This window comes from Lissotriton vulgaris, chromosome 3_1 (genome assembly GCF_964263255.1).
Source record: "Lissotriton vulgaris chromosome 3_1, aLisVul1.2, whole genome shotgun sequence".
NCBI lineage: Eukaryota > Metazoa > Chordata > Amphibia > Caudata > Salamandridae > Lissotriton > Lissotriton vulgaris.
Window position 1 is genome coordinate 855218945 of NC_141689.1, and position 144179 is coordinate 855363123.

Consider the following 144179-nt stretch of genomic DNA (forward strand, 5'->3'; position numbering starts at 1 on the left):
TAATGATTAAATATGTTAACTGCTTAATACATTTTAGGTGTGTGTTGTGGTGTTTATATGTGTGCATGGTGTGAAGGGTGGTAGGGAATACATTTTTCCTTGATTAATTATTAAATATTTATAAATTAATTTCCATTGATTAATTAGTAATTATAATTGTGTAGTTAATTTTAGTTGTATGTTGTGGTGTTTATATGTGTAAATGGTGTGAAGGGTGGTAATTAATTAATGCTTTTTATTGAATAATTATTAGATATTTATGAATTAATTTCCATTAATTAATTAGTAATTAGTAATTGTAATTGTGTGATTTATTTTAGGTGTGTGTTGTGAATATTATAGTGTTACTTAATGAATGTTTATTATCTTTGTATATGTAATTTTATATATAAATTATGCTAATATTGGATATTAAACTTGTTGAAGTTTTTGATTTTTATTGTTGTGAGATCCAGCACTTTCCCTACTGTTGCACTCACTGGAGTGGGAATAGTATTTTTTACCCCCAGGCTATCCAGCACTTTCCCTGCTGTTGCATTCACTGGCGTGTGAATAGTAATTTTTACCCTACGCTATCCAGCGCTTTCCCTACTGTTGCACTTACTGGAGTGGGAATAGTAACTTTTACCCCTACGCTATCCAGCGCTTTCCCTACTGTTGCACTCACTGGAGTGGGAATAGTAATTTTTTACCCCTCCGCTATCCAGCGCTTTCCCTACTGTTGCACTCACTGGAGTGGGAATAGTAATTTTTATCCCTTCTCTATCCAGCGCTTTCCCTACTGTCGCACTCACTAGAGTGGGAATAGTAACTTTTACCCTTACGCTATCGAGCGCTTTCCCAACTGTTGTATTCACTGGAGTGGGAATAGTAATATTTACCCCTACCCTATCGAACGCTTTCCCTACTGTTGAACTCACTGGAGTGGTAATAGTAATTTTTACCCCCTCGCTAGTCAACTTTTCAACTACTATTGTGTTTATTTTGTTATTAAATGTATGTTTTTTTTAATAGTTTCATGTGTTAATTAAATATAGAATATTTTATCTAATTTTAAAATATTGATATATGTGTATATTTAATTTTTATATATTTTAAAATGTTTATAAATTAAATGAAGATAATAGTTAATAACATGTATTTAAGTAAATATATGTATATGTACACATTTTTTTGTGTTTATATTGATTAAATTAAGTTTATTAGTTACAATTAGTTAAAATATATATTAAATGTAATTTATTTTGTTGATAATATTAATATTATTTAATTAATTTCATTTAAGTTATGTAAGTTTTTTAAGTCGATATTTTTTACTTCTATATTTTTTTCATCTATATTTTTGTGTCGATATTATTGTACTGGCCTGTTTATGTATAGCACAGCCAACACTATATATGTATTGAAAGAAGAGGAGTGTTTTTAGGTCACTTTTAAAGTGTTTTGTGATTTGTTGTACAGTCATTGTCTATTGTTTGGTTTGAATGTTTTATTATGTGAAACCATACGGCAACACATTTTTAGGTCTCGCCTGTCGATGCGCATGCGCATCGAGCAAGCGAGACTATGGGGGCTTATCAACTCTTTATCCACACTGCAAGGAATCGTGGCGATTCCTTGCAGTGCCCGTGACTTTTAAGCTCAATGCGCATGCGCATTGAGCTTAAAAGCGCGTGCACGTCCGTCTTTGTTTACCCGCTCCGCCCCCTCCCCTTCCCGCCGTGTCGCATTTCTCCTCCCCCCTCCCCTCTCTTCCCTCCGTCTCGTTTGTTTAATTTAACCCGCTCCGCCCCCTCCCCTTCCCGCCGCCTCTCCCTACCCGTCTTTTTGTTGTTTGGCATAGTTTTCAAGATTCGCTATATTTAACATTTGTTGCTGCGTTATGCATTATCCTACGCAGTGTATTACTTAAGTTGGTAGATACATGATGCACCACAGAGTAGCAGTCTGTTTTCTGTGTTTTTTTCTGTCTACTTTCCCACAGACGCTACTCACACAGCGAAGTCACGTTCCTCAGCAACAAGCTACAGCTGCGGTTCGGATCGGCTACTTAAACCCACTCGAGAACACTGCACTTCAACCACCCTTCCCGCCGCCTCTCCCTACCCGTCTTTTTGTTGTTTGGCATAGTTTTCAAGATTCGCTATATTTAACATTTGTTGCTGCGTTATGCATTATCCCTCCCCTTCCCGCCGTGTCGCATTTCTCCTCCCCCCTCCCCTCGCGCCGTGTCGCATTTCTCCTCCCCCCTCCCCTCTCTTCCCTCCGTCTTGTATTTTTTGGTAAATTGCAGGCACGCGTTTATTATTCTGTTGTGCTTGGTGTCCGCAAATCCCTTTTCATGCACCATTTTTGTTACGCAGTCAGAGTGAGCAAATGTTTTGCAGTGGTCTCCCTCATGTACTGCTCTTCCCCCTCCGTCATGCTCTGTGTTGCTCTCCCGCATGTACTTCTCGTCCCCCTCCACCATGCTCGGTGTTGCTCTCCCGCATGTACTTCTCTTCCCCCTCTGCCATGCGACATGTTGCTCACCCATGTGCTTCTCCCTCACCGGCCTCAGTGATGCGCTGCTTGACCTCGGCTTTGCCTGCTCCCGTTCCTCACCTGCCTCAGTAATGCGCTGCCTGACATGTGCTTCACCCTTATCTGCCTCAGTAATGCGCTGCTGGAACTCCTGTGCCTCACCTCCTCCAGGTTGCTTTCTTGCCAGTAGTATTCCTTGCCTGCTTCATGTTTCGCTCGTCAGTTTGCTTTATTCCACCCCTCACTGCTCGGTCACCCGTTTGCTTTACAACACCCCCCCCCCCTACCTCCCCCCCTACCTCCCCCCTAACCTCCCCCCCCTACCTCCCCCCTACCTACTATGTTCCTTCCGTACCTGCAATTGTGTTGCTTCCACCAGCCCTGCTATGTTGCTTCTGTCCCAGTGGTCTCTCCTGCCAAACCAGTGTTACATTCCCTCACCCACTTAAAAAAATTCACACTTCAACCAATTCAATTCCAATCAGCTCCGCCCCCTCCCCTTCCCGCCGTGTCGCATTTCTCCTCCCCCCTCCCCTCTCTTCCCTCCGTCTTCAGTAGAAATCGTGGCTGTAGAATCAAATAAGCTTTATTGCAAAAAGACTTCCCGTGTCCAAACAATGTTACAATCACTTGAGGTATTGAGGCGGGGATTTGCAAATTGATGCTAACAGCCGAAGAGTCAGTCTTGAAGGATCTGACTGGTACAGGTATTCAGTCTGCACGGCACCCCACCCCCGCATTGTCCAAAGTTGCCAAGTTTTCAGTCTTAAGTGTGACATTTGCACGTTTTCAGTGTGCTCCTGTGTGATATTTCATTGCCTTATAGTCTGTGTCACTTTCTAATGGCGAGTAAAGCGGTTATGTCCGTGTAGAGAAACGTTGCACAGTAATGGTATAGAAATAGTCTTGAAACAATTGCAAACTCTTTAAACGCTTATGCTGTAACACAAATTACTTTCCTTTACGGACATGATCGCCATGAAACAATAGTGGTGTTATTTATAATAATATAGATGTATTTTATTGGTATATCTCCAGTTTGTTTAAACTGTGTGTTATTTTCATAAGCTACATCAGTTCTATTCAGTGATGAAAAATTATCATTCTCAGTATTCATCTGGACATGAAATGCAGCTGTGCAAACTTAAAATAACTCTGTGGGGGTGTGTTCTTGGAGGGGAAGGGGCTCATGCTAAGTATTGCCTGAGAGGCACTTATGCACACATCAAGCCTCTTTACATTCACCCCCAAAATCTTGCTAAACCCTACGATCGTCAGGTTTTTAGGTCTCGCCTCAACCCCTCACCCTCAACCCCTCACTCACCCTCACTCTCACTCATCCTCACTCACCCTCAACCCCTCACCCTCACTCACCCTCACCCTCAACTCCTCACCCTCACTCACTCACCCTCAACCCCTCACTCACCCTCACTCTCACTCACCCTCACTCAGCCTCAACTACTCCCCCTCACCCTCACTCACCCTCACTCACCCTCACCCTCACTCACCCTCAACACCTCACTCACACTCACCCACCCTCACCCTCACTCACCTTCAACACCTCACCCTCAACCCCTCACTCACCCTCACTCACCCTCACTCACCCTCACTCACCCTCACTCACCCTCACTCACCCTCACCCTCACTCACCCTCACTCTCACTCACCCTCACTCAGCCTCAACTACTCCCCCTCACCCTCACTCACCCTCAACACCTCACCCTAACTCACCCTCACCCTCACTCACCCTCAACACCTCACTCGCCCTCACCCTCACTCACCCTCAACACCTCACCCTCAACGCCTCACCCTCACCCTCACTCACCCTCACCCTCACTCACCCTCACTCACCCTCACTCTCACTCACCCTCACTCAGCCTCAACTACTCCCCCTCACCCTCACTCACCCTCAACACCTCACCCTAACTCACCCTCACCCTCACTCACCCTCAACACCTCACTCGCCCTCACCCTCACTCACCCTCAACACCTCACCCTCAACGCCTCACCCTCACTTATCCTCACCCTCACTCACCCTCACCCTCACTCACCCTCACTCTCACTCACCCTCACTCTCACTCACCCTCACTCACCCTCACTCTCACTCACCCTCACTCTCACTCACCCTCACTCTCACTCACCCTCACTCTCACTCACCCTCACTCTCACTCACCCTCACTCTCACTCACCCTCACTCACCCTCACTCACCCTCAACACCTCACCCTCACTCACCCTCACGCTCACCCTCACTCACCCTCAACACCTCACCCTCACATAGTGCAATAGGTCTCAGACCATTTCAGTTAGAGCTTTTACAAATGTTTATGGCTTTTTTTATTTGTAATTCTTTAGCATTGGCTACAGGAAACAAAAATGCTAAACATTTACCAAAAAAACCCATAAACAATTCTAAAAGCACTAACTCTAATGGTGCGAGACCTATTGCATTTCCAATGCTTGTTGTACTAAAGAGTTGATCAATACAACCTGATATGTTAAAATGAAAATGTATGAAATTAGTATTTCAATTAATGATTAATTGAGGTAATCATTTTGATGGAATTGCAGTGCATATATCCATTCCCGCATCTCAGTTTGTGTTGTGTTTTGCCTTGGCAAGCCCCTGAGATGTGGGGTGATTAGGGCTAACCCCCTATCTATTTTTGTAGCAGTGTTGCTGACAAGTCACCCAACCCCAGAGTCAGGAAGATGTGAACCACTGAACACTCAGATTCATGAGTCGACCTTTTGTTTGTCATTTTATACTTTGTTGCTTAGTTGAAACAATGTTACATCCACAATAGATACAGTTGGTTCTTGAGTGAAACTATGTTGTCACTACCTGAATAAAAGATAGTCTCTCAGTTATACACCATGCATTACCATCATATGTGATGTTTATTTATTAGAGGTTTTAATTACTCTTACCTCAGAAATAGTTGTTGGTGATCTCTCTGCATAATACTCATCCCTCTGCTGCACGTGTACCCTCCTGGTGCACCTGTAGTGGTGGTAATTCATCATCAGAATCGGTTTCAGGCTCTATGGGGTGTTGTGCAGTATGGCACATGTTGCGATGATCTTGAGGCACTTCTCGCGTCTGTACAGTAGTGCTCCAATAGTCTTGTGGAGGCAGTGAAACCAGGAATTCAGGATCCCAAAGCGCCTCTCTAGGATTGAACAGTTTGTCCTGTGTGTCATGTTGTAGTGCCTTTCACTTCTTGTCCTTGGAGTCCAGTATGGTGTGAGTATCCAGGGACACAAGGCATATGCACTCTCACCTGAAGAGCATGAGAAGGAAAATCATTAGGTCCCCATTACATACACCGTCCTAGCAAATGTATTAATTGAGTCTACAATTCTCTTATCTAGTAAAACACTATTGCCAAATTCACCCTGTGACAGTCAATTCTGTATTCCACTGTGGCAGAACATGAATGAGACCAGAAGTCTGTTATGAAACAGAGGGCATCACACACTACCTACACATTGAGTTTGTGTGAGCCTTTCCTCTTTCTGTATTTGAATTCAGTTACTGAGAGGGGACATATAGCAATATGTGTGCCATCAACACAGCCAATGACATTGGTGAACTGTTCTACCCAGTAAAACTTCAATTTGGTTTGCTGCAATAATTAGGGTGTATTGGGGAAAGATATATATTGGTTAACTTTACAACCCATGATAGCCATGGACCTGTGAAAGAACCTAGAAAAGGCACTTCGTGATACCCCCAAACCCCCACCACCACCACTGCTATTATCCCCTGGTAATTGCCAGAAGCTAAAAGGTATAGGCAACACAATACCTGTAAATGTGGTGAGATTGTGTGGTATGTTATTGTTTGGAATGACGCGCGTGAATGCATGCGCGTCATCTACAAACAATATGCATGCTTTGTTGTGATTCAAATGTGTGAGTGTCGCGTGTTGTGGTTCGCGTGCTGTATGAATGTAGATCCTGTGTCTCGTGTGTGTGTTGTGGTTTGAATGGGAACGGTGTGTATCAAGTATGAGGACTGACAGTTTAGCGGGATTCTGAAATGTACGGTTCTGGAATAACTTGTGGAATAAAGCTCCGCTTTACCTTTCCGACTGATTCTGTCTTTTCTTCTTCCTGGGGATCGATTAACCATTTTTGCAACACTGGCGACGATCGGGAACACGTTCCTACGTGTGTTTACAAAAGTTTTTTGAAGAATTTTCTGAATTTCATTCATACCGTGTTTTCATTATTCACTTACACGGAAGATTTCTCTTCTGGCTTTATCTGTTGGATGTTGTTTTTCCCTTCTATTGGATGATAGCAGCAATGGATTTCAAACAAATCTTTTCATTGGATGTTGATCTGTAATGCTGCATTTGTGAGGAATCGGCTTTTCTATTTTCAGTTGACCATCGTTTCAACAAAGAATTGTAAACAATTCAAGTATATCTACTGTGGGAATACTTACAACGAGAAAATGCAAATAATCATCACTGCCACAATATGATGAACAGTAAGTGACTTCTGTGATTCGCACACAAAAATTGCGAGTCACATTTCTTTTATATTAAAGGAAGGAAAAACAGTACAAATAATTTAATTTACATTTATTTATTTAGATTAATTTGTTTAATATATATATCTATATAACTATGACGGGAATTCAGCCTCCTCCATCCTTTTAAACTATTAAAGGTGATCCTCCAATTGAATGGGACATTTGGGAACCTATGTTTTTAGCTTATGTTGAAGTTCTAAAGGAAGAAGATTGTGGAGCAGAAAGGAAATTAGCTTTATTCAAGCATTGCCTTGGAGGGATTGCACTTAAAGAATATAAAAGTTTACCTCCATTAAGTGATACTTCCAGTTTGAATGTATATCAAATTGCAGCTAAACAACTTTCCATTAGATATGGGAAGAAAATTAATATGGTCATGAGAAATTTGTGGATGAAGTTCGATCACAAAACAGCAATAAACCAGATGTGTTAATTCTTAATAAAGAAAATGACAAATTTAAGGATTCGGATAAGTATAAAAAGACTATTAATCCAAGGAATGATAACCAATACAAGGGTGAAAATAGAAGTAGATGGCAAAAACCTGATCAGAGAATGAATAATTGGCAAAGATCGGATCAAAGGATGAATAACTGGCAAAGACCAGACTCAAGAGTGTACAATATGTATTGTTTTAGATGTGGAAGTGGTTACCACCAAGGGATTTCAAGGTCATGCCCATCTTTAGACAAAGTATGTTCAAGATGTGAAAAAAAGGGGCATTTTTCAAAAGTTTGTAGATCAGCACCAAGAAAAGTCAGTTTAGTTCAAGATAAAGAGCAAGAGAGTTCAAGTGATTGTGAATTTGATGTTAACACTATAATGTGCATAACTAAGGAACCTAAAGTCAAAAAATGTCCTTCTTGTGATATCATTATTGATGGAATATCTACTAAAGTTTTTGTAGACTCTTGCTCATGGTACACTATTCTACCTGATACCTTATTTAGATCCAATTGGCCTAATGTTAATCTAATGCAACCAGATATTACACCAAGTGGCTACACGGGCCATAGATTGCAACTTATTGGTTATTTTATAGCTGAACTTAAATTCAAAAGTCGTTCTACATATGGGAAAGTATATATTACAAAATCTGGTGATTCACTTTTAGGTTGGCCACACCAGGAACAACTTGGAATGAAACTTGATCCAAATGCTGATCCTCCTGTTTACTCTATTGATTCTGAGCCAAGTAATTCTGTGCTAAGTAAAGGGAAAGAAGATATGTTAATTTCAGAAATTAAAGAAAAATTTCCTAAGTTATTCTGCAATGATTTAGGAAGATATAAAGGATTTGAACATCGGATAAAAGTACATGCAAATGCCTTGCCCATCCGTCATAAAGTCAGGAATGTTCCTCTTTCATATAGACTAAAATTAAAGGAAATTCTCAATGATATGTGTGGGAAGAAAATGATAGAACCTATTGAGTCATCCCCTTAGGTTTCACCTATTGTGATTATAATTAAATCGGGGGGAGATCTTCGTGTATGCATAGACTTACGCAGTTTGAATAATTCTATTTGTGTGGATTCACATCCCTTACCTAATTTACATGAAATGGTTTCCACTTTGGACAATGCTAAAGTATTCTCCTGTTTGGATTTAGCAAGTGCATATCATCAGGTGGTTCTACATGAAGACTCAAGGGACTTAACCGCCTTTATTACACCTGAGGGTTTATATAGATTTTGCAGGATGCCTTTTGGGCTAGAAAGTGCAGCTGCGGTATTTCAAAGGTTGATGAAAGAGACTTTGGCTGGTTTAACTGGAGCAATTGCATTTCAAGATGACATCCTAGTTTTTGGGAAAGATGGGGATGAACATGACACAAATGTATTTAAAGTGTTAAATGCTCTGTCAGATAAAGGTCTAACACTTTGTGTTTCCAAGTGTAAGTTCAGGAGAGAGGAAGTGGAATATCTTGGACATTGCATTAGTGGAAATGGAATTAAACCTAAAGCTTCACATTTGGAAAACATTAGCAAAGCACCTATTCCTCAAAACAAAGAACAGTTGGTAGCTTTTTTGGGGCTTGTAGAATTTTATGCTAAGTTTATTCAAAACTATGCAACTGTAATTGAACCGTTTAGGATGCTCTTGAAGAAAAATGCTAAATTTGAGTGGACAGATTCTATGACAGTAACTTTCAATGCTGTAAAGTCAATGATTATTAGAGCACCTTGTCTTAAACCATTTGTGATTGGGAAGAAATGTATTGTGATGGTTGATGCAAGTAACTGTGGATTGGGTGCTGTGTTGATTCAAGAGAAATGGGGCAAAGAATGGATTGTAGCATATGCTTCAAGGACATTAAGGGAGTCGGAACGACATTATTCTGTAATTGAAAGAGAACTTTTAGCGTGTGTTTGGGGAGCGGAACATTTTCGACCTTTTTGGTGGGGAACAAAATTTATCATTAAATCAGATCATAAACCTTTGGTGCACATATTGTCACCTGGTGGAGGGCGTACACTTTCTTCTAGATTAGCAAGAATTTCTTCCAGGTTACAACATTTTCAGTATTCTTTAGAATACATTCCTGGGAAGTCCAATGTTCATGCTGATTGCATGTCAAGACTTCCATTGGCGTGCAAGGAATCTGATGTGGTTGATAAGGATGAGTGTGAAGTTGCACATGTTTTCAGTGATGTCAATCTAGTATTTGGAGAGAGTTCAGTAGTACAAGAGGAAACATGGAATGAAGAAATGAACAAGGATTTAGAACTTAAAGAGGTGAAAGAATATATATTGAAGGGTTGGCCTGAAGGAGGAAATTTTACCGGAGGTTTAATGAGCTATCATAAAATTAAAGATGAACTGGCCATAGAAAATGGCATTTTATTAAGAGGTGACAAATTTATTCCAACTTTTGGTCTCAGGAAGAAATTTCTTGATTTAGCTCATGAAGGGCATTTTGGTATATCAATCACAAGGAGGCAATTGAAAAACAATTTTTGGTGGCCTGGTATTGATTATTTTGTAGAACAACAAGTGAAATTATGTGGATTATGTGCTAATAGTGATAAAACAGCAAAGGCTTTGCCCAGTGTGCCACAACCTGTAGTTACCTACATCACCTTGGAATAAACTTGGTATTGACATTATTGGACCATTTAGTGTGCTGCCACAACAGCATTCTTTTGGCATAGTGTTGATAGATTACTTTTCAAAATGGCCGGAAATAAAGATGGTCAGAGAGGTTACCAGTGATGCCATTATACAATTCATGGATGATATTTTTTGTAGAGAGGGTATTCCTCAATAGGTAGTAACGGACAACGGCCCACAGTTTGTTAGTAAGCAAATGGAAAGTTATTTTAGTAGGTGTGGTATTTCTCATAAGAGAATAGCGGTATTCCACCCAGAGGCCAACGGCCAGATAGAAAGATTCAATAGAGTAGTCAAGGAAGCTATTCAATTAGCTGTCAAAGGTGGCTTATGCTGGAATAAGGCGATACAGTCCATGTTATTGTCTTACAGAACTGCTCCTAATGCAGTTACCTCGTTATCTCCTTTTGAGTTGTTGAGAGGGCGGAAACCCAGTACCAATCTTGTTCCTTGGTGGTTAAAGAACAAGGATAGTGGTCGCATTGATTTTGCAGAGGTTGATTTTGGAGAAATTCGCAAGAAAGTTGATGCTTATAAGGAGAAAATGAAGAATGATTTGTCAAAAAAAGGAGACAAGAAGTTGTGTTCCTATTCAAGTAGGAGAGTTTGTGAGATTAAAAAAGGGAAGTTATGTACATAAGGGGTTGGCAAAATGGTCTGATCCAATTGAAGTAATTGAAGTATTTAAGAACGCTGTAAGAGTACTAGATGGAAGTGTTTGGCATTTTAGTAGAGTTTCAAAGTTTAATAATAGCAAGCACTTTTCTGAAGATGATTCATCTAATGTGTTTTTGGATGTCACTACTGATAGTTTAGGGTTATCTGATTCAGCTGCTGTTTCGGGTATTTGTGATTCTAATACACAAGAATTATTGAGAAGTTCAAGAAGTCGCAGGGCTCCAGATTGGTTCAGAGACTTCATTCTTACTTAAAAAAAAAAAAGAAAAGGAGGGAGGTGTGTGGTATGTTATTGTTTGGAATGACGCGCGTGAATGCATGCGCGTCATCTACAAACAATATGCATGCTTTGTTGTGATTCAAATGTGTGAGTGTCACGTGTTGTGGTTCGCATGCTGTATGAATGTAGATCCTGTGTCTCGTGTGTGTGTTGTGGTTTGAATGGGAACGGTGTGTATCAAGTATGAGGACTGACAGTTTAGCGGGATTCTGAAATGTACGGTTCTGGAGATCACTTGTGGAATAAAGCTCCGCTTTACCTTTCCGACGGATTCTGTCTTTTCTTCTTCCTGGGGATCGATTAACCATTTTTGCAACAGATAGCATTGCTTCTGAGTGTTGGGGTCTGTAGCTGAGGCTGTAACTCAGCAATTAAATCAAGAATTACCTGAATACTGAGCCTGTACCTCTCCTAAATCTCCTCCTCATTTTATTCAAAAAGGGTGACCCTCAACATAAATATCCTCTCCTGTGTCCTCTTCCTTCTCTGCCTGCCAGCCAAAATCCTCATCCTCCTCGCCAGAACAGACAAAGTCGCCATTTTAAAGAGCCTTATGCATTTTGTGTGCCTTTTATAGTTTGCACCTGGTTGATCCGAATCAATGGTGATTGCATTTTCTAAATGGCCATTTTGCAACAGGTAGCAATTAGGAAACACTTTGTACATGTAGTTAGCGATTCCCACTTTGAAAATCCCTACTTTTGATTTCCTATTTTAATATTTCCAAAATGTGATTTCTACTAGGTAGAAATTGCATTTTGCAACTCTGCAAGTGCCTTTAGTACATACCAAAATGGAATTTTGCTTTTCCAAACACCCCGAAATTTCAATTTGTACCGTTAGGAAATGCAGAAAGCCTTCGTACATATGGCCCAAACTGAGGATAATAGAAAGGATCGCCACAAAACTGTATCATTTTAATGCCAAGTACAAACCCCAACAATTAAAAGGTGATCTTGTGGGAAATCTAAATGATGGGGTTGGTAAGTTAATGATGTGTTGGTTTCAGATGATTGTTATAAATGTTGAGTGTTACAAAATAAGATGGATACACTAGCACCACTAGAATGAAACACAAATTGACTTGTAATGTTTCTAGAAAAGGAACATATTAATTGTTTTTACAAGAAACTAAAGTGAGAATAGGTGTTTGTATTTAAAAAATTGATTGACACGCATGGAATGAATTAATTCTAATTAATGTGGAATGACCTATGCAACATTATAATGTGAATTTGACCATGTTAAACAAAAGCGCAGAGAAATAACAGCAGTATGGTAAACATGTGTAATTTGATTTCCAGTATGGTACCAAAGAGATAATAATAAACATGTGACAGGCAATGTACAGAACAAATTGAGTCTATTTGCTTCCTTGTAAAATTGGGAAAGTGGCAAGCAAGATCAGTTAGAAAAGTCAGAGCTTGTCTAGTGAAATAAATATTCCCCTTTCTTTTCAGACATAGTTGTGTTTGCTCCTAGTTTTTTCATTAGCACTATCATTCTGTGTGTAAGCTTATCACTTTACAAGACACTTGAAGTGATTCATGGACTGGGGAACCTATGGCTGGGGACTCCTGGCTATTTGTCGAAGTACACTTATTATGCTGGTTCTTGGAGTGGGACATATCAGGAAAAACGGAATTGTAATTATAGTTGTATTTAAATAGTGCTTTGTATCGCTGACCAGGCGCTGAAGCACTTTTTGGTAAGTAGCACGCCACTTCGGAACCCAACATTAAAAGTTAATTTGGTGGTTATTGTGATTAGTTGTATGCTCTCAAGAAAAAATTGCAAGCATTTACTCCTGTTAATTAGGGCCATATGTATGAAGCCAAATTGACTTCGCAAACGCCGAAATTATCAGAATTTCAGCGTTTGCGAATGCAATTTGGACAAATGGTATGTATGAAGGAAATGTGCTTTAAAAATAAGGAATCGCAAAATGTGCGATTCCTTATTTTGCGATTGCATTTAAGGAATCGCAAATTTTGCGATTCCTTAAATGCAATGTAAGAAGCCAAAAAAATTCGCAAATTGGCCTTGAGGAATCGCAAATTACCACCAACTTCTAGCTGGTGGTAAGTTGCGAATTCCTTTCAAAATGCATATTTTTTCATTTTTCAAAGTGCCATGTGACGTGCATACATGCCCTTAGGACATGTATGTGCGCCACATGTGCACTCATGCAGATTTCAGGGGTGCAACAGGGTGTCCTTTGGACACCCCTGCACCCTTGAAAATATTCTCAATTTGCGATTAGCAAATAGCGAATCACAAATTTCCCTTTCATTCCTATGGACCTCCTGGCCCATAGAATTGAATGGGAAATTATTCCTTAATTGCGATTAGCAATTTGCTAATCGCAATTAAGGAATTTTAAGGATTCGCTAAAAAGAAGCGAATTTCTACATACATACCATTTTGCGATTTCTAAATAGCGATTCCTTAAAAATCGCTATTTAGAAATCGCAAAACGGAATGTTGATACATATGGCCCTTAGTTATAGATATTTAATACCAGTTAGGTGTGATCGTTAGTGGGGAATTTGTGGTTTCAGGTGAATGGCTGATGAGATAGATAGGTCAGAGGAGATTAGATAATGTTAGGTTATTGGGACAGAGTTTTAAAGAGGAGAGGTTGTGATCTATAAAGAAGGTATCAGGCAATTGCAAAATCACAATAAGAAAGATTAAGGCAGACATGCATGAGACAGAGTTGAGACTATACTCAGAAATTGAAGGCATGCAGACGATGGAAGGTAAGAAGAGGGAGACTCTGGAAAAGGAAAACAGAGGAATCAAGCAGAAGTAGGTCAAGGTCAATTTTTCATGCAGAGTTTAAGAATGTATACATAGTGTTCCATATCTGGGGCAGACAGCTTAAACAAGTGACTCCGAAGTGTACTCATCATTTATGCAGTAAGAGCCCAAACCTGCTGTGTGCTAAGTCTAGGGCAGCACTTTTAACCCCTTCCATGCTCATGACGGAACGGTTCCGTCATGAGCATAAGGTGGCCTGTGCTTATGACGGAACCGTTCCGTCATGGTTCCATAGGCCCAATGGAACGTTCAGCACCGGGGGAAAATTTGCGCAGCACAGAAGGGGTTAACATAGTATGGAGGAACCCAACCTTGGTGCACAGTCTGCACGCTGCACAAAGGGAGTTGGCGCAAAACAAAGACAAGGTCCCTTTTAAAGGTCTACACTTACAATTCTGTAATTAAAGGTTTTTTTCACTCAGCTCACAAAAGTGAGTTATTTGGCACTGGCTGAGAGCGTCCGTTAATACTCAGTCCGAGTATACCTTAACACCTAATCCCATTCAAGTTTATGTTGTGCATATTTATGTATGTGGCCATGTACTATATGTATTTTCCGTATAAGCGAAACAGTGATGAAGGCCTTTGGGTTTCATTCTGAAAGGCCTTGTCCTGTTCTTGAGCATAAGATGGGGGTGGTGTTGTTTTCCAAGACAGAGGAAGAGTATCAGCAAAGATGCAGGAGGAAGGAAACCTAGCCCCTTTGCTGCTAGGACTCCCCCCCTCCCCCACTGTGCTAGGCCTTTTTTGGCTATTTGGGGTAGTTCGCGCTTAGGCCCCTGTACCTTTTTGACCACATAAGCCTAATTTGCATCCTTTTCTTTCAATATCATGGGGATTCTAAAGGTACTCAGAAATTAGCAAAAATACAGCAACATTTTGGTTTATTGGGGAAAAATAAGAAGTGCTGCAAATTAAAGTGTCTGCTTTTTTCCCTGCAAATGGTATCAACAAAGGATTTGTGGGGTTGAAATCACCATTTCCCCAGCTTTTAAGGACTGACAGAAAACCAACATTTTTTACACAGTTATGGCATTTTACTGGGATATATGCTATTTTTCCTATTTTTGTGCAGTCAACCTTCTTCCAGTTAATGGTAGAAATGGGTATGAAAGCAATAATGGATCCTGGAAAGCTATACAATTTTAGGAAAGTAGACACAATTCTGAATTCAGCAAGGGGTCATTTGTTTGGATCCTTCAAGGATTCTTTATAGAAACGAACAGTTAAATATAGAAAAAATAGAAAATTAGTTGAAAAAAACAGCCATTTATGCCAACGTTTTTACCTATAACTTCTTTTAATTGTGACAGCTGTTTGAAAGCAATACACTGTTACATCCGCTGGACCTTTCTGGTTGTGAGGATATGTAGGACTTGTTGGTTCCCCAAGAACCTGATGAACCCTGAGCCAATAACTGAGCAGCGCCTTGCAATGGTTTTACATTATGTACCGGGTATATAGCAATTCATTTTGGAAAGTATATGCATGGAAAAATTGGTTTGAAAGACACCAATGTATTTCTGAAATTGGAACAAAATATAGAGTTTAGAAACAGTAGATATTTGTACATTTACAAAATTGTAAGTACCCATATTAGCATGAGAATTATAGGTAATTTTTCAAAACATTGTCTTTCAATTTGGAAGGCAAAAATGCATCAAAAGTCAATAGATAATACCAGTTGCTCTACAATTCTGTGTTATACGAAGTCTCCCAATAAAATGGTACCTCAATTGAGTGGGTAGGCCTAGTGCCCACCACAGGAAACGGCTCAAAACACCACATGGACACACTTTCATTTTACAGTGAAAAATGACCCTTTTTTTGCAAAATTCCTAGCTGTAGATTTTGAACCATAACTCTGCCCGCACCTAGGGAAACATAGCAAACCAATACGTTTTCTGCAAACTAGACACCCAGGGGAATTGAGGATGGGGTGAATTGCCTGGCTCTCATCAGGTTCTGTTACCCAGAATCCCTTGCAAACCTAAAAATGTGTCCAAAAAAACACATTTTCCTCTCATTTCTGTGGTGGAAAGTTCTGGAATCTGTGTGGATCCTCAAAATTCCACCCACCCCGCGTTCCCCAAAGGCTTACAAGAAAAATGGTACCTCACTTGTGGGGGTAGGCCTATTGCCCGCTATAGGAAACGCTATGTGGACACTCCACATTTTCACAGTGAAAACTCACCCTTTTTTTGCAAAGCGCCTAGCTGTAGATTTTGCACCCTAGCTCTGCCGGCACCTGGGGAAACCTAGTATACCTATACATTTTTGAAAACTAGACACACAGGGAAATCCAGGATGGGATGACCTGACTGGCTCTCACCAGGTTCTTTTACCCAGAATCCCTTGCAAACCTAAAAATGTGTCCATAAAAACAAATTTTCCACATGTTTCTGTGGTGGAAAGTTCTGGAATCTGCGTGTATCCACAAAATTCTACCCACCCGCGTTCCCCAAAGTCTTCAGAGAAAAATGGCACCTCACTTGTGTGGGTGGGCCAAGTACCTGTGATAGGTAAGGGGCCTAAACATATTGAGGTGACATCAAAATTACCTATCAGAAACCAACTTGGTTTTGCAAGGGAGGTCCCATGAGTTTTTGGCCCCGGGCTTGGCGGCCATCTAGGGAAACCTACCAAACACACAGATTTCTGTCTGTTTGCCTGTCACAGGTACTTGACCCACCCATGTGAGTGAGGTAGCATTTTAATTGGGAGATCTGGAGGAACACTGGGTGGGAGGACATTTGTGGATCCATGCAGATTCCAGAACTTTCCCATACAAAAAATTGAGAAAAAAGTGAATTTTATTTTAGCTAAATTTGAGGTTTGCAGGGGATTCTAGATAGGAGAATGTTGGGGGACCCACGCAATCCATACCTTGCTGGACTCCCCTGGGTGTCTAGTTTTCATAAATGTGTGGTTTTGGTAGGTTTCCCTAGATGGCTGTCAAGCCTGAGGCCAAAAACTCATGGGCCCTCCTTGCAAAACCAGGTTGGTTTGTGATAGGTAAATTAGATATCACCTCAATAGGTTTTGGGCCCTTGCCTGTCGCGGGTCCTTGACCCACCCACACAATTGAGATACTATTTTTATTGGGAGACCTGGAGAAACTCTGTGTGGGAGGAAATTTGAGGATCCACACACATTCCAGATCTTTCCCACACAGAAATTTGAGAAAAAAGTGATTTTTTCAGCTAAATTTGAGGTTTGCAGGGGATTTTGGGTAGGTAAATGTTGGGGGACCCATGCAAGCATACCTCACTGGACTCCCCCTGGTGTCTAGTTTTCAGAAATGTGTGGGTTTGGTAGGTTTCCCTAGATGGCCACCGAGCCTGAGGCCAAAAACTCATGGGATCCCCCTTGCAAAACCAGGTTGGTTTGCGATAGGTCATTTTGATATTGCCTCAATAGGTTTTGGGCCCTTGCCTGTCGCGGGTCCTTGACCCAACCATGTGAGATAGGTACCATTTTTATCAGGAGACCTGTGGGAATGCTGAGTGGGAAGACATTTGTGGATCCATGCAGATTCCAGTGGGTGTTTAGTTTATGATTATATCTACAGTTGGAAGGTTTTCCTTAGATGTAATGTATCCCTTGGCAGAGAGACAAAAAGACAAAAATTACTGCACAGCCATCTATTCCTCAAGCACACACACATATTGATTGGATTTGGCATGAGGGCGAGTGATGGTTCAGTATATAACATTTTATTAACAAGAGATTTCACAAAAATGAAATGCACTGTCAATAATTGAAAGGACAAAACACTGAACCAGTGAATAGCAGCTCGTGAGCTGTAAAGCCACATTAAGGCACCAACCACTTTACAGGCCATTCACACACCTTTCATCCTTGATACACACAAGACCATTCACACCACCAGCCAACACATTACAACATTCACAAAAAGGGACAAGGTACACCCTGCTTGAGAAAGACAAAAAAGACAAATATTTCTGCACAACCACTTATTCCTCAAGAACACATACATACCGGTTGAATTTGGTACGAGGGTGAGTGAAATGAAATGCACTTTTAATAATTGAAAGGACGAGAAACTGAACCTTTGACTCTCAGCTCGTAAGCTGTAAAGCCACGACACGGCACCAACCTCTTTAAGGCCATTCATACACCTTTCATATGTGTGACACACACAAAACCATTCACACCGCCAGCCGCGGGCCCAGCACATTACAACACTCACAGCAGCAGACAGCGCAATTCAAGGGCCCATCACTTTCTCACGCCCACATTCCTGACACAGCAAACACACCAGCTCACGGATTGTGTGGAGTGCAATATGAAGACATTGATGGCTTCCTTAGCAAGCCAATCAAAAAAGTTAAACCCAAGAACTTCTTCATCTCTTTCAGATTTGTGGGAGTTCACCGGGTAGCTCTAGAGTGGGGCCTAAGGCTGGAACTGTTGTCCCTCAAAAACTGTTTGGCATACATATTAGTCTGTTCAACAATCTCTGCCAAAAATACATCGTCCATAAACAACAGGAAAAATGTATTGGCAAAAGGTCTTCAGTATTCACTCTACACCCTGTAACACAAGTAATGTCTGGCAATGCTGTACCATGCCTGGGTCAACCCAGAGGTCAGCGCTTCCAACAGGAAGCCTTGCAGCCCCAGGCTGCAGCCCAGAGGCTCCTTGCTGCACTATCAGCACTAATATCAAAAAAGAGCTGGCTCTAATCAGTAAGGCTGAACACTTAGAACAATATAACAAGGGGATATGCCTAAACTGATATAGTTGTCAAAACAATAAATGACTCAAACGGAAGAACAACTAATTTCGACCGGAAATTTGCTACTTAATAGCTAAGTAGCAAATTTCCGGTCGAAATTAGTTGTTCTTCGTTTGAGTCATTTATTGTTTTGACAACTATATCAGTTTAGGCATATCCCCTTGTTATATTGCACTATCAGCACATCAATGACCTCCTCTAAAAACAGGCACTTCATCCACACTAAGAATAGCATCATATGCACTGGGAGTAGCTTCATCATCCGATGATTCCTTGTGGACAGAAAACTCACTGCCTGAATCTTCTACTCCCTCCTCTGCCTCAGATGCAGAGTCAGTCTCTGAACCATGGTCAATGGAAGACTCAAAAAGCATACCAACAACCTGCTGAGCAGTAATCCTGCAGCTAGTTATTTTCCTTACAAAGAAAGGAGACTGCACAAACAGCTTAACAACAACCAACACTGTACAAAATAAGTAAGTAAAACAAATGTGTGCCTTTATCACAAAGATCTATATAATCAAAAACTATACGATTCACTTGCAAGAGACAGCTACACTCACCAGCACCTACTCTGCAGAGACACAGCAAAAACGATATCCCACTAGAAATAATTAAGCAAAATCAATTACTCACAAAATACACATCGAGCACAACGGCAAAAAGATTTTGACACTCAAAAAACAGAAGCCAAACTTACTGCTATTATTACACCATTAGCAAAAAACACATTCATGCAGGGAAATGAAACTCATTTACATTGTACACATAAACATGTCTCTTACCAAACACATGCAACTACACAAACAGCAGAACCACCAGTAACGAAACCACAACCTGGAACAGTCTAAAGAGCAAAAGCCTTGAACTAGAACAAAAAGGGAGAAATAAAGCATTACAATTGCAATTCACAAGAAATAAAACAATTAACATTATAACACGCTATGTCACTATCCAAATGGTCATTCTGCCAGATGGGCCTTCAAATAGGGCTGAGAAAAATGGGGTGTGATTTTGCTTAATGGATTGGGTGATGTTGTCTGTCAGGCCGATCTGGCCACCAGGTGGGGGAGAAAACAGCAGACAGAAATGTGCCCCCTGACAAAAGTAATAAATCCGATGCCTAGAAGAGCTTTCTGCCTCCCCCTCCCCCCAGGGCAGAAAGGCCCAAAAAAAGGGCCAGATCTGTCCCCAGGAGGGCAGAAAAAGAATTAACCAAATTATACCACCTTGGAAGCAACCATGTCACTTCCATCACACACACACACAAAAAAATCCCTAGTGGGATTTTCTGCCCCTCTCCCCCTGGGGGCAGAAAGGCTAAAAAAAATGGGCCGATCCACCCCCAGGGGGGGCAGAATACGCATATAAAAAATATATGCCCCCTGGAAGCAACCCTTGCCCAAGGTGTGGCTTCCATTTAAATTAAAATAAACCCCCTGGTGTCTAGTGGTGTTTTCTGTGCCCAGGGGACAGAAAGGCCAACGAAATGGGGACAGAAAGGCCAACAAAATGGGCTGATCTGCTCCCAGGGGGCCAGAATACAAATATAAAAAATATTTGCCTCCTGGAAGCAACCCTGGCTGAAGGGGTCGCTTCCATTACAATTTTTAAAAAGTCCCTGGTGTCTAGTGGGGTTTTCTGCCCCCCCCCCCCCCAGGGAGCAGAAAGATAAAAAAAAGAATATCCATATTAAAAAAATCTGCCCCCTGGAAGCGACCCTTGCCCAAGGGGTTCCTCCCATTTTAATTTCAAAAAATGTTCCTGATGTCTAGTGGGGTTTTCTGCCACCTGAGAGGCAGAAAGGTGAAAAAAAGGGTTCATCTGGCCCCAGGGGGTAGGTGCAGAATGCACATATAAAAATATTTGCCCCCTGGAAGCGACCCTTGCCCAAGGTGTCACTTCCATTTTAATTTTTTTTAGCTCCCTGGCTCTAGTGGGTTTTTGCCAAAAAAAACAGCCTATCTGTAAACAGGGGGGGGGGGGGGGGCGAAAAGCCTAAAAAGTAATGTGCCCCTTGAGGAAGCGTCCCTTGCCCAAAGGGCTGCTTCCAGTTTAATTTTAAAAAACGTCCCTGGTGTCTAGTGGGGTTTTCTGCCCCCCCCCCCATCCCCCCTCCCGGTCAGAAAGGCCAAACAAAATGGCTGATCTGCCCCCAGGGAGGGCACAATAGACATATAAACATATTTGGCCGCTGAAAGCAACCCTTGCCCAAGGGCTCGCTTCCTTTTTTTAAATTTAATCCCTGGCTCTAGTGGGCTTTTCTGCCCCCCCTGGGACCAGAAACGCCAAAAAAAAAAACAGCCCATCTGTCCCCAGGAGGGGGCAGAAAACTCTTAAAAATATTACCCCCCATAAGGAAGTGACCCTTGCCCAAGGGGTTGCTTCATTTAAATGAAAAACAAATCCCTGGTGCCTAGTGGGGCGTTCCTGCGGCATGATCACGACGCCATGCACAATCATGCAGCAGGAATGCCCTGCATTGAGACATCAGGGGGGAGGAAAAACTCTTTCTGCTCCCTCGATGCCTCAATGCATCCCAATTTCCTCCCCACGGGAGCAAGGAAACTTACCTATTTCCTGCTGGACGCCTGGAAGCGAATTGGCTTCCAGTGCGTCCGGCTGCTCCTTATGACGTTGCTGTACGCTGTGTTCCAGCGCGTGCAATGACATTTGTTTTATTTATTTTCATTAATCCGGTCGTCCGTGAGCCGAGTTTACTACCCCCCACCCAGCCCCTCCGCCGCCACGCCCCATTGCCCCGCAGCACTCCCTCCACGAGCCGCTACAGCGGGTGGATGGTTAAACATGTCTCCCCCGGCAACCCCAAGTCTCCTTATCCCAGACAGAGAGTGTGCTCATTTGAATGCACAGAACAGTTTGGATCTCTACAACCACACAGTGTTGTGTTGAAACCCTAGAACAAGACACTACATGTGGAAATAAAAGAAACAGATAAGCATATAAAAAAGTGAAAATCACAAATTTAAAAGCTGTGGTGGTCAGATATATGGCGCATTTCGCACTAAAATCTCCAGCTCGTCATCCCTTTGTCCCCTCACTCCCACCTTCATGACAGTCTTGCCAATGAGCTGGTGTCATTGTGGTTCATGCTCTTAGATCACTACTTCCCTATATATCCTTGCAAGCAAACCCCTGTAATGACAAAAACACCCCTTTGTCTTACCTTGTCGCTCACTGCTTAAATACTTTAAACTGTAAATATAAGAATAAACCAATTTAAAAAGTGTTCCAGCACTGCCTCAATGATCTCTGACCGATAATTATAGAGTGAAGCTATATCAAAAATAAGTACAAAAGGTTTTCTATAAATTCTTTTTACGTATCATGCAGAGTATTAAAATGGCGAAGACATTTTGCACACATTTATGTGGACATTTATTTACAAATTAAACAACTGATTCCTTGGGAAAAGCATCATGTGTATTTGGTGAAATTACCAATAACAAGCATTGGCAATTCCAATAGGTGTTGCCTATGTGAGATTTTTGGGCTTTGTAAAAATGTTTTTTTGGTTTTGATGCAAATGGCTGAAAGTATTGTAAAAAAGCTGTATGACACAGCTAGCATTGTCCGTATTATAACACTTTTGAAAAACAATTTCAGTTATCCTGCACTGAAGCTATTACTGATGTATAATATGGCTAAAACACATTGACAAAGCCAATTGTGCTTGGTATGGCATGCCATATGGTAAGTATCACTTGACATGTGAAGTAAGACTCCTGTAGAGTGTGATTAGGATTGATAATTTTTATTATTTTTATTTTGTACAGTAAAGGTGATGAATATTTATGCTTGGCTTCTAATTTCTTTCTCTTTTTCTTGATTTTTTTTAGGTTATAGGAAGTTCTCCGTCCTCTGGCACCCTCGACAAAAAGGAGAAAGTTCAGGTAAGTTGACCATCAAAGTGGTCCTATGATTTCTACCCTTTAGAAAGTGAGATTAGTAGGTGCTATCACTCTCGCTGGAGTTCTGACTTTTAGCGTGGGGTTGTGAGGAAATAAAAAGGTGCCAGAATCAACAAAAGATTATTGTGTCTCTCCAGGAGTGACTTGTACAGAAATGTGCCCCAAAGTGAATAATTTATAACTGAAGTTTCATGGAAGACTCGTATCAACAGAGAACTTCCCCGCAATCTGGTGGTCTTTTAGGAATTCACCCGAGTGACCCATCACAAATTATTATTTTTTTTTTTTTTGGTGTTCAAAACTGCTTTATTGATAAGAGTACATAAGGATACACAGCTTGGGGTGCCTACAACCCGGAGGCCGGCAGCAATAGTGGAGCAACAATACACAGCCTTGTAGCCGGCATCCCGGGGGCCCGGCGGCACATTACAAGAAAAAGGCTTTGTACAGCGCTGTCCGGTGGGGCAGGCCAAGGAAGGATGTACTGCAGCCGAACAGGTTTTGTGTGAGCAAGAAGAGAATCTCACTCCTAATTTTTTGGAACGAGTAGAACAAGAAAAAAGAAAAAGAGGAAACCCCAACTTTTCAACGAGGTTACGTGTGGGTAGTGGTGCATGACAGTGCGATTACAATGTATGATAGTGGTGAAGTGTGGTGGTACCGCCAGGCGCTGGTGCATGGGGCGGTGAATGTCCAGAATTCAAGGACCTAAGGCATCGGTAGTCCGTGGGGCGAAAGTGCAGAGCTGCTAGTGGTAAGCAGGACAGCACCCTCCGGAGGAGGGGGGGGACATCCAGTGGCGCGTCGGAAGGGGAGGACGGTCGCAGGAGGGGGAGGCGAGGGGGCTGTACCATGGAGGCCAGTGCCACACCTACCATGAGGAGCCTACAGGGGCACAGGGGTCCCACAGGTGGAGGAAAACAGCGTGTGTCATGTATAGCCAGGTGGCAATAAGGTGAACAATAGTGCTAATGGGGTTGGAAGGCAGTGAGCCCATCGCCCGACGTTGTGTCATCATCCAAGCGTTTTAGCAGGTAGTGTACCAGTGGGTCCCAGATATTCCTAGGTCTGCTCGTGAGAGGCAATAATTCCGAAAAAGTGTTGTGCTGATCCTGGCAATACGTTAAGTCAGTTAGCCAATCCTTGAACTTTGGCGCTCTGCCTCTGCTCCAGCGGCAGGCGACACGTCGTTTGGCTAGGAGGAATGCTATATCGACGAATTTTCTGCTTTCCTTGGATATGTGCTTTGTGTATCCAAGGATGGCCACCAAGGGGTCCGCGGGGATCTCCTCATCCACCATCTGCACAACAGCCCCGATGACTTGTCGCCAGTAGTCAGCAATCTGGGGGCAGGACCATGCTAAGTGGAGAAAGTCAGCGTGTTCTGCGCGGCAGCGCTCACAGCGGTCACTATCGGCCAGCCCGAATCTGTGTTTCCGGGCCGGGGTGTAGTAGACCCTCTGCAAGTATTTATAATGTATTATCTTCAATCTGCAACTGGCAGAGATGCGGGAGGTCAATGCGCAGCAGTATTGCCACTGATCGTCCGAGACCTCTGTGTCAAGTTCCGCTGACCAGCGCAATCTGGCAGCAGAGACCGGTAGGGGGACAGCTCCTCGACATTGGCGGTAGAGCCCAGAGACCAAATGGGCCCCATCTTGAGATTCTAGGAGATGGTGTAGCGGAGGCAAGGGCACAGGTTCAGTAGGGTAATCCGGAAGGATGTCTCGCATCCCCGCGCGCAATCGAATATAGTAAAACAGCTCGAGGGGCGAGTGGGCATGCGATTGGAAGAAGAGATCCGCCGTTTTGAAAGTTCCGTTGTGGAACAGGTCACCCCAAAAGGAGATGTGCAGTTTGTTACAGAGCTGGCGAAACCCAATTTCCGACAGCAAGGTAAGATTTGGGTGATAGGTCAGAGGAAGCTTAGGAGAATAGGGCATCGCGCAGAGGAGTCGCTGGGCGATTCGCCGCCACGCGTCCAGGGTGCAGGAGACCGAGGTGTTCGCTGTAGAGATGGAAGTCTCGGGACAATGCATCAGACCGTTCAACGGAAGTGGGTGTGCTATCCAATCCTCCACTGCTACGTGAGGCATGAAGGGGGTAGGAGCCATCCAATGGTAGGCAAAATGCGCTTGTGCGCACAGGTAGTACGCCTCGAAATCTGGGATGTCGAAGCCACCTTGGTCGTAGGGAAGGGTCAACGTGGACCACTTTAGCCGGGGAGATTTGCCACCCCAAAAAAGTCTGCGCAGTTCGGCGCGAAGTGTCCTGAAGAAGAAAGCCCCTGGGTAATAGGGGATATTCAGGAAAAAGTACAAAAAACGGGGCAATATCACCATTTTAATAAGGGAGGCTCTGCCAGCCATGGAGAGTGGCATCGTGATCCACCTGTCGACAGAGGCGGCCAGTTTGGTTATAGCCACTCCATAATTGGAGCGAAGCGTCTCATCTTTATCCCGTGCGATGCGGATCCCCAAATAACGAAGATCGTCTTGGCACCACAACAGCGGATAATCTAATGGGAAAACACTCACCGCATCAGTAAGGGGAAAAAATTGTGATTTGGCCCAGTTAATATGAACACCTGATAGCCCACCGAACAGAACGAATTCGCGGAGCAGGGGGTTAAGGTGTAGTTCCGGGTACTTGACATATAGTGTGATGTCATCCGCATAGAGGGATACATCAATTTGCCGCTGCAAGCATTGAGTCGCTCCCTCCCGGTGTAATTGGCGGAGGCGGCATGCCAGTGGTTCGACCGCGATTGCAAACAATAGGGGTGAGAGCGGGCATCCCTGGCGAGTGCCTCTGGTAAGACTGACAGGTGGCGATAGCTTCCCATTGATCAGTACTTTCGCCGTGGGATCCGTGTAGAGGAGGCGCACCCAGGCCAAGAAAAGTTTAGGGAACCCCATGCGTCCCAGAACCGAGAAGAGGTAAGGCCACTCGACGGAGTCGAACGCCTTGGTGGCGTCAAGGAACACAGCCGCCACTGGGACATCAGGGTGGACAGAGCGTAGCAGAGAAAACAGGGTACGTAGATTATGGGATGTGGATCTGCCTGCTACGAAGCCAGATTGGTCGGGCAGGACGAGTCTAGTCATTAGCAGTGATAGTCTCGTGGCGAGAACCTTAGCAAGGATCTTCACATCACAATTTAGCAGGGAGAGTGGGCGGTAAGAGTCACAGGAAGTAGGGGCCTTGCCAGGTTTCAGAAGGGAGGTGATAACCACTTCACGCATAGATCGAGGTAGCCTACCGTCAGCTAACGATTCAGTGAAGACTTCGTTAAGCACGGGTGCCATAATATCAATATAAGCTTTGTAAAATTCGGCTGGGATGCCATCGAGTCCTGGAGCCTTCCCATTCTGTAGGGACATAATGGCCTCGCGAACTTCTTCGAGTTCAAAAGGAGCCGCCAGGAACTCCCTGTCACCATCGCTAAGCCAGCATAGCGCCACGTCGTTCATATAGTCAGCGTATGGAGCATCAGCTTCCGCCTTTGAGGTATATAGTGTCGAGTAGTGCGTTGTGAATGCAGTCAGTATCCCATCTGACTCTCTAGTGACAGTGCCAGCCTCATCAATAAGTTCTAATATGGTGTTGTGTTCACGTGGCGCGCGCGTGAGTGAGGCTAGTACTTTACCAGGCCTATCCCCCTCGCAGTATTTCCGGGCCACCCAGTGTTTGCCCCGGTGTTTCGCCTCCCTGGCAGCCTCCTCCTCATACTTGGATAATGTGTCCCTAAAGGTCACCCGTAGGAGTGGGTCATCGCTCGCCACCATTTGGAGCTCTAGTGCACGCAACTCTTTTTCCAATGTGGTAATGGTATGCAGAATATCCCGCAGGACCCCATGGCTCTTAGAGATGCAGAGTCCCCGAATAGTGACTTTGAAGGCCTCCCATATGTGTTCCACTGATTCTACTGAGCCCTTGTTTCTAGGAAAGAAATCCCTGATCTCCTCGCCCAACTCCGTGCGAAAAAGCTCATCAAGGAGCGCATCGGGGCTCAGCCTCCATTGCGGTCTAGGACTATCCCACCCAGGAGCCCGGAACTGTAGTCTAACAGGGCTGTGATCTGAATAGGTCCTGGGTAGATGGTCGGCTTCTAACAGTTCCCCAGTGACGTCCCGGGTTACCAAAAAATAATCCAAGCGTGCCCAGGTCCCGGTGTGATGCGTGAAGTGCGTGCCCTCCCGCCCGTGGGGATGTAGCTGTCGCCAGGCGTCAATGAGTCCACCCTCCTCCATTACTCCCTCCAAAACCTCCCTAGCTCGGGGCTTGTAAGAATTAACACCATCCGCCCTATCCAGTGAGGGTGCCAAGGCCAGATTAAAATCACCTCCCCAGATGACGTGTCTTGCCCCGATGGAAACAATCTTGCCCCACAGTGTGGAAAAAAAAACAGGTGAGTCAATATTCGGTGCGTACATTGAGACAAACAGATAAGTGTCATGTCCCAGCCTCCCCCACAACAAAACATATCTCCCCTCCTTGTCCGCCACCTCTCCCATGTGTAAGAAAGGTACACCTCGGGCGACTAGGATCGCCACTCCCCTGGCATAAGACGAATAGGAGGAAAAAGCACGGGTACCCGCCCATTTCTGTCCAAACGGGGCGTCCCTGCGCACGGGCAAGTGTGTCTCTTGTAGTAGAGCTACTTGTACATGGTGTCTATTCAAGTAGGCGATAACATTCCTGCATTTCCGAGCATCGTTCAACCCCCGAACATTCCATGAAAGACATGTTAATCGCGCAGCCGAGTTCACCGCAGCCATAGGCACATTGATATTAAAGAAAAAGGCGCGCAAGCGGGCCAAAGCATGGGGTCACACCCGCACCAGTAGCGCCCAGCCCCACACCACAACAGCATATGCAACCACCGTCCATGCAATAGTAACCTCATAACGTCCGAACCCCCCCCACCCACCCCAGCATCCCAAACATGCCAGTAGCCATGAAATCCCCAAGAACATCCCCCCCTCATACCCCTCCCCCCCAACTTCAGAGTGGCAAAAAGCCAAACATACAATTGTTCAGCGGGGAATACCCAATTAGGGAACATCTAAAGGTGCGCGCTGCCACTATCCGGCCCATAGCTCCAGTCTGTACCGCCCTTGGTGGAGGCTAGGGCCAAGAAAGCGGTCCTTGGTATACGTTACCACAGGGGGTGCGGTGTCCAGTAAGTCCGATCCACGTGATTCTGCCTATCCACCAAATGGTGAGTCAGCACCGATCAGCAGATAAGTACGTTTTTGCCAAATGTCGAAGGTCATGAAGGCAGTTAATCCTCTTGGCGTTCAGGAGGCAGATCATCGATCTCCAGATCGTCCTCAGGTGCCTGGTCGCCCCTGCGTGCTCTCCGGATGGACTTGAAGTAATCTTCGGCTTTCTGCGGGTTGGTGAAGAAGCGTTGTTTGCCTTGGTGAGTAACCCTCAGCTTTGCCGGATATAACAGTGCATAGTCTATCTGGGCTTCACGCAGTTTCTTTTTTATTGGAAGGAATTTGCGCCTCTCATCCTGAACCATTGGTGTAAAATCAGGATAGATGGAAAAGGTGATGCCTTCATACCTCAGTGATCTCTGTGTCCGGGCTGCTCGAAGGGCCGTGTCGCGGTCCCGGTAATTCAGAAGTCGAGCGATTATGGGTCTCGGTGGCAGGCCAGGCTGGGGCATAGGTGCCAGTGATCGGTGAGCCCTCTCAACTATGAACTGTGAGGAGAAGGCGTCCTCCCCGATTGAGCCCTTGAGCAATTTCTCCACATAGAGTTCCATTCTGCCTGTGGCAGTGGATTCCGGCACATTGGTAATGCGAATGTTATTGCGGCGGCTTCGCGCTTCTAAGTCCTCATTCTTTGCCGCGATTATACGGAGGAGGTTATCCATTCTCGCTAACTGTGTTGCGTGGGTCGCGGCGGCGTCGGTGTTGTCGGAGATCCTTTGCTCCGCAGTCGTAAGGCGTTCCTCGTGGCAATCCACTTTGTGGACCAAGGCGTCCAGCCGGGCCGTGACTCCATCCACCTTCTCTACCACGGTAGCGAAACCCTGTCGCATTTCCTGTAGCAGGCTTGCAATATCTGCAGCAGGGGCATCAGGCGGGGCAGGCAGCGGGGGTGGCTCACTGGGACCCGGGCACGTCTGCGTCGACGTGTGGCCCTTGCGAGTGCTATCAAAGCTTAGTTTGGGCTGGCGAGCGTCGGGGCGCCCCATGGCGATATCTCCAAACAAGTGAGGGTCCAGATAGAATAACAAGGATAGTAGTGGCCAAGCGGGCGGTCAGCAACCGGCTGCGTACCAGGGGTGACTCAAGGTTGGAGCCCCGCAGCGACTCAAAGAGCGCGCAGTGACACAGGCAGCACCACGCGGCCAGCAATTGTCCTATGGCAGCAGACGCCCGCCGCGCATCCAGCAGCAGTCCCAGGTACCAGTCAGGTAGCGTTGGCGTCGAGGCGCCAGTCTTTGCGCCAAGCCTCCGGGCCAGTTTCAGGGGGTGCGCTTCGCCAGCCGTTACAACCCGCAATGCAGCCCACCAGGTAGTCCTTTGGGGGAGGGGCAGTCAGGCCTCTCGACTGCTGTTGTCCACGCTGCCAGCGTCTAAAGGATCCGGGGCGATTCGTGGGCAAGGAGCGCTGCCAGTAGCACGGGGCTCCACTCCGTCTCAGCAGCCCCGCTTCCTTACCGCTGAAGCCGGGTCCGGCAGGTAGCGCACGCAGCTCCGGGTCCGCCGCAGCTCCGGGGACAGGCACGGCCGCCGGCCGGGCAGCAGGCGTCCCGCTGGAGGCAGGTCGTGTAACGTGTCGGCAAAGCTGCGCCCAGGATGAATCCAAGCTCAGGATGGGAAGCGCCGCTGTCCCTCCCGGCCTGCACAGTGGTCCGGCTCAGAGGAGCGAAGCAGGCAAGGTGTTTATGCGGCCCGGTTGCCTCGTGGCGGGCCCCGGGGTCGCGTAGCTGCGGTGGCCGGGGTCTCTCTCCAGTGCGCTCCAGGGCAGGTGTCGGGCAATCTTCGGGAGCCCGTATCTCCGGCTCCGAGCCTCTCAGCCGCTCCAAACTTCGGTCGAGTGCAGGGAGCACTCTTGTGATGCGGGGACCGGGTTTCTGGGGGTCACACGGCCCCCCGTGGCAGCAGATCAGCGTAGGATCACTAACCAAGGAGCGGGAGCTGCAGGTCTAGGCAGCCATTCCGCAAGCGCGCCCTCTGACCCATCACAAATTAAATTGAGAAGCCTCTTGAAGGTAGAGGACTTCCCCAAATTGCTGCCCATTTCTTGTATGGTTTTCTGTAAAGCCCAATTAGGGAAAGTTATTTTGCCTTTAGTGAATCTCCCATTAGTAGTGCGCATGTTAAGGCAGGTTTTGTCATTATCTGCATACCCAAACTATTCCACCTCCTTCACCTGCTCCACACTTTCCTCCAGCCGGCTTCCCTGGTCTAAATCAAAGCCGGTTACACACCTGACTGAGCCACGCTCCTCTGAGAGTTTTGCTGGGAAATGCATCCTACCAGCGGCTCTCGGGGTAGTTGAGACCGCTCTCTGTCATCCCACTGCTTGCTGCGTTCCACAATCAATCAATCAGGGGTTTATAAAGCTCGCTACTCACCAGTGAGGGTCTCAAGGCGCTAGGGCTTCTTCTTCTGAACAGCTCCGACTTTTGCCTCCGCCTCTTTGCTCGTCTCAGTTCAGCAGAGATCTTCCTCTCTCATGCCTCTGTTTCCTGGTAGTGTTCCAATTCAGATGAAGGCTCCTCTCCTATCCAGACCTCGAGCATGTCACTTGCTTGGCTCTCTTTTGTCCCAGAGTACCGTCCCTGACCTGGCCCTCTTTCTTTGTCTGCTTCCAGGTTTGACATCTGGAATAAAAGAAATTGTCTTTCATTTGTTTTTTCTACCTCAGACACAGGAAAACAGTTCAGTAAGCCTTCTTTCTCTCCCTCCTCCTGACTGTAAGTTAGAAATATTTCAGTGGCGGCTGGTGAAATTTGAAAGTGGTGGATGTAAAATTATTGCTGTACTGCACTGCACGAGAGAGTGTAGAGGGCAAGCCCGAAAAACCTATGGGTAGGGTTCGGTGGATTCTCACCCTGGGAAAATTCTGAAAAAAAAGGTGGATAAATGGTGCATTTTCAGGTAAATTTGAGGAAGCAGGAAGGTTCCTAAAGCAATACGATTGAATTATTTATCATTTAAGTAATTGCCAATGTTTATGAGCTAAAGAGGACAATCTTTGCATATGCTGATGTTATGACCATCAACTGAAGAACAGGGATTCATTTCAAATAAAATGTATAGTGTGGGACGCACACTCTAAAGTCGTATTCAGAATACATAGCCACGCTTACTGTCTTGTAAGAATAGATCAAATACATACAATTACACGCAGAAAGCCTGAATTGCTGAAGCATGATGCACATAAAAAATTGAAACATGCTCTTTTCAATTTTTCCTTCTTACTTCAGCTTAACCTAATTTACAAAATGGAGTACGTTCTTAAAAGATTGATAATAATTGGGGATGTGAATTATCTATCAACATCCAGTGTAGATCTTAAGGACTCAACATGAGACAGACATTCAGCAGCACTAATTGGTTGCATGAGCTATTTGCATGCCCTCGTCAAAAAATACAATGGAGGAATTCCAGTTCCATAAATAAATGCGTAGGTGTAAAGTATTCATATTTTACCTTTTGTCTGCCCAGCAAAAACAAAACAGGTGAAATACAGCTGGTTAGCATCATAGATCACAAGGGTCCCTTTTCACAGTGCATTCTTTGTTTCAGTAGAGGGTCAGATCTGGCATTACAGCTTTTTCCATGCGCTGCGCTTCTGCTTTCCACACAGAGCCTTGTCATACATCTTGTGAGTTCAAGCAAGCTGTGCATGCCGTTTCAGGTAGCTTGTCTGTGACGTCCACAGGAGCGACCTGAGAGGGCCAGAAAGCTACGTCGTAAAAACGTATTTGCATCACCATGCCCTTGAGAACATTGGTTAAGAAACAGCGATGGAGGCAAAAAGTACTGCGAAGTGTTCAGTCCATGCAAACTTCCCCACAATAAAGAGTGCTGGGATAACCAAGACATAATGTCGGATATTGCTGTCCAAAATTAAAGTTGATCACATTAGAGACAGTGATTTCGAAACTATGTGGAACACGCCTTTATCGTGCCCCCACTCCACAAACACACACACACACCTTAACACGACAAGAACAGTAGACGAAAATATTGTTCTCACGCGTCCTTTGCTTGTGAAAAGATTAAAAATAAGACAAAATCGCAGCGACGGCACTTTAAGCTGCTAACCGCTGGTGCTATTTTTAATGTGATTAGACATGTGTAAAATCTATAAAGCATAACCCGAAGCACATTTAAAACAATCATTGGTTTTTGATGAGAAAAGAGTGATTTCTTCTCATTTATGTGCCTCTCGTGCACTAAGGTAAGATATCCCGAGGGATAGGCCGAGATGTGGATGCCTTGCCTCTAGACACAATCCTCAAACATAGCTCAGCCCGTGATATATTTTTGAGATGTCTATTATTCTTGCGCTGGTAAAAAGGCTGTAGTCGACTATAACTTTCATTAAAATGCTTCAATTAAAGTAGACAACAATTTGTGTGACGTAACTGATGCTCATGTAAAGCGCTCTTATACCTCCGAGTCGAGTTTGCGCTACATAAATATGCACACAAAAAAAGCACAACAGTGCAACATTACTTTCTAAAATAGGGAACTGATCTGAAAACTTTCAAAGATACCCAACTGCCTACTGCTGTGCCGTAAGGCGCCTCGTGGTGTGCAGAATGGCCCGCACAGAAGTGAGACGGTCAGCAGCAATGCTTCACTATCTTGTGAGAATTCACACTGAGAAACAACACACCAGATTCTGGGGAGACTTAAAAAGTTTTTGTTTTAATAACCCTCTTATTAAATTGTGAAACATAATCCGTGTTCAGGGCTTAGAAGTGATATTGCAGTGGTGAAGCCTGGGCATGTGAAACCCTTCCTCCAAGCAGGCCCAGAGGTAAAATGCCTACGTGGTTTAGAGGTCCAAATAAGAGTGAAAACTGGGGGCCCGTGCCTGCATAACTCCTTACTTCATTAGTGGTTAGGTGGGGGATTCACTACTACGCTCCGTCCATCATTTCCTTTCGTTTTTCTTTGTTCGCCCTAAGTTGGCAGGGTATGCTCAGATGTGAGTCCCTTGCTCACTTTGCCACTGGATTCAAGCAAGCCGGGCTGAAGAAGGCTGAAATGCCAAAAACCGGTCCTCGGTAGCTTGTTTCCGGTCCAGGGAAGGCATGGCTTGGCAGTTCGGGCTGGACTGTTACCATGAGGCACAGGGTCAGACTGATTTGCATATGGCCATGTCTGAACTGGGGTGGCAGAGTGGGCTAAAGAACGGTGATGGATTAAACCCAGATCAGTTGACTGGGGGTGAGTCCTTGTATTGTCAACGCTCCGTCCATCATTTCCTTTGGTTTTTCTGGATTCACTACATCGCCAGTGTGTGGAATTGCAGCGGGCAATGGGGGATGGAAATGGGGTTGTCCCTGGGGATTGGGGGGGAGGCGGGAGGGGTTTAATGAAAGGAAAATATCAAACTTACCGTCCTGCGCCACCTCAGCTTCTTGGTGGGTCCCGTCCGGACTACCGCTCCCGCCATCCTGCGATTTTCAATTCCTGCACCCTCCCTCCCTCCCCTCCACCAATCACAATGCTGCAATGGCAGGGTTGTGATTGGTGAGGCCGCGCCCCACCAGGGCCGTTTTCTTCATGTAGGCTACTACACACAGCAGCCTACATGGAGAAAAAGGGAGAGTGGGCGGTCCTGCTCGAAGGAAGGGGGAGTGGCTTGACCACTGTTGAGTATACTGACTGTTTGGTCACCTCTAGGGCCTACCAAACAGCCAGTATGCACAACAGTGGGCAAGCCACTCCCACCTGCCCTCGAACAGGACCGCCCACCCACCGCCCCCAACCAGTTACTTCTGCTGTCTCGCGGTGCGAGAAGCAGAATCATAACATGGTAGTTTTACCATTCTATGTTTCTGCGTTCTCGCACTGCGAGAAAGCAGGGGGGCGACGCCCCCATGGGGGAGCCGCCACTGTAGTATTTATATTCTGTTTCCAGCTGAAGCACTAATGCTATAGGATGAAGAATGCCCTTGCCAAGGTGTTAGTATGTCCAGATTCAGAAGCATATTAGGACCATAAAAACTGTTAAAATGTGCAGTATAAATGCACTGTATGTAACATAAGTTGTACATAGGCAGAAAAGTCCAATAGGTTACAGCTTTTATTACAGTGATGCTCTAGGCTATGTTTTACTTTGAGTGCAATAGTTACAAAAGTATCAAAAAAGCACTTGTGACTGCTTGTTTGGTAGTAAAATATAGCAATAGTTGGTGTTCATTGGATTTCCTAGACCTTTTGGCCCCTGTGTCACTGCATCTGCTGCACCATTGAAATCATGGCCGTAGTGCCGGCAATGTAATTACACTTGTGACTGTTTGTTTATTAGTAAATTATATCAAAAATTGGTGTTCAGAGGGTTTCCTCGACCTTGTGCCCCTGTCCGCTGAACTGCTACACCATTCAAATCATGGTCATAGTTTCTGCAAGGTAACTGCACCTGTGACTGCTTGTTTAGTAGTAAAATATAGCAATAATCGGTGTTTGGTGGGAATCCTAGAGCTTTTGGCCCCTGTGTCAGTGCACCTGCTGCACCATTTAAATCATGACCCTAGTGCCTGCAAGGACAAATGAGGAAATCGTTTCTATCCAGTAATATACGTGTTCCAAAAAAGGCACAGTTGCTGACTGAATAGATAATTATTGTGTCGCTAAACAATAACACAAATCTTTCATAAAAAGGGCCTTTAAACTTCTCCAACATTCCAAAATCATTTGCCACAGATGTCATAAATAGGGCATATGGTTTACACATCAAAGTGAAAACCAAGCACTGTTAAATTGTGTTACATTGTGGATGGCTATTTCCTGTGAAAAGAGCTTATCCTGTGCTTGACAGTGAATGGGCCATAAACAGTGTAAATTGCCCAAGATCACCATATGTTAGGCCAAGACTGAAATGCGGTTTGTACTTTGTTCATAAAAAGGTTGTTTTAGAAATGAAATGGACTGACCAAAGTCGAGGAATTTTGAAAAACGTGTAAATGTTTTGTGCAGCTTAACAACCAGATACCTTTTGAGATGGCTGTGTCTAAAATAAAAAAAAATGTAAAAAGGCACAAGCAGGCTTCATGCATAAAGTATTCTGCATTCCTCTTTCCTATAAATGCTCTCAGTTTGAAGTAAGCCAAAAGCAAAATAAACACCAGGTTCCCACAAAAACACAGCTTGACATTTGACCTTGGTCTTTAAATGCCCAGCAAATGTGGCAAGATAAGAACATGATTTAAAGGCCTGTTTATTACAGAAACCAAGCTTGTGGAAGAATACTGTAAATACAGCTAGAGCACGAGGAGGTACGAACTCAAGCTGCACAGACTAAAGCAAATAAAGCTAGCAAATGGAAAGCCAGAAAACGTACTGCGCTGTCAGGTAGGCGGTGACCTAAAAAATGAGCAGGGTCTGTATTGCAATGACGCTGTTGCGGTAATGTCCACCTAAAATACAACATGTTGTTGAACCAAGGGGTGTCAGTCTAGTTGTAAGGAAGAGGGATGATTGACTTTTTAAATGGGAGAAACCCTACACCCTAGCAGCATTACAGTCCAGTAAAAGGCAAAGTATTGCTGAAATATGAAGACCATTTTTAGGATTGCTATGGTCTTTTTTTATATTAATATTCAAAGCTTTTGTGGTTCTGGTCTCCCATGAGTGCCACTGCCACCCCTTTTTTCCGTAGTAAACGAATTATGTGAGCAGCCACAGTATGTATGCAATCGGGCACCTGACTATGGTTAGCGCTAGGCCACATACTCGTAAAAGAAAGTGCCCCTACTTTTGAGCTGACTCCAAACGTGCATTTATTTGACACAATTTATCCAATATGATGCTGTGCCTAATAATATTTAGAACTCAAAGGTCTGACATCATGAGGGCTGTAGTGTATTTGTTGCATACTTGAATGCTAAAGTTTAAGGCAGGAAGTTTAGAGCTTGTAAGGTCGATTTATGTTTTTGAGACTCCAGTTTGTTATTAGTAGGATTGGACTAGCCTTTCAGGCCCCCTCGGTCTGCCACAAGGGCCAGCTCGCAAGGGTCAGTGTGTGGGCCACTTTTTTTGGTGCTGTGCTCCGTGATGAGACCAACAAACGTACCACCACTCTCTTGTCCTTTAAAACTGGCCCTTCTGGCAGTACATGAATACCTGACAGACAAGTCCAACACTGGTTATTGTTCACCAAATTTGATGTAGAAATAACTAGCATCCTGGAGGTCGAAAAGGCTACCCTCTGTTCAAGAAAGCTAAAGACAACCCTTTTAAAGTGGTTCTTTGACCTGCAGTGAGAAAGAGTCACAGAAAGTGTCCCAGCGAATGGTAATGTAGTGTACCAAGAAACTCACGAAAATTCTATAACATTAATATATATACAATTCTTAGAATACAATATTAAAACACTACACATTATAGGAGTATATGAGCTGAAAGTACACTATCAGAACTCAAAATACTTACTATGAATATTACCATACTATAAACAGTATAAATGCAGACAAATAATTAACAATTGTTGGGATGAAAAAGTCACTTGCATGGTGGGACATGCTCCTCTGCCTTGAGTGTCCCAGCATGCAACGACATCTGGACCCTTGGTGCTGCTTTTTTTAGGCAAGGATGAACACGATCATGTGCCAGAACCATGACATACACCTGTCTTGGGAATTGCAGTCTTGTTGGGCCAGCAGGGGTGCCCAAAGCACTACCCTCTTAGTAGTGAAAGGCTACTTCCTTTATCATGAGTTAAGTAGCATGAGCGCAGTGGTAGCAACCTTCCATGTAGTCATCAGTTGCAGTGAACCAACCGTTTTACCTGCATCGCCGGAGTGATGCCTACAGGCCCACTCATGTAAATTCTGATGCTGTGCTGAACTCACCCTTGGCCTACATCAAGTCAGTATGTAGCACTGTGCAGCACGGGTGTAGTTCCATGTATATGCTGGGATGTGGATTGCTCCATTCCTGAGAGCTGGGTGGCACACACTGGAGGAAGGAAGAGCCAGGCTCTTCAGTACACTTCAAAGGTGCTCTTTGATTTTGAGAGCAGTTACTCGAAAGGGGCCACGGCACATCTTAGGAAGGGGATGGGGCTGATAATAGAATCATAAGTAGTAGGTCTGAGGCCCTTTGATAGTCCTTCAATGTACATATCCCTGTGGTTGATATCCAGGCATAACCTCTAGTCACGCCCATGGCTGGTGTTCTGGGGGCTTTCAGATTTAGAGTGGCTCTTGCTGGGACAGACTGCTTTCTGGAGGAAGGACCGGACAGTAGAGTGGGCACTTCAAAAAGAAGCAGATCCCCAACACAAACTTCAAAGACTCAGACACTAAGTTATATTGTATCTGGAAATGAACTATACAAAGGGGAGCTTGAGTCCCCACAAATTATCAAATGCCAAGCAGCATGGTTGTAGGTTGAGGAGGAGAAGCTCTGCAGGTCTTCTACTTGTGACCTGGACTGGGTGCTAAAGTCTGCAGCTCTCCAAACTGGGTGGGGGGACCTCACCCATGGAAGTCCAAAACCACCTGTCCTGGAGTACCAGTGCACGCCTGCTTGCCAGGATCATTGTGCCCCGTGAGGAAGAGGAGAGCGCTTGGAGGGAGCAAGGTCCAGTGGGGGATCCTGGCGAGTGGATCCCTGTAGTGAGGTGTGAGAAAGCAGCTGCTGCACTGATTGGGCAGTCACACATCTGCAGACTCAGGTTGGCGCCGGCGGCCTTGTAGGCCCAAGGGAGCAGCTGTGAAGATACCATTTTTGCACTGATCGGGACATCACCTATTGCATTGCATTGGATTTAGAGTTCTATTTGGATAGGATGTGACATTACGACCAAAGTTGCCAGGATTGGAACTGGGGAACCAGGTTCAAATCCTGGACTAAAAATCCTGTATTTCGGGGCAAATCGCTTAATCTCCCTGTCCCTAAAAAAGTGAACATGGCCTTGTGTAATGTAACTGGTGCTCATGTAAAGTGCTCAGTGCACTGGGGCAGAGTTTGCGCTATATAAAACAGCATCAAAAAAAGTTGAGACACATGGATACTTTTGTGTCAAGGTAATCTGCATTCTTAGTTGTAAGATTTGGCGTGCATGTGCACAGGTTTATTTTATGAGGGAATGATGGTAGCAATAAAAGTGCCCCCTTTAAGTCCCATTTTCCACATATAGGCATGAATGTACGTAAGTAAGCAGCGCTTCATACCCTGTTGGTTGGTTGAGGGCTCTCAGGGAGGGGGACTTCTGCTTGCTTTTATTTGGCAGATTATTAAAGGGATAGGAAAGTCATGTCATGGCTTCTGTGGGAGGGCCTGGTCGATGTTTTGTTTAGAGCGCAGGTGCCTCATCCTTGTTTGTTCAAGGTGATGTTGCCTTTTAGACTTGGCTTGAATCCTATGTCCAAACCAGGAAGTTAATTTCGTATTTTTCCATTACTTCTTTTCAGCAACTGCCTTCCATCCATTGGGTATAATTTTACTCCTCATGACACATTTGTTTTTATATGCAATTGCTTTTATTTTTGTCTGACACCCACCACTTGATGTACTGGTCCTATTTTAATACGTGTATGTCGTTGCCACGTTAAGTGATCTCACATTTCATCAGGTGACAGCATCTGTTTAAGGAAAACTATTTAGGGGCAAGACAAGGACTGATCAGTCGTGTTGGTATTTTGCATCGTTTTATATTCTGTCAGTAGATATTATAAAACCAACTTAGGTAGCCTTGTGTATTGCAGCTGGGAAGAGGTGAGAATGTTTACAAAATACATTCCAAGCTACCTTGGTTGATATGACATGCTCTTGAATGGAAAGCTCTTGGATGGAAAGCTTTCTCTCCTGCCGCTCTCAAGAAGTCAGGCTGGGCTCCCATAAATCCATCTCTAGGGAGCTCACCAGGGGTGTGCCACAGGGCTCATGCCTAAGCCCCACATTATTTAATGTGTATGTGGCCCCCCTGGCTGACTTAGTGAGGTCCTTTGGGTTTACCCCGGTGTCCTACGCCGATGACACCCAACTTCTGTTCCCTTTTAAAACCTTTACACCTGCTCTGCAAAAATCTTTTGCAGAAGGCATGAGGGCAGTGTCAAAGTGGATGGCTGAGAACTGCCTACAATGCAATGTGGGCAAAACAGAAGTATTACTGTTTGGGGATGCTGTGAAATTATGGTCTGGTGAGTGGTGGCCTTTAGAACTGGGACCTGTTCCCATCCCAAAGCAGACCGTGAAAAACTTGGGAGTGCTATTCGATCAAGCCCTGACATTTAAAGACCATGTCAACCAAGTTGCCGGTACATGTTTTAGGGCCATTGGACTGTTGAGAAGGGTGTTTCTCTATCTACCTGACAACCACAGGAAGACCATAGTCCAGGCACTAGTTATTAGTAGATTGGACTACTGCAATGGCCTTCTTTTATCAACTAATGAAGGCCAATTTAACAAACTGCAAGTAGTCCAAAACACGGCGGCGAGGTTAGTCCTTAATGTTCCATCTAGGACTCCCTCCCGACCTCTACTGGCTGAACTCCACTGGCTGCCAGTGCGGCAACGCACTAAGTTTAACATTTTGTGTACTATCCACAAATGTCTGATAGAAAAGGGCCCCAAATATCTTACAAAGGCCTTTCAACCCTATGTCCCAGGCCGCTCCTTACGATCTAGTAACCTCCAGCTACTACAGGTTCCAAAAATAAAAAAATCTCGACAAGGAGGCCGTGCTCTGGCACACACTGGACCCGCTCTCTGGAACTCCCTCCCCCTAACATTAAAACATATTACCAATCACCTATCCTTCCGAAAAACCCTCAAAACCCACCTTTTCACTAGTAGTTAAACACTCATCATGCCCCAGTTACTCCTTGATATGACCTGGTACAGTATATGCTCCTTCTGCTGGCAAAAGCGCAGAGATACCCCTTCGGGGGTCTATTCAGGCGCTATACAAGCACATAAAATAAATAAAATAAAATAAAATAAATGCTTGTGAACGTTATTGTTATTGTATACTTCTCTGTTATTGCTTACGATTACCTACCACTGGATGGCTTTGATTCATCACTGCCTCTTACTTCCTTCTGGGGTTCAAAGTGTTCATCCCTGCCATGGTGCATAGACCGAGGAAGGCTTTCTGTCCGAGGCCAGTGTACTTCCACTGGCTCCTGCAGATACTTTTTAAAAACGTGTGCACATGCACTCTAATAATGCATGTGCCTCCAGTTCCACCTTCCTCCCACCATCCGTGCTCTTGCCCCCTGCATGCCCTCCTCCTGCTCTTCATTGTGTTGCTGCTCTCTTCCTCTTCCCCCACACCTCCCTCATGGTCAGGGTCAGACTGACTACAGGCATTTTGGAATACTGCTGAGCTGGGGGCTGATTTCACTGCGGGGGTTGATTTCGTTGATGGAGACCTGCCTGTGCTTCGAAATAATTAAAGCAAAACAAATTTCGTTCAGTACACGCAGCTGCCCATCAACAAAATCAGCCCCCAGCTCAGCAGCATTCCAAAATGCCCGGTAGCCAGTCCGGCTCTGTTCATGGTGCCTTATCCCCTTCACTCCGCCCGCCCTATGGTATGTTGCTTCTCCCTCTCTCCTTCCCCATGTTTCCCTCTTGGTGCTTGCTCCCTGCCCTCCTCTGGATGTTCCTTGTGTTGATGCCAACTCCCATGGTTCCCCTGCTCCCTTCAACCCTTCCGTCTGCCACAAAAATCATTAAACAAAGTCAAATAGCTGGTGCAGATCCATGTTGCGCAGCAGAGCAGGCTGCTGTGCAAAATGACTTAAAGAAAAGAGATTGCTATGACGTGTTCAAAAGTGACAGTGCCATAGCACTTTTTTAATTTACTTTAAGCCATGTAGCACAGCAGCCTGCGCTGCTGAAGAACATGTCTGAAAACATCGGCAAAGCCAATAGATCTTGCACAGGCGAAACTTATTGGCTTTGCCAGTGCTTGTTTTCCAATGTGATTGCTGTGATTGCTCAGCTTTTGTTTTAGTCCTGCTACAGATCTGCGCACATTACCTTCTCCATTGCAAGAATGAAGCAGAGTTTAGGTATGAAATTATGTGGGGACTGCAAGATATTGTTTCTGACGTCTGATAGTTTAACAATGGAAAGCTGTGTCAGATCAGTCCGTTGTATTATCAAATCAGTTGGTTTCGTCACGCTTGCACTCTTGGATCCTCTCTATTTACTGCTGTTGCGTGCTCCAGGGTGTACCCTCCTTCTGAGTACAAGTAAAATAAATCAATTGCGTGACCCTTAATTGAGTGACGTCCCCTGGTCACAGCGTAATGCCCATGAATTGGGTTGTGAAGTTCCATTTTTTTCACCTCATCATCCTGAATCACGGGGTGACATTCAGAAGTTACGTTATTAGATATTATTCTGAGACCTTATCATTAGATTAGATGTGAGTTATACATTGAGTCCCTGATATATCCTTACATGTGATTATTTAATTTGTAGAATCCAGTCCTTGACGAAGGCTATTGCTTAGCCGAAATGCATTGGACATAAAAGCAATTATCCATTAGGCTGGATCACTCATTTTGAGGAACTAATTTTGGAAATGATGAAAATAAAGATGTTTGAAACAATTTGAACTCATAATTTGAAACCTTTTGTGGAACTTCACAACCCAATTCATGGGCATTACGCTGTGACCAGGGGACGTCACTCAATTAAGGGTCACGCAATTGATGTATTATCAAATCAAACATATAGTGTTTTGAATATGTTAAATATATGTGAGTTACATGGGTATTGTTTTTATTGCGACACGTGAATGCCATATCTAATATTTCCATGGGCCTTGCACGACAGCATTTAGTAGTCCATTGGTACAATTAATTCCAGAGTTTAATAATCTGTGAAGCACCCAACTCAATTGTGCTCTTTTGGAAAACAATATTTTGAGCTAGATAAAAGTTTCAACACTATCTTAAACTCACCAGCATCACTTCATGGCAAATCAAAATACAAGCTATGTGTTATGTGTATAAAGCATAAGTGTTTACCACTTCCTTCAATGGTTATTTTGACCTTAGATGTATTTTGGAGGTGTTGCATTAGCAGCACTGGGAGCTGTAGTTTGTCATTGATGCACATAATGAGCAGTAACAGTGATGGACATCTGCACCATCATCTCTAGCTGATAAAACTACATCTGTAATTTGGCCTTGTTGGGTTTCCAACATCTATCTAAGAAGTATTTTCTATGAAACAGTTTATGATATTTCAATTCTCTTCATCAGTATCCACAACACTTAATTTCTATGAGTTTCTGTAATGGCTACAAACTATGAAACAGCGAACTACATGAAGTAATGTTTCAGTTTGCATCAGTCATTGGCTCTCTTGCCCTGTGAATGTGCATTTTCTTATCACGTGTGCACATCCACCTGAAAATGAGTGTGCCTCAGTGCCAGGGCTGTTTGGCCAGTAGTTTTTGTTTTGAATCTTCCCCTTTTATAGTTCCCCTATCATTTATTTGTTTCTTCTCGTTTTATTTCAATGTTTCTTAAGAGGATACTACAGCTCTCCAGGAAGTGCTGACACTTCACTTGCTTATCACTCATTTTATTTGCAGTGTGCCCAGTTCTATATGTTCACTTCCTCTAAACCAGGAGACCATTATGGAATGCGGTTTTCCACAGTATATCATTGTTTTACTATTCCCAGATGAACAGCATGTTGGTTCTAAATGTGCTCATCATGCTGGGACTTTAAAACAACGATAGACTATTTACGATACCTCTGCAAGACTGACACTCGCTGCTTTTATTACTTATTGCAAGAATATGCCGTGGGCTTAGACAGCAGCAGGTTTTCTTTTTTCTACTTGTATTCTTTTGATTTATCTTGCATATGTTGTTGAGTTTGAGTGATTTGTGGTGATTGTGTCAAAAGGTGAATGCAGGAATGAGTTGGTGGATGGATGAATGGATGCATGAATGCAAAGATGAGTGACAGAGTGCAGAGTGCATCTACGATAACTCATTGAATGCCTAAACTCATCAATGAAACAAAAGCCAGCTTCATTCATAAGTCAGATCTGTTGGCATTACCAGTGCTTAATTAAGGAAGAAATTCAGGAATTGGAAAGTGACATCATTTTAAGAATTTCATTTCAGAAAAAAGGTTTCAGTTCATACATAAATTGAAAATGTGTGAGAAAATGGTTGTCGAGGTTTCCTGTCAATGTTGTGCAGAATGGGGAAATCTCTTAAGGTACAACATTTGTGTCAACTACAGTCAGGTGGAAAAGAATTTGGGAGAGAATGTGGCATTATGACTAACAGAGGGAGACAATCTTGAGCCTGAAATTAAATTCTTAAAATTAAGGGGCATATTACCAAGCAATAGCGATAATTATCGCTATTGCTTGGTTAGCGGGAAAAAAATATCGCAGAGCACCGAGGATTTTTACCGCTGAGATACCTTGATATTATCAAGGTTTATCTCTAAAGCCGTAAAAATCCTGCAAAATGCATGAATATCGCTGAAAAATCAGTGATATTCATGCATTATCATGACAATGCTCTTAGCCATGTTATCCACCTTCCATTGGATAACATGGCTAAGAACTGCTATTAGCAGGCGTTAGCTTTTGTAGATATTCGCGCTTAGCGCGAATATTTCCAAAAGTTGTTAATAGGAGTTAGAGATGTTAGCAACTGTTTTCAGTCGCTAACATCTTGGCGCACCCACTTTGCATGTCATTAGCGATAATTATCGCTGACTTGCAAAGTGGGCCCCTAAATGCCCGCTATCGCCTACCAGCTGTCGCTAACTTGTGTTAGCGACAGCTTGGTAATAGGGCGATAAAATTATTGCCGCATTAGCGGGAAAAAGTCCCGCTAATGCGGCGATAATGCCCTTGGTAGTATGCCCCTAAGTCCGTTGGGACAGAATAGTCATGTAAATTCAAAAGGAGTGGAAGAGTTGTGTTAAGACGGGGGGCCACACCAAAATTGATGTGAGACCCTCAACAGTATTGTTTTGCCAAAGGCATGTCTCCCATTGGCGTACTTAGCCACTGATCATTAGATCATTGGGTCTTTTCCTCCACCAGGAGTGATTGTCTCTTGAATCTGGGAACATATGGGATCCACCATGTGATGAAAAAAAGTTTAAAAATACTGCATACCTTTAGAAAGGGCACATTTTTATTAAGAAGATCAAAGGTAGTGGTATGGAAGAACCAGGTCAGAGCAGATGTAATTCTTGTTTATGTATTCCATACTAAGATGCATCTTAATGTGGGGGGCTCTATCATTAAAAACCTCCTCTAAGAGAATATAGGACAACTTATGCTGTTGAGATCTCACTGTATTTTGAAATGATAAGGAGTTTGAGTCGAGATAGATGTAAACATAGACATTGCTTTGAAAATGAACAGTAAGGGTAAAGGAATCTGTGACCACAATGTTACGCATGTTGTTTTTTAAGGGAGTGAAGTAGTAAACTATTTCAAATTAGTGCCCCTTTAGGTAGCCCCTCCTCAGAATAGTCCTCAGCAGGGTAGTGGTCATACACCCTTGCCCTGAGTGCCCAACTGTACTAATGTCTGGACCCCTAATACTGATTTTTGTTCTCATTGGCAAACACTGATCATGCGTGTGAACCATGACATGGGCCTATCTCACTGATTACGTTCTTGTTGGACCGGAAGGGGCACTTAAAGCGCTACCCTTATAGTGGTGAGAGGCTACTGACTTCACCAGGAGTTAAGCTGCACAAGTGCAGTGGTGGCAGAATATCGTATAGTGACTAGTAGGAGTGAAATGGTCCTTTTTAACCTGTGTCACTGGAATGAGTCCTACAGGCTCACTCCTTTTTAAAGTTCTGCTGCTGTGTGCTTACCTCACCCTTGGCCTATATTGTTTTTATATGTAGTGCTACGCTGCATATGAGAGGTGCCTCTGTGCTGGGTGTATGTATGCCTGGGAAGGTCCAATACGGGATTATGCAGTACTGAGCAGTGCATGCATGATGGGTGTATGTGTGCCTATAAGTGGTACAATACATATATGATGAAGTGCTGTGCGGTGGTTGCATGGAAAAGGCATGCACTGGATGTATGTGTGCCTATGAATGGTACAGTACATGAAGGATGCAGTGCTGTGCAGCGTGTGTATGTTAAATGTATGTGCTGGATGTATGTGTGCCCATGAGTGGTTCAGTAAATTAAGGGTACACTGCTGTGCAGTGAGTGTAGGTTTTATACATGTACTGTGTGTATGTGTGTCTGGGGATGGAACAATACATGGAGGACGCTGGGATTCATTTGGGAGAACCAGGCCTGCATGGTGAAACATGTAAAGGAGGTGGAGAAATCCCCCAGACAGATTTCTGTTTTTCTGCATTCCTGGTGGGCCATATACTGGAGAGAGGATACCAGACTTTCCCTGTACACTTCAAAGGGTGCTCTTTGATTCAGTGAGAGATCACAGGGAAGGGACCTGGGCACATCCCTGGAACGAAGTAGGGCTGCTAGGACTATCATAAAGAGTATGGCTTAGGCCCTGGGCTACCTTTTTGATACACATATCACTGTGGCTGATATCCAGGTTTGAACTCTAGTCACTCCCATGGCCTGTGTTGTGGGGCTATCAGCTTTGGAGTCACTCCTGCTGTGACAGACTGCTTTCAAGAGGAAGAAGAGAGCAGAGGAGTGGGATGTTAAAAGAAGAATACCCTCAACATAAACTTCAAAGACTCACATTTGGTGTCTGGATGTGAACTATAGGAATGGGGGCTTGAGACTCAAAAAAAGTAATCTGCTCAGCAGCCAGAAGGCCTGCATGAGGAGGGAAAGCTCTACAAGATTGCTGCCTATGACCAAGGCTGGGGGCCAAGGCCTGCTAGTAACTCTGCTGGGTGAGGGGACATCATCTACTTAATCCAAGACACTGGAGCACCAGTGCCTGCCTGCTTGCCAAAACCAGTGTGCCCTATGAGAAAGAGGAAAGCATTGGAGGGAGCGAGGACCAGTTGGGAGCCTTGTGAAGTGGACTCCCTTTGTGAATTGTGAGGTGGTGGCTGCCAATCAGGTTGTTGCATTGGCGTGTAGTTCCTATACATCCTATACAGGATCTGCATGTTCGGATAACATAAACTGTGGGTTTGGTGGCAAACTGGTTCCGAGCACCACACCCCCCCCCCTCCCGGATATGTTATCCTGTTTTGCATTAGCTAGCTGACAGTGCCACTAGAATCTCCTCTTATCGGGGAGAGAATAGTTTCTGGCAACCTCAGAACATGACAACCCTGATCCCCCAGGATCGTGGAAACAATATGCTACTTTTTGCTCAGTCACTCGTGCTCACTTAGTTTGTCTCAGAGATACACAGAATAAACAGTCTGTTCGTTTCAATAAGGATGTATTGAACATTTGTTATTGTAGTGTAGAATAGATTTGCTGTAACAACTATTTGACAGTAGCAGAGATATAGGATCTGCAGTACTATGAAAGTAAAGGGATGGTAAAGCTCTACCATCTTGTAGTAATCATGAATATATACAAGTACATAAAACACATGATAAGAAAGTGCATACTCCTACGATGCCTCCCTAACTAGATGTATCTAAATGTACCTAGCATCGGTGTAGGTGTTATGCCAAGAATCCCCCTAAGGTCTAGTCAACCCCATTACCTGAGAAAGAAGAGAATATGGGACCCCGCCCTGGTCTCGAGTTGGTCACCCCGCGAGGGATGTTGGACCACTGCTAGCTGGAGCGTCTGCATGCAGGAACCTCAGCATTTATGGTCAGTGTGTCAGCCGGGAAGTCACTGTCTCTTCTGTCTGTCTAAGCAAGACATGATGTATATATACCCACAGGTCTCCCCAGGGGTCCTACCTTGCTGTGTTACTGTGTCAGCCTAAAGGATGCTGTTGGGCTTGAACTTTAACATAGATATTACAGAGGAGATGTTCAGCCAGCTGTAAGTCCTGCTGTGCTTCCAAGAAGCCCCATGCATAATGTATGAGTATCGAATCAGGGAAAAACCTGCGTTCTGAAGGCAGTGTTGTATCTAGGTAAAAGGTCAGTCCCTATGAACAGTTATGTATGAGATGTAGGGAAGGAAATAGGTGAGAGGTTGCACGGTTACCTGTGCCTATATAGGGTACCTGTATGGAATATAGCAGCATGTGTGCTGAACAAAGCTGATGACGCTTGTATGCAGGGGACATCTGACATGAATTTAGCCATGTGCATCACTGCGGCAATCAGCCAGGAGCCCTGTGTAGTGGAAAAAGTTACCCTGTGTGCCAGGTGCAGATGCCGAGAAAAGATTGCTGTGCGGAAGTGGGCTGTGACCCCCTATGCCAGGGGGTTGGCGCCAAGGAGTTCAACACGCTGATAGAGCCAGAGCCTGTGTACCGTGATTATACGGTGACCCCATATGCCGTAGGATACATTGACCCCATATGTCGGAGGGGTTCAACAGGACCGGTAAGTCAGCTGACCATGGTCAGAGTCAACGTCGAGAGGAGTGAAGCCGCTGTGTGACCCCGTGCACCTGCCCAAGATGAAGGATTTGCAACAGAAGCTTCATATTACCAACCTCCCATCGAGGGAGTAACCAATGACTTACCCTAGAAGGAGTGCGCTCAGGAACTCTGGTCGCTCTGATCCTGCGAGTGGCAGGTAAGATTGATTTCGGGCCAGTCAGCCTGGGGGAACTTGCTGCTATCAGAGCTGTGGCATTGTACCACTTGTGACTTTAAAAATAGAGTTATAGTAGACTCTTGAGACTCAGCATACTAGTGGGGCTTACCATGGATGCTACTTTTAGTTAATGGGGAATAACCACTACAGCTTGAAGCAAGGAGGTTGTGGGACCAGGTAGGACCGCCTAACAAAACTCTAGAGCCTTATTCTCAGTGGGACTGTGTAGGTATTTGCGAATGTCATATTTTTCCTTTGTGTGGGTAAAAGAGTATAAATAAAATGCTTTTCCATTTTTTAATGAAAGTGAAAAATTGGCTGGACATGGATTTATTGTTGCTGCTGTTTGCATTTTGAGTTGTACGTCTGTGTTTACTGCTCTGTATCCACACCCCTGATAGAACCTTGCACTGATCAAACACATTGCTACAGAGAGTCAAGTACAGAAGGGGTACTTGGCCCAGTAGCTCAGAATTCTTACTAGATCGGGCCCCAGGACATCAGGAGTAAAAGGCCTTAACCGCTTAACCGTGGCGCAAATTCTGCGGCAGTGCGGCCCTTTGATCAAGTGGGCGGGGCTACATCGGCCAACGGACGTGCACAGCACTACGGAGGTAGTGCTCACGACGGCCTTTGGCGGACAGAAGCAGCGAAGGGGTTAGTACCACGGTTGGCCCCAGTAAGCCCTGCTTGCCCCGTTGTAGTGTCTTGCCCCTAAGAACTCAGGCAGACACAATGAGGTATCGGTATGACCTTCTTTATTGCAGCATCCTTCTTCTTCCTATCCCAATGGCTAACTGACCAGCTGCCCCTTGGGCTCCCAGCTCCTCCCTTTCCGCCCGCCCTCATACCTCACTCGGGCCGGTCCTAGTGCCTGGCCTGTTGGTCACTGGGCATCGACATCATTACATCTCCCCCCTCTGTGAATAAACAAAGCGAAAAGGACAACAAAACAAATACAATAGACACCACGGCAAACAACAAATTGTTCTTCCTTTAGAATTCTTCAATGAAGCGATATGGCTTCATGATCACGCGCCTGGGGCGTGACTGGAGGTTGGCACTGTCACTCTCATTCTCATCGGTAGTCTCCATCAGTAACTGTCTGTCAGTCGGCAGTGTCTCTGGGTCACTTGGCTCCAGTTTCGGTTCAGTCAGTAGCTCTTTGACCTTTGGTCCACACTTCTTGAAGTACGTCACATTCCTAGTAAGTCTTTTCCCGCCAGTCTCCGCAGTGATCATAGTTCCTTTTTGTTGTATTACTTTGAGTGGAACCTCATGATATTGGCAATCAGTCTTTCGGTCTGTTCTTGTCGTGCCAGCACCCAGTATCCTTCTTGGATTTGAGAGGTAGTGGCATGACGCCGTTCATCGGCGTAGTCTTTCATTCTTTCCTTCTTCATCTTGTCTCTTACTGCGATCTCCTCATGATCAGAGTCGGAGTACAGTTTGTGTGTTGCCATACTCATCATTGGTATCCTGGTGCGCACTGGGCGTCCTAGCATGAGAGTGGCAGGACATTTGCCTGTGGTGGAATGAGGCGTATTTCGGTATGCCCGCAACACCTCGTCGAGTGCTGTCTGAAGGCTCTTTCCGGTGAGTTCCGCTTGCTGGATAGTCTTTTTGATCGTGGCCATGAAGCGTTCGATCATTCCGTTGGCTTGTGGCCATAGTGGTGTGATCTTGCAGTGTGTGAAGTTGAGGTGTTGAGCAAACTCAGCAAAGTTGTGGCTATTGAATGGAGGCCCATTGTCTGACTTCACCACTAGGGGGATGCCCCATGCGGCAAAGACCTCATCTAGGATCGGTATGACACACTATGCTCTCGTGGATGTGCACAGCTATGCGATGGGGTATCTGGAGCACTCGTCCATGATGGCCAGGACGTATTGGCCCGATTTGATTGGCCCAAAGAAGTCAATGGCAATGTGTTGCCAGACACCCTTCGGTAGTGGAGACATTTGAAGTGGTGCAGGGGGATCCGGACGACTCACCAGTTGGCATTGCGGACAGTCTTTCAAGGTCGTCTCCACCATCAGGTCTAGTGTTGGGAACCAGACTCTTTCACGGAGTGCTCTTTTTGTGGCTACTATGCCCCGGTGTCCCTCGTGTGCTAGGTTGATGACCCCTTGTCTGAGTTGTCTAGGGATCACTATTCTGGTGTCCCGTAGGTTGAGACCTTTCGTTGCTATCGACAGTTCATCGTGAATATGTTTAAATGCCGCCATTTCTTGGTTGTTTTGTCCATTGCTTGGTGTGTGTCTCCAGCCGTTAGTTTGGATCAACCGTTTCACCTCTTGCAGGGTGGTATCCGTTTGCGTCGCTTCGCAGATGGCCTCTAGTGGAACAGCTGGAGGCCTTGCTTGGTTCACCACAAAGTGAATGTATTCATCAGCGATTGATTGTTCTGATTTGTCTGATCTGATGGGGTGTCGGGACATGTAGTCTGCAGGGTTTGCATCTTTTCTTGGCTTGTGGATTATGGTATAGGTGTACTCTTGGAGTCTTAGGCCCCATCGTTCTATTCTCGGTGGCATTTTTGCTCGCGGATTTCCGAATATTGTGATCAGAGCTTGATGGTCAGTTATCAGTGTGAAGTGTTTTCCAAAAATGAAAATGTGGAAGTGTTCATTCGCCCAGACAACAGCCAGGCTTTCCTTTTCTGGCTGTGAGTATGCCCTTTCTGTGTCCGTCAGGCTTCTACTGGCATATGCTACTATGTGACGTTGGTCTCCTTCTCGATCATATTGCGCAAGGATGGCTCCTAGTCCTACAGAACTGGCATCTACTGTTATTTCCGTCTTTCTTTTTGGACTGAAGTATGCCAGGTTCTTTGCTGATTCTACAGTTCTCTTGATCTCTCGAAATGCCCCTTCACACTGAGTGGACCACTGAAAGGACTGTCCTTGTTTCGTGAGCATCCTCAGCGGGTAACTTAGCGTGGCGTAGTCAGGTATATATCTGGAGCAGTAGCTGGCCATTCCTAGGAATGATCGTACATCACCTACGTCTTCCGGGCTTGGTGTATCATTTAGCGCTGCTACCTTTTCTGGGTCTGGTTTCATGCCACTTCCAGAGAATAGGTGTCCGAAAAATGTTAGTGTTGGTTTGTGAAGTTCACACTTATCCTTGTTGAGTGTCAGGTTCGCGTCCATCAATGCTTGACAGACTTGATCCAGTGCTTTGTTATGTTCCTCAGTCGTTGCTCCATAGACAAGGATGTCATCGCTGTAATTTAGGACCTGTGGGATGTGGTGTATTGTTCTCCTGATGGCCTCTTGGAATATCTCCGCTGCAGATGACACTCCAAAGCTTAGTCTTTTATATCTGAATAGTCCAAGGTGTGTCGAGAATGTTGTGATGTATCTCGACCTTTCGTGCAGTTCTAGCTGATGGTACCCTTTGTTGAGGTCCAGCTTTGAGAAAATCTTGGCTCCATTGAGGGAAGTGATCATGTCACTGATGTGAGGGCCTGGATGTCTCTCTCTCTCTATTGCCGTGTTGGGCGCCCTCATGTCTACACACAGACGGACTCGGTCAGTTTCTCCTTTCTTTGGGACCACCACGACTGGGGAGACCCATGGAGTTGGTCCATCTGTTCTCTCGATGATGTCGGCTTCCAGTAGGTCCTGGAGTTCCTTCTCCACGGCTTCTTGCAGGTGGAACGGGATTTTTCAGTGGTGTTGCGCCACAGGAGTGTTTTGTTCATCTATGTGCAATTTTATTTGGCAGTTCTTCATCTTTCCCAGGCCTTGAAAAAGTTTGGGGAACTTCTTGATGAGTGTTGGTTTGTCGGTGACTCTGAATAGGATGTTCACTAATTTCAGTCGCTCAGCAGTGGCTAGGCTCAGGAGGCAGTCGGCTTCAGGCCCCTCGATGACATGGATGTATGCTGGTATTGTCCGATCTTCATATGACAGTTCGGTCTCGAACTTTCCAAGGCATGTGAGTGGCTCCTTGGCTATCCACGTATACACTTGTACGTGGGCGTCAACTAGCTTTGGTGGAGGTTTCATGCGTTGGTATTCCGTCACTGGTAGATAGTTTAGCGTTGCTCCACTGTCTAGCACGAATTGAGCGGGGTGAGAGCCGACTGATGTCTAGGCATTGGTATTCTTTTAGCTGATCAAGGTCAGCTACACGGTAAAGGTACTCCTTTCAAACTCGGGGGGCGGGCGATGGGAATCGAGATTCCCTTGATGACGATCGCCGAGATTGGCATGTTCTGCAAGAGCGGCAGCTAGACTGTGACGACCCAGAGGATGAGTCTCGTCTGTCCCGGACTGCTCTGACATGATGACGACTGTTTGACGGTGGGCGTCGTCGGTGTCTTTCCCCGTGGTCACTCTTCGGTACTGCCCCACACATGCTTTTGAAGTGGTTGTCCCTGCCACATTTTCGGCATCGTTGTCCTAGCGCTGGGCAGGCATCTGCATGCGGGAAGTCATATCCGCATCGGTAACATTTAAGTTGTCTGTCTGATCGTCCCTTCGTGTGACTTGTGTCTTTGTTTCCTTTGTTTGACTGGTGGTGATGTCTCTTTGATCTGGAGGAACGAGTTCGTGGTGGAGACCTTCTGTGTTCTTGTCGCGATTGTACCCTGAAGACTTGTTCCCGTCAATCACTTTTCCCGGTCTCCATTTTCTTTGCGTGTTCGTCTGCTTGTTCATCCACTCTTGTCATCTCCACGATCTCTTCCAACGTGTAGCTTCTCTTTAGTAGCTTGCGTCTTAGCGGCTCGGAGAGACAACCTTCTATCACTCTTAGTCGCAGTGCGTCCTCAGTTGAGAACTTGTCAAAGTCGCAGTGTTTCGCCAATCGTTTCAGACGTGTTACAAATGCCCCCATTTGTTCACCTCTTTCTTGTGTGGCCAGGTTGAAGGTGTATCGCTCAAAGTCGACGTTCCTTTTGTGTAGGAACTTGCTGTCCAGTGCTTCACGTACTTTGGTGTAAGAGTCAGAGGAGTCTGCTGGTAGGTCTTTTATGAGTCGTCCACCTTCTCTGCCAATCAGGTTCTTGAGGAAAAGCAGTGTTTCTTTGAGGTATGACACCTTGGATGCTTGCATGAAATCCTCAAAATCCTCTATCCATTCTTGCCATCGGAGGCCCATGTTCCTGCCGGGTTCAATGACAAGTGGTTCGGGGCGGCGCAGGAGAGATGCTCTCATTATGCTCTCGGGGGCTGAGTCAGGCATTGTGCGCTTGTGGTTCTGTAGTCCTAATTCACTTTCTGTTTGCTGCTTTTTTTGTTGCACTCGCCAGTGCTTGTTTGTTATTTGTCGCACTCACCAGTGCTTGTTTGCAGTCTTTGTTGCACTCGCCAGTGCTTGTTTGTTATGTGTTGCACTCGCCAGTGCTTGTTTGCCGTTTTTGTTGCACTCGCCAGTGCTTGTTTGCAGTTTTTGTTGCACTCGCCAGTGCTTGTTTGTTATGTGTTGCACTCGCCAGTGCTTGTTTGCAGTCTTTGTTGCACTCACCAGTGCTTGTTTGCTGTTTGTCAGTGCTTGTTTGCTGTTTCAGGCTCTTTCCCTGACTTCAAAATGTCCGCCAATGATTCCTCGCAGGGGATTGGTCAATATTGCCTGACTTCAAAATGGCCGCCGGGAATCTCGTTTTCAGCGAGATTTCAGTCGTTTCTGCTCGTTTCTTCGACCGGAGCCACTCATTCACTCGGCGCTTCGAATTTCCACTCACCACTTGTCGTTTTCAGCCGCGATCCACCGCCAGAGTCACTGCTGCAGGTGAGGTTCCTTTTCTTAGTCTTTTACCGCCGGAGTGGGCTCCCAGTTGGTTCTTTCTGGTTATTTGCTCGAGCCTCACGCGTGGGGCGAGCTTTACTTCTTCTGCCGCCGGGTGGGCTCCGGTGGGCACTTTTGCTCGAGCCTCACACGTGGGGCGAGCTTGGATTCTTCTGCCGCCGGGTGGGCTCCGGTGAGCACTTTTGCTTGAGCCTCACACGTGGGGCGAGCTTGGCTTCTTCTGCCGCCGGGTGGGCTCCGGTGGGCACTTACACAGCGCGCTCGAGCCTTCAGACGTGGGGGCGAGCTCCGCTCTGTCCGCCGCCGAGGTGGGCACTCGGTGGGCGTTTTTCCGCAGCGCGCTCAAGCTTCCAAACGTGGGGCGAGCTCCGGACCAATCGGTCGCCGGTTGCTGCTGTGGCTGCTTGCACGCACACGGTCCAGTACCTTCGTCGCCAGTTGTAGTGTCTTGCCCCCAAGAACTCAGGCAGACACAATGAGGTATCGGTATGACCTTCTTTATTGCAGCGTCCTTCTTCTTCCTATCCCAACGGCTAACTGACCAGCTGCCCCTTGGGCTCCCAGCTCCTCCCTTTCCGCCCGCCCTCATCCCTCAATCAGGCCGGTCCTAGTGCCTGCCCAGTTGGTCACTGGGCATCGACATCATTACACCCGTGGCCCTCTGAAAAGGGTTCTGACAAAGTCACTTTCCAATTCCTGAATTTCTTCCTCAATCAAAAAGTATTTGGAATGCCAATAGGTCTGGCTTGTAAATAAAAGTGCCTTTTGTTTCGGTCTGGGCTCAAAGATCCCGTGCATGAGTCGAGTCAGTAAGCTATTTGGCAAATTAATTGTGCAATAAACATCTCGTAAACACAGAACAATGAACGTTCACTTTTCAAAAAAGCTGTGCTTGAAACGTGGGAGCGTTTCATTTTAGTACATTAGTTTATATAGCTGAATTGAGAGTCAATTTCCATAAGCGATTGAGAGAGCGCAAACTGAACAAAATGTATGAGTGCACCCGAATTGCAAGTAGTATGCACAATTCATAAAGAGAAATGCTATGAGTGCTGAAAATATATTCATCTATACCTTGAAATGTGTGGCTAGTCTAGAGATTTTATATAGAAGTAGAACTAATGTAGAAATGTGTGAAACTGTATAACCTTATTAGACGTGATTAATCAGGATCCATGTTATGTAGCTGCTAATGGAAGAAATTACGCTGTAAGGCATAGAAGGGAACGGGCCTCATGGCTAGGCCAGAAGGGTTCAGAAACGAAGATTGCTTTTCATATACATGGATTGCACTAATGTTACACTGATTTGTTTATTCATTGAATTTATATTCCATAGGTGTGTTTTCTTATTATGCTAAGAGAAAGAAGCTAACATGTTATTTTAGTTAACTTGCGAAAGGGTTGTAGGCCTGAAATGATGAAAGGCTTTTGATTTGCACGTACTGGTACAGGCCGAACTGTGTCAGGGGAAAATGTTGCAAGCTTCTGTTAGAAGTCTATGAGAAATGAAGATTCAGCTACGGATGTCTGTCTGCAAATGTGAGGGGGATCCAATTAATAATTGGATGAATAGAACGTTGTTCAAGAGATTGATGCAGACATGGAGGAGGGTTCAGGAATGTTTTAGGGGGTATCGGCGGGCCGGAGAAGAGTCTGAGAAGCAAGGTCAACGCTAACGCACGAGGCCCAAGAGAAGAACAGCATGGAAAAAGCCAGAAGAGACATCACGTGAGGGGCGTCTCGCAAGGGGCGTCTCAAATGTTGTTGTGTTCTGTATTAGGGTCAGCACCCCGGGGTGGAGAGAAAACAGATGCCTGAGGACCCTTTAGAGAGCGGATGGGTAGGCAGAGAGGGGTCATGACTGGCGATCATAGGTTTTCATCTAGAAACTAAGAGTGGGTGATCTCCTTGGGGAGCCATTCACAGCTGACACCTTTGGTAGGTTGGGGTTCTGTTAAGTAGGGATACCATCCAGAGCAGGGTAGGGACAGCCTAACCTGAACCTTTCACTCCTGCTGTAAATGACGGAGAGATCACAATACGTGTCTATGCTTGCAGCCCTTTTGATTTTAGAACTGGTACTCGTAGTGTTCTTTGCTCGCTTAAGGGCCTTTCGAGAGCACATGTATGTAGTGGTGCCTGTATATCTTTTGAATCTCATTCTGAGATGCCTGTATTTGCAGTTAACCTTAACCTTGTAATAAATCTTTAAAAGCTAGAAGTAGTTTGTGGTTTTTCCGAGCGAGTCCACTATTGATTGAGTTAACCTGGTATTGGATGCACTTTCTTTCCTCAAAGACAGGCAATAAAGGTTCAGTTGACCAGAACGGGGTTTAGATCTAGAGTGATAAGATAGAGATCTACAATCTCGCCCCCGCAGTTGGTAGCTATAGAGGATGGTTGCCTTCTTGAGGAAGGTGATCTAGGCCAGGTTAGATTACCCCAAGGCCCCTAGAGATCGATGATCGGAAGAACCGCCCGCCGAAGAAGGTCCGGATGACGTGAGACAGAAAAGCAGCAGTATCGGTCGAGAGTGAGTATAAAGGGTCATGCGTGTTAGATTGCGGTGTTTTTGTGTTGTATCTATGTTGTAATGTCTGGCGGAGTTGAATGCCTGTAGAGTGACTGCGGAACAGGTTGTGAGCGCGCGCAACCGGTGAAAATCTTAAGTTCAAGGAGAGCTTAAGTGGTTCGGGTGTATCGGACATCCAGAGTAATTGTCAACCAGTGTGAAGGGGGTCATGAGGTACCATTGATCGCCCGCAGGACCGTGATAGGGGGAACGTAAGTGTGAGTGCGTGAGTAACGGACGCTGGTCGGAGGTTACTGTGTGTAAGCAACCTATCAGAGAGACGGAGGACGTTTCGTCAGTTGTGGTGACAATTACAGATAGACTGTGGACGTACAGTCAAGAGAAGTGACGGCTTGGTCGGAAGTAGTCATTTTTCGGTGTATGAATGGGATGCATGCATGACCGGGAGACTAGCTGAGAAAGGAGGGGTGCTGCTGCGAAGCGGAGGCGAGTGACGTCAGAAAATGCCGCGCTGGGATTGGCCGGCCAGAGCAAGACCGCGCTGTGATAGGCCAGTTAGCAAAGCCGCGCTAAGATTGGAGGATTGTCATCAGGAAGTAAACAGCATAGCGAGGTCGGAAATTGTACGTTTAATCATGAAATGTTTTAAATGGGTAAGAGCGGCGTTTAAAAGAGAGAGACGAAGATCTTATGATAGGGAAGAAGCCCCGCCGGAGGGTACACCAGCTTATTATATGGCAGCAAATGTTGGGCTACACACGATAATGTGGATTTCAGAGTGGAGTAAGATTACAGAAGGAAATGAGGAACTAACGTTCCCAAAGTACGGGACGTTCAGATTAGAGGTGCTACACCGATTAAAAGCAGTCATGACCTCAATGAGACCTATGCCTAGACCGACCCAGTTTGAAGCTCTCAATGCGTGGATTAGGGCAGCGCACGAGAGGAACCTGAATAGACGACAAGAAAGGGTGAAACGATCGGTAAGAGCAGTGCAGGATGCCAAATGGGATGCGGATGCCAAAAGATGGAGAGTGCATAACATTGAAGTAAACAAATTGTACCCAGTATTAGAGGTGACCGGGAACAAGAGCCCATTTGAGGAAGATGAGGAGAGCGAGACAGAAGACAGCCTGATAAATAGGTTACTAACAGATAGGCCACCCCCGTACAATAAAGAGACAGGAAATGTCGAGCCATGCAGGGAAGGGGGGCCTAGCAAAGGGGAGTATGGACCGCTTCCCACTACAGATTGGGATCCCACGGCAAGTAAAGAGTCGTCTCAACCTAGTCCGGTGCAGAAGGTAGTCGGAAGATTTGTGGTACAAAGGGTGCCAGAAACGGAGTGTGCCACTTCCTACGCACTGCCAGATGCCCTGCAAGTACCTGTTACTATAGGCCCTATAGTATCGATCTATGACTCAGGGAGAGAAAAAGGGGAGGAACAGGTACGACTAGACAGGGAGAGAGCAGAAATGACAAGGCGGAATGATACAATCAATTCACCAAGTCAGTTGACAAAACCGAGAGATTGGAGCACCCCAGTTCAAACAGCAGCAGATCCAAAAGGGGATCCGGGGGGCCCGAGATGGCCGGAGGATCTGAGGGGATCAGGACGGAAATCCTTCCAGGAGCTAAGTGAGTACATGAGGAAATGGGATGAGGCAGTGGAGGCTCACAAGAGCATCATAGCAGCGGAAGCTGGAAGGGAAAGCCAGGATAGCAGGACCCGGACTCACTGTGGGGCTGACGAAAGCAGTCCAGAGTGGGACGGGAGGGGTCAGGACAGTAGAGGAGACACTTGTCCTACCAGGAGAAGAGGGAGACCAGACCTGGAAGACAGGAGCCCCGAGTGTGGGGGGGTGTCTCGCCCAAATCACAGCGAAGGGGATAGGAGAACGCAGGAGTACAGGAACAGTTTTAAGTGCACCCACTATGCGTCTGACAATAGTGGGCAGAGCGAGAGTTGCGAGAGGTCTCGCCATAACCCCTGTGACTACGGACAGGAACGCAGTCCTGGGGAGATGGGGAGCCGAGAAGGAACCTACCGTATCTTGAGTGACACTAGGCAACGGGAAGATAGCGACAGAAGGAAGAACAGCAGGGAATCCTATCAGGGAGCAAAAGGGGGCAGAGAGAATGAGATGGGGGGAAACAGGCCCGTGTTTCACCACCTTCCAAGGCCGGATGGCAGAGCATGGGACCTAGAGAGATGGGAACAAGGGAGGACACTCCTTAACTCCCCTGAGCCCAAGCGTAGGACTCGGAGTTGGGATGGTAGAGAGACCAGTGAACCCCCTAAGAAAGAGATATTGCGAGCCGAGATAAAAGCTAAGAGACTCGATGTCGCCAGCCTAAAGTCAGATCTGGATGACATGGTGGATGGTACCTTGCCTCTAGAGAGAATGGAGATGTATGAACAGGATGAGATACTGTTCATGGCAAAGGACATCACTCGGAAAGCGAGAGCGGCACATGAGAAATTAGTCGAACTAGCGGGAAAATATATGGTAGACCTGTCAAGGACCAAAGCATTACAGGGTAACCATAGGCTCCATTATTCCGATCAGGACCTAGATGAGCGAAGAACAATAGGATTAAAAACACACATAAGGGAACTGATCACTGGAATAAGGACATGGAGAGCGCTTGATAAATGGGAAGAAAGGTGGTCCAAGAAAGGGACCGTCAGGAGAAGCACGCTTGGGATGACCCCGGAGGGAGAACTACAGAGAATAGAGGCATACCCTTTGCGTGAGGTTGCAAACGGGAATTATGTGCATGTGCCATGGAGTAGAGGAGACTTAGCAGCTTTTACCAACTCCTTCCCTAAATTGAGGGAGAACCCAGTCGAGTGGTATAAACAGGTGGAGAGGTTCGTGAAAATCTCCAAGGTACTGTGGATAGATCTGAATACACTGTTTGATATAGTGGTACCAGGAGACTTGTGGACAGCATGTAAGGTTAGTGCTGAGTGGCCCACATCAGAGCCAGAGAGAGATGCACGGACCAATGGGCCGTCCGAGACAGTAATGTTAAAATATGAGAGAGTGATAACTTGGCTGAAAGACAAGGTGCCTATGCAAGACATAGACTGGGTCAAAATAGATCAAACTAGGCAAGAACCCAAAGAGACAGTTCACGAATATTATGAGAGATTGCTGAAGGCGTTTAAACAATATAGCGGGTTGGATGTAATGGACCCGAAAGACATAGGGCAGTTTGTGTCTAAGTTTGTCTTAGGGTTGAGACCGGATATTAGTTTAATGATTCAGCAACACTTGATTTGTTGGCAAAATAAACCTTTGGATGAAATTCTGAGATAAGCTAGGTACTGTTGTGATGAGATAGACTCAAAGGCAAAGAAGCTAAAGGAAAAACTGATGGTGGTGCAGATGCAGTCAGCTGGCAAGGGGGGACAACAGCAAAGCAGCAGGGGACAGGGACTGGGGGTAAGAAGCAGTATAGTCAGAACAAGGGCAATGAGGAGAACTCCACCTTCAGACCTAGGGTGGACATTGCGGCATTGAAAAAGACGACCCGGTGCCATCAGTGTAACGAGGTGGGGCATTGGAAACGCGAGTGTCCCTACAACATTGAAATTGGAGAACAAGAGGTAGAGGAGGAAGAGATTCAAAGCACTCCAGGAAAAGGGGTAACGCCGTACCAAGGGAAGGTGGTCAAAGGGGGGACCCCAGCTCCGCGAGCCCAGTTCCCTCAACCACCCAGAATAGGAACAACTGGAAAGACCTATAGACAAATGCCTCTTTTTGTAGGAGGAGAGGAGTGCTATTACATTGATCCCTTAACCGGACAGAGAGTAGAGAGAGAAGACTGTACCCTCGGGGCAGCCTTAGAAGTCGATCAAAGGGGACCCTATGTTGAGGCAGAAGTGGCAGGGTGCCCCACGACATTTTTAGTGGACACAGGAGCCACCAGATCCACGATAAGATCAGCTGCAGTTCCAGGCTTGCCTATGTCTGGAGAGACTATTCAAGTGGTGGGGGTCGCAAACAGGAGAATAACGAGCTCATTGACGGAACCGGTACAGGTGAAAATAGGGAAGTACAGCGATGAGCATCAGTTTGTGGTTTGCGATTCTAGTCCTGTATGTTTATTGGGAAGAGACCTATTGTGTAAGTTAAATTGTACCATATATTGCACCCCGCAGGGAGTGGAGGTATTAACCAATGATGATGACGCTGACTTCAAAGTCGCAAATTCAAGAATATGTGTGGAGCTGTATCCCACTTTGACAGTGGATGAGCTCCCCTGGGATCTAAGGGAGACAGTGGCACCAGAAGTGTGGGATTTCACTGGGGAAGAGATTGGACTAGTCAAGGGAGTAGACCCAGTGAAAATAATAGTGAAACCACATGCTGAATTTCCAAGAACACCCCAATATAAATTGACTCCGGAAACGATTGCAGGTATAAAACCCGTGATCGAGTCCATGATTAAGCAGGGAATACTGAAAGAGATCGTGGGTAGTCCGTGTAACTCCCCGATCATGGGTTTGCAGAAACCCAACGGAAAATTCAGGATAGTGCAGGATCTTCGAAAGATTAATAACATAGTTGTCTCATGTTGTCCAGTGGTACCGAATCCATCAGTGATATTGTTTCAGATACCGTTCCAAGCCGAATGGTTCACTGTGATAGATCTTTGCCAGGCTTTCTTTTCGATCCCTCTGGACGAGGAGAGCCATTTTCTTTTCGCATTTAAGCTGGAAGGTCGCGTCCTAACATGGTGTCGTATTCCTCAGGGGTATACAGAAAGCCCATCGATCTTTAACCAGCTGTTGAAGAAAAATCTTGAAAGTCTAGTGCTGCCCCAGAAGTCAGTTCTGGTCCAGTACATAGACAACCTGCTTGTAGCGTCAGAAACGGAAGAGGCTTGCAGGGAAGACTCCATCGCTTTGCTAAATCACTTAGCTGCGAATGGGCACAAGGTGTCCCCGGGAAAATTGCAGTACTGCCTGACAGAGGTGCAGTACTTGGGCCACAGAATAGAGAAGGGGAAACGGAAGGTCTCCCCAGACAGAATAGAGGCGATCATGAAGATGAATGCGCCCAAAACTCAGAGAGAGGTCAGGATGTTCCTAGGGATGGTGGGGTATTGCCGACAGTGGATAGCGAACTTTTCACTGAAAGCAAAACCCTTGCAAAAACTGACGCACAAGGAGGTGAGTGATCCGGTACCCTGGGACAAAGACTGTTTGATGGCGTTCCTGCAGCTGAGAGAGGACCTGTGTCGTGCTCCTGCTCTGGGAATGCCTGATTACAATAAAATATTCTTGCTCTACTGCTGTGAAAGAGAGGGGTGTGCTTTGTCTGTCTTGGTCCAAATCCATGGGAATGCCCGTAGACCAGTTGCTTACTTTTCGGCTACATTAGACCCAGTAGCCGCAGCGTTGCCCGGATGTCTCAAATCCGTTGCTGCAACAGGTGTCAGTATCGAGCGTTGTGAGAACATCGTCATGGGACACCCGTTGGAGGTGTACGTGCCGCATTCTGTTGAATTGTTAATGACCAGGACCAAAACACAGCATCTGACCAATAGCAGGCTCACGCGATATGAGCAAGTCATTCTTGCTGCAGAGAACGTGACCCTCAAGAGATGCTCTGTTTTGAACCCTGCCACCTTGATGCCACTTCCAGGTGACATTGATGATGATGTATGTACAGACCATGATTGCCTTGATGTGACTGAACTATGCACCAAACCGAGACCCGACATCGTGGATGAGCCACTGACTGACCCTGATGAAATATACTTTGTCGATGGCTCATGTGTAAGAGACGAGGTTGGGCAGTTGAGAGCAGCTTATGCTGTTTGTACAATTACTGGAGTTGTGGAAGCCGGATGCCTGGAAGGAGTACACTCCGCTCAGGTAGCTGAAATTATTGCCTTGACGCGTGCCTGTTTGGCAAGCAACCAAATTCGAGTCACCATATACACCGACAGCCAATATGGTTTCGGGGTAGTTCATGATTACGGGCAATTGTGGTCTCAAAGAGGTTACATGACTTCGTCAGGCTCTCCCATTCGTAATGGAGAGTTTGTACGTTTACTGTTAGAAGCTTTGCAATGTCCGGCAGGTATTACAGTTGTAAAATGTACTGCCCACACCAGAAATATGGACTTCGTGTCACAAGGCAATAGATATGCCGACGAAGTCGCGAGATATTGCGCGGAACAAGGGTACTCTTTCACGGAGGTGGAGGTGGGCGGAATAAATGTAAGAACTGAATTAGCTATGATATTGGAGACTGTAGACACTTGGGATGAGTTGAAATGCATGCAAGAAAATGCACCCGATTTTGAAAAACAAACCTGGAGGACAGCAGGATGTGTGATAGGTGAAGCCCATTTCTGGGTTTCAGCAGATGGAAGAGCAGTGTTGCCCAATGAGATGGTGAGCCCAATGGCCAGGCAGATACATGGTCCAGTACATTTAGGGAGAGACGCTATGTTGAGAGTATTCAGACAAACCTGGTACAATCCTAAGTTCAGAGTAGCAGCAGAAGCCGTGTGCCAGCGTTGTGTGACCTGTCAGCAGTTGAATGTCGGAAAAAGAACACCATTCACATTGAGTCATATAGGGAGGTCTGGAGGTCCATTCAATAGGATGCAGATAGATTTTATTGAAATGCCAAGGTGCAACCGCCTTCGTTATGTCCTGGTGGTTGTTTGCATATTTTCCAGATGGGTCGAGGCATACCCTACACGCAGGTGTGACACCCTCACAGTAGCCAAGTTATTGCTTAGGGAACTCATTCCACGCTTCGGGGTACCGGCCTCTTTGGAATCAGATAGGGGAACTCATTTCAACAGTGAGCTTGTGAAGATGATTTGTGCGGCCCTGAACATAGATCAGAAATTGCATTGCAGTTACCGACCAGAAGCTTCAGGAATTGTGGAGCAGATAAACAGCACCATCAAAAATCGAATTGCCAAAATGTGTTCATCAACGTCCCTGAGTTGGCCTGATGCTCTGCCATTGGTCCTTATGAGTATCCGTAGTACCCCAGACAGAAGAACGGGACTGTCACCGCACGAGGTGTTAATGGGGAGGGCAATGAGATTGCCATCAGTACCAACTGCTGCACTGTTAAATATTACAGATGATATGATCCTGGACTATTGTAAGGGGCTGTCTGACGCCATTCATTCTGTGTCCCTTCAGGTGCAGGCTGCCGAGGTTCCATCATGCCAAGACCTGTGCCATGACCTGTACCCTGGAGATTGGGTGCTTGTGAAGAAACACGTAAGGAGAAGCTGCCTAGACGTTCGTTGGCGTGGACCCTACCAGATCATCCTGATCACAAACACCGCAGTGAAGGTGGGAGGCCTGCCCAATTGGATCCACGCGTCTCATACGCGGAGGGTTCCAGCACCTCTGGAAGAAACAGCTCCTCTCTCGGATGGAAGTCCAGTTGTGGACCGAGAAGCCATAGAGGGGGCTAGCCAAGCTGTAGAGGTGCAAGAAGAAGCAGGGAACGAGTCTGACCAAGCTGAGGACGGTCAGTACAACAGCGAAACGGACGACGCTACAGAAGGAGGAAGTAGCTGGGAGTACGAATCAGACACCGACCAGTCTGAAAGAGAGCGTGAACAGACCAGACGGAGAAGGAGCAGAAGGGTACGTGGAGAAGCCAGTTGGCCACAAAGAAGGAGTTCTAGCCTAAGGTCAACTCCAGAGAGAACCCTTGCTCCAATATCGGAGGATTCAGACCCGGAGGAAGGTGCGCAGGGCGCTGAAGCACCAGATCTAAGAAGGTCAAGAAGAGTACGTGTGCCCAGTAGAAGATACGCCACTCCTGAGTGGACATATCTGGTGACAAATGTCTTTGGAACGGGAGACAGGGAGGATACGAGCGGTGGTGGTGTCCAGCTCTGAGCCCATCGTCACTGTGGAAGTACAGCTGTTAGTGCCCGGAGTCGAAGCAGAAGGGTCACTAACGTTCACACTCCCCAACCCTCCCTGCCTGAGCAAGTTAAAGCACATGTTTTTCACCGAATTGCAATTCCCCGACTTTGGAACCAAGATAACAAGCCATGAAGAGCACACTCTTCGCCTGGAAATATTGAACTATGCTATTCAAGCCGCGGGCTCAAAACTCGTAGTAGATGCTTAAAGACTTTTTGTAAATAAGCCAGAAAAAGAAGATTACCTAGCGCCTAGGAAGCAGAGAATCTTAGGGACTTCCTATTAGTTGACGGAGAAGGGCTAGGGCTGTCTGTGTTAAAGCTTCAAAAGGACTTTTGCAAAAAGGGACTGCCCGCTTCCAATTGTGTGATTCTAAAGACTGGTTGATCCAAAGAGACTGTAAAGGAATAAAGAAGAAAGGAACTTTTGGGTTGAAAGGAGAGAGAGAGAATCATACTGTCTGAAGAAATGGAGGCCGGTAGTCCGAACCGTAGGGCCAAATGTATAATAGGCACACTAATAGTAGGAGTGATACTTCTAATAGCTTTGGTAGTTATTGTATCATATGTAGTGGGACGTGAGAGAGAGGCAAGGGCATCAGACGAGAAGTCTGTAGTGACACCAAGACCCACTGTTGCTGGTAAGGCAGGAGAAAGCATACATGAGAAAGCGTTATTAGCAGCAGAAGCCCGTAGGTTACACATGGATGAGTCCCAAGGCGACTTTAAGTCAAATGCTTATGCTAAACTTTTGTATGAATACGTGGATGCCATGGAGGTCAAGGATTGCTACGTCTGCATGCAACTGCCTGCATCAGTAGACGAAGGCATTAGATATCATCACCTCCCGTTGACATATGGCATTACATGTAGCTTATTGCTTAGCATATTTTATGGGAGAGATAGTTTTGAATACTATTTCTCTAATTATGACTCAGTGTTACCAGAAGTCCCAAATTACAAGCAAATGAATAAATGGGACTACTGGAAGAGTGAAGACAGATTGGCCAAGTTCTTCATTCCTTGGGTTACCTTAGATACTTCACATGCCCGCAGAAATAATCTGACATGCAAGGTGTCAGAAGTCGAAAAGAAGTTTATAGGGCAGGTGGATGATCGGTATAGAAGGCAAAAGATTTTGAAGAAATCAGGACAATGGAAAACAGATTGGACCGAGGAAGAGAAGGCACACAAGAGAAAGGGTAGTAGTGGTCCAATAGCTTTGGATAAGACACAGAGAGGGAAGTTATGTCTTCACAGAAGCAAAACGTATTACGAAAATGTATTCGTAGGAGAAGTCAGTTGTGAACATGCTTTCAATTTAGAATATTACACAAAGGATTTCTTGAAAGGAATGCAAGTGATTCCAAATGTATATTTTGTATGTGGAAGAAATGCCTACGTGAGACTACCTGATAATTGGTATGGATCATGTTACTTGGCAATTGTTTTCCCCAAAATATACCATGCTCAAGACTTAGAGATCATCGAGGGCAAGGCCTCGAAGAGAGGGAGAAGAGGAGTGGGAGATGCAGAATTAGTTGGAGATGTATTTGGAGCTGCATTTCCTATCTTAGGACTGATCCTCAATGATGTCAAAATTAGGCGACTGGCAACAGTCGTAGACAGGTTGTCTGCCAGCACTGCTAGATCCTTAATGCTGGTGGAAGGAGAGATGCAATCGATAAGGGCCATGGTGCTTCAAAACCGTCTTGCATTAGACGTCCTGCTAGCAAAGGAGGGCGGAGTCTGTAAGGCTTTGAAGGTCCAGGAATGTTGCACTTACATTCCAGACAATTCAAAGCCTCTTGAGAAGGTCATTATGAATATAACTAATATTCATAAGGAGATCGAAGACCTAACCAAAGTAAATGTTTGGGAAAAGGTGGGTCATGGAATGGGCGAAGTTGGAGGTTGGTTCGCCAATCTAGGGAAGAGCTTTGTATGGTATGTGCTGAAACCTATCATCATAATAGTGATCTGTATGATCCTGTTGTGGGGATTGGTAAGGTCATACCAATGGTATAGATCGAAGAGATTGGAGAGATCCAGGAGAGAGCAGTTACAGAGATTGGCTGCAATACAAGATAATCAGTATCGGAGTCTGAGGGCTCTAGAAACGCAGAAACGAGGAGCATTAGCCATTAGTTCGGTTTAAATATTGGTGATGACCCCTAGAGGTCATCAAAGGGGGGAACTGAGAGAGCGCAAACTGAACAAAATGTATGAGTGCACCCGAATTGCAAGTAGTATGCACAATTCATAAAGAGAAATGCTATGAGTGCTGAAAATATATTCATCTATACCTTGAAATGTGTGGCTAGTCTAGAGATTTTATATAGAAGTAGAACTAATGTAGAAATGTGTGAAACTGTATAACCTTATTAGACGTGATTAATCAGGATCCATGTTATGTAGCTGCTAATGGAAGAAATTACGCTGTAAGGCATAGAAGGGAACGGGCCTCATGGCTAGGCCAGAAGGGTTCAGAAACGAAGATTGCTTTTCATATACATGGATTGCACTAATGTTACACTGATTTGTTTATTCATTGAATTTATATTCCATAGGTGTGTTTTCTTATTATGCTAAGAGAAAGAAGCTAACATGTTATTTTAGTTAACTTGCGAAAGGGTTGTAGGCCTGAAATGATGAAAGGCTTTTGATTTGCACGTACTGGTACAGGCCGAACTGTGTCAGGGGAAAATGTTGCAAGCTTCTGTTAGAAGTCTATGAGAAATGAAGATTCAGCTACGGATGTCTGTCTGCAAATGTGAGGGGGATCCAATTAATAATTGGATGAATAGAACGTTGTTCAAGAGATTGATGCAGACATGGAGGAGGGTTCAGGAATGTTTTAGGGGGTATCGGCGGGCCGGAGAAGAGTCTGAGAAGCAAGGTCAACGCTAACGCACGAGGCCCAAGAGAAGAACAGCATGGAAAAAGCCAGAAGAGACATCACGTGAGGGGCGTCTCGCAAGGGGCGTCTCAAATGTTGTTGAGTTCTGTATTAGGGTCAGCACCCCGGGTGGAGAGAAAACAGATGCCTGAGGACCCTTTAGAGAGCGGATGGGTAGGCAGAGAGGGGTCATGACTGGCGATCATAGGTTTTCATCTAGAAACTAAGAGTGGGTGATCTCCTTGGGGAGCCATTCACAGCTGACACCTTTGGTAGGTTGGGGTTCTGTTAAGTAGGGATACCATCCAGAGCAGGGTAGGGACAGCCTAACCTGAACCTTTCACTCCTGCTGTAAATGACGGAGAGATCACAATACGTGTCTATGCTTGCAGCCCTTTTGATTTTAGAACTGGTACTCGTAGTGTTCTTTGCTCGCTTAAGGGCCTTTCGAGAGCACATGTATGTAGTGGTGCCTGTATATCTTTTGAATCTCATTCTGAGATGCCTGTATTTGCAGTTAACCTTAACCTTGTAATAAATCTTTAAAAGCTAGAAGTAGTTTGTGGTTTTTCCGAGCGAGTCCACTATTGATTGAGTTAACCTGGCATTGGATGCACTTTCTTTCCTCAAAGACAGGCAATAAAGGTTCAGTTGACCAGAACGGGGTTTAGATCTAGAGTGATAAGATAGAGATCTACAATCTCGCCCCCGCACGATCATTTCTTAAGATGAACTTAGAAACACTCATGCCACCACTGACATCAATGCCGTTAATAAACCAAGTGGTAAAAAAGGTGCCATTGACCACCTATATAGAGCTCACATTCAAGAGTGTATCTCATACATCGGCTGGCAAATGCCCTGATGAAGGAAAAGGAGCCACAGTAAAATAAAACAATTGTCTAGGATCACACAGTTTTTTCAACTGAGGTGAGGAAGCTGAGTCTGATCACAGGTTTTCTGGATTCACATTGCACAATTCAGCCAGTAGATTCTCATGAAATGACCCCCTCGGGCGTGGGCAGAAGCTGACCGTTTTCAGCAAAACATCAGGGGAAGAGGGTTGGGAAGTCATGTTTGAACTATGAGGTAATAGTGTGGGCGGCAGGGCAAGCAGAAGACATTAGAAGGCTTGACTCGCTTTGAGTTCGAGGTTCCAAGATAACCTCGAGCCGAGCCAGAGCCAGGCATTTGGCTTGAGTCTTCAGTGGCTCACCCACCTTTAGTTACAGCCAGAGCTGCCAACTTTGGAACTGGTGAACCAGGCCATAGTCTCGGCGTCGGCACAACATCCTGTGACTCTGGGCACATTACTTAATCTTCGCGTGCCTAAAAACCATGAATGTGGTGTGTAATGCATATGGTGCTCATGCGAAGCGCTCCAATACCTTCGGGCCGATTTCGGCTATATTATATAAAACCGCAAAAGATGGGATTTTTGCACTGAACAATTTTATACACGCAAGTTGAAAATGGAATGTCATAAAGCCCAAAAGTCGATTAGCTATACAATAGGCACGGAGGAACAGGTTACAATTTACTATTTATATTATTATTTTGAGAGCATTTCGATAGTTCGAGCATAACCAAGAGGCAGGGAAGCGGTTTACATAGAATAAATCGGGTGCTACAGAAAACATAAGGAATGGGGAGGATAGTCGGACTGTCGGAAGCACATGACCAGCAAGATACAATCTGATAATTTGTGTTTTCGTTCCCTTTCTGAAAAGTACGTATATCCATGTGCTGCCTTTGTAAGATAAGAAACACAGCCAAAGAGGCAATTTTAAAACTCTGAATTCACAAAAGACGTGTGAAACCACTGCTGTTTGTTTGCAGTTCTTTCAATAAATTAATATCTGGGAAGGTGGCACGATTTGCAAAGAGCTCGCCCTGCACATTACCTGGGTCCCATTTGGAAAATGTACTTTTATTTTCATCCTGAAATCTTTTCACTGAATTGTACCATAAAAGCATATTATATGATGGAGCCCCAAGAAGAAAAGTTGTGTTTATCGCCTCTGCATGCATGCCTTTCAGGGATCTGCTGAGGAAAACCTGTGACTGACAGCGGCTGAGAGCTGTTACTGTCCAGGTAAGAGAATGCGAGATTCCAGAACCTTGGCCGTGTTCATTTTGACCAGGCAATTAAAGGCGACGCACGATTCCATAGACCGTGCTGATGTACGTGTAAAAGGCTGTCATTGGTGGGAAACAGCAAGTACAAGCTGGGGTTAAAAAGGCACAGCACAGCAGTCAGTAGCAGAATAGTGTTTACTTCACTGCTGTACTGCATAAGAACCATGGAAAAAGTGAAGCTCTATAAACATCCTTAAATCTAGCGTCTGGCTTTGATGGGCGCTATGCCCGTGCACTCACATTCCACAAGCAGACTTCTTGGATTTTTCAAGTAAAGGAGCCTTTCACAGTGATTGCGGCGCTCTCACACAAATTTAAATTCTTGTGAAATGTCATGCCCAATAGAGCAGCGGTTTATTCATCGCCTCATGCCTCGGACAGCTCCAGTGCCGAGCTGATGGCGCTGATTGGTGGCGCTGATGGTGTGGACCTTTCCATGGGTTGGCAGCAGTGCAGGGTTACATCACCTTCTCAGAGTGGCAGCTCTAATCTATGTAAATAGACAGGCACCAAAGATGGCGGGCCGAAGCCATAACACGGACCAAAGCGGCCTGATAGAGGTGACGAGTGATGGCCCCGGGGAACCATGACTGTCCAATGTGATAACGTAACATCTGTCAACAGAGCTTAATTCATATTGCATAAACCACGCCAGGGTTGAAGCCTGTAAACAGAAGACTACAGAAGGCACAGCACTGCCATGGTGCAGCAATAATGAACGTTTACGCCCTGTTCCTTCGGTTATATAGTTTAAGTATCCAAATTACAATGACATTTTTGGAACTAAAAATTCGATTAGGGCCTAAAATAGGTCCATTTACTACTGTCAGGTGTTGACCAAAGGAGTACATGACTTTACTACTGTGTAGATATATATCTATATGAACAGGGCGCAAGTCCTAAAAAAAGAATTGGGGGACGCTGTCACCGGAAGTGACGTCCTCTGATGTTTAAAAAAAAACTCAAAACGTTGCTCTTTTAAGTCTGCTCTTATGCTGCTTTTTGATTTCGGAAGCGAGCGCCGGGATACTCTTGAGTAGCTGAGCGCTTTATAAATGTAACATTACATAACATAACAGGACATGACGTCACGAAAGGTGCCGAGCTCCTCGTTCCAGAGAGGCCAAAGAGTGAAGTCCAGCTGTTTGGCAGGGGGGACGGTGTCCCCCCGGTAAAGTAAGTGGGGGGACGCCATCCACCTGCGTGGTACCCCGACTCGAGCCCTATATATGACACTCCCATGGCAAATATACAATAGTAAACCCCACGCAAGAAGTGAGGCGTGGAGGGATCCTTAGTTGGTTTGTCTTGAGAACCGGAGAACGCCCACAAACTCAGGCGGTTGTGAACATTAATAATCTCCTCTTCAACCTTGCCCCACCCAGGAACTCGAGTAACCGGAAGCAGGCTCCACTGACCAATCTCACAATTGCAATGCAGTGTTGTGATTGGTAAGCACCCAGGTACTTGAGGGACTTTCCAGGCTAGTGAACATTTGCCAGACAAAAGAGGTGCCATAGTCATCAGAACTGTGGGCGCAGGGATGGCCACCTCAGCTGTCGGGGGGGCCACAGAACTGATAGCTGGCAGGGGTGGAGGAGCGGCTGATGTACCCGCCTGGGGCAGGGCCGGGACCGCAGCGGGCGAGAGGGCCTCTTGGGACACACTCGGCGCCGGCGGCAAAACCTGGGGGAGAGGCGCTACAGACGCCAGACTAGGAGCCGAGCTGACAGGGGGTGCAATAACAACATTGATGGGACCAGCATTTTCCCCCCCTTGGGCGGAAGTTCCCCCCCACACTTGCACCACGTCAGCCTCCCCTGTGGAAAGATATGGCGCCGCTACCGGCGGTGTCACAGGCTGAGATTGCAATAAAACAGGTGACCGTGCCATGGCAGGGCACAAACTGGCTCTGATTTCCGACATGAACAACGCCAGCGAGTCTGTAATCTTACCCAGATCTTCCCGGGTAGCAAATTCCAAACTAGGGGCCGCCGGGCGAGGGGGCGAGGGTGGGCACACCCGGACCACCGCCGGGGGGGATGCCGGGGCGTGCACAATCACATTCCTGACCGGGTCAGCCGCCCTGGCCTTAGAGGGGGGTTCCGCTGGGAAGTCCTTGACTGTCGGCTTCCTAGTGCGCTTAGACCTCACTGTGGTAGTGTCCTCTATCACCTCTATTTCGGTTATTTGTGGGGCGGGGGCCAGCCCGGGAGCAACCACACCCAACCGACTCTGCAAAGAAACTGGAACAAAGTCACCATCGACCAGATCTCCTCATCGCTTCTCCTAAATCCCCCAGCCCACTCCTCAAATCCAGACCAAGCAGCCACCAACCTCACCCAATGGTTATCCAACAGCGCCGACATCCTAGCACCACTGAAAAAACGACAAATCAAACTAGGCAGCAAGAAGGCCTCCTGGTTCAAAGGCCACCAGGACCCCGCGCACAATTCAGTGAAGACATCACGGACTTCATCACTCCACACGCGCTCCCCTCCGAGGAGTACATCCTTCTGGGAGACCTCAACTTTCACCTGGAGAAGAACAACGACCGCAACACCATCACCATTTTGAACAACCTCGCCAACCTCGGACTTAAGCAGCTCGTCACTGCCCCCACCCACATCGCAGGTCACACACTCGACCCTATCTTCACCTCCAGCAAACACGTCTCCTTCAGCCACACCACAGCCCTCCTTTGGACTGACCACAGCTGCGTTCACTTCTCCTACAACAAACCCACATCCAACAACCACCCCCAACCGACTCTGCAAAGAAACTGGAACAAAGTCACCATCGACCAGATCTCCTCATCGCTTCTCCTAAATCCCCCAGCCCACTCCTCAAATCCAGACCAAGCAGCCACCAACCTCACCCAATGGTTATCCAACAGCGCCGACATCCTAGCACCACTGAAAAAACGACAAATCAAACTAGGCAGCAAGAAGGCCTCCTGGTTCAACGATGATCTTAAGAAGTCCAAGAAACTCTGCCGCTCTCTTGAGAAGACCTGGAAAAAAGACCCAACCACCAGCACCAAGGACGCCTTCAAAAACGCCACCCGCATACACCACCAACTGATCCGGAAGGCCAAGAAAGCCGCTTTCAAGGACCGTCTAGACAACAACGCCCACAACAGCAAGGAATTATTCAACATCGTCAAGGAATTTACCAACCCCTCAGCCAACTCCAATGACATCACCCCCTCTCAAGCCCTCTGCGACTCCCTTGCCTCATTCTTCCACAGCAAAATTGCAGACATCCACAACAGCTTCGACAACCGACCCGAAGACCAACCCACCCAACCCCCCACAGGACCCCCTCCCCCCCTGAACACCCTTAATGACTGGAAGACAATCTCCACTGAGGACACCATCCGTCTGATGAACTCCATCCACTCAGGATCCCCCACAGACCCATGCCCTCACCACATCTTTAACAAAGCAGACTCCATCATAGCACCGCACCTCCGAGACGTCGTCAACTGCTCCCTCAACTCCGCAACCTTCCCGGAAAGCTGGAAACATGCCGAACTCAGCGCCCTTCTGAAAAAACCCACAGCTGACCCCACCGAACTCAAAAACTACCGCCCTATCTCACTCCTGCCTTTACCGGCCAAAGTCATTGAGAAAGCGGTCAACAACCAGCTCGCCGCATTCCTCGAAACCAACAAATCCCTCGACTCCTCACAATCCGGCTTCCGAGCCAAGCACAGCACTGAAACGGCCCTCATCGCAGCAACAGACGACATTCGAACTCTATTGGACAAAGGAGACACTGTCGCCCTCATCTTCCTCGACCTCTCCGCTGCCTTCGACACGGTCTGCCATAACACTCTTTTACAACGCCTCAAAAACGTCGGAATCCAAGGAAAAGCACTGGAATGGATCACCTCGTTCCTCACCGGAAGAACGCAAAGAGTCCACCTTCCACCATTCAAGTCAGAAGCCACTGAAGTCATCTGCGGCGTCCCACAAGGATCTTCACTCAGCCCCACCCTCTTCAACGTATACATGAGCCCCCTCGCGGCCATCGCACGCCAACACAACCTCAACATCATCTCCTACACCGACGACACCCAACTGATCCTATCACTCACCAGAGACCCTAACACTGCCAAAACAAACTTACATGAAGGAATGAAAGAAGTAGCAGAATGGATGAAGCACAGCCGTCTGAAACTGAACTCGGACAAAACAGAAGTTCTCATCCTAGGCACCTCCCCCTCCGCCTGGGATGACTCTTGGTGGCCAGAGGCCCTGGGAAAAGCACCCATTCCGACGGACCACGCACGGAACCTGGGCGTCATCCTGGATTCCTCACTCTCGATGAACAGACAAGTCAACGCCGTCTCTTCATCTTGCTTCAACATTCTTCGCATGCTCAAAAAAAAATTTCGCTGGATCCCCACCGAAACTAGAAAAACGGTCACCCACGCACTGGTCACGAGCCGACTGGACTACGGAAACACCCTCTACGCCGGTACCACTGCAAAACTCCAGAAAAAACTCCAACGCATCCAGAACGCCTCAGCCAGGCTCGTATTAGACATCCCGCGTAGAGAACACATCTCTGGTCACCTAAGAAACCTCCACTGGCTCCCCGTCAATAAGAGAATTACTTTCCGGCTCCTTACCCACGCACACAAAGCACTCTACGAAATCGGACCTGAATGCCTCAACACACGACTGTCCTTCTACTCCCCCCCTCGCCAGCTAAGATCCTCCAACCAAGCCCTTGCCACTGTACCTCGCATCAACAAAACCACCATGGGAGGTAGATCCTTCTCCTACCTTGCCGCTAAAGCCTGGAACGCACTTCCCACTCACCTTCGCCTGACTCAGAACCACCTAGCATTCAGAAAGCAACTTAAAACTTGGTTATTTGACAAGTAACTCCCCATCCTTCTTCAAGCGCCTTGAGACCCTCTGGGTATGTAGCGCGCTATACAAATTCACTGACTTGACTTGACTTGACTAAAAGTCCACTGGCCCACGCCACCCCATTAACCTTTATAATATCCAGCAAGGCTTTCATCTGGGGGTCCTGAGACGGTCCTAGCCCCGAATCCTCAACCTGGGACATCTGTGTAAAAAGCGGGGGGGACCCCTGACTTTCCATGGTGCCTCCTGATGTATCCTGCAAAAGAGATAACCATGAGCCACTAAATACAGCAACTTTGACCAAGAGAGCACGCCCGACCCACCCCATGGCTGCCGCCCCCCACTCGCACCCCTTTGTCTCAGGACCTGTGGAGGGAAAAAACCCGATGCACCACTGGGGTGGTTGATCAGCCACGACCGAGGGGGCCCCCTCCCCCCTAGCGTAGGCCCACTCTTCACCCGTACATACCTCTACTGCTATTCCTGTGAGAGCTAGAGAAATCCGAGACTATTGTGCGGCCCCGATGCTGCTCCTCGATTGCGTGCAACTGCGAGAGACAAAAGGGGAGTAAGCCACTTGTCCTGAAACAACTCAACCGGCAAAGACCGGAACGCAAAAGTCAATACAATGCCCGCATTACTCAATCGGCGGGCCCCGACACCAGCCCGAGCAAGGCAGGAAATGGGCATCCCCGTGACAACACATTAAAGCCCCCACTCTCCCGATCGTACATACCTAGCGCTGGCACTGCTCGGGGGGGGGGGGGGGGGGGGAGGAAGTGCGTGGGGTGGGGGGGGGGGGCGGGGAGCAAGGATGCTGATCGGATCTTCGAAAGGCTTAGAAGCGGTAAGCGATTGCGCGACAGGCAATAATCTGAAAGACAAAGATGACATGTTATCACGAGGCCAGCGCCAGGCGTCAATGGCCAGCGCTGCGCACCATAGAGGAAGAAAAATTCTTCGCGCTGAGGAACATGCCGTATACCACCCCCCCTGAAAGTGTGGAATGTACGTGTTGGCTCCTGCAAAAGGGTAGGCGACGTATAAACATAAAGCACCACGCAAGGGAATGGGGGGGGGGGCATATGGGAAGTAGGCGGGAGGCACCAGGACCCTCACAGGCCCGTTCCCCAGCCCCACCCCCCCCCCAAAAGGACACATCACGTAAACGCAAGCACATAGCGAACTCAGGTCCCCATAACTGAGCAGAGCATCTAAGCGGCAATGCAGGGTATGATCACGTAATTGCAAGCAGCACCAAGCACATAGCGAACTCATGTCCCCATACCTGAGCAGAACATCTACGCTGCAATGTAGGATATGAACCAAGCCAATGAGGGGGACACGCTGGGCGCCTGCCGGGTCCCGCGCCCACGTGGACCGGACTTCGACAAGCACCGCGCTCCGCACTTTACCGCTTGTACATGGTTCTGAGCCAAGCGCGGACGTCAAGACAACATATACACTTCCCCAAATCGGCCAACCGCGCAATCGAACAACATCACGATGTGGACACATAACAATGGCACACGCTAAAAGCTCGTCGGGTCCTGCGCCCACGTGGACCGGACTCCGACAAGCACCATGATCCGCGCCTTCCCACTTCTAGACCAACATAATTAGGAGAAGGCGCGAGCGCTCATGCTAAATACACGCACCCCCCCTTCACAAACAGCAAAATTTGCACGAAAACGCCCCTGTACACAGCGCCCATATTCTCATAAACACCGCCCCCTGTTCCGGAAACAGCATGAATAGAACAAATATTTCCATTATAACGGGGACAATGAACGGCAATTGCAAGGTATGCGTTGGCTGAGCGGGGAGACACGCTAGCGCCCACGTGGACCGGACTCCTACAAGCACCACATCTCTACACCCTATTGCTTGAAACCTTCATGCTCCCCCTATGGAACACCCCAGAACTCCCAGCAAAGTGAAGGCACACACATCTTAACCAACATGCTTCTTATCTGAACCACAGCCACCCCGGAAACATTAACTGGCCGCCCGACACAACAACCGACCAAGATGGCCGCCGGAAATGCCGAGGGGAGGGGGTGGAGGGGTATGAGCATGACGAAGTTACGGGCCATAAAGTTGCAGCCCGCGCTAGTGGGCTGCCTCGCCAGGCTCGCACCTCACACGGAGGGAGCAGGCGGAGAAAAGGGGGGGGAATAGGTAGGCCCAAGGCCTCGCTCACCTCGATCGACGAAAGAGTGTCCCGAAATTACACGACGGCGTCCGGGCGGCAAAGAGGCTCTCCAAAAGGGTACAGTAGCTTAAGTACCATGGAAGCCCCTCCCCGCCGCCCGGACGAGATTCCCGGCCAGCCGCCTCCTCCAACCAGTGAGGCGGATACGCTGGTCATTCTGCTGGGGGCGGGACAGCCCTCCGTGACTAGGTGCCCGCCCTCTCAATGGCCACTGCGTGGCCTTGGGCAGGCGCATAAACCACGCCAGGGTTGAAGCCTGTAAACAGAAGACTACAGAAGGCACAGCACTGCCATGGTGCAGTAATAATGAACGTTTACGCCCTGTTCCTTCGGTTATATAGTTTAAGTATCCAAATTACAATGACATTTTTGGAACTAAAAATTCGATTAGGGCCTAAAATAGGTCCATTTACTACTGTCAGGTGTTGACCAAAGGAGTACATGACTTTACTACTGTGTAGATATATATCTATATGAACAGGGCGCAAGTCCTAAAAAAAGAATTGGGGGACGCTGTCACCGGAAGTGACGTCCTCTGATGTTTAAAAAAAAACTCAAAACGTTGCTCTTTTAAGTCTGCTCTTATGCTGCTTTTTGATTTCGGAAGCGAGCGCCGGGATACTCTTGAGTAGCTGAGCGCTTTATAAATGTAACATAACATAACATAACAGGACATGACGTCACGAAAGGTGCCGAGCTCCTCGTTCCAGAGAGGCCAAAGAGTGAAGTCCAGCTGTTTGGCAGGGGGGACAGTGTCCCCCCGGTAAAGTAAGTGGGGGGACGCCATCCACCTGTGTGGTACCCCGACTCGAGCCCTATATATGACACTCCCATGGCAATTATACAATAGTAAACCCCACGCAAGAAGTGAGGCGTGGAGGGATCCTTAGTTGGTTTGTCTTGAGAACCGGAGAACGCCCACAAACTCAGGCGGTTGTGAACATTAATAATCTCCTCTTCAACCTTGCCCCACCCAGGAACTCGAGTAACCGGAAGCAGGCTCCACTGACCAATCTCACTATTGCAATGCAGTGTTGTGATTGGTAAGCACCCAGGTTCCCCATACCAATCACAATGCTGCAATGTAGGGTTGTGATTAGTTTTGAGCAGCTTTGGTTCGCGGCTCAACCAGGGAATGAGGGCCTGTGCATGTTCTCCTCGAGGGAGTTCTAGATTGTTGTGCCTTTGCTACAGTTAGGGTTAAGTCCCGAAGAGGCATGGTGATTTTTCACTACAGAGTAGCAATAGTACTGGGGACCCTGCTGTCCATGTGGTAAGGTACTTTAGTTAACACAGTTGAGGCCATTACCACTGGAAAGCCTTGGGCCCTGGAACCAGTGCTAGCAGCCTGAAATCCGCATATACAAGTGATAACAGCTCCATTTACACGTTAGTCAATCAAGGAAAGACACTTGGCATGCACAAACACATTCATTTCTATGTATTTGTAAGTCACAGATGAGTACAATTGCACATTTATAAACCTCATTCAAGAGGTGAGAAGTGGGTGGGAAGAGTCATGGTTTATTTTATTTAGAGTTCAGGAATATATACAAACTCATTGGCTTGTGGCCCTCACAGACTCCTCTCCAAGGCTTTTGCACAGTGGTAATGCTCAGAGGCGTGCTCCAGCAAAGGACTTGAGACTGGAGTAAATCCTCTTCTATGGTGGGACGAGGAGTAACACCCTCTAACTTCATTGGGGAAATGATAAGAAAAGAAATTGAATTGTCGCTCGGAGGCTCATTCTGTGGAGAGACTTCTTCTGGGGCATTAATCTTGTACCGGCGGGACTGCGAGGACCGGCAGCCCGCGCGGCAAAGTTCAGTCCTCTTCCCGCCCCCACCGCACTTGGGACCATAAAGCAGCACCTCGCGGCACCAGCTTCGCGGATGCCGCTCGGAGGCTCATTCTGTGGAGAGACTTCTTCTGGGACATTAATCTTGTACCGGCGGGACTGCGAGGACCGGCAGCCCGCGCGGCAACGTTCCGTCCTCTTCCCGCCCCTACCTCTACTTCCCTATATCATTGGGTCTGCATCCCGCTTCGCGGGACGTGCGCGGGCTTGTACCGGGCGAAGCCCGGGCCAAGGGCGGGCCCGTTTTAGCCCGTTCGAGACCGGCAGAGACCGGACCGGGCCATACCCCTTCGCTATCACACTCATTCGAGGGGGACGCAAGAAGATCTGTAAGTTAAAGTTTTTCTCTTGACTGGGGGATCCATTATTACAAGATGGCTGGTCGCGAGCTTAGGAGCAAAACCACACCTGCGATTACCAACACAGCAGGAAATTTGGACAACTATATTACTAGAGCTAGCTCGCTTATATCCAATGAAATTTCCATCCTGGAAAGGCGCCTATCTCAAGAATTGTTAAATACTAAAAGATCGTCATTGGGACATATTAGGAATGCTAAGTCGCCAGTCAAGAGTGTGGTTACAATTAGCAGTTGCATTGAAATGTTGGATAATGTGGTAACGAGGGGGCAGTCTACTCGGGGGGGACACTTCCTGAGGGCAATAACAGTAATGACCGAAGTATTCTGGAACCTAACCCTGTCCCTATTGTTGCTATTGATTCTGTAAATACAATTCAGGGGACTCAAAATGGTAACAATCCAAGGGGACAGCGCAAGGGGGCCATACCTAAAAGGAAACGCGCCACCCATAAATCAGGTGGTCGCAAGGCTAAGATCGCTAAACAAGCTGGTGGCTCAGATTCCCCCGGAGATAGAACCCCTACTCGCAATATGGTTGATCTAAATAGCGGTAATTCTTGCACTCAACAGGAAGATCCAATGTTTACTAAATTAAGCATGGTATGCAAAGCTTTGTTAGACCCCCTGGTAGCCAGACTAGCCCAGATAGAGCTAAGGCTGTCTAGCATTGAGAAGGCTACTGCCATGGTTGGAGATGGTATGGATAGGGTCAAAATGATGTTGAGGGAGGGAGTAAATGGTGTCAAGGAAGTACAAGGGGGAACCCACACTGATACCATTAATACTCTAGGAAGTGTGGGAGACACAGCCCAAACGTTACACAGTAACACCACTACTATCGCCCGAGACATTCACTAGTAGAGATTACCAGGACAGAGGCTGACTCTGCATCAGCCGCGCAGAGGAAAGTTAGCCCGGTTGGCCGACAGCATAATAAGCCGGTAATCAATTTACCCCCAGAATGAGGCCCCTTTGTAATTGTATTAACAGGGGTACCTGTGTTGGAGGTTTCGCCTCGGGAATCTTTCCAGTCATTGAAAAATAAGGTTATCAGCTGGTTGAGCAGGAATAGGCCTCTCCCTCCCCTATGTTCCAGTGAGATTTTGATGGTACGAAGGGTGCACTGGATAGGTAATACCACCAAAAGTATCAATGGGGATTGCGTTCTGGTAAACTTTCGAGACCCGAGAACAGTTACGTACATATGTTCTTGGCCCCATCTAGTCCTTGATACTCCTATCCAGTCTTTCCCTCTGTCTTTTTTCGACCGGCCTGGTCCACAGAGTTTCGACGGGGAGCTGGAGGATGGTTGGGCAAAGGTGGGTTCCAGGGGAGGAAGAATTGGGACTGGGACAGGGAAGGACAATCTTTACCCACCGGGCCCGTGCTTGACCTGTAATCGTTTTAGCCCCCTGGACATGGTCGATTGAATCCCCCCATATTCGTTCCGGGGGGGGGGGCGCCGAGTCACTGGTCCGCTTCATGTTGACAAGACCTAATGGGCCCCCTATAACGAATCTTGATGAGGATTGCTGTACAACTAAGGAATGTACAAGGCTGGTTGCGAGCACTAACAAAGCAGCATTAAATTGCACAGACACCCCCACTTGTATTTTAACTCTCCAGTCCACAGAGCTGGGAAGTCCAACTCCTCGCGATGTGGCACAGGAGAATATGGAGCCCACTATGGGAGAGCGTAACAGGGGAGGGAGGAGGGCTTCCAACCTTCACAGCCATGGCACTTTAACATTATTGTCATGGAATCTGGCTGGTCTTGGCAATAAGATCGATTGCCCAGAGTGGGGAGCATTTATAGATGGGAATGATGTTTGTCTTTTCCAAGAAACATGGGCCAGAGAGGATAAGACACACACTGGATATGCCGCCTATTCTGTACTAGCGAAATGGGGTGGGAGGGGATGCCCTTCGGGGGGCCTTGCAATCTGGGTGGGTTCCACCTAGGCTGCACGGCCAAGTCCCTTAAAACACCATCCGATGATGTGCAAGGCGTGATCCTGGAATGGCCTAATGGTTCTAAGCTTGCACTGGTTAATGTATACTGTAGACCAGTGAGTGTCACTGCGGAGTCTAACACAGTGGAGGAACTGTCCTCATTCATAAGTTCCATACCCAGCGGCACCCAGTTTGTGATTGGGGGCGACCTGAATTGCAACTTCGAGCCGCTGGCAGGCCTCACAGATGGAGGTCTTCTTGAGGAGGATGTTTGTTGGGCTATACCCACTCTGGAGTCCTTGCCTTCCAGGCCTTGGACGCCATTGGCGGTACAAATCACGTCTTTAACACTCAAGCACTCTATCAGGGCGTGCAATGGTCAGGTTAATGCAGATCGACCCCCAAAATGCACTTTTAATAAGCAGGGCCATGAGTCCCGGCTGGACTACATATTTGTGGAAACTAGATCATGGGCCACAATAAGGGACTTTTTCGTAATTCCACAGGATGACAGTGATCACAATGCCCTAAGCTTAAAAATAACTATGCCTGGTGTTGCAAGGGAGACTCTGGATGCAAGTGGCGCCCCAGACTCGAGAATGATCTTAACCAACGATAGGAGAAGAATAAAGTGGGCAAAAATAGTGGAAAGCCAGAGCGAGTCTCAGAGCTCTATGTTCTTAGTCTCCCTATTCTAGAGGAAATTAGTGTTGTCCTGAATGATGGATCCATCTATGACAATACTTGTAAGGTAGGAACCTTACATGAACAGTTAATAAATATTTTGTCAGATGTATTTTATCCTTCCACGGCTAAGCGGCCGCAAAAAGGGTACTAGTCCTAATTGGTACAACTCTGCTTGTAGAAGAGCTAAGGCAGCACTTGTCAGTGCCAATAAAAACAAGGCTACCAAGTCACTAGTTCAGACCCTGAGAGCTAATTACAAGCGCAAAATGAAATGCGCAAGAGAAGAATGGGACCATGATAATTGGACTGGCCTATCTAATGCCCTTGCAACTAGAGACCTACGAAGATTCTGGTCCATTGTAAATAATGGCTCAGCAGAGCCAGCTGCAGCTGTGGAGGTTAACATAGCCGAAGGTGTTTGGGAAGAACACTTTCACACCCTTTACGCAGCAGGACCAGCCAACCCACAGGGAGGTCTAGGGGAGATGCCGTTAGATCAGATACGGCAATCGGACATCATTGACTTCACAGTAAAGGAGGTCAGTAATGCCATATCCAAATTGGCAACTGGGAAAGCCCCGGGGCTGGATAAGCTACCGGGTGATCTTTTTAAACATCAAACTGCAATTTGGGCCCCATACCTCCTAGTTATATTTATTGCAGACCTGAGAGGGATGCCAGTGCCTGGTACTTGGTTGGGCGCAGAGATTGTCCGTTTCTTTAAGAAGGGTTCACCTCTGCTCCCAGCCAACTCCAGGCCGATCAGTTTGATCGACGTCCCGCAAAAGATCTTCGGAAGACTAATACTGGACCGTCTGCAGGACTGGATGGAGGAAAATTCCATATTAAGCCCATATCAGGCAGGGTTCAGAAACAAATTATCCACTATGGACCAGATTCTTCGGCTGAATATGTTATTCTGGAAGTCGGTTAAGTTTGAGGGGGGTAGCTTCTATACTGTGTTCGTAAACTTGCGAGCAGCTTTTGATCTGGTCCCAAGACATAAGCGTTGGGCCGTTCTTGCCGAATTGGGCATTCCCCATCACTTGTTGCACATTCTAATACGCCTACATCAGAACAATTTTGCACGGGTCCGGTGCGGAAGAAATGGCCACCTTTCAGAAAAATTTCCCGTTGACAGGGGGGTGAGACAGGGTTGTGTCTTAGCACCTACCCTGTTTTGCCTTTAGGTCAACGGGGTAATTTCCCACCTAAATGGGATAAATCATACTGATGCGCCCAAACTCTCTGGTAGCAGGTGAAGGACCGGGTTTTAAAACCCAGCGGCGTCAGGGAAAACGCCTGATGCCTTCGAGTTCCCCTGCCTTGGCAAACAGAGACACGGGACACTTCTTGATGACGTCAAAGACCAAAGTTTATTGGTTGCAACCAGGAACAGAGGTCTACGAAGCACAACACGGGTGGTTCGATAGAGACTGCACAAATTAAATGAGCGGAGCATGGTCTTTAATGCCAAAAATCAAGCCTCAGGCAACATTCCAAATTAGCATTGGGTTCATACAAACTGACCAATCGTAGAGTGACATTTCGAACATATCGCATGATGACAATCCCATTTTCTGTTGTCCAGCCCACCAGAAATGACCAAGCACATTCCAATATCCTGTTCAGTCAGGCGGACAAACCCATCATAAAACCCTCAACCCAAATCAGTGATTATGTCGTAAAGGAAGGAGCAGAAACAGATTGAAAGCAAGATAGAAAAGTGGGTGCAGTGTACTATAAACTTCAGCATGTCCTGCTCTTTGATCTTTATCTGACCAGCTGTTTAACAAGGAACTGGCTCAACGGAGTCAGCCTCGGGCAAGGGAGTCAGTTTGACCAGGTCATTCAGAAGTCAGCTAAGGTGTACGTGTCACAAAGACTCGTTGGGCCACAGTCGTCGGCCTATGTGAGGGCAACCACACAAAATGGCTGCCACACACACAAAATGGAACCCGAAGGTTTGAACGAAGTCTCTAAATACGTAGTATTCTCATTGATCGATTAATGCGAAAACACTCGTACATACCACACTCGTGATTTGCGGTCCGCCGACACCAAAATCGTCTATTTCCGAAGACCTTTCTTGAACGGGTTCGGACCACCGAACCACAGACCCTCAAACCACGGAACTGCAGACCCTCCTTTTGCCCTTACATAGGCAACAGACCCAAACCCATGTCAATCTGAATCTGGATCTATATTCATCAGATCATCGATGTGTTGCTGTAGCATCATCCTCGTACTTAGTACCTCTCTCTGGACAGGTCTCCTTGCACACAGAGTAGCACAAAGGCCACAAATAGCAGGAGCACACTGTACACAGAGACAGAACATAAAAAGGATAGCTAAGATCATCCCAATGACCATCAGAATCTTCCAACCCCAAGTGGATATCAATCCCCATAACCATCCCATTAATGACCAATCTCCTTTATCCAAATGAACAGAATCAGAGATCTTATATAGCTTGGAAATGGCCTGGAAAACTGACGGAGCGTTGTCTGGAATGAAAACGCAGCAGCTTCATTGAATCAGTTTACATACTCCACCTCGATCTGCTAGTATGACATCAAGGGCAACTCTATTTTGAAGTGTCATAAGTCTATCCGACTGGAGCTCAGCAGTCAAATTACCAAGGGCACCGGCAGTTTCGACTATGGTGGACTCAACCACTCTCGTCAACTGGCGAATATTCCTGCTATTAGCCATCGGTCCCCAGAATGGCAAAAAACCCTTAAAGAAATCTTCTAACTCTTGCCCTGCAGCGTCTTCCTGACTGAAAACACCTCTGGCAACTCTCATCTTATGGTAATCTGCTGTAGCTGTAAAAGTGGGAGGCAACAGGAAAGAAACAAAACATGTGCCCGAAAAGTCAGGGGGCAACCATGTATATGCTTTATCATAGCAAACAAAGTAGGTACCCTTAGCAGCTAAAAAGGCTGGGGAAGACTGAGACGTAAATACGTAGGTGTCAGTACAAACGCTCTTCCCTAGCTGAGCTCTCGGATTCTTGCCATTACCCTGCAGACAATAGCGACCCTGATGGGGCACTATCCAAATCGGTGGAGAACTCTTTGCTCGCTGGTTAACACTCAGACTAACTCCATATCCAGTAATATCCCAACCATTATATGGTTGCTTCTCATCTGTCGGAATAGTTTCAACGGCATTAGTCCCTTTAACCATGTCGACTATGCCTCTTGCAATAGCACTATTCTTCGGATTGTCCTTCGGTGAACGTAGGGGATAAACACTATGGGCATAGATAAACATCGTTCTATAAGCCCAAATAGAACCATTTAAACTAAAAGGCAAAACCAAGTACGGAATACCTTTATCGGTCGTATGGGGCATTAGACCACAGATCCAACAGTTCGTTGTGTTCATCACTAACTGGTGTTGGTGCAAAAGTTGAATAAAAGAATTGTTGGCAAATTCCAATCGTCTAACTACCTCATGTTCAGGCAAAGGATGAAAAGAATGAGAAGAAATGGTGGGTGGAGGTATAGGTTGCATAGTGGGATTAAACGTCACTTTAAAAGAGAATGTCACATAACCAATTATAAATATCATTAAACTCAATAGCAAAAACAAACATGGTATTATAAAACGTTTCTTTGATATGAGTTTGCATATCTTCTTTTTAAAAACCATTGTCCTTGCAGGTCTCTCCAACTCGAAGAAATCCATCCTAACTAAATATGCTGATCGCGATGGTAGGGTGTTCTATGCTAAGGAATGCCTCTGTCTACCCAGGGCAACTCCCTTAGGCCAACCAGAACCTTTGACCTAGTGTCTCAGGCTTGCACTCCAAAGACTTTTGGCAACCGCGACCCTACAGCTGAACCCGGATGGCGGTTCGAAAAACAAAAATGAGTAGATCCTCGGTGGAGAGTTAACCTGCAAACAGAAAAATCATAAAAGCTTTATTTATTTTTATTTGTCCATGACTCTTGGTCGCAAATTATAGCGGCTTTTTCCAGGCAATTCGTGGTCCTTAAACAACAAATCAGGCTCAGTAGTGTTCAATCGATTCAGAGGAGGCACAGCTTCTTGCAAAATATCATCACTTTCCTTCTCAGAGCTTGTACCAATCAGACGGGCATCGCTGAATGGCAAAAATCATGGAACAATGTCTGTTTCAGAGTCCGGAAGTCTTTCCTGGACCCACTGATCGTACGGTAAGGGCAATGGTGCTCGCTTACAGTGTACGCCGTGGATCCAGTGTCTTGCCTTGTACTCGAACTGCAGAACGTGTAGACAGGAGCACTTGATAGGGTCCTGTCCAGCGGGGCTGATCGTTCTTGCTCCGCTGAAAATTCTTGACAAACACCCAACTTCCAGGTTCAATAGCATGGCCTGGATCCTCAGAAACTTGTGGTAGGCTATCATGCACCTGTTGGTGGAAAAAACACAATTTAGTCGTCAGTTCGCGCAAGTAATCAAGCAACACAGGGTACTCAATTTCGCTGAACCTAGTTGGCCTTGGTACGCCCCAAATATTCGCTGGGCGACCAAAGACAACCTCGTATGGACTCAGACCCATTCTCGAATGTACAGTCATTCTTGTGGACAAAAGCGCTAAAGGCAAAGCATCTGGCCATTTTAAACCAGTGCTCGCTTGGATTTTAGCTAACTTTAGCTTCAAAGTGCCATTATAGCACTCAACTAAACCAGCTGATTGGGGGTGATTTGCAGCGTGGAACTTCTGCCGGATTCCTAATCCCTCACACACTCTCTTCATGACTTGACCCACAAATTCACTCCCATTGTCACTCCAGATAATTCTCGGCATTCCAAATCTAGGAAAAAATTCCTTGATTAGAGCTTTCGCTGTGGACAAGGCAGTATTGTCCTTGAGGGGATAAGCTTCTACCCATCTAGAAAAGGAGCAAACAACCACCAAAACATATTTCAAGTTGTTGCATCTCTCCATGTGGATAAAGTCTAGCTGCAAAGCCTCAAACGGATACGTAGTAGGAGCAAAAAGACCAGCTGGTATTGGAGTTCCCTTACCAGGATTATACATCAAGCACACCATACAATTCTTAACCAAATTCTCTGCACATTTTGGAATTCCCGCATTTTGCCAAACCGGAGCCAACAACTTGCAAATCCCTTTTACGCTGATATGTGACATGCCATGAGCCATTGTAAGAACCGGAAGCACATACGCGTCAGGCAACAACCATCTCTGATGCTCGGACAAATCAGTCCAACAACCATTTGAATCCAGTCTACCCTTACTTTCTCTCCATTCATTCAACTCTTTCTCTGTAGCTTCAGCTTGAATGGATTTCACAATCTCAATCGTATATTCACACATACTCTTCTCTGGAACCCATCTCGCCGGTCCTGCAACATACATTCGGCTCATCACATTTCTCGCAGTTTCTTTCGCGACTTCAGCCGCAAACGCATTTCCGCGCCCAACATCATCCGTAACTTTCTTATGGGCACTACATTTCACAATCACTACTTGCAATGGCAAAGTAAGAGATTCAAGAAGTTCATTCACCAATTGCCCATGTTCGATCTTCATTCCATGCGAAGTCAAAAACCCTTGTTCACGCCACAAACGCCCAAAGCTATGAGCCACGCTAAAAGCATACTGACTGTCATTGTACACATTCACTCGTTTACCTTTCGCCAACACACATGCTCTCGTTAATGCAATCAACTCCGCTGCTTGTGCTGAATTATGTGGGATACGTGCAGCTTCAACAATCGTATGCAAAGTCGTAACAGCATATGCCGCAGTTGTAACACCATTCGGCAGCTTAAAACACGAACCATCAACCCACAAAGTACCGTCACACTCTAGAAGAGGAGTGTCCCTAAGGTCAATCCTCCCTTTCGTTTCTTCTTCAGTTCTCAGAAGGCAATCATGTTGTTCTTCAATATCTGTCTCAACTGAAATTGGCAACAAAGTGGCTGGATTCAACGTGTTGCATCGTTTAATGTGCACATGACTCGTTAACAAGGTCAACTCGTAACCCGACAACCGAGCACTAGTTAAGTGCTGTGTCTTAGTACGGTTCAACAAGGTATCCACTGCATGTGGAACCATTACCACTAACGTATTGTCCATAACCAAACCACCAGACTGTCGAATTGAAACAGCCGCTGCTGCTGTTGCTCTCAAGCAACTCGGTAACGCTCTAGCTACCGGATCCGAAGTCGACAAAAAGTACGCACATGGACGCTGCTTATCGCCGAACTGTTGAGTCAAGACTGACAATGCACATCCCTCTCTCTCGTGAACATACAATGTGAAAGGCTTACTGTAGTCGGGAGTACCCAACACAGGAGCCGAACACAACGCATTGCGTAATTCAGAAAAGCTCTTCTGACATTCGTCAGTCCAAGGAATAGGATTTGGAGTATCCTTAACAGTAAGAGCTATTAAAGGTTTCCCTAGCAAAGAAAAATTAGGGATCCACTGTCTACAGTACGACGCAATACCCAAAAATGCACGTACTTCTCTCTGTGTCTTAGGAACGCTCATTTTCACAATAGCTTGAATTCTTTCTGGAGTCAGTTTCAGTCCCTCCTGCGATAAGAGGTGACCTAAGTAGGTTACTTCTTGTCGACAATATTGCAACTTGGAGAGAGAAACTTTGTGATGAAAATCAGACAAGTGGCGTAACAATGATAAAGTGGCTTCCCTACGAATCTCTTCAGTATCAGCGGCAACTAACAAATCATCAACATATTGAATAAGGGCTGCACCATCAGGTAAAACCAACAGATCTAGTTGCGTTTTCAAAGCTTGACTATAGATCGATGGACTCTCGCAATAGCCTTGAGGAGCGCGCTTAAAGCAGAAACTTCGTCCTCCTAAAGAGAATCCAAAAATGTCTCTACTTTCCACGGCAATCAGGATGCTGAAGAAAGCATTCTTCAAATCAATCACCGAAAACCATGTGGCTGTAGCCAGAATCAGAGTCAACAAAGCTGTAATATCAGGCACAACAGGAAATTGTGGAACAACAATCTTGTTCACTTCGCAAAGATCGATCACAAACCTATATACAGGAGGTTGTGAAGAATCAGTTCTCTTCAGAACAGGCAAAACAGGACTATTGCACACATTACCTCTCGTTTCCTCAATGACACCCTTTTCGATCAGATCATAAATGATCGCTAAAAGTACACGTTCACCATCACTCGAGATACGGTACTGTGGAATGCGTGGTAGCTTAGCATTCGCTTTCAGTGTCACAACATGAGGAGGAATTTCCAAAAGACCTACATCGTTCAGGCCAGTAGCCCACAATGAATCAGGTAAAGAGGACAATTCAGGTGGAAGTCTATCTTTCGACGTGTACATCGGAGAGATCGCTCTCTCACCCAAGGTAAGATGTACTCCTGACGGAGAACAATACAGCGTCGCATACAATCTCTTCAATAAATCCAATCCCAACAAATTCTCATTACAATCTGTAGTCAAAAGAAGGGATGCTTCGAACTTACGAGGTCCAACAGAAAGAGACAATGGAGCATAAATCGGATTTGTAACCGGGGCGCCAGAAAAACCTACAGAAACATTGTCAAAGCCAGACAAAGGTGCGCCAGGGAGTTTAGAGTGCATAATAGAACTCTTTGTAGCACCAGTATCTAGCAGAAAAGGCTCTGACACACCTGATGCAATCACTTCAACATAAGGTCCACTCTGATCTACTGGAACTGAAACAACTCCCTCTCTTTGTCCATGGCTGTCCTAACAATCATTACCATCCACTTCCTCACCTTCAACATAGTAATCATCCACATAGTACTGTGCTGTCCTACCAGACGAACTTTGCTGCTGATCAAAACTATTCATCGAGTTCTGTGGAGGCAAAGAACGTCCATTCTGTCCTCGACCTCTACCTCTAGGCACTTGTTGAGCACCTCTACCTCTCATACCAGAAGCACCATTCGTGCGTTGCAACAAAACCGGACAACTATTTTTGAAGTGACCCTCTTCTTTACAATATGCACACTGATTAGGCCCATACAGAAAACGCTGTCGAGAAGACTCGTTTCTTTGCGAGTTTCTTGAATATTGTTGAGGTTGCTGATAATCGCGCTGATTATTAATACGGGGTGGATAAGCTTGTTGTAGAAGAACTTTAGTCTTCAATTCCTTAGTCTTCTTATCCTCTTTCTCTAACTCATCTTTGCGCCTATTTTCATAGTACTGGGCCGTAGCTAAAATCTGCGCTGACGTGGAAACAGCTCAAGCACTCTCGGAATCCTTCAACTTAGTGCACAATTCAGGAAGCAGATTATGCACAAATTTGTCAACGAACAATCTCTGGCCACCCTCAGTAGGCATGTCCTGACCACTATGATCTACAAAAGTGTCTTCAAACCGCGTGAAAAAGTCGGACACAGTCTCGTCTTTCTTCTGCTTACAAGCAGACAACTTGTCCCAATTAGCACGCACCTCGGGCATCAAAGTCTTCATATAGTTAATAATCCTACCAGGAAGTTGAGCAATTAGATCTTCAGGCTTAGCACCTCCAACTTGTCTATAATTCGCAGCAACAATATTAAACCATGTATCACCCAATTCATTATCATGATCCGTATGTCGAATCACATTCCAGATGGGCTGTGGGATGACATTACCAAACAACATGTCTATGTCCGCTAACTTCATGATACACGAACCCGCAGTTTGAGTGAGCTCTGCTTTAGTGCTAAGACTTCCACACGCTTCCAGGGAACATGTACCCATACCCGCTGAAAGTGCGCAACAACAGGTGGATGAGCATTTGCATCAGCAGGTCTCCAAACTGGAGGAACCTCACGCATCGGATACTGACGCGCTTTTCTCCTAACTGACGAATCAGGCTCAAACAATCGCTCTGAAGGAGTATTATTACCGAATGACAACAATGTTGCAATTGCTCTCTCAATGTCATGGAGACTCACAATGCTCCCTTTCGCAAACTCGGAACGCACTCGATACAATTCTTCAGGAGCTTTACCTACTTCGTCAACCCATTGTTCATGGAGGAACACACACATCATCTCAAAGACATACCTTTGCGTCGGTGCTTTCCATTGACGAAAAGCATCCATAACACCCTCAAGATCATACTGAGAAGTATACGTAACCCATCTACGCGCCATATGATCCAAAACTGTACGCTCATCTATACCAGGCAACGGACTACATGATTGTCTACGCTCATTAACAGGAGACATACCCAATTGACCCAACAAAGGAGAAAGGAAACCAGAAAAAGCAGCAGTCATTCTTGGTCTAGTAGAAGGAGAAGATGGAAGAATAAGAGAAGACGGAGCAATAGTAGAAGAATCCAAAGTCAGAACAGAAGAAATATTATCGATAGACGTAGGAGTAACAGACGAAGAAGGAAGCAAAGTTGGCGGCCCCTGAGGAGGCTGCGCCAAAGGAACAGTAGCCAACGGAAGAGGAGCTGGCTGTGGAGGAATCACAGGTGGTACCACAACTGGAGGTTGCACAGCCACAACTGGTGGCGGTGGTGCCGTAGCACTCTGTGCATAAGGGGGTGGCGAACTCAATAGATGCGACATTAAAGGATCTTTCGCAAGATCTTTCTTCTCTTCCTGTTCTTTAAGCGGCAAAACTGGATAGCATCTAGCTACCGCTAACTTCCTAACCCTAAGCATCTGTTCGCTCTCTTGCTCTTCCTCATTATCCCTATACGCAATAGCTGCCTGCACCATTGACATACCTCGTTCTCGTTTATTCTTCTTCACTAACTTAATCTCTTTCTGTTTGGCTTCTTTGCGCCATATGCGGAAAGAGTCAAACATTGCCGGCCGGGCTTTCTTCTTAAACAATTTCACTTCAAGATTATCTAAAATCTCAGTTTCAAAACTACCATAATGGGCGTCTTTTCTCGTATATTTCACCCAGATCTCATTATAACTAATAGGGCCCACACCATGCTTCACGTATAATTCATATGTAGGAGTTCCGATTGGAGGAACCGGACACAAATCCTCTAACCGGGAATCCTTAGAACAACCACGACTAAACAACTTTCTAAGTCTGCTAAGACCAGGCATCTTGCTCACTAGTCTAGCTTCAAACTACAAGGTAAATCCCAAACGATAGTCTCGCGAATACACGAGTCCCTTGGCTTTGGGGCCTGCAGGTACCAAATCAAAGCGATCCACTAAAGGATACCCAAACAAACTAAGGACTAGGAGACGCTCCACTCATACTTAGCTGAAATGTCGATGGCGTCACCAGAAGACCTGTCAATCGTCTCGCTCTACAAATGTCTAAGGCTCCAAGACAGGGCGACAGTCAGGGCAGCAGTCCTTCGCAGCCGTCGGAAAGCGGGGAACCTCGCAGCAAAGACTTTCGTACCACGACGACATACAGGGGTCGATGAAGTGGTTGGCCTTCCTCTAGAATTTTCACAAGAAGCTCTCCACGATCTTTGGGCTTGGACCGGTACCGCTGAAGTCGCCCTACGTTGGGCGCCAACTGAAGGACCGGGTTTTAAAACCCAGCGGCGTCAGGGAAAATGCCCGATGCCTTAGAGTTCCCCTGCCTTGGCAAACAGAGACACAGGACACTTCTTGATGGCGTCAAAGACCAAAGTTTATTGGTTGCAACCAGGAACAGAGGTCTCCGAAGCACAACACGGGTGGTTCGCTAGAGATTGCACAAATTAAATGAGCGGAGCATGGTCTTTTATACCAAAAATCAAGCCTCAGGCAACATTCCAAATTAGCATTGGGTTCATACAAACTGACCAATCGTAGAGTGACATTTCGAACATATCGCATGATGACAATCCCATTTTCCGTTGTCCAGCCCACCAGAAATGACCAAGCACATTCCAATATCCTGTTCAGTCAGGCCGGACAAACCCATCATAAAACACTCAACCCAAATCAGTGATTATGTTGTAAAGGAAGGAGCAGAAACAGATTGAAAGCAAGATAGAAAAGTGGGTGCAGTGTACTATAAACTTCAGCATGTCCTGCTCTTTGATCTTTATCTGACCAGCTGTTTAACAAGGAACTGGCTCAACGAAGTCAGCCTCGGGCAAGGGAGTCAGTTCGGTCAGGTCATTCAGAAGTCAGCTAAGGTGTACCTGTCACAAAGACTCGTTGGGACACAGTCGTCGGCCTATGTGAGGGCAACCACACAAAATGGCTGCCACACACACAAAATGGAACCCGAAGGTTTGAACGAAGTCTCTAAATACGTAGTGTTCTCATTGATCGATTAATGCGAAAACACTCGTACATACCACACTCGTGATTTGCGGTCCGCCGACACCAAAATCGTCTATTTCCGACGACCTTTATTGAACGGGTTCGGACCACCGAACCACAGACCCTCAAACCACAGAACTACACAGGTTGCCGGTGATAATGTTTGCAGATGACACCCTGCTGCTTTCAAAATCCCCAATGGGGATTCAGAGGGTTTTGGATGGCTTTGTGGGATTCTGTGAGGATAGGGGCTTGGAAATCAACGCTATGAAAACTAAATTTATGATTTTCAATCCCCCTGTACGAATGAGACCAAACCCTCGCATTGGCACGATCGGGATGGAAAGAGTCCATATTTTTGACTATCTAGGGACAACTCTTAATGAAAATATGACGTGGGCCCCTCACCAAATAAAGTCTCAACTTAGGCAATCCCAGCTCATAGGAGGCATCCTTAAACTCTCCAACAGTTCCACAATAAAACCTATTCGACCTGTTGTGGAGATCTACACAACGAAAGTGAGAGGGGCTGTCACCTATGGGGGTGAGCTCTGGGGGCATGCCTGCAGTCCGGCGATTGTTGTCACAGAAAACAAATTCCTTAGGCAACTGCTGACGCTCCCGATTAGCTCCCCCCTGCTTCCTATTAGAATGGACATGGGTCTTAGACCGATCGATAAGGTTGTGGGCTTGAAGCCTTTAATGTTTTGGAGGAGATTATGGAGTACCCTGGAGCTTTTTGTTTACAGACAGGACTTATTAGAAATGTTAAATATTACTAATGCGGGGAAAATTCCTTGGTTAGCTTATATCAAAGATGAATTTATCAAGTTGGGCCTCTCGCAAATGTGCTATAATCCTGAAATCACTTGCCCTAGAACCTCACGAAAAAGTCTGTCTAAACTTTTTTATGAAAGTAAATTAACTGTATTGACATCTAGCATTCATAGCGGTACCTTAACAGACTCTTTTTTAAAGGTAAAGGATTTTTATCTTTTTGAAACTGTCCTAGATGTTATCTTCCCGGTTTTTACAAGGAAGTTGTACTTGCAGTGGAGGTACGGTACACTACCAATCAGAGCTTTCACATGCAATTGGTCTCCATCTGCTTTGAAAAATTGTCCTAATTGTAGTTGTGATATTGAGAGTGAAGTACATATTATGTTATTTTGCCCTGCATATCGGAGAACGAGAAGGTACTGGTTGGTGCCCTTATGTAAAAACATGCGAATCACACATTGTATGCAAGCCCTCTGCATACTTAAAACGGATTTGTCACCTGTAGTTGTTTTTGCTGTTGCTAAATATCTGGCGGCGGTGTGGCTCAAACGCAGGGGCGTGTTGAACACTTTTCAAAATTGCTAATACACACGCACTTTGTAATGAAATCTATCCAATTGATTTCCGTAAAGGCTACTGTCTGCTTGGTATCTTCTGTTATACAGATCCTGGACAGCTGAAACTGAACACCGTTTTTAATGTTTTTTAATGAAATGACAAATGTTGTTTTTATGATTGTATGCTTGTCTTTTATGGCATGTATTGCCAAAATAAAGATTATTATGATGATGATGAAATTGAATTTGCAACTGCACCACAGGGCTCCCTTTACCAAAGCATAATTGCACTCTGCATACAATTTGGATTTGGGGAAATAGCAACTCATAAAAATGTCACATCCTATTGCCAGTAACACCCCATTAAACTTGTGACTGGTGCAGCTTTTAAAATATGCTGCTGCCAATGCTTAAGATCAAATTCACACAGCCATTTACGTTTGTGAGTCTACGTTTATGTTCTGAAAATGGCATCATATTGTTGTGTGCGGGGTGCTTCTCAGTGCAGGCAGTGTCTTTTGACCTACACATGTGCAGGGCGATGTACAACGAGGGGGCATGTGCTGCAACTGAATGCTGTTGGAAATCGCATTGTGCCCTGAGGTCACGTGTGTACCCCTCTAGTCCCTGACATGCAGCGTTAAACTTAACCCTTGTGGTGCCAGGTGTCTTAGTAACGCCCTTTTTCTGGAGATTTATTTTGGGCTAGTTTGAGCTTCTGTTTTTACTGTCCTTTGGATGTATTCCACCATCTCACGTGATCTGTTGTCTTGTTTTTTTAGGAAAGCGGAAGTAGTCACAAAGTTGTTCCGTGGCTCTGTTTACCCCTGCTTGTGTCAATTTGTGGTGTGTGAGACTGGGCTTATTGCTTTCTGTAGATGGTGTATGTAAGGCCTCGTGTGTTGGATTATTACCGGGCCTATTGTGGAGGTGAGAACATTCTGTGTTCTACTCTTGCTCGGATCTGTGATGTGCTTTGTGGACCCCCTTCTTTCAAGTGCTCCCCTCTCCCTTGGACCTCAGCTTTTCCAGGGTGTTTGGACCTGCTGTCGCTGGCTGTGGCTTGGGACTTCTATCCGGCATCACACTTCTGTTATTGTTTTGAAGGGATATGACCTGGTGAACAGGCTTTAGATACATGAAAAATCTGAGGGAAAAGAACAGAAAAATTGCTGCCTGGGGAGTTTGGGGTTTTAGGTCAAGAATTCGTGAAACCTAGATTTATGATGGTGGTGGACTAGGATAGCTGGTCATTTTGGTGAATCCCTCCTCCCAACTGAATCGGTGCCATGTGCCACTTTGCAACCTGCCGGATCATGTGTGTGTGCTGTGTAGAATATGGGGTCTTCACTATCCCAAGCGTATGAGAAACCCGGTTCACACCATTACAGTGGAGGACAGCTTCATTTTGGAACATAAAAGGGAGCCTCCATTGGCTGGAGGCAGCTAGCTTTTAGGTGGCACTGTTGGAACCTCACGCCATGAAAGAAGTTTGGTCCCAGGCTGGGTGCCTGACAGTGGGGACCTTTTGACCTGGTAATTGGAACCCCGCCCAACTGACATGTGAGTGCGGGGACCTGGGTGACTGCTTATAAAAACTGGTCAAGGAGGCGTCCTGCCCCCTCTTAAGACTGTCCTTTCCATAGGGTGTGGTCAGCCAACCCGACCTGGGGGATCAGCAGTAGACTGCAGCACTAAATGGGCCATCCACTTAAGTAGCCATTTAAAAATCTCAGGTCTGCCATCGCATGTGCAGATTTAAATTGCCATTTTGACATAGCAAAAGAAACCCTTTGCCAGGCCCAAACCTTCCTTTTTAATTCTACACACATATTCAACATACAAATCACCCCTGGGGTAGGGCCTGGCCAGGCCAGAGGACTGGGTGCAGTGTATTTAAAAAGTACAACATGTACTTTTAAGTTTTACATGTCCTGGTACTGAAAAACTCCTAAAATCATTTTTCATTACTGCCAGACCCACACCTTCCTTTAAAAAAAAGTTTTTATTAGTATTTATCATTGTTAGAAATGGGGGTCTCTAGTTGGCAAGGGTTTGCACCTTTGTCCAAATAGGGACTCTTCTTCCTATTCTGCATAAAGGAGTTACACTCCTAAAATAACCCCTGCTCACCCCCTTGATAGCTTGGCATGAGCAGTCAGGCTTATCTTAGAGGCAGTGTGTAAAGCATTTGCACAGAACAAACAGTGATACAGTGTAAGCATGTGGAGATGTGGAAAATGAATACGGTTTGGTAAACATTATCTGCGCCATCTTGCCTTCTCTCCCGATGCCACACTCTTTGTCGTGCACACCCGCCATTTTAGGTACCTTGGTCAGAACCACCCTCTGCACGGCTCTTCGCCCTCACAAGCACCCCCCCACGCACTGGTCACCCCCGCTCTCTCATGCATGGGCCATAAACCCTCCCCATCTGCGCAGCTCTGCCTCGGAATCCTATCCTGTTCCCAGCGCGACACCTCCCTTCATCCCTTTCATGGTCCCAGGTCCTTTGATACAACCCCCTTTTCCTGTGTGCCCGTTTGTCTTCCTCGTTCCCAGACCGCCACCTGGCCCTGCAGATACTGTTTATTGCCCCCCCCGTACAGTAGGAAGCTTCCCCCCATTAAAGGACCCTCGAATTGATCAAAGCCCCCACCCTATGAGATCCGATCAACCCCACACATTCCGTGAATCGGCGGAATGTCCAGCTGCGCGATAATCATCACCTGTTGTGACCGGGGTGGGGACTTCAACTGTAAATGTGTGTGGGAGCGGGCCTGAAGGGGAGATTCCGAGGATGTCCTTTCATACTTCAAAGCATTGCAAGAATGTGTTACATGCAATAAAGATCATAAACTTGTGTATAAGAGGCCAGGCCTCAGAGATGCGGTTAGAGCACCTCGTGACGATACTTGCTGTCCGAACTGATGTGTTTCTCCTCCGGAGAGAATAAAACTTCTGTTTCCTGCCTTCCAGTCTCCAGCGCCTGCCTCTGTGTTTGGTAAACTTGAGTGGGTATAGAGGCGGCTAACGCCGGGCAACTTCGGAAAAGGTCTTCTGCCTGTACCTTTTTCAACAATTGGCGTCCCAAACGTGGGGCCCATCAGCGACACGTGGATCCAGTGGGAGAGGTCCTGACGACAGAGTGAACGACTGCAACGATCGGGAGAGCTCCTGCCCAATAGACCCTCGTCTGGCAGCCGATCATCCGAACTTCACTGGTTCCGAACAGACCTCTCTCGAGTGATCTACGGTCCTGACTGGGAACCATCAGGAGTGCCGCGAGGAATACGGAGAAAAGAGGACGATCGGGCGCTGGATTTGGAAGACAAGAAACTGACCATGCGGTCGGGTAAGGTCGTGTAAACACGACAAATTGCGAAATGATTGTTTGATTGTTTGGAAAATACTAGTATTACTCTTTGTTGATTTGTTTGGAGATTCGCTGTCTGCAAACGGAGAAACAACCGGCTCCCTCTTTGCAAGCAGTGAAGGATAGGTAAAGCAGCCGTCGTGCCTATCTTCCTCCCCCACTGATTGATTGTTTGAACCCGAACTACGGTTTGTGGATTGTTTTCGGGAGATTTCCCTCTCCCACACTGATTAATTGATTGAACCCGAACTACTGTTCGCGGATTGTTTTCTGGAGATTCTCTGTCTGCAAACAGGAAAGAACAGATTCCCTCTTTGCAGATAGTGAAAGGGTAGGTGACGCAGACCTTTGCGGGCCTACTTATTCTCCCCACTGATTGTTTGATTGACCGAACATTGACTGTTTGATATTGGTTCATGAGGTATTCACTGCCTGCAAACAACGTAGAATAGAAATATTCTGTCTAGTCTTTGCACGCAGTGATAAGATAGGTAGTGCTGACTTTTGTCCCCATTGTGATCCATCATGTCTATCTTCTCCTCACTGTTTGGTAGCTGGTTCAACCCGGACCGTTTATTAGAGGTGGACCATCTAGCTCCGCTGGAAGGCACCCCTAATAAAGACATGTTCACAAAGTATGGATTAGTTACCATAGCTTATAGTAAGCTATGGCACAAGTATACCAAAGAAAATCAAGAGAAACAGTGGCCACTGATAGGATCCTTCGACCTTGATAAAATAGAAACGTTAGAAATAGCCTTTTGTTGTAGTAAGACAACGCCTATTATGCTCGACAGTCTCGGTATGTGGCGAAAAGAAGCAATGCAACGAAAAGAAAGAGACGAAGTCAGAGTAGGTAAAGAAACGCGACAGACAGCTTTCCAAGCACCCGATAGGCCAAAGGAAGGAATAGCGGCGACACGGTTCCAAGGAGTAAACACAGGAAGGGAACGGTGTAAAGGGATGTACCGACAGGACAACCCCAAGACACGACGACCCGAACGTAATCCCCCGACATTACGCGCAGGACGAACAGACTTAGGACAAAATCAATGTGCTTTTTGTAAATATTCCGGGCACTGGAAAGCCCAATGCCCGACTCTACTGAACACGGGTAAGAGCAGAGGGCCGACAGAAATAACAGACCGGCAGAAAAGGAAAAGGCGGGAGACAAAGATGAATCAGGCTGACACGGACAGGCCAGATAGAACCATCACGTTTGATTACGCCCGATGGCACAGATTTCGCCAGACAGATTTCAGCGACATGATTGACTTCTCATAGGTCGAACAACGCTAAGACAGGAAACCCAGGCAAGCTCTAGGTTACCAGGTGACGAACCCCGTACTACCGCTACTGTTCCCGAACACAAAAACCACCCATTCGGATAACATACAGGAACAACACACAGAGTAGTTTTGGACAGATTAGTATACATTCCATTAACGAACTCAAACTTCGAGTGCAATGGGACTGATTACTCTCTGTTGCCCCCCACTCTGTGAACAAAAGCAATTACAGGCCTGCATAGACAACCCCCCGTTCAGGAAGACTGTTCTTGTGGACACCCCACCCCCCATTACCCAGGCATAAATACCTACCCCCACTGTAGCGAGGTTCTCGTAGTAAAAGGATTCAAGGAAACCAAGTCTCTGTTATATAATTTAAGATTTAATTCCAGTAAAGTAACACCGTATTAATAGGAGCAATACAATACATATTACACCCACTCCGGAAATTCCCGAAATGCAGCAGGTCACCGGTCACGCCCATCCGGAAGGTGAAACACGTAGCACGTGTGGGGCGGGGTCCTGCTGACAGCCGTCGATCGAAGAGGTCGCCGGTGGGATGTCCAGGAGGCACCACAGGCCCGGCATGAAATGGCCTTCCCCATCCTCTTCTTCCTGGGGCGGCGTCCCCGGGCCACGAGTGGGGAGGGGGCGAATGCAGATGACCCCCTCCCTCGTATCTCCTGGTCCGGCCATCACAAATACCTCCGCTGAAAATTGGTGCAGGGTGGGCTGGGAGAGGGAGGTGGCGCGAACGAGCCTCCCTCGCCTCCCCAGGTGGAGGTTTCCCAGCCCCGGCCCGGCGCCGACATCCTCCAGCCGGGCGACGGACATACTTGCGCAGCACAGGACATACAATGGCCAGCAGCCCTACTTGCGCAGCACGAGACATATGATGGCCATCATGTAGACCCACGCAAAGGGACGGCGTGGGGTGCACTGGGAGAGGGAGGCGGCGCGAACGAGCCTCCCTCGCCTCCCCAGGTGGAGGCGCCACAGCTACACCCTAGCGCCCCGAGCCGAAGGTCCTGCTCCTACGGCACGGTGTTCCATTTTTCGCCCCAAGAAGTCTCATCCACTCTTGCAGACACGACGAAGGGCGACTGCTGCGGAGCCTCAAAATGGCGTCTGGGCCCCCTGGAAGCCGAGTCTAGGCCGCTAGAATAACTTTGACCAGCAACGTAACTTGGACGCTTGCCCACCTGGGCACGAGCCCCCGCCTCCGACAACATCTCCACAGCTTTGAAGATTCTACAAAAGTCCCAGGAGCCCTCGACCCCTACAGGTCTCCGGTGGGGAACAACTGCCTTGATCACTCGAACAAGTTCTGGCCGAACCTCAACTTGACCCGGTAGGGGAGATTTTACCTCCCTCCCCCTTTTTGATGGACGGTCCACATTGCCTGCCCCTTCTGTTAGCACAAGTTTTGAACTGCCGAAAAGGACTCTGGTCCAACCGCCGGTTGTTGGAAACATTTTGCCCCTGATGCTACTTCCTGACTAACCCGGCCTCGCCCAAAAATGGCGCCGGTGGCAATAGGAACTAACGAACACCTCGTGGTGTTTCTTTTGCTAATAAGACTTGATGTTCTGAGATATGTATATGATCCTTTGTACACTTGACGAAAAAGGGGGAGGGTTCACTTGGCGAACATGTAAAAGGATCCCGTTAAAATGTTGGTTTCAATGTACGATTTATTATGATATTATTGTAACTGATCCATAACGTCGCTTATGACACACGCCCACGGTATGCATCTAGGAAATTTGATTGCAACTAGTCTAACTATGCTTCCAATTATGAAACGAATGCCCCCTGATCCCTCAACTATTGATAAGACGTTTTTAGCTTCCTGCAAATAACAAAACAAACCCTTTTTGAATGTTTTTTAATACTGCAAAATAGCCCCCCTACTGTACGTGCTTCAACCAACGCCGTGTCCGACCAAATACGATTGCACTCTCATATTTACATGCTGATCAAATCATGTAAATAAAGGTTTTTCAAACTATGAACAGGTATCGCATACTTTTGTAAATGTGGGATCAGCGGGAAGGTTTTTTCTGTACGACCTGTTTTGTTCTCTTTTTAAGGTTATTAGAAGATGGTTGCTCAGACCCGGATTAATGATCAAATCTAAGGCACGATACGCTGCCCCCAAATGTGCGACTGACCCAGGAACAAACGCATGAAGAAGGACCTCGACTTCTGAGAACGGGTAAAGTGAAGCGGTGTAAATGATAAAATGTTATAAAGGTATGATACTCAAAGGTACTGGGGAACAGGGTTGGCCGAAGAGCCGATAGGCCTTAGGACATCACAGCATTGGGAATGATTTAAGGATCCCGATAGCTAGATACATCTACCAACCAGATACCTTGCACTAAGCGCCTCTGGTTTTTTTAACGTTTCCCTACACACGACCTATAATGCCACACTCGGACCGTCTCCCTCATGGACAACCTATCGCTTGCCATCCTTACCACACTGCCCGCCCCCTGGCTTCGGAAACCAAGACCTCAGGGATTATATCCCGAGGGGATAAGACAAGTAGGTGGTAAGTAAAGGACTTTCGTGCCCGTACATGTGATATGCTCGAATGTTGTCCCCCTCCCTTCCCCTCTTTTCCTCCCTCTACAGGTTACATTGGAAACCCGACTGAGGTATAGTGAAGATCTGAAGCCTCGCCATGTCTGATGCATGAAGTGGACTCACTCTGCAAGGTGGCACCTAAAGACACCCACAAACTACTCTTGTAACGAAAGAGCCAATAGTTGTATGATATGATGAGACGCGATCACCCCTAACCCGTGTTGCGTGAATGAGCACATGTCATGTATGTCTGAAACTATGAGAAAATGTTTTCTGTGTGACTGAAGCATTGACTTAACTAGGCAAAGGACCGAGAGTGCGAGAAGTGCGACACAATGGTGCTTTTTACTCAATGCATGTCCCTCTGTACCCGGCCTAATGCTCGTCCGTCCCAGACTGCATGCTTTCTAAATTCTAACACAGACCTGTAATGTCTCATGTTGTGTAATGCGCTGAATAGCCTATCTTGGTACACGGCCACTCCCCATGTTGCACGTGTGCTGTTTAGCCTATTGTTGCACATCTCTCTCTCTCTCTCTCTCTCTCTCTCTCTCTCTCTCTCTCTCTCTTCCACACTCCCACTCTTCCTAACGACCGGCACCTAATTGGCGAACCCCCATCCCTGGTGCACCACCCAATTGGCTCCAAATACCGCAAGTATTTGAACAAATTTGTCCAAAATAAAATCACATTGATACCATGATACTACCTCTCCTTTCTGCTAAAAATTGATGAAACCTAAATTGGCCAAAAGGGAAAGGACAGGTAAGACGACTGAGGTTCCCTAATCTGACCCGTAATCAGGGAACTACATGTCAGTGGCTTCTATGGTAAAATGCCTCAGGTAACGCGACCTTCCCCGTCCCGAATTGTCTCAATACCCAAACAGTAAAAGTGATCGAAGCATCCCCGTCTTCCCAGAACGCCCCCAGTTTTGTATCAGCCGCCCCGAACGAGAGTTTGAAAAATGTGTCTCACCCCTGGTTGTAAGAGATGGGTCGACTTACGGCTGACCCAGGCCAGCCGTTGTTCCTAGAAATTATTCGTTGATGAACAAGCTACAAAGTTTAGAATTTGAGAAATGTCCCTGAACGCTTACCAACTGAACTGTAGCCTCCTGCTAGATAACGCCCTTGCGACTCGAAGCAAGACGATAGCCCCTCACCCCAGTTTGCTATGTTCCTAGTTGTTTTCCATAAGACCCTGGTCACCCCAAGGATGAGTCGAATAGTTATCGCAAGCCCCCCCGTTTTTTGAAGTAGCCAGGTTGTAAGAAACTATGCAGAAATTAGAATGATGTTTGCGAAGTTAAGGTTAGATCGAAATGAAGAAATTGTTGCAGTAAGCCCTGTTGAAAGTAAAATGTTTAGCTGAAAGATAAGATGCATTGTTAAAATGGAAAATTGTTTAGCCTATGTTCATTCCTCAGAAAGATACCCATCTGACCATGGTGATAGCACGTTGCACTTTTTCGTAAAATACAAAGCCCTGAAGAACGTTATAGCTTTGTAAGACTCGTACTAGAAAAGTAGGTCTCTGCCAGAAGAACTAATGTGACTGTAATAAACAAATGCAATGAATAGGTATCAGACCTCGTACCACGACAATGAATGTAATACCAACAAACGCCAAAGAAATAAGATACGAAGGAAAGTTGTAGGGAATCCAGCAAACCTATCATCAATTATTTATACGTTGGTTGTAAACCCCAATGTAACGGATGTTTCCCCAGTTGCTTGGAGTTGGGAGAGAAATAGACTTATGTGATTACCTTCCTCTGCCAATTCTCTAAAGACTGTCTTTTCAAACTCATTTAAGGGTACCACCGTCGGAGGAGAGAGAGACCGGATGTGGGAGCACGCGGCCTGACTGCTGATTGTGGAACATCTGCGACTTTGACCAAGGAGGGACCGCAACAGTAAGGAGTCGCAGGACGAGGCATTGTTTCCGACCAAATGAAAGGAAAGGGCTGACCCGATGCCCCTGTTCGATGATCAACAAAATGCCGAAAGTCCCCGCCCTCTGAGCCCGATCATGGGCCCACCTACCTGAAATTTTTCGTCCCCCTGGTCTGTCCCCGATCTGGCCTTGCTCCATCCCCTCTTCCTCCGACCTACCTTAAGGACCGCTCACACACCCTCTTCTTCCACCTGAACTCTTTGACAATCGACTCGAGAAAGAAAAACTGCAATCAGATAGAATAGGGTTTTTGTTGCGAACTAAAATGAAACTTGGGTGCCCTGTCTAAGGTACCCGTGAAAGAATAGTTAGGACACAGGGCGAAAAAAAAGTGACCTTTGTGACCGGAAACACGAAGAAAAGGTCATGCCCTGCAACGCAGGACCTGGAATAGAGCTGGACGCATAGCTCCACCGCCGGTGCTCAACAGTACCAACAGAAAACGACAAAGAATGCTGAGAACTCACTAATAATGATCCACGACAATAAGACACTGGAAAAAGCAACACCCCTCCTCTTCGAACAATGACACCCCTGGTTATCGTTTTTACTACGTCTCATTTCTCTTCCAGCCACCATTGTATTGATTACGCTCCAACCAAGTACAAAATGAACTTACATATGTAATAACCTATCAGTTCATATTCCGAATGACTATAAGCATCTAATGAAATGTACCCAACGCTCTCACTGCAGAATCCTTTCTGTCCGATATTGCATTACTATGACTTTCCTGCAACGAGCTTAACGATGGGCCCGCCTCCTAAGATGAAAGATTTTAAATGTAATGTTTATGCACAGCTCCTGCACCTGGGTTCCTACTTCTTTACTTATGACTGCCACAGTAGACATGGATAGGAAATAGGCCAGCAAGATGTCTTAGGAATGTTAAAGGGAGGACTGTGGAAAATTAATACGGTTTGGTAAACATTATCTGCGCCATCTTGCCTTCTCTCCCGATGCCACACTCTTTGTCGTGCACACCCGCCATTTTAGGTACCTTGGTCAGAACCACCCTCTGCACGGCTCTTCGCCCTCACAAGCACCCCCCCCCACGCACTGGTCACCCCCGCTCTCTCATGCATGGGCCATAAACCCTCCCCATCTGCGCGGCTCTGCCTCGGAATCCTATCCTGTTCCCAGCGCGACACCTCCCTTCATCCCTTTCATGGTCCCAGGTCCTTTGATACAAACCCCTTTTCCTGTGTGCCCGTTTGTCTTCCTCGTTCCCAGACCGCCACCTGGCCCTGCAGATACTGTTTATTGCCCCCCCCGTACAGTAGGAAGCTTCCCCCCATTAAAGGACCCTCGAATTGATCAAAGCCCCCACCCTATGAGATCCGATCAACCCCACACATTCCGTGAATCGGCGGAATGTCCAGCTGCGCGATAATCATCACCTGTTGTGACCGGGGTGAGGACTTCAACTGTAAATGTGTGTGGGAGCGGGCCTGAAGGGGAGATTCCGAGGATGTCCTTTCATACTTCAAAGCATTGCAAGAATGTGTTACATGCAATAAAGATCATAAACTTGTGTATAAGAGGCCAGGCCTCAGAGATGCGGTTAGAGCACCTCGTGACGATACTTGCTGTCCGAACTGATGTGTTTCTCCTCCGGAGAGAATAAAACTTCTGTTTCCTGCCTTCCAGTCTCCAGCGCCTGCCTCTGTGTTTGGTAAACTTGAGTGGGTATAGAGGCGGCTAACGCCGGGCAACTTCGGAAAAGGTCTTCTGCCTGTACCTTTTTCAACAGAGAAGCGTGGCTCAATGGTTAGAGCAGCAGAGTGGAGAAGCGTGGCTCAATGGTTAAAGCGGCAGACCCTGATGCAGAGGTCTGGCCCGGGACCAGGGTTCAATTCCCGCCTCGGCGGCTCTTGGACTCAATCTCCCCGGACCTGATAATTCTCGCCTCAGGTGCCTAGTCTAACCATGGGCCCCACTCTGTGACTCTGGGTAATAGCTTGCTTAACCTCCACAACGGCCCCAGCAGCGCTTGGATGCCTGGCTTCACCTTGGGGGTGCCCAGGAGTGGACATCTCACAGGAAAGCCAGGAAGGGTTCCACAGCGGTATGAATACAGCACTACGAGACCTATGGGTAGAAGGCGCTATATAAATACAAACACATAAGCATTACAAAAGGTCACCACACCAGTCAGTCATCCGCAGTTCCAAGCCTCCGGCAGAGGTCACGGTTCCAAGCAGGCCCAATGGCAAGATACCTCCAGATTTAGGGGTTTCTACCCCACTAGAGGCTACCCTTGTCACAGAGGCTCCAGAGGCAGTTACAGAGGAGGCAGTAACTGTCCTACTGCCCACGTTGAGTGTATACCTTTTTTCTCACACAACACTGGGGGGCAAGTTAGCATGCTTCATGCAGAATTGGAGGGTGTTGATTTCGAAGTCCTGGGTCCTTCAAACAGTTCAAGGGTATCATAAGGAGTCCTACGGATCCCCCTTTCAACCTTTTCCAACCCTACCCCTATACTACTCAGACACGGAGGCCACCCTCAGTGATTTGGAGGTGGAAGAGCTCCTCTCAAAAGGGGCTATCACTCCCATTACCGTCCATCCCACAGGATTCCTGGTGGAGAACCAGGAACCAACGGAAGATCAATGAGAGGCTGACTTTATCACTTTAAAATGTAGGGGATACACTTCCTACGGGACCTCCTGAGACCCAATGACTGGTTGGTACGTCTGGATCTCAAGGATACTTCCTTCACAATCCCGATATACCCGCTGCATCACCATTTCCTCCAGTTCCAATGGAGACTCCAAATGGTCAAATTCACAACCCTTATGTTTGGCCTATCCTCTGCCCCTTACTGCTTTACCAAGGTTCTGAAACTGGTGGTGGAACACCTCAGGGCCAGAGGAATCCATATGATTGTATATCTTGATGACATTCTGCTCATGGATCAATGCAATGCCCAAGGTCGTTGTTGAACCACCTGCAGTGAACTGTTAATCTTCTTCAGTCCTTGCGGTTTGTAATCAATGCGATGAAATCCATCAAAACCCCATCCAGTCCCTCACATACTTGGGTTTGTGGTGGATTCGGTTGAGACTACCCTAAGCCTTCCTTCCAGGTAGATCTCCAAAATCAGGCACTAGCTCTGCAGAACCCTCGCCACACCGCCACATCTCTCAAGTTAATTGCGAGGAGTGTGGGCCTTCTGTCCTCCTCCGTTCAGGCCATATTTCCTGAGTCCTTGCACTATCTGGCCCTCCAGCGACGGAAGGCATCTCATTTCCACAAGGGTCTCACATACTCTTGAAGGGTTCCTCTCTTGGACTGCTCACACAGATGGTGGCCTGGAATGGGTACTCTATTTTAAGAGCCTAACCGGATCTAGTGGTGGAGTCAGATTCCTGCTGCACTGACTGGGTAACATGAAGTGGGGATTTTGCCACAGGAGGCAGAACAATCATTACATGTCAATTGCCTTGAGTTGATGGCTGGCTGCTTCACCACTGTGGACCAAGGACAAAGCACAATGTTCTGTCCTTTTAAAGATGGACAATGTGTTGGTGGTTCAGTGTATCAATCATCTGAGCGGCACCAAGTCAGGAGCCTACTCAGATCTGGCCAGAGATTCTGGGAATATTGCCTCGAGAACCACAACTCAGTGGTGACATAACATCTTCTGGGTACTCACAATCAAGTGGTGGACTGGCAGACGCGCTACCTGAGAGACACAAGTCTTTGTAAACTGGATCCGACAATGTTTCAGGCCATTTTGAACCGATAGGGCCCTGTTCACCGTGAATCTTTTTGCATCTTCTCTGGATCACCAGCTTCCCAGGTTCTTCAGCTGGAGACCGGACCCCAATAAAGTGGAAAAAGATGCTTTTCTGCAGGAGTGGATAGTGGAGATAGACTACACCTTTCCTCCCTTTCCCATGAACATGAGGCTCGCAGCCCATGCTCTCAGACAGCAGGCGAACCTGGAGGTCTCAAGTTTTGGTTCCGGTTCTAATGGAACTTTCTTGGGATACTCCAATCTGTCTACCCCTGTTTCTGGAGCTCCTCACCATCAATTATGAAGACAAAGGCCTCCAGAACTCACTGAGGCATCGACCTGCAGCAGGCTGTCATTGTCTACTCGAAAGCCAGATCAGAGCCACTGATTGCTCATCGTCAAGAGAAAAAGCCCAAATAAAGTGACTAAGTCAGCAGGTAAAAACGTGACCGAGCCCAAACACTCAACATATCTGACCTGCGCTCCACCGCGGTCAGCTTGAAACCATGACTTTCTCTCAGTCCAGCCCGACCAGATACCCGCAGTTGGTACTTTACAAGTCTAGGTAGGGGAAAGCAAATTTTAAAAATGTAATCTTTAAAAAATCATAATCATGGTACCATACATTGGATTGTTGTCATTTTGGTATCATTGTAAAGATACAAATATTCTCCCTTTTTATAAATTGGTGTTATGTTTTTATTATGTTGTGTCTTACTTAATTACTGTTTTGGTGATTTTAAATGCTTTACACCATTTCACACCTGTCTCCCAAGTTATACCTGACTGCTCGTTTGCCAAGCTACCAAGGGTTCAGCAAGGATTCATTTATTGAGACTTGACTGGACCTTATTTGGGATTGTGGTGTTCTTACCAGCTATCGGTCCCTACCAGCACCTATTAGTAATCCACCTTCCAATCACTCCCAAGTTATGCGTGGTCCACTGTATTAAGGCATATGAAGCTCTGACAGAGGACATCTAAATGCCTATTGAAAGACAGTTAGTCATCGCTATCAAAGAGCCACATGAGGTGGTATCTTCTCCTGCAATTACAAAGTGAGTAAAATGGGCCAAGCAGATAGCTGGCATCAACAACAACATTTGTGGGGCATATTCCGCCAGAGAGGCCATGACTTCTAAAGCATTCACTTTTGGAGCACGCCTAGAGGACATCCTTAACACTGCAGACTGGTCTTCAGACTCAACTTTTAAAAGATTCTATTTCAAACTAGTCTCCTCCATTGCGGCTCTGGTGGTTGACAAGCTTTGAATTAGCATATTTCTTACCTTCGGTCCAGACATAGAATGAAAATTTCCTAGCTACTGTAACCAAAAGTTTCAATTCTATTAAGGACACGGGGCAAGGATTAGCCCGCCCAATGCTTGTTCATCATTTATCCCACCTGAAAATGACAGGACTTCAGATTGTTCCACATAGGTATTTAGTTATTATCACCTTTCAGTAACCTGCAATGTGATACCTATAATGCTTAGACATTGATGTTTGAACTATTGTTCATCTTAGAGAATTGCTTCCTCTACTGATTTTATTTCTTCTGGTATTTGCTCTTTCAAACATAGATCTGTTTTTTTGTAGGGGCAGAGTTGTCTAAATGGGATTGATTCACATAATTTCCAGCTTTTCTTGCAGGAAGAAAGAGGAAGCAGGAGAGTCTACAAAGGAATTTGAGGAGAGATCCTGATGGCTGATTGGCAGAATTGAAATTCTTCTTTTCACATTGGTTCATGGGAAATGTAGTTATTAATATTGTTTTTAAAATGGCTGATTTAGAGAATAAAGTGAAGAATGTACAGCATAATCCTTGCCTCAGTGTCCCTAATAAAATTGAAACTTTCTGTTACGATAGCTAGAATATTTTTCATTTTGCACTATATAATATCATGGGAGGGATCTTGCCTTTATAGGCTTTAATTAATGGGCCAATAGAAAAGCTACCAAATGTATTGTTATATTTTATTTAAACTCCTATTCCAATGTTAGCTTTGATTTTTAGAAAGCTAAAGTGTTCCATTTTAAGTTATTTGTAAATTGCATTCCCAAATATTTATATTAGCTTACTTGTTCAGTTTGCTTTACTACCAGGACAAGTGCAACTGCTTTTTCTGCAGATCATGATTTTCATTGTATCCACCTTAATAGGTATGCAATTCAACAGTCAGTACTAGATCATCCATATAAAGCGGACATGTAATATGGATTACACCCATCTTTGGTATTAATGATTTTGTATCATTTAACGTACTAGGGAAGTCAGCTAAATGTAATACAAAGAGTGTTGGGGCTAACACACATACCTATTTAAGACCATTTTCAATGTAAATATGACTAGGAAAATCCCCACTTTTATCAATTTCAACATGTGCGCAATTAGCAGTATTGAGCCACTCTAAGGCAGATAAGAGACCTGGGGAAATTTTACATGTATTGAGTTTCCACCTTATCAAAGGCTGTGTGCAAACAACATTTTTTCAACCGACTTCCTCGTGGTAGCCCAAAATGTAAACAGTGGTTCACCATTGATTGTCCTTCCCTAAAACCACCTTGTTCAATTGCAAATAAATTGCAGTCTTGCACCCATTCATTTAAATGTTGTCATGGTTTTACAGAATACTTTAGACAAGAGGGCCAATAGCAGCTCCTAAGTAGAAAGTCAAGAACCTTGGTATCTGCTTTGATAATACTATTTCAGTTAACATCCAGATGGTCGGTCTTGCCGGGGTCGGCTTTGGCATTTTAAAAACGCTACGAAAGATGGGTTTCCTTTCAGAAGCTGCCAGGAAGGTGGTAGTCCAGCCCTATTGATCTCCAGACTGGACTATTTGTAAAGATGAGGCGGAGGCAGGAGATTGTAGATCAGGATTTATTCAGGAGAAGAGAGCCGTCCAGCTTGAGGGAAAGGCACAGCAACTGCAACATAAACCTTCCCTTTAATAAATTTGCCAAAGATGGAAATTTCAGCCCAAAAATAACCTAAAAGGTTAATTCTACTTCCTTCAAAGGCTACAGAAAGGAGTTGAGAGGTGAAATTGTCAAATTCACATTTAGAAGCAAGTATTTTCAAAGCAGTGACGAACGTGTCAATGCTTTCTTCAGGTTTTTGAGCCCTGGTGAAGAATTTTTAACGATGTACAACCATGTTTTTAGTTTTAACAAAGTACTTGTCTAGTTTGGCTATGGCTATATCAAATTCATCAGGAGCTTCACCAGGAGGAGGAACATAAGGAGGAAGATGGTCAAAAACATTCTGGCCTTCCACACCAAGATGATAGTACATTAAACTCTTTTTTCTTTCAGCACGATATCTAAGACCGTCAATTGCACCTAAGTAGGCCATGAAGGATCTTAACCAAAGCTTCCATTCGAGAGGAGGATCTCCAGGAGTCTGAAGAAATGGAGCTGGAGGAGAGACGCTTTGCATTGTGATATCTTCTATTTTCCCTTAGAATGAAAAGTTTTGGTTAAAAGGAACAACTAAAAAAAAAAAGTGAAAAGAATAACTAATGTAAATATGACTTCAGAATAAAACCAGCAATTAACAATGACATGTGCAAATATTGTACACAATAGCGTGCTAAAACTGTGCACATCAGTGTGCAAATGCTGTGCACATCAGCGTGTAAGCGAAAATAATGCTGTGCACATCAGCGTGTAAGCGAAAATATTGTACACATTAGCATGTAAAAAAAACTGTGCACATCAGTGTGCAAACGTTGATAAAGAGGGTGAAGGCTGTGTGCATCAGCGCGAAATAGTAGTTTTTATTTTATATATGTAGGCAAAAGCTGAGCACATCAGCGTGAGAAAAAGTAAATAGTTTGCAGTGTACTTAATCTGCTGTGTGCTTGAGCTGTGCACATCAGCGTAATGAGTGAAGCAAAATACGGAAAGCTGTGTGCATCAGCGAAGGAAAGAGCCCAATGACAGATCAGCTGTGCACGGTAGAAATAAAGAGGACTTGACTGCAGCAAGTGAAGCCTTTGTGACGTATCAAGTCTGGAAAGCACAGTAAAAACAATGGAAACTGGAATGCAGCAATTGAAGCTTTGTGACGTGTAGACGCTGGGCGTCGCTGAGACGTAGTGACTGACAGGCGTCTAAGTTGTCACGGTGACCGGCATACGTGATGCGTGAAGACGCTCGGTTGCTTGGAGACGCGCTTGAGGGTGAAGGTTCTGCTACGTCATCATTCTGAGGCGCAGCCCGAGGGAGAAAGAACAAGCGGAGGAAGTACACACGGCGCTGGAAAGGCGAAGGTGAAGGTAGGAAAGTCTTTGAAATGCGGAGGAAAAGTCTTCCGACAGTCAGCCGGTGGGAGCGATGTGGGCTGGCACAAAGAACGAGGCAGATGACACAAGGCTGGGTGGTGCGTAGTTAGGTAGCGCACAGGGGAGATTAATTGGCGGAAATTGTAGCGGGCCAATTAAAGAGACAAGAGTTCGGTGGCTGCGACGGCTCTCGGTGAGTTCAGCATGAAGGATAAATTGTAAAAGTACTCACATGAAGATGAAGATCGTAGGAAAGAAAGAAAAAAAAAATGTCCTGAAATTCAAAACGCTTTCCGTGATGAAGTTGTTTTGAATGTTGAAGCGGCAGCTGAAGAACAGCTGACCACCATCCTCTGTCGCCAATGTAAAGATGAGGCGGAGGCAGGAGATTGTAGATCAGGATTTATTCAGGAGAAGAGAGCCGTCCAGCTTGAGGGAAAGGCACAGCAGCTGCAACTGCCAAACAGGGAACACTGGGGAGGAATCCTCAGTACATGGGAATCCAAAGGGTGACATCACAAGGTGATGAAATGATAGCAATACAGATCACCACACTATTGTAACGTGCTATATCTTGGAGCCACCAAAGGCAGATTAAGCATGCTTCAAAGGGTACAGAATGCTGCGGCACAAGTGCTGCTGAACATCTTTAGATACTATTTGCTAGGTCCAGCCCTCCCTAAACTCCATTGGCTTCAAACCAGAAAAACAGCATCCTTCAAAACTTTATGCTTCTGTCATAAAATCTTGAACTTGAAAGGGCCCCCGATATCTTCATCCCCTAATCAAGCCCTATTGACCTAGCAGATGTCTTAGATATGCAAAAGCAGCACTCACTGTGATTTCTATGGTAGCATGTATAGGAGGCCGTTCATACAGTTTCTTGGCTGTCAAAATGGGGATCAACCTCCCTGTTGATCTAAGACAGGAACTCCTAAGAACTGTTTTTTTGAGAAAAGCTTAAGACCTGGCTAGTTAAACAAACTTAAACTAGGTCTCCATTTCTGGGCTCTTGTGGTTCTGAAATCCTAGTGCGGGGACACTCCGAATGTAGTAAACAGGTGTTCTACAAATGTCTTTATTATTATTATTAAGATGTCTGTCAGAAGTATTTGTCTGTAATTAGAGGGAAGGTTACAACTGCCCTTATCATAAATGGCTTTTGCTAAAGTACCCCTCAGGAGTGTGGATTTTTTCCTGTTTCAGCGACACATGTAAAAAATGAAGTTATTTGCTCTGCCCATCAATCAGTATTTACTTTAGTGTAATAGTGAGTAGATTATATGGGCCAACTGAGCAACTTAATTTGATCAATTGAATTGTTTTTACCATGTATGGAAGCAAAAATAACCCAACTACGTTGTTATCCTTCTTGAAGGTTGCAGAGGATGTCTGCCTTTTGGCTGGTCCATACTGATTATTCAAATGGGTCAGCCAATCTTCATCAGGAATCTTGCAGTTTAATAATGTAGGGTTTGTTACAATAATTTACCAGAATTTCTCCTCATCTCTCAGGATAATCACTCCATTCATAACTGCTCAATTCATTTGAAGAATTTATCTTTTTGTCCTTATTAGCTTTTTATTTACTTTCTTTAAACTACCCACATCAGGCGTGACATTGGGTTGTTTTCATTAGATCTGTGAAGTTTACTGTAGTAATAACCTAGCCTCAAGAAGTTCCTTCTTTCTTATTTATTGTGCAAACACAAAGACGAGGGGCTCCCTCGCTTGTTCTCTCACCAACAGGCCTATCATGGGCTTCAGGAACCCTCAAATGATTTCTTCAAGCACTGTGGCAACCCTGTGACTCAAAATACTCCTTATAACATATCCCCTTTCCTTATACATCAATAATACATGAACATACTATTACATGAATACAATGCCCAGTTAAACTTAAGCTACACATTACTAAAATAGGCTAAATATACAAAAAATTAAAGAAATAGGTAATTGTCAATTCATTACATAGTCACTGAACTTGGCTGGCATACGATGTTGCCTAGATCAACCTTGTTTACTGCTTTCGCCACAATCTGGTGTCACATTGCTCTCCTTCCTCCTACCACTCATTTATTCCTTAATTTGCTTTGTTCACATCACCCATGCCCTTCAACATGAGACCACTTCCGCTTTGCTCATTACCACCTTGCTCTTCCCATTTTCTACAACACTGGTGACCTTTCTTACAGTCCAATGCCACTCTTCTGTTCCATTTTTGACCATTACACAACACCAAATGCCAATCACATACCTCTCGTACTTTCAAAGGTTTGAAAAACCTATTCATGCCATCTCCTCTTCTCCCTAACTTGATTTTCATAAAATCCCCTCCTTCTACTCTCCCTTCACTCTCCACCTTTCTTTCTTTTCTCATGACACAGCTCTCCTTCAACCATTGCAGGAATAACTTTGTTTCAGCCTCCCTCCCTCCCTCCCATTCTCTTAAAGGGTGTTTTGACCGTAAATGCACTTGCCATAGTATCATAAGCCGCACACCGTTCTTTCTACTGCTCAGCTCACACTACTTTCACCACTCACAGCCATTTGTATGGTTTCTTTAATCATAAGATTCATTCGTTCAACCATTACGTCCACTTGTGGATTATATAAAGACGTGCATAATGTCTCATTCCTTGTTTCGCCAAAAACAACTTCATACTTGTAGACGTTAGTTGTGTTAATGTATCTGGACTACCCTCTTTCACGAACAACTGCTCCAGTAACATTATAGTATTCTCTGTATTAATGTTTCTTATAAATTCAACTATCACCCATCTTAAAAAACACATCCACCAACATTTATTTATTTATTTATTTTGCGATTTGTAAAGCGCCTGGTGACCCCCGCGCTGTATATCTGTGGAGACCAAAAAAGGGGGAGAGGTGAGGGACTATTTGGGGAAAAGGAACACCAATGCAAACCTGTTTCTTTCACCTAAATAACCCATGGGACCCATGAAATCCAAAAACACCTTACTCCAAGGACCGTTTGCCTCACTCACAGAACCTGTTCCTCCACCTTCCACTTTTAACTGTTTCTTACTCTCCCTACATTGTACGCACTCCTCCACCCACATTTTCACAACACCATTAACTCCCGGCCACCCAAAAAATTTTCTGAATCTTTTCTTCATTAATGTTTGTCTTAGAAGGCCTTCGTGGGCTAAGCTAAATAACTTATTACTTAAACTCTCCGGAGGCACAAACTTTTCCCGTCTCATCACCAATACATCACTGCCCCTTCACTCAATTCTTCCCAAACCTTCAACAAAACCCTCAAAGATGGTCTGACATCACCTTTGTGCTTCCATCACTCATGAATACTCCTCACCAAGGGCTAGATGTAGGTAATTGTAATTTACCGATTCGAAAATACCAAATTTTACCGATTCGGTATTTTCGAATCAGTAAATGCAATGTAGATAAAAAGTCGGTAAAAAATACAGAATCGTTAAGATTCGGTATTTACCGAATCGGTATTTACAGATTCGGTAATTACCATTCATTTGCCGATTTGGTAAATACCGAATCGGTAAAGGATGATTCGGTAAATACCGAATCTGTAAATACCGATTCGTTATTTACCGAATCGGTAAATATACCACCTACATCTGAAAAGGCTATTACCGGTCGGTAACGGCCGATTTTGTCCGTTACCGACCAGTAATAGCCTTCCTACATCTGGCCCCAAATCCTTAAAGGTGTCATCCTCCAAAGCCACTGTTTCCCACTCCCTCCGGGTCACTTTTGTAAACGCCCCTTCCACTGCATCCTCCACATTTAATACCACGCAAAATACTTCCTTCTCAAATTCATTTTCCTCTCCAATTGTCATAGGTAACCTCGATAAGCAATGTGTCTGCACATTTTTCCTTCCAGCCAGGTACTCCAACACTTACCTGTACTCTGGCAATCTAGATGAAAAACATGCTAACCTAACTGACACTTTATCTGCTCCCATAGGTCTTAACACTCTTACTAAGGGCTTGTGATCAGTCCTCAAAACAAAATTCCCACCCCACAAATAAGTGTGAAAATATTCTGTTCCCCGCGCAGCCGCCAAAGCCTCTCTTTCTATCACGGAGTATTTGTGCTCTGTTTTAGCTCAAGGTTCTGGACGCAAAAGCGACTGGTTTGTTCACATCATCCCTCTCTTGGGACAAAACTGCCCCTACACCATGAACACTAGCATCCACTGTTAAAATGTTTTTGTTCTTTGATTCAAATCGTGTTAAAATTCCAGCTTTGGCTATTTCATCCTTCATTCTGACAAACTTACATTCATATTTATCCAGCCACTAAATTATTTTCCTTTCCTTATTAGTTCTCTTAGTACTTCAGTCTTCTCTGCAAAATTTTCCACAAACTTTGCATAACATTCGATCAACCCCATCAAAGACTGGAGTTGATCATTTCCCCCGGGTGTGGGAGCCAATCGTATCAATTTCACCAAATCTTCTTTCGGTTTCACTCCAGAATCAGAAATTGTATATCCCAAGTACTCAATTTCTCTCAACAAAAACTGACACCTTTGTTTCTGCAGTTAAACCAGCATCACTCAAGACTTTCAAAACCCTTACTAACGCTTTGATATGTTCCTTTTCTGAACTGCCAAAAATCAAAATGTCGTCCTGAAAAAAATTAACATTATGAACATCGCAAAATAATTTGTGCATCATCCATTGAAAAACGCTAGATGCCGATGCCAATCCTAAAGGCAGTCTTTTGAACTGAAACACACCATCCCATTGTTATAAATGCAGTGTATGACTTGGATTTAGGATGTAACTTGATCTGGCGATATGCTGATTTCAAATCCAGTCTTGAATTGTGTTTTGCATTGTTCAACATTAACACCATTTCTGAGGGAAACTATCCATCACTTTACATCGGTTTAAAGCTCATACATCAATACAAAATCTCAAATTGCCATCCCCCTTCTTTGTGATCACGAGCGGAGAAAGCCATTCTGATGTCTCCACAGGTTCAATGATCCCCTTCTTTTGCATTTCTCCCAGCATTTTCTTGACTTCACCCCATACCGATATAGGAACACGTCTGGCAGCATGTCTAATGGGCCTCGCCCCTTCCTTCAATTTTATCTCATAGACGTATTCCTTTAGCATTCCTATTTGATCACTAGCGGCTTTGTTGAAGCAAATAACCTTCTTCAACCAAACAAGTCCAGTTTTAGGCAGAACCTTAGCACTGAGACGGCTTTGCTTGAGGTCTCCGAATCTATCAAAGAGACCCTTGATAAAGGAGGCAAAGCGGTTCTTATCCTTTTAGACCTCTTTGCAGCTTTCGACACCGTGCCCCACGGTCACCTCCTGCATAGATTACAGGAATGCGGACTTGGTGGCACGGTGTTGAAGTGGTTTTCCTCCTTTTTGAGGCTAGAAAACAAGAGGTCTGGTCACCCCAGTTTGCAGCCAGCGTTCCGCCCTTGAACGTTGGCGTGCCACAGGGTCTATTTTAAGCCCAGTAATTTTTAATCTGTACATGGCTCCCCTAGCCACCCTGGCAGAAGCTGGTGAGGCAAAGATTAAATCTTACGCCGACAACAATCAGTTGTTGTTCACATGTACGAAGGGGGAGGAGTCTAACAAGGAGAACATAAATAAATGTCTTAGAGAGGTCTTTGCCTGGTTCAGACATAACAATCTCAAATGCAACCCAGAAAAGTCTGAAATTATCTTCTTTGGCACCCCCCCTCTGGACGCCTGGAAACAATGGTGGCCAACTGGCATGTCTCCTCCCCAGTCAGCAGTTAAGACCGTTAAAAAACTGGGAGTGAAAATGGACGATGCCTTATCCATGATATTCCAAGTCCAGTCTGTGGCAGGCACATATTTTGGTCTCCTGAAAATGCTCCAAAGATTTCTCTTCCTGCTGCCGACTACTCACAGAAAGACGGTTGTTCAGGCCCTTATTAACTCCAGATTGGACTATGTCAACATCCTTTATTTGGGCATGCCAGAATTCTTATTGAATAGACTTCAAGTCGTACAGGACGCGGCTGCCAGGGCAGTCCTGAGACAGGATCTCTCACCATCTGAAGAATCTTTATGGCTCCCTGTCCTATGCAGAATTCTCTTCAAAGCACTAGTCCTGGCTTTCAAGGCTCTGCAGGGCATGGGGACTTATTACATCCGCAGCTATTGGAAAACATTCCAGCAATCTCGCTGAATGAGGTCGAATTATTGATAAAAAAAATCAAGTCTGGCTCCCCTGCTGACCACATCCCTGCTAGGAATCTTCCTTCCCTGGCCAAGAGCCTGTCCTATCCCATGCAATCCCTCATTAATCTCTCCCTTGGAGAGGGACACATACCTTTGGGGTGGAAAGTTGCCCAGGTCAGGCCCATTCGGAAGAATGCTAAACTCCCCTGGACAGATTTTTCCAACCTCCGCCCTATTTCACTCCTCCCATTTACAGGCAAACTAATGGAAAACATGTAAACAACCACCTCTCCAATTTTGTCGAACGTACGGGTTGTTTAGATTCCTCCCAGTCCGGTTTTAGGCACAAATACAGCACCGAATCAGCTCTTCTAGTGGTCACAGATAACATCAGGATGGCCCTAGATAAGGGCCATTCTATGATTCTGGTGCTGTTGGACCTATCCGCGGCGTTCGACACAATCTCGCACAACATCTTGATTAATAGATTGGAAGAGGTTGGGTTGAGGAAAATAGCTCTGCAGTGGGTGAGGAGTTTTCTATCCAATCGTTTTCAGGTTGTTAACCTGGGCCCATATCGATCGCCCCCTGCTGGGTTGTCCAAAGGAGTTCCGCAGGGCTCATGTCTGAGCACTACACTTTTTAATATCTATATTACTCCCTTGGCCAATCTTGTGAGAGCCCATGGGTTAATTCCAATCTCATACGCTGATGACACCCAGCTACTTTTTCAATTTAATAACTTCACTCCTGCAGTACAGGCGGCCTTCTCTAGGGGGATGAGAGCGATATCTGACTGGATGAGAATCAACTTCCTCCAGTGCAATGTGGGGAAAATTGAAATCATGCTTTTCGGAGAGGCACCCGTCTATGGACTCGTGAATGGTGGCCGATAGATCTAGTCCCCGTTGCAATCCCTAAGGTATCAGTTAAAACCCTAGGGATTAGGCTGGACCAAGCACTCACGCTGAAGGAGCATGCAGCTCAAACATCTGGGGTCTGTTTTCATGCACTAGGCCTACTCCGTCGAGTCTTCCCCCTACTACGGGATTCCTCCCGGTAGACAATGTCCAGGCACTTGTACTAAGTCGCCTGGACTATTGTAATGGCCTGTTAGTCTCTGCCAATGAGGCATCATTGGCAAGACTGCAGGTGGTTCAGAATACGGCGGCACGATTGGTCCTTAATGTCCCCTCTAGGACTCCCTCGCGCCCTCTCCTGATAAAATTGCACTGGCTCCCCATCCGTCAAAGAGTTACGTTCAAAATCTGCTGTACTATTCATAAGGCATTGCTTAACTCAGGCCCTGCATATCTCTCGGAGAAATTCATGTTGTACGCCCCTATAAGACCGCTCCGCTCAAGCATGAAATCTCTGTTTATAATCTCTACGAGTAAGAAGAGCAAGATTAGGAGGAAAGGCCTTATCCCATCTTGGCCAGCGTTACTGGAACGAACTGCCGCTGCCCTTGAGGCAGTGTTTGGACCATCTTCAATTCCGAAAGCAGCTGAAGTCTCCCTTCTTCCTCTCTGACTAACTCTTGGAGTTATTCTGCCACCCATATCTCGCTGAAGCGCAGAGATACCCCTCAGGGTCGTTTCTAGCGCTATACAAATAAAAATACAATACAATACAATACAGGAGAGTCTCACACTATGTTCCAGGCAGATCCCTCAGATCAGCACACCAACATCTAATTGTCGTACCTAATTTTCTCAGAGCCCGCCGTTGCGTCCACTCTTTTCAAGTGCAAGTGGCTTGAATTTGGAATAAGCTGCCACTTCCGCTTAGGCAGGCCACGAACATACTAGCTTTCTGGAAACAACTAAAAACCTGGGCGCATATTAGCCAGAACCTCGTTAAAATTATCGCAGTTTTAGCGGCGGGAAATGGCCACTAAAACGGCGATAATAAGCTTGCTAATATGCGTTATAGAATTCCAATAGAAGCCCAGGTTAGATGTGCAGGACATCTAACCTGGGCTTCTATTGGAATTCTATTATGCATATTAGCAAGCCCATTATCGAAGTTTTAGCGGCAGTTTCCTTCCGCTAAAATGGCGATAGTTTTAACGAGGTTCTTGCTAATATGCCCCTGGTTGCTATCCCAGAAGCGGAATTCTCCTTTCCGGTCCTCGTATCTTTTGTCTTAGCGCCGGGACACTCTGGGGAGTAGCTACGCACTATATAAGTCCTTTTTAACATAACATAACATCATTGAATACATTTGAGAATTTGCCCAGGATGACCTCCAATCCTTCACGTTCCTGTACCGTCAACACCGGTTTGCCTGCCCTGGGGTCCAAAACTATATATAGCTCATATTGTTATACTCAACCAAAAATTGATGGACCCCTCTAGACACATACACCTTTCCTACTGTCCGCCTACTTTTGAACTCCAACTCAGACTCCTAAAAGCCTACAATGTGTATGTTTTCACCACTATAGCCTTTGGGCTGAATGTCACTCTGCTGTAAAGTAACCTCAGGCCAATATGTTTCGAAAATTTCTCTGGGAACTATTGTATACATTGAGCCTGGGCACACCATTAACTCGATTGGTACACCTCTCATCAAGAATTCAGCCCTTTGTCTATACATTCTTACCATGCCTTCATTCTCGATACACAGCACTATATCCTTCAAATTCTCCTCTTGCCCAACACAGGCTACTCGATTTCTAGACATGTCCTTACACACCCTTGCTAAGTGACATTTCCTCCCACACTTCAGACATTCTTTGTCCCTCGCAATATAACCTCTAAATTCTGCAGCATGCGCAATACTATCACACCTGTACCACACTCTGAATCCAGTTTTGCTTGCACTTCTACTCAGTCTTTCTTTCCCCTTCTCCACTGCTTGTTTCCCTTCCGTATTTAACCTACCCTTAAACTTTCTTTTCGTTTGTACCTCTTTTTTGTTAACTACATTAACCCCTTCCTCCTGCTTGGCTTCTGACACCTGCATTTCCTTCACTCATGTATCCGACTTCTCTACTACTTTTGCAATGACAATAGCCTTATGTAATGTGGGATTCCCCTCAGCACACAACCTTTCTTGCATCCTCTTATTTTTGCATTGTACTATTAATTGATCTCTGATCATCTGATCAATCATAGCACCAAAGTCACATTTTTGACAAGCTCTCTCAACCTGCTAACTAATGGATCTACTGATTCTTAGCCTTTCCTGTGAATTGGTATAGAACTTATGGCGCTGCACGACTATGTTCACTTGTTTCCCATAATTCTCCAATCTTCTCTTTGCTTCTCTGTGTACATTCTCTAATGCCTCACCATCAGCAACTCTCACCTCTGGTAAAATGTTTAAAACGTAATGTCCCTCCTTGCCTAAGGAATTTAGTAGCAAGGTTTTTTTTTCTGGGCGCCGTAAATCTTAACCCATCTGGAGCCTCTAAGTAATTGTCAAAAATCCAAATCCACTGCTTCCACTCTATTGAAGGTGTGACTGGTTGGTTGGGCTAAGAACATTGAAGGAGCTGCCACCACCTGACTGCCTGCCACGCAGTCGCTATTTAATGTACCTTGCACTGACTGTTTACTTTGTATATTTATATTAGATCACAATTCCACTCACAGTTACGAAGAAGGAAAAGAAAAATAAATAAAATGAAACACCAAAGAGAATTCAATTAAAAAAAAAAAATGTGTGTGTGTTTGATCCTTGTTGGAAATAGTCTTTCTTTGCTACTTGGTTTCTTTTATATACTCTGTTCCTCCTTTTTACTTTGAAACTCCGCCACTTGCCAACTCGTCGACTCTTCCTGCGTTTCTGACTGATGTGCCTCCGATATCACTACAAGGACTGTGGGACACGAAGAACACGAACGGTACTGTGTTGGCTCCTTCCTTACTCTGATTTTCCTGTCATGCTTACCCTGGAATATATGACGGCATTGTCTTGCCGTCGCCACACTGTGCTCTGTGTATGTGGCAAATAGATGTCACAGAATATCACAAATAGATGGCCCATTCGCCTCGCAGTCTGGCCTGGCGTTACGCTCACGCCCTGTCTTGCGGCCGTGTATAGTTCTTCGTCTGGTGCTTTAATGAGGTGCTCTCACACACATTTGTTTAGGACGTTTTCACTTCTTCACACTGCTAGCAGAGTTGCACCATTCCAATGTAAATAACAAAAAAGAGTTCTTGTATTTATTTTATAGAAAAGATCTAGGAGTTTATTATCACAGTTGCTCTGTTTCTCAAATGTAATTGCATTACTGTGCTATAAAGGCTGTTTTGTTGAATTTTGACTTCATGATGGTAGCCTGTTTAGTTTTTCCTCACACTCTGTAGTGTCAGGACTATTACTTTGCAAGCACATTCGAAATTGCAAACCTATTGCATTTTCCAAATCTCTCACTTCTTGTTGTCTCCCATCTCTTGCAATAACCTTCCCACTCCTGTAATTTGCCTAATGGCGGAGATGACACCATGTCCATTGAATCAATCTCTATGCCTAAGAATGCGATGGTCATGTAAGTTGTTTAGTCTTTTTTGGTGCTAGTAGAACCCCAAACCGATTTACCACCTCCTGCATGATAAACATTAGTCACTGACATTTTCTTCTATCTTCTGCTCCTCCCACCTACAAAAACATCAAAGAGGAGTGTATCACTTGCCATAACTCCTTTGCTGCTCTCAAATCCAACTCAAAGAATATACTTAATGCCTCAAATATGGTGCTCACCACTGAACATCGCATTGGCATCACTTTGCCCATTAATATCTGTTCCTGAAATTGTATGCCTGTTAGACCCGTCTGCTTCTGAGAGTCCCCTCACCACTATGATTTCTTTTGTTCCCCTGTACCTCCCAAAATTTGTCGCTTTTCTTTGTCTACCAGGACCTTTTGTGTGCTGTTTCATGGGGCTAGATGTTCCTTGACGCCCAGTTGTTCACAAGGTTTTGGCACCTATTTACAAGGCACCTGGCGAAACCTGTGACATTATAGACTGGGATTGGCAACCTGTATGAATGACCTCAAAATGGTGGCCGTCCCTTTTCCTCATGTGAGTGACTCCCCTTGGAGCCTCCATGATCCTTGACCTTTCAAGGTTTTGGCGCCCTTTTGCTTGGCGCGCATTCCTGACAGGAATTACTTTATTTTCCTCAGGTACACAAAATGGCTGCTCTAGAACCCCAGTATGGTGGCTGTTAGGGTCCCAAATACCTCTCAGAAGTGCCATGTCATTGGCCTAGCCCAAAGAAGGTTCTAGAACCTACGAACCTACTGGCACGAGCCAGCACCTCAGGGTACTGGCTATATAAGGTCCAGTCCCTGGCGGCCATTTTAGATGACCAGAAGACTAGATAGAATAATGATGTTCCAGATCTAGGTGAAGAAGGAGATTCCAGACTTGACACCAGATTGACACCTGCCCTGTTGACCCCTGAGGCGGCTGGTGGCGCGGGCAGTAGAGCAAGCAAGGGTCACTGGCGTGGATCCTGACTGGCGTTCCAGTCAGCTGTGTGTGCCCCCAAGAGACTGTGGCCGTTTTCGTGTGCCTTCCCCCCCCCCCCCCCCCCCCCCGGTGGTGAATTACGACAGACTCGGGTCGCGAGGCGAGAGCTAGTTCGCCGCGACCGCGAGCGTCCTCTGTGCCCCTTTTGTGACAGGCGCCTCCAGCGAGGAGCTCGGACGTCTCCGAGCTCCACCGGCATAGAGTGCTTCCTGCGCAGATTGAGGTGAGGTGGTGCGCCGGGGCGGGGAAAGGCCGGCCTTCGTTGGGCGGGACTATTGTCTCTGGCCCTCCCCAGTGAATCGGCGGCTGTAGCTGTGGGCGGGAACCATCCCTGTTTGAGGAAGTCGGAGGGAGGTCCGTGGAGCCCCTGAGAACCCGTCGCTGGCGAGAGAAGTGCTGAACCCGACTGAATCGCTTTTCGATTGCAGCCGATGTGAGGTAGGCCCGTTTCTTCAGGTGGGAAGCGGTGATATAAAGGAACTGTGAACCGGCATTTATTTGACTGAGCGCGAAGATTGTGTGACCTCTTCGGCAGCCCCGTTCGTCAGTCTAAAGACTTTGAACTGGTGCCGCCTGAGTGCTAGCGGTAGTAAAGCCCGTAGGCGCGCTTAGTCCCCACCGGCAAACAGAGAGCTCAACCCGGTGGCAGCTGAGTGTAAATGAAGTGTTCACTGTGTTTCCTTGCTTTGTAGATACACCCGCATATCCCCCGAGTGATTCTTAAAGAGTCCCAACACTCTTTTGTGCCCAGAGAAGCCTGTATTCATTAACAGTGAAGTCATCATAAACTGTAAGAGTAATCTTTCCATCCTGAAACGTATTGCAAGTTACTGTTCCGGAAGTATTTAATTGGTGGCAGCGATACCAGAATGAACATGTTTATTTAAATGAACCAGTATTTATTCTGCTAAACAAAAAGCGATATTTATTCTATTTATTGATGATATTTATTCCTGAGCTTATTTATTGTATTTAACTCGAAATTGAAACCCAGCAAATTGTGGCCAAAAGAAATGTGTATGTGCTTTCCTAATTGATCCCCATTCACAACAGAGAATTTTTACATAAAGGAATCGTATTTTTCTACAACAGTGGTGTGGTGTCCTTCTTTTTGGTGTTTGTACAAAGAGATAATATTGGGTCAAAGCCGGCTTAACACGATAGCCTTCACTTGCCTTGACACTTGAGCCAAGCTACCCCCTTTGTGCTGGGCTTGCCCATCGCAGGTCCAACATAAAATTGGTGCTCAGCGGGTGGGATTACGAGCCGTGCTTGTTTTGGACCCCATAATAATTCAGTGTGCGCCACAGTTACACACCCGGAGTTTTCTCCCAGCGGCCCTCCAATTCAATATTTTGCTTTTTCCAAATTCTCTTCAGGAGGTGGGTGGAGGTGACCCTCAGAGTTCCTATCCTTGTAACCTACTTCGAGGTGGTTGTCCACACTTTTCACTGACAAGATGGAATTCGACATGTCAGAGCTGGAGACCTATACTGTGGCGCAGCTCAAGGAGTTCTGTCAGGAAAGGGGAGTGTTCGTTAGGCGAGGGGCCAAAAGAGAGGAGCTCCGTATTAGTCTGCGAGCCTGGGTGGAAGCGCATCCGGAGGGAACGGTAGAGGAGGAGGAGTCAGACAGGGGTACTGTCGTTGAGAGGACTGTGGAATGTCCCCTGGGGGTGGGTGATATGATAATCAGCCCCAAGGTAGCCTCACGGGAGGGCAGCAGTGCATCAACAGGAGGGTTGTCAGAGACCGAGTTAGCTGACAGAAGAGAGGAAAGACAATTGAGATGGGAGTTAGTCAAGCTGGAGATGGAAGGGAAGAGGATGGAACACGAGCTCAAGCTATGAGAGCTCGACCTCAGGGCCCATAACATCACTCCGGAGGGTGTCGAGTCTAAGGAATTTGCCAGGGAGCTCAGGCCTCACTTACCCAAGGACGTGGTCGCCAGTTATACAGCTGGAGATGACATAGCTAAGTGGCTGGCAGCCTATGAGGCCTCCTTAAGAGCCCATGGGATCTATGAGAAGCATTGGGGTGGTGGATTGTATCGCTACATGCCTCCCACAGGTAGGGATGCCCTATTGGCCCTAGACCGGGAGGATCAGGTAGACTACCCCGCCATGAAGGTGGCGCTCATCAGAAAGTTTGGGTTGACCCCCGAGAAATACCGGCAGAGGTTTAGGGGCAGCCACAAACTGAGCTCACAGAATTGGGTTGACTTCCTGGATTATGCCAAGAAAGCCCTGGATGGGTGGGTCCAAGGTAGTGAGGTGGAAGACTATCGAGGGTTGTACAATCTCATACTTAAGGAACATCTACTCGAGAAGTGTCTTCCCGAGCTGAGGCAGCACCTGGTAGACAGCAAACTTACTTGCCCCCGTAAGCTTGCTGAGGAGGCGGACATTTGGGTAAGTACCCGAGTGTCAACGAAGGGGATGGGAGGAGATTCTCAGAAGTCCGGACAGGACGCTCCCCAGAAGAAAGAGGGGGGAGACAATAAGAAACAGGAGTTCTCCAAAGGCCCCCAAAATAACTTTAAGGGGAAAAGTTTCTTCTCCAACTCTAAGGCTAGCCCGCAAAAGAACCCTAATCCTGGCCAGAGTCAGCAGCCAAGGGTTGTCCATTGCTTTGAGTGCGGTGGTGTTGGACATTATAAGGGAGACACGAAATGCCCAAAGAGACCACCCCCTCCCACTGGAGGAAAGGCCCCGGGAGTTGCTAGTGTAGCGCTCGGGGAGGAGATGCCCTTAGTTAAGGGGAGGGAGTGGGCGGGTGTCACCTTAGTGTCCCTGGGTGATCAGGAGATGGTTCCAAAGATCCAGGTGCCCCCAAATACTACCAAGTATGGGCAATGGGTCACCATCAATGGCCATAGAGGGGAAGCTCTGAGAGACTCAGGAGCCAGTATGACTATAGTCAGGAGTCATCTGGTGTCCTCAGAGCAGGTGATTCCAGGCGTACTTCATCCAGCCGCGATGGCTGACGGCAGAATGAGCCACTATCCCGTGGCTGAGGTTCCCTTTGAGTGGGGAGGGGTTGCAGGTTCACTTCGAGTTGCCGTAAGCCCCGACGTGCCAGTCGATTGTCTGCTGGGCAATGATATGGAGCACAATGCTTGGAAGGAGGTGGAATACCGGACTCATTCTGAGATGCTGGGTACACCTGATTGGGCCTGTGTGAGTACCAGGTCGGCGGCTGCTCGGGAGGAGAAGTCGCATGGGTTGGAGCCTGGAACAATGGCCCACCCAGCTGCCGATGAGGGAGCATCTCGAGGACAGGAGGAGCCTGCCTCGATGTCCGTGCCCCGTGAGACGGATAGGCCATCGGAGGAGATGGACCCGGAGTCCGCGGAGGAGGATATAGTTCCGTTGGAGGATCTGCCTATCCCCGCTGTGTGGCGAGTGGAGGGGGGACCATCCAGGGAGGGACAGAGGGAATGTCCCACCCTCGAGGGTCTGAGGCAACAGGCTGAAGCCCAGGCAGCAGGTAACGAGTCTGGGAACAATTGTGTTTACTGGGAGGATGGTCTCCTCTACAGTGAGCCCAGGGCGCCAGTGCACGGACTGTCACGGGCCCTGGTAGTCCCACAGTGTTACCGAGCCTTACTATTAGAGTTGGCTCACGAGATTCCCTTGGCAGGACACCTGGGACAGGACAAGACCTTTGCCCGGCTTGTCCCCCACTTTTATTGGCCTCGAATGAGGGTGGCGTCCGACACATACTGTCGGTCGTGTGTGTCATGCCAAGCCAGTGGGAAAACAGGGATGAAGCTGAAGGCTCCCCTGGAACCACTTCCCGTCGTTGGCACCCCCTTTGAAAGGGTGGGCATCGACATTGCTGGGCCCCTAGATCCACCGACATCATCCGGTCACAGGTTCATCCTGGTACTGGTGGATCATGCCACAAGGTATCCGGAGGCAATACCTCTGAGAACCATTACTGCACCGGTAGTGGCGAAGGCCCTGATGGGGATCTTTACCCGAGTGGGATTCCCCAAAGAAGTTGTGTCTGACAGGGGGACCAACTTCATGTCAGCGTACATGCGGGCAATGTGGAAGGAGTGTGGGGTGACCTACAGGTTTACCACTCCTTATCACCCACAGGCCAATGGCCTTGTGGAAAGGTTCAACAAAACCTTGAAGGGTATGATCAGAAGTCTATCCGAAAGCCTGCAGAGGAAATGGGATGTCCTCCTACCCTGTTTGCTCTTTTCTTACAGGGAAGTGCTGCAGAAGGGAGTGGGCTTCAGCCCCTTTGAGCTTTTGTACGGGCACCCTGTACGTGGACCTCTCAGCCTGGTGAGGGACTCCTGGGAAAAGTCTCCTCGGAAAGTTCCCCGGGACGTGGTGAGCTACATGCTGGCCTTTCGGAGCCAAATGGCTAAGTTGTGGAAGTAAGCTTCTGACAACTTGGAAGCCAGCCAGTCTGTGATGAAAGCGTGGTATGACCACAACGCTCACCCAGTGGAGCTGGAGCCTGGTCAGAAGGTGTGGGTGATGGAGCCTGGGGAGCTGAGTGCCCTCCAGGACCGTTGGACAGGCCCCTATGAGGTGTTGGAGAAGATGGGCAAGGCTACCTACTTGGTGGACGTGAAGACCCCTCGGCACCCACATCGGGTGTTACATGCCAACCGCCTCAAGCCCCACTACGAAAGGCCCGAAGTCATGTTGGTTATGGTGACTGACGGATCAGAGGAAGAGGACACAGAGCCTCTCCCTGACCTTTTTGCGTCTCAAGAAAAGGATGGGTCGGTGGAGGGAGTGAAACTCTCGCCATCCCTGACTCCTGAGCAGCAGGAGGGATGTCCCCAGGTCTTGGGGTCATTCGCTCCTCTGTTCTCCCTTGTCCCGGGAAAGACCAACCTGTGTACCCATGATGTGGACACAGGAGACAGCCTTCCTGTGAAGTCCAAGTCTTACCGGCTGTCTGACAAGGTGAAGGCCAGCATTCGAAGTGAAGTAGCTAAGATGCTGGAGCTAGGGGTCATTGAACCTTCAAGTAGCCCTTGGTCTAGCCCGGTGGTTTTGGTGCCCAAAGCTGCTCCACCTGGCGCCACACCAGAATTGCGATTCTGTGTGGATTACCGAGGACTAAATTCGGCAACCAAAACGGATGCTCATCCGATCCCTCTGGCGGATGAACTGATTGACCGATTGGGAGCTGCCAAATATCTCAGTACCATTGACCTCACTGCAGGGTACTGGCAGATTCCCATGACTGATGGAGCCAAGGAAAGGTCAGCCTTCTCCACACCTGATGGACACTACCAGTTCTGCGTCATGCCCTTCGGGCTCAAGAACGCTCCTGCCACTTTTCAGCGGTTGGTGAACACGATCCTCACCGGGATGGAGTCCTTCTCTGCTGCCTACTTGGATGACATAGCTGTCTTCAGTAGCAGTTGGGAGGATCACTTGCAGCACTTGCAAGCCGTTCTCCAAACCCTGGAAAGGGCTGGCTTGACGATCAAGGCCAGCAAATGTCAGATTGGACAGGGGTCGGTAGTGTACTTAGGTCGCTTGGTGGGCAGGGGAAAGGTGCAGCCCCTTCAGGCGAAGATTGAGGCAATCATGGCCTGGAAACCCCCAAGACCCAGACTGAGTTCCGAGCCTTCCTGGGCCTCACAGGTTACTACAGACGGTTCGTGAAGGGGTATGGCACTATCGTGGCACCCCTTACTGAACTCACGGCCAAGAAGCAACCCAGGAGAGTCATCTGGACGGAGGCTTGTCAGCGAGCCTTCGACACTCTGAAACAAGCATTGTGTAACGCTCCCATCTTGAAGGCTCCAGACTTCACAAAGGAATTCATTGTCCAGACAGATGCATCCGACATTGGCATTGGGGCGGTGTTAGCGCAACTCAATGAAGAGGGTCTGGATCAACCCGTGGTCTTTCTGTCACGGAGACTGCTTCCCCGGGAACAGAGGTGGAGTACCATTGAACGGGAAGCCTTTGCGGTGGTTTGGGCACTGAAGAAGCTGCGACCATACTTGTTTGGTTCACACTTCCTTGTTCAGACAGACCACCGACCCCTTCGCTGGCTCATGCAGATGAAGGGGGAAAACCCCAAACTGTTGAGGTGGTCTATCTCCCTACAGGGAATGGACTTTTGGGTGGAACACCGGCCCGGAGTTGACCACGCCAATGCAGACGGTCTCTCCAGGTATTTCCGCCTTAGTGTTGAGAACTCCCAAGGGGTTGGGTAGCTCTCCCCACTTTCAGCTGAGGGGGGACGCGTGTTAGACCCGTCTGCTTCTGAGAGTCCCCTCACCACTATGATTTCTTTTGTTCCCCTGTACCTCCCAAAATTTGTCGCTTTTCTTTGTCTACCAGGACCTTTTGTGTGCTGTTTCAGGGGGCTAGATGTTCCTTGACTCCCAGTTGTTCACAAGGTTTTTGGCACCTATTTACAAGGCACCTGGCGAAACCTGTGACATTATAGATTGGGATTGGCAACCTGTATGAATGACCTCAAAATGGTGGCCGTCCCTTTTCCTCATGTGAGTGACTCCCCTTGGAGCCTCCATGAACCTTGACCTTTCAAGGTTTTGGGGCCCTTTTGCTTGGCGCGCATTCCTGACAGGAATTACTTTATTTTCCTCAGGTACACAAAATGGCTGCTCTAGAACCCCAGTATGGTGGCTGTTAGGGTCCCAAATACCTCTCAGAAGTGCCATGTCATTGGCCTAGCCCAAAGAAGGTTCTAGAACCTACTGGCACGAGCCAGCACCTCAGGGTACTGGCTATATAAGGTCCAGTCCCTGGCGGCGATTTTAGATGACCAGAAGACTAGATAGGATAATGATGTTCCAGATCTAGGTGAAGAAGGAGATTCCAGACTTGACACCAGATTGACACCTGCCCTGTTGACCCCTGAGGCGGCTGGTGGCGCGGGCAATAGAGCAAGCAAGGGTCACTGGCGTGGATCCTGACTGGCGTTCCAGTCAGCTGTGTGTGCGGTGACCTCGCGCCTACAGCGCCTGCCCAGCGAGTGCCTCGTCACCCCCAAGAGACTGTGGCCGTTTTCGTGTGCCTTCCCCGCCCCCCCGGTGGTGAATTACGACAGACTCGGGTCGCGAGGCGAGAGCAAGTTCGCCGCGACCGCGAGCGTCCTCTGTGCCCCTTTTGTGACAGGCGCCTCCAGCGAGGAGCTCGGACGTCTCCGAGCTCCACCGGCGTAGAGTGCTTCCTGCGCAGATTGAGGTGAGGTGGTGCACCGGGGCGGGGAAAGGCCGGCCTTCGTTGGGCGGGACTATTGTCTCTGCCCCTCCCCAGTGAATCGGCGGCTGTAGCTGTGGGCGGGAACCATCCCTGTTTGAGGAAGTCGGAGGGAGGTCTGTGGAGCCCCTGAGAACCCGTCGCTGGCGAGAGAAGTGCTGAACCCGACTGAATCGCTTTTCGATTGCAGCCGATGTGAGGTGGGCCCATTTCTTCAGGTGGGAAGCGGTGATATAAAGGAACTGTGAACCGGCATTTATTTGACTGAGCGCGAAGATTGTGTGACCTCTTTGGCAGCCCCGTTCGTCAGTCTAAAGACTTTGAACTGGTGCCGCCTGAGTGCTAGCGGTAGTAAAGCCCGTAGGCGCGCTTAGTCCCCACCGGCAAACAGAGAACTCAACCCGGTGGCAGGCGAGTGTAAATGAAGTGTTCACTGTGTTTCCTTGCTTTGTAGATGCACGCGCATATCCCCCGAGTGATTCTTAAAGAGTCCCAACACTCTTTTGTGCCCAGAGAAGCCTGTATTCATTAACAGTGAAGTCATCATAAACTGTAAGAGTAATCTTTCCATCCTGAAACGTATTGCAAGTTAATGTTCCTGAAGTATTTAATTGGTGGCAGCGATACCAGAATGAACATGTTTATTTAAATGAACCAGTATTTATTCTGCTAAACAAAAAGCGATATTTATTCTATTTATTGATGATATTTATTCCTGAGCTTATTTATTGTATTTAACTCGAAATTGAAACCCAGCAAATTGTGGCCAAAAGAAATGTGTATGTGCTTTCCTAATTGATCCCCATTCACAACAGAGAATTTTTACATAAAGGAATCGTATTTTTCTACAACAGTGGTGTGGTGTCCTTCTTTTTGGTGGTTGTACAAAGAGATATTATTCGGTCAAAGCCGGCTTAACACGATAGCCTTCACTTGCCTTGACACTTGAGCCAAGCTACCCCCTTTATGCTGGGCTTGCCCATCGCAGGTCCAACAATGCCTAACAGCTGGAGTTATTGAGGTGAACAACTCATAGCTGGAAAAGCTATTTTATCTGGGGTCTTCCCCATCTCAGGGCCAAGATCATTTTTCTAAGCCACCTCCACTGCCATGTCAAAAGTGGAATATGTCACTGAGCATTTGTGCTGGTCAAAAGAATCTATGACTAAGCTGCCTTACGGGCTAGAAAAATCATGGATCAATTTGAATTCTCACTTGTTTTTGTTGACGTCAATGCTCAGTACAGAAACGATAAGCTGGAGGATCCACCATGATGCCTTGTTACACTCATTTCAATAATTTGTCTTGAGCTTTCTTAATTATGTGGCTAAAAGACGGAAGATTTTCTGCCCATTGACCATTCTGAATATCCTGAAACCAAGAGAAAAACCTTCCATGAGTAGCTGAGCTGCCTAGTTGTACCTCCTAAATCACATTTTCATCACATCTGTTCTAACACCACTTCGCTATTGACTCTGTCCTTGAATACTGTACTTGAATCTTGTCTTCAGAAACACTGGCTGAGAGATTGGATGGATTTGTACCCTGCTCTTGGAGAAATTGCACCCACATTTGTGGGGGTATAGTAATGTGCCTCTTTGGTGCAATTTCAGCATGACCCAGCTCTAGTCTTGGCTTGTTCCTCCCCTCCCCCATGATGGGACATCCTTGAAAGGAGGCTGATGGTAATGATAGTCCATTAGCTTTATGCATGTACTGCATGGGACTAGCCATCATCATCAACTGTAGCCACGGTTCATGGACAATTATTTTCATGATTTTTTCAGATTCATGCCTCTCCTTGCCCAGAATTCTTCATCATAATGAAGCCATGAAAGGTCCCAAAAACTGGTCAGTGCCTTCTTGATAGCATCTAGAATTTTAAATAGCTCTACTCTACTCTCCAGAATTTTTTACTGGTTTATATTATGAAAGCTGCAATCCATGTGTCAATGTTGTTGCTCCGCGTAGTAGACCTCTCTGAGAATGGGGGCTAATATAGGGGCATATACTTTATAAAATTCTATCAGCAGCCCAACAGACCCCGGGGCACGCCCCGATCTCATTTGCATTATAGCATCTGTAATTTCATCCAATTCCAAATCGAGACTCAGGAATTTCTACTGAATGTCTCCCAACCATGCCAATGCAGTATCCTCTAGGTATCCTGTCCAGTCTAATGGGGCCCCTCTCTGTGAAGAGTATAGGTCGCTATAGAAGTCTTTGAATGTAGTGAGTTGGTCAGGAAGGTTCCTGTGTGTGTTGCGCTGCCCATCCTGTATCGCCGTTACGTAGTTGTAGAATTTAGGAGGTCTAATAGCGGTTGCCAGGGCCTTACCTGGTCGATCACCTTCACCATACACCCTAGCCGCATGCGGTTTGCCCCGAAATCTACTCTCTCTATCAGCCAGGTCCTCATATTCTGTCAGCATGTCCCGCATATTGGCTCTAAGCGCTTGTTCGTCGGAATTCCTGTTAATGTCAATTTCCAGCTGTTTGGGTTTCTTTTCTAAGTTGTCAAGGTCAGTATGTAGCGCTTTGAGGATCCCCCCCTTTGGAAATGCACCAACCTCGGGTCGTGACCTTAAAAGCTTCCCATACTGTGGTAATGCTAGAGACAGATGCTATATTTCGCTCGAAGAAGTCGTGTATATCTTGCTCTATTTCCGCCTTAAATGCAGTGTCTTGTAGATACAAAGGATTGAGGCGCCAGCTTCTATAGGGAGAGTATTGTAGTGGGACCCGCAATTCCACCATGACAGGCGAGTGGTCAGAGAACGGGCGGGCTAAGTGTACCACATGTCGCAGCCAGTGTGCCATTCTAGCAGATACGAATATATAACCAAGCGTGGCCCATGAGGTGTGGACCGCCGAGTAATGTGTGCCCTCTTGCCGAGTTGGGTGCATATGCCTCCAAGAATCCACTAAGTAATTGTCTGTTATGAGTTCCTGCAATGTCCTGCATGAGTTAGTGTAGTGTGCAGGGGAAGCGTTGGACCTGTCCAGTCGAGGCTATATGGCCGTATTAAAGTCCCCCCCCCAGATCACATAAGTGGTACCTATTTCCTGAATTTTATTCCATAGCTGTAGGAGAGTGCGAGCTTTGTCAGTGTTAGGGCCGTAGTAATTCGTAAAGGTTACATCATGGGAGTGTAGTCTCCCCCAGAGCAGGCAATACCGCCCATCTACATCCATATCCGACCCGCCTGGGACAAATGGAACCCCCCATTTTAACCAAAATTGTGACGACTCGGGCATAGGTAGAGTACGACGCAAAGCATCTATATGAAGCCCATCTCGAGGCAAACAGGGGCGGAGTCGTAGGGTATAAGTGTGTCTCCTGTAGCATTGCAACCGCGACATGTGGCCTATCTAAGTATCCTAGTACTTGTCTTTTCTTTCTCGGGTTGTTGATGCCCGCACATTCCACGACAGTATCTTAATTCCTTGTATGTCATGTGTGCCTTCCATCATCATCGTAGTGACAATAACCTATATTCAACCACGCTGCCACATACATTAGTAAGCGATTAAGTCTCTCTTTGGCACTTGAGGCATTCCCGCCCCCCTCCCACACCGGCTTCCCCAACTTGTCGGGTACATAAGTCCCGCCCACCCAAAAAACTTGCATAATGCAACTCTTACTGTCCGTTCTTAACGAGTCTGTAGGGGGGTATGCCCTCATGGGGGATACACCAGGGGTACACGACCCGCCCACTACCCTCCATGCTTTCACCCACACTGTGCGCCGTCTTGCGTCAAACAGGCACGGTGGGACGGGGGGCGCAGCTTGTTGAGCAGATTACAGAAATAAAGTGTGACAAACAGTTGAATACATTACCCTCGTGGGTCAGTCTTCCAACAGCGAAAAGTCCAGGAGAGCCTCAGGAGATACGAAATGAATAGGGGCATCAGCCAGTGTCTGATAGGGGTCAATGTGATCTGGAGCGGTTCCGTGCCCCCGATTCCGCAGATGCAGCCTTGCGGTGCCGTTTAACCCCTTCGCTGCGGGGGTTATTCCCCTGCTGTGCTGGGGGCGTGCACAGCGCCCCCATGCTCATGATGAGCTCAGCTCGTCATGAGGCACAGCTCTCCTGTGCTCATGACGACGTTCAGCACAGCAGGGGAATTCTCCCCGCACCTGAGTGTTCCACAGGCCATGACGAGCTGAGCTTGTCATGCGCACCGGAGCGCCGTGGCTCATGGCGAGCTCAGCTCTTCATGAGCATGGGAGGGGTTACGATAGTCCTCGACCTGCTGCGGGTTCTGGAAAAGGTGTTGTTTCCCTAGATGAGTAATCTTCAATTTCGCTGGAGACAGCATGGCGTAGGGAATTTCCTGCGTTTGAAGCTTTTTCTTGACCACAGAAAACTTGCATCTGGCATCTTGAACTGACTGCGTGAAATCCGGGAAGAAGGCTAATGTTGTGTTTTCGTGCTGCACTTGCTTCTTTTCGCGGGCCATGCGTAATACCGCATCTCTGTCCCGATAGTTCAGAAATCAGGCTATGACTGGTTGCGGCGCTGCTCCCGGAGGGGGGCGAGCTGCCAGAGATCTATGCGCCCGCTCCACAGTGAGGTGTGCTGAGAAGTGTTCCCTGCCAAATAAATCCACCACCAGTTTTTCAATGAATTCCTCCATTGGGCCTACTTTGGTGGATTCCGCAAGGCCTAAGATGTGCACGTTGTTCCTCCGGGAACATGCCTCTAAATCCTAATTTTTTCGGCTATAACTCGTAGCAGCTTGTCCATCTGTGTGATTTGCCCTTTACTGGTGGTGGCGCCATCTTCAAGGTCAGACACTCTGGTTTCAACCTCCTTAATACGCTGTTCATGCTGATCAAGTTTGTTCACTACAGCTTCCATGCGCAAGTTCATTGTGTCCATTTCGGCGTCTATAGATTTGAGACTGCGATGCATCCCAATTAGGAGTGTCTTCCAATCTTCCTCCGACTCTTCCATGCCCTCGGAATGCGCGTGCTTTTGATCGTGATTTGGGCGCCTTGCGTGTTTCAAATGGGATCTTGGACTGTTTGGGCTCTGTGCGCCCCATTTTTGCAAGTTTGCAGGCCCAGTGAGAGAGATACGTTGCAGTACAATAGTAGGCAATTGACTCCCAGTAGCAAAATATTCAATACAGGATGTCCATAAATAATGCAGGGCAGGCTGCTTCAATAAATGTGTACTTCAGAAGGAGTCCCTCCGCAGCGGCTGGGGTATATGCTAAGTCACCCCCTATAGAGGACAGGGGCGATCTCTGTCACGAAGTGCCGTGTCGGTGCGCCCCCACAGGAGCTGCTGTCTTGGGCTATCCCGGGCTGACTTTAATGTTGATTGGCAAAGTCTGTGGGCATTTCAAGGAGCATTAGGAGCCGGGCCTCCAAGCGAAATGGAGAGAGGCGCTAAGGAGTGTGGGCACTGGGGGGTGGGGGTGGGGGGGGCTTTATGGTATGCACATATGAATTGTACCTGGTTTTGCTCTGTGCTGTACACCTGCAATCACCTGCACCGTCCGGTCGCTTCAAAGTGGCCACTGTAGCTCAAAATGGCTGCCAATAGGTGTGAGTGTACTGGCATGGGGGCCCCAAATGCAGCTTCGCCCAAAGGTGATGTGAGTGACACAATTGGAGGGCAGTGCGCGATCGCGATTTGTTGCTGAGATGGCGGTTTCCCGCTTCTGCGGTGAACGCTGTGGTGAAGCAAGATGGCGGTCAGTCCCCCCCGTGTGTGCGGCTGAGTCTGCTAGGGAGATCCGGGTTTAGGAGATCCCTGTGTTTGGACCGTATGGGCAAGGCTCCGTACTTGAGTGTGACTGCAGCACGTCACAGGCTTGTCTCCGCCACTTCCAGCCGTTAGTATCCCCGCTGCCAACCCGGGATCCCCGTAGTGATGTGGAACGCTGCCAGCAAATGGTTTTCGATGCCGAGCGAGGGGGGGGGGGATCTTTGCCTCCAACACTGGCTCCTCGTCGCTCGCTCTCCGATCTGGGTTCGTGGGGGCTGCAGAGCACTCCCGCAGCCATTTGCTTCACAGGATGCTTCCTCCCTTCCGCCGCTGTGGCCTTGGTCTCGTCCAGTCATCACAGCCGCATCAGTGTCGCCTTACTAGGTCCCCGCTGTCCACTAGAAATGACGACGGCCCGCTCCGCTGCAATCCGCCTTGCTAGGCAGGTATATAAGGTATCACTGGAATCAGTGGAGTCTCAGGCATCTCCCGGTGTGGTTATCTCTGCTCTTACACTTCAAAGGATGGGAGTGAAGGATGTTGGTCTGCCCGGCTGGGCTGGAGCCTCACTGGTGCGCGGCCATCTTGGTCGTGCACCACCTAGCGCCCCCCTACCGCAACAAAACTTAAGAGGATACATTGCTTCTCTCACTGTTATACTCAGAGCATATTGACATTAATTTAGCATCAATGTCATTCTTAATGATGTATGAGATTGAAAGGAACAATGGAAAAAAGTACAGTACGAGTGACTAATAAGCAATGTATAAATAAGCAAAGCATACACTTATGAAAACAAGCACTGACAAAGCCAATAGCTGGGGCTATTATATATATGATAAGTGTTATTATAAAAGTGTATAATGTATAAGTGTTGTTATCTAAGTGTATTAAATAAGTGTTAGTCACTGACTGACAAGTCTGTGTTTGCGTGGATATATATGTGGGCATTGGAAAAATTAGTGAGAGCATGGAGGGATAGGGAACACCAGGTAAACGGCCCATCAATGTACTTAACATGGAAGCAGAGGATAAATGGCAGTGAAAACAGCGCTGGTAACAAGGAAATAATCACAGAAATAAGATAAGAATAACTTTAGTAATGTCCTGTCGGAACAAATTCCCTTCCACAGAACCCTCCACCTCAACACTTTACACCAGCTGCAAGGCAGGTGTCAAGTAAGCAATGTCAAACACGAAAAGCTGGTGTCCATTAATAGATGATGGATCACAATACCACACTGTTCCTTGTTAAAATGTAGACTGTTTTAAGCTTAGTACTCAGTTAATATTGAATGTTTTGAGGCATATTAGGGTTGTTAATGCAATCTGTGTGCTTCATCGCACTAATTACATTGATTTGCAGTGTGAACAAGCTTGAAGAATCAGGCTAAGAGGATTATGTTTAATTTTTCTTTAGTTTAAAATTGTACCAGCACTGGTAAGGCCAATAACAGTAGCCAGTCTTCTTGGAAATTTATTTTTATATTTTAAATAAGGCCGCCATGTTGTGGTATGGCTTAACGTGACAGTTGCCTTGGAAGTATAAAAAAATAATGTTTGAAAGTGGACAAACATTATTTTCGGAACTTTCAATATTGTCTTTTTGTTACGTCTACATGCAAAATGACGGATATCTTAAAAGTATAGAACATATACTTTTAACAGGGCCCGGCTGCCATTACTGTTGTCACTATCAGATGCCCCAAGTAAAGTTCTTTTCATCAGCAAGCCACACTGATTCAACGCACGCTGCCTGATATTACTTTGATGATGTAGAGGCTTCAATGAGCCTTGAGGATCAGGCACAACAGTCACAGATGATCAAAAATTCAGGTACGCTTAGGTTCACATCAATCACACAGACTGTAAGGGTAGGGGTCCTAGGCACCCATATACCTAAAGTAATGACACAGACAAAGTGGCTTACATATGGGAACTGGCCTAGGGCACAAGTGCCTGGCCCCTTTTATTGGCAGGGTCACATGACCTGTGACAGATGGGTGTGGGGTGAGTGTGGAAACCTTTATTAAAAATGGCAAGTCCAATCCTGTGGCTGAAAATAAAATGGCAAAACAAAAACTCTACTGAGTTCATGCAGGTTGCTGGCAGTGGACAGGTGCTCCAAGGAGCACCTTCATCACGGCATGCTTCCATCGTTTTAACCAGACTACTCTGGGCATGAATGGCAGTGTAGACGAAGTCCGGATTTCTTGCTCGCCAGTCCAAGTTGTTATAGTCTACCTGGGCACTATGGGTCCTGTCCCACCTGGTCTCACTGTGTGGAAGTCTATTTACAATGTTCGCTATGAGGGTGCATTTGGAGCAATAGTGAAGTCTGTTGCTGATATACATCTTCAAAGGCACCCAGGCTCCATGGATAGCAATCCTCCTAAGGCGTACTGGCAACTGTCGAAGATTCTACTTTGGATGCTGTAGTACTTTCAGCTGTCCGATAGTGGAGCAAATTCCAGCTTTGCTCTCTCACCAGGATTCCCCTCTTTTACCAGGATTCCCTTGTCACGGGAGTCCCCCGAGATCCTCGTCACTGGGCTTCCATGAGACTGCGTGGACTGCGCAGTATCTCTACAATGCCATACTATAGGCCCATGGAGGAATCGCCACCAGTCCCACCTTCAAGTCACTAGCTCCTCCTCAAGGGTAGTTGTTCCAAGGTTGTTGTACTCCTGCCATCCAGACTCTAGTGCACAGGCATCTACAGGGCAGTGTTTGGGGTGACCCAGTCTCCATGCGTGCTTTTGCTGCTCACTGATAACTGTCTTGGAGCGGCTGCAGACACATCTGTCTTGGCGGGTTTCCCCTCTCGCAAGAATCCCTTGAGGCCCTAGCCCCTGGATTGCCACAGGAGTGGCTGGACTGTTCAGGCTAACTCCAGATAGGGCCACGTCCAAGCCTCACATGCAATCCCAAGAGTAGATGTTCCAATGATCAAGATTGCTCTCACCAGCAGGCTTTAGGTTCACCGGTGCACACAGCTGATTCCTGGGCGGCCAGCCTCCCACAATGCCAAACATGATTCATTGACCTCAGGGTGTTACATAGGTACAGGGATGCACTCTAGATGTCCAGTGCTCCTTGGGTATTCTTAGGGATGCATTTGACTGTGATAACACTCACAGTTTGTATTCTGTATTTTGTGGTGTCCCAGGTGTCTACTCCACACCATTCTATTCTTCTTCTTTTACTTCATGCTGTAGTGCTGTGGCCTTGTGCCACACTTTTCTTCTTCTCTTCCATCTTCTTTTCTTCCCTTCTTCTCTTCCTCCAGAGCAGGCCTCTCCATCTAACGTGCATTTCACTTGGACCTTCCTGGTCACGTCCTACCCCTTGGACTGACTCTCTTCGCTGCTCTCTCTATCCTTACCAGGCCCAATGCAATGATCTTCCATTCACCGGGACCTCCCTGGTCACGTCCTGTCATAACTGTAGGACCAGAAACTTCTTAGGATCGTTGACCTCTCACAGATACTCAATTCATAGACCTGTCACCGATCTTGTCTTCTTAGAACCCACACAGGTCTTCTCTTCATGGACCTCTTGCAGGTCAACTCTTCGTAGACCTCTCACAGGTCACCTCTTCGTGGACCTCTCACAGTTCTCCTCTTCATGGACCTCTCACAGGTCTCCTCTTCACTTGAGGATGCACTCCCTGCACCTCAAGGCTATGCCGTTGAAGCGCTCGCTCCTGCCTACACTCAGGCAGGCTTTACAGGGTCTGACTCACCTTGTGACGACTTTGTCTCTTCTTTGCAGGTTTTCACTTCCGGGCTGCTGCCCTTACTGTTTGATCACTTGATGCAGTCCTGTGCACACCTCTGGTCCCTTTTTCTTTCCTTTCTCAGAGGGCCTCTCCTCATTATGGGGCTCTCCTTCGCTCAGGGGTCCTGCCTGTGTAGTCACCTTCTCTGATGCGGTCTTCAGCATGCTTCTGACTTTACCATTGAGGCTAGTGTCGACCGTCAGGAAATTTCCATCTTAGGCGACTTTAATTACCATCTTAAAAATACTAATGATCAACTTACAAACTTGCTTTTAGAGCTGATGGCCAGTGCCTCCATGACACAATTGGTCAATCATCCTACTCACAAGGCTGGACAGATCTTAGACGGTATATTAACATCTTACCCTCAATTGAAAGAGAGATTTTACCAATCCCGTGGTCAGATCATAAGGCTATTCAGTTTTTACTCACGTCATCCCATCATTTCACTCTTACTCATTCTGCTTCTAGGTCCTTTACAGGGAGAAATTGGAAGGAAATTAGCTCACAGCAATTGCAATCAACTTTAGCTGCTTCCAAACCGATACTGATGCCTGAAGTAAATACCGCCACCAATATTTGTAATAACTGGATAAAAGCAGCGGTAAACATCTTAGCCCCTGAAAAAACATTTACCAGCAAACGGTCGAAGAAATCAGAACCTTGGTTCGATGATGCACTGCGTATTCAGAAACAAAAATGTAGACAGGCTGAGAGGCGCTGGAGAAAATCTTATGGGGATGTGGAAAAAGTGAGCTGTACACAGTCATTGACTGTCTATAAATAAATTATTCTGGAGAAAAAATTTAGTTATTTCTCTAACAAAATTGAGCAGGCAGGTAAATCAAGCTACCTTTTGCAATCAATTGGCAGATCTCTTTAGGGATAAGGTGCTCTTTATCTATGAGATGTTTTGTGGAAATAACAATAAGGCTCAAGTGATCCAACCTTCTCTTCCTCCGAGTCAGCTCGATCAGGACCTGGTTGCCTTTCTCCCCCAAATATAGAACAGGTCCTGCAAATAGTCAGATTGGTGAAATCAGGGGCTCCCTTTGACCCTTGTCCCCCAAAAATATTTCATTATGCCACTGAGGAGATCAGCAAAAAACTATGTTTGCTTTTTAAAGAGATTTTCAATTCTGGCAATTTTCCAGAGGGATGGAAGAGGGTCTCTATTCTTCCCCTGTTGAAAAAACCTGGTCTGGATCCTAGTGAACACAGTAATTTTCGACCTATAGCCAGGATCCCGTTTCCAGCTAAAGTGCTCGAGAAAATCATGAACCTCCAACTTACGTCCTTCGTGGCCTAAGAAAACTTGCTGGATCCCACACAATATGATTTCCTGCAGGGGCATGGCACGGAGACAGCCTTGGTCATGGTAGCAGAGGAGCTTCGCTCTTCGCTGGATTCCAGTGCAAAGGCCGCATTGATCCTTTTGGATCTTTCGCCGGCCTTTGACACCGTGAACCATGACATTCTTACCTTAAGGCTACAGAAGTTAGGAGTCTCAGGCTTGGCTTTAAGCTTACTTAAATCCTATCTTAACAATAGGCGTCAGTTTGTTCAGATTGATGACTCATGTTCGAAGCAATTTACACTTTCTTTTGGAGTCCCGCAGGGCTCATCTTTGAGCCCTACGTTGTTTAACTTGTATGTTACCCCCTTAGCAGACATCATCAGGCAGTTTGGTTTCTCGTTAGAGTCCTACGCCGATGATACCCAGATCGTAGTTTCTATTTCTGGTAATCCATATGAAACAGTGGTTCGTTTCAATCGGTGTATGACCTGTGTGGACCACTGGATGAGTACAAACTGCCTAAGGCTGAACAGAAGTAAAACCGAGGTGCTTATCTTGGGCTCTGATCCCTCCATATGGTCTGAGAAATGATGGCCTCAGACGATGGGAACACATCCCATCCCAGTAAAAAGGCCAAAAATCTGGGAGTCATTTTTGATGACGGTCTTACTTTCCAATCTCAAGTTAATAAGGTTGCCTCTCAGGTGCATTTAATCCTAAAACTAATTCAGAAGGTGAAATCTTATATTTAGCCATCTACAGTTAAAACACTAGTAACATCTTTGTCATTAGCTAGACTGGACTATGTCAATGCCCTGTATTTGGGTCTTCAACAACAATACCTTTTCAAACTTCAACGGGTTCAAAACTCCGCTTCCAGGATGTTGCTGAATTATCCCAAGTTCTAGTCTGTGTCCAGGGCCTTAAACATCTTCACTGGTTACCAGTGAAGAAGAGAGCGGAATTTAAAGGCCTTATTTTTGGCTTACAAGGCCCTTCAGCGGACAGGACCTGAATACCTGAAACAACATTGTTAGACCTGGTACCTTGGCGTGAGTTTCCCTCCCACTTTTTGCTGATGTGCCTCAGATGTTTTTGCTGGTGTCCGCCACTCAGGGCACTGCGCCATGGCCAACCCGTGCCGCAGTGCAAGTGCTCCCTATGAAAAGTATAACTGTGATTGGTATACCTGATTGGTTCATTGGATTTACTGTCAGTCCCCAGTAAAGTGCACCAGGAGTGCCAGGGCTTGTGAATGCCAATACTGCTAGTGGGCCTGCAGCGCTAGTTGCGCCACCCACAAAAGCAGCCTTAAAATGTGTCTAGGGTCTGCCATTGCAGAACCTGTGTGCAGTCTGGTACTGTCATGCTGGCTGGGCAAGTGCACCCACTTGCCAGCCCCTAAACCTTCCCTTAACTTCATATTAGTCACCCCTATGGTAGGCCCTAGGGCAGGGTGCATTGTAAGTGTAAGGTAGGACATGCTCTGATGAGTGTGGCATGTCCTAATAGTGAATTACAGCCAAAATCGTTTTTCACTATTGTAAGGCTACCTGTTCTCTTTAGGCCAGATGGGCTGCTGGAATTATTACACTCTATAATCCCAGCAGGCTCAGGGAACATGGTATAAAATAATGTTTAGTATGCCTGAACTCAGAATAATAAAATACATCTTTCAGTAAAGTTTATTTTAATATCCTGTGTTTGCAAATGCTACTTTTAGAAAGTTAGCATTTGCTTGCCTAACCATTTCAGCCCGCCTCTGTTAGTATGTGTATCTGACTGTCTGGGATGTGTGAGTGACAGGGCTGGGGATGGCAGGTGGTGAATGCAAGGATTACACCTTAGTGGGAGGTAGGAGTGGCCCTGGACTTTTAATCAGGCTGTGCTCTGCCACCACAATGCTGGCTCCGCCCCCCTGGGGGGCGACTGATGACTCAGCCTGCACCTGGCCCAGGAAGGGCGAAGCACCATCAATAAGGTACTCCTGGCTGCCCCTGTCCACACAATGCTGGCTCCACCTCCTGCGGAGCGTCTAATGTGCCTGCCCCTCACACTGAATGAAGACACCAGAGTACACCCCGGTGCTTGCTTGCACCCCTCCGTGTCTTGTGCCCCTGAGACCACCTGCCGCTGTCCGAGAAACAGCTGCGGCGTGTGGCACGAGAACGCCGCCTGGATTGCCCGTGACGTGCCCGGCGGATCGCCGCCTTCAGCGAGTGCCCTTCTGTAAGAATCCCCGAGGCGCTCTTTCCCTGTGACCCAGCCCGCGCCGCAACGCCAACCTCCGAGCCGAGCCGCCGCTTGCTCCAACCCAGGAAGGAAGACACCGTGGCGAGGATCACCGAGCCGACCTGTGACCCTGCTGCCTCGACCCCTGTTCAAGTTTCTAAAGGTACTGTTGTGTGCGAGCATCCTGCCTGTTACGCTCGCACCGCCCTCTGATCAGCGCAGCCCCCGGAGCCGTTTGTGAACACTCCTAGGGCCTCCGCTCTCTCTCCCCAGCCGTTGCGCACAGCCGTGCGACTCGCACTGAGAGCCAGAATCGAACCAACCTGCCGCCGCTCCCGCCAGAAGTTTGAGCCCGGGCCGGTCGGGCCTATTTCACCCGTCAGAGGTGCACCGAGGCACCCGCAGCAACTCCCCTTGTGATAACTTTGAACCTTGAACTTAAGAAGTCCCTAACAGCATCGTATTTGGGGACTAAGAGAATAAGCTGATTAAGAACTGTGACATTGCTGAAAGCAACTGGAACCTTGCATTCAAAGTAACAAGACTGTATTTACAAGCCTACGTTGAATATATATATAAAGATATATTTTTACTAAAATACAGTTTGGTGTCATTGTGTGGTGGGTTAGTGGTCATTGTGTGTGATGTTGCAAATGTTTAACCCTATGTACTCCAGAGTTTAGCCTAGACTGCTTGCGCCACACTACCTAGAGGGTGAGCAGGGGTTATTTCTGGGAGTAATCCTTTGCCCGGACGTAGAGGAGAGAGTCCCTGCTTGTCGCAAGTACATACCTGCGCCAACCAGAGACCCCCAATTCTAACAAAGATCTACGGTATCATCCAAACAGGACACTTCGTTCAGTCATGAGCAAACTTCTTCAGGTATCCAAATCCAGGAGGGTGCGCTAGGAAGGAAGCAGCTTTTTCTTCCACACTGTTAAATTGTGGAATACACTGCTGATATCTGTAAAGAACAGTACAACTCTTCTTTCCTTCAGAAAGGCGCTAAAAACCTGGCTTTTCTTGCACTAATCTCTTTTTCTTCTCTGGTATTTCTCCTCCGCTGTAGCGCCTAGATGCCCTTGGGCATTTAAGCGCGATATAAATGATAAATTCATTCATTCTGCTGGCGCCTTGCGTACCCGGTTCCACCTCTTGCTGTGGGGTACTTTCGCCACTGGGGGTGCAGTCAGCACTCCTCACAACTGTGGTAGCAGTTCTAACTGCTGGGATGTGCACGACTCTCCCCTCTCTCTCTCATGCCCTTTCTTTCTCTTCTTGGGCGCTCTCCAGTAGTGCCTGGTGCTCCCATGCTTCCAACTTGCACCAGAGTGTGTCCATCATTAGGGCCTGTCTCCTTTCACCAGGGACTTTCCTTGCCAATGTGTGGCCTCTGCACTCTGGCCAAATACATACTGCGCAGTCTCTGGAGACAAACACCCTTCTCTGGCTGCATTTTAAGGGGTTACCACTCTACTTTGCTGCTTTTGGCATCATTCACTTTTGCTGTCACTATACTCTTGGCATCTTTCCTGGTGTGGGCTTCTTTGACCATCTTTGCTACTGGGCTGCCCAGTATGTCCCTCCTTACTCTGCAACGCACCAGGGTAATGCTATCACTGTCACAGCAGTCTTCCTAGCACCGCAAGTGTTTTTCTCTCCGCGCAGGTGTCCTTAATTGTTGCCATGGCCCACCAT